Genomic DNA, 122,422 nt, shown 5'->3' on the forward strand with positions numbered 1-122,422 from the left:
TATATTATTAGGAGAATTTTATAACAATGTTTGGATGCATCAGTTCAGCATTTGTCGCAGATAAATGCTAAGCCAAACTGTGTCTGTGGGCCACGTATATAAGCTTCATATGATGAAAATTATTTGACCAAATAGGGGTGTTAATGGACCCAGCAGGACCGATGGATCCAAAAGATCCGAACATTGGATGGATGTCTTTCATGTGAGCATGAGAAGCTTGACCTGGGCCCACCCACATAAGTCAGAGCGATCCATATCGTTCATCAAAAGGCTCTCGATCTATAGATGAAACAAGATGAAATCAGTCGTTTCGACCATTTCTATTTATCGGATCATATATCCATTTGCAACCCATTGATTGAAGAGTTGGGATCATCCGGCAAGTGCAATTATTTCCTTTTCATATTAGCTTAATAATATGGGCGACCGAATGAAGGGTCCGCATCACACTAATATTATGTAAGTGGGCCGGATATCCACCCATATAAGTTTTGTCCGTTATAATATACTTCTTGATGTAATGCTAAACTAATACGGCTGCAAGTACCTCGTTTATATAAACAGGAGCTCATTCATCTCAATTCAACTATTTTTTTCTGCAGAAATTAGTAATTTCTGCTAGCCAGATTTATATGTTTTAGTTGAAGATATCAAGATCATGGTTTTGATGCAGATCAAGCATAGATGATTTTTTTATGAAGGAGGGCTTGAAGTGCAGAAGAATAAATCGATCTACAGCTTTGCTAAGCTCTTGAACTGACAATTGGCACTGATTTCAAAGAGAAAAGAGGATCAACAGTCCTGCAGTTGATAAAATGGCACGGATAACAGATCGGATGGTGATATCAAATCACCGAGCAAGTCTCCTGTACTAAATACCGGTAAAAACTCAGGAAAGATGAACGTCGGGCACAACTCTGGGAAGATAAAAGGAGAACAAGAGAACAAGAACAGTATTCCATTTTACAAGCTGTTCTCACTTGCAGACTCGACAGACGTTGTGTTGATGATCATAGGCTCAGTTGCAGCTATTGCAAATGGTGCTGCTATGCCACTTATGACTCTTCTCCTTGGACAAGTGGTTAACTCTTTTGGAAAACCTGTAGAGCTCCATGAGATGGTTAATGAAGTTTCCAAGGTATATAACCGTTCATTAAACTTGATCGTTGTTCTTTCACAGTGTTCCCATGTTGTTTTTCTATGACCCCTCTACTAAATTTTCCAGGGCTTAATTTCCATTTGAATTTGGGTTGTAAAAGTTGTGACTGTTTGAAAACCTCATAGCAATTACTTGATGTTATAAGATTTTTACTTTTCTCAACTCAACACAACAAAGCCTTTGACGTTTAATGTTTTCAATTTGACATGTGTTCAATTTTTTTAATGTTTTTTTTAACTATTTTATAGGGTATAAAGTAGTGAAATGTGATGAAGAATCTCCTTTTTTTCCCTTTGGCAAATTAGTTTCTTTTTTCTTATAAAAACTTAGCATAATCCCCTGTTCTTATTGTTGTCGCCTATAGATTGTGTGGCGACTTTTTTTTTTGAATGGTATTGTGATGGAGAATTATGTTTTTACATTTAATGGTACTCTGATAATAAATTAGTTATGCTGCTTTCTGTCTATATTTTTAGGTATCTCTGAGGTTTGTTTATTTAGCTGTGGCGGCAGGTGCAGCATCATTCTTCCGTAAGTAAATGGATCATGCCACTATTTTCTTCTAGCCTAAGAAAATGCTTAAAAATTATTGGGGACTGATAAAACTGTGTTTGTTCTTAAACAGAGGTGGCTTGTTGGGTGCTCACAGGGGAAAGGCAGGCTGCACGAATAAGGAATTTATACTTGAAAACCATATTGCGACAAGACATCGCATTCTTTGACAAGGAGACGAGCACAGGAGAAGTTGTTGGGAGGATGTCAGGCGATACTGTCCTTATTCAAGATGCCATGGGTGAAAAGGTACGGATACTACTCTGAACTCACTCAATTACTTGTTTTCCATGTAATTCTTTTGTGTGACAGTCAACATTATTAATCGATTCTCATAAAGGTTCACCACTAATTTCAATTGGTTGCCTTTACATGATGGCATTGGCGTTGAGAAGATCATAGTTTGATGTAATTATTTTTGGTCAATGGAGAACTAAGAAGCCAATGTGATGTTGTGAAACAGTTTAACTTAGTAAAGATGTCCAGTAGACTTGTAGGATCATATGTGGCTTGTTTCTTTGCAAATTGTACGTTAATTATTTTTATTGGTAAATTGTATGATATGCTATTGATTTAGTATATACTGGATGTTTTCTTGAAGGCTTATGATTACATGCGGATATATACTATATAATTCAGAAGTTGAAAATGTTCAACTGTAAAACTCAGACTTGAAGATCAATAGAATATTCCCTGCCCTTCAACTACACCATACCTATGTTATTATTACACTCGTACTGATTGCTGCCAAAGTTTCAGTCTGGGACAGTTTTTTTTTTTTTTTAATTCGCAGAATTGTTGATTCATTGTTGATAAATATCACTAATTGTGTATTTAGCTCTCTGCGAAAAGAAAGAAGAGACATTGCTGCCTTTCTTCTTGACTTGCCAATTAATTGCCTAGTGCCAATCTTCTTGAATATATTTTCAAGTTTTTTCGTTCCCCTTTACAGGTTGGAAAGTTCATTCAGCTGGTATCATCATTCATATCAGGATTTGTGATTGCATTTATTAAGGGATGGCTTCTTACCCTTGTTTTGCTATCCACTATTCCTCCTCTTGTGATCGCTGGTGCGATGATGTCTATCATTATAACAAAGATGGCATCCCATGGACAAACATCTTATGCAGAAGCTAGTGTTGTGGTGGAACAGACGATTGGTTCAATTAGAACGGTAGGTGATGTTTTTGCATGACGTATATCCCCCTATCTCCCCCCTCCCCCCTCCTCCTCACACACAACTGGATTATATTACTCTAACCACAAGCATTATCATTTCTGTGTCATTTTTGTGGGAATATTTCTGACATGTTTGCTAATCAGGTTGCATCATTTACTGGGGAGAAGCATGCCATAGATAAATACAATAAGTCTTTGAAGGCTGCTTACAAGTCAGGTGTTCATGAGGGATTGGTTGCAGGAGCAGGTTTTGGTTCAGTTATGTTTTTCCTCTATTCCACTTATGCTTTGGCTATGTGGTTCGGTGCAAAGATGGTGTTGGAGAAAGGATATTGGGGTGGAGATGTTATTAATGTTGTTTTTGCAGTCTTGACCAGCTCTCTGTAAGTTGCATACTTTCACTTATATAGATTAAAAAACTTAAATCATTATAGAAAACCACAGTTGAAATTATTCTGAAAACACACCTTCCATATGTTTTCTATGTGGACATGCATACACAAATGCATACATTTATAAGCATAGCTCATGTCCACCACCTATCTGTTATGCTCTAACTAATCCAGATCACTTGGTAACCCTATGTGGAATTCCTGAATTTGACCACTAATACCAACATTTGCACTCTTGTCTCCTACATTTGCACTCGACTCCTATCACTTAAATTTTATTCTGCTGCAACTTTAGTTTCTGTAAATTTGTTAGTCATGATAAGATTACAAGCTTCCTAAATGCCCAACTTTTATTATATATCAAAAGACCCACAAACCCTTGGGGGTTCGTTGAAAAATGCTGAAGAACAATTAAAATATGCCTAGCACGGACTAGATGTTAACGGGAGAGTAGAGGGTGGAAATTTATACTTGTATAACTTCAAATTAGGGGTCTCTCTCATGTATATAGGAACCAACAAACAAGAGTGGAAAATTATGAATTTCCTTAATGGACAATGATACCGAAAAATAGAGAGAAAATTAGCCCCTAGGTAAATATATGGATATATGCACATTTAACTATACAACCAGGGATGCAGCATACGTTTGTTGTGATGGAATCCACTAGATCATGTACTCTACGTCATTCTTTGAAGCAATTTTTATTTATTAGCGTAGTGGAATTTGGGATGTGTAGAGTCAAATGTTTCTAAAACACGATCAGGTCAGGCCTGTCAAAATTAAAAAGACCGGATCCTTATTCCTCAAGTCATACCCCCTGAATCCCAGATTTATGAATTCATTTATGTATAGATTGATTCTGATTGTTGAGAATTTCAGCAAGAAATATTTGCTAATATTTTTTTCCTGCCAAGTATTAATCCATTCGTGTCCAATTGGATGACTCAGGAATCTAGGCTCAGCATCTCCGTGCATAAGCGCATTTGCAGCAGGACAGGCTGCAGCATTCAAGATGTTTGAGACGATCAAGAGGAAACCAGAAATAGATGCATATGCCACTAGTGGGCGGAAGTTGGATGATATCCGAGGAGATGTTGAATTAAGAGATGTTTATTTCAGTTATCCGGCAAGACCAGATGAGAAAATATTCACAGGATTCTCCCTCTCGATATCGAGTGGCACAACTGCGGCTTTGGTTGGAGAGAGTGGAAGCGGGAAATCGACAGTTATCAGTCTCATAGAGAGGTTCTATGACCCACAAGCTGGTGAAGTTCTTATCGATGGTATAAATCTCAAGGAGTTTCAATTAAGATGGATTCGAGAAAAAATTGGGCTTGTTAGCCAAGAACCAGTCCTTTTTGCTTCTAGCATTAAAGATAACATTGCCTATGGTAAGGATGGTGCAACTCTTGATGAAATCAAAGCTGCAGCTGAACTTGCCAATGCTTCCAAATTCATTGACAAGATGCCTCAGGTTGTAATTTTTTTTGTCGTTCTACACAATTTTCATTGCTTTTCACTACTGCCACTTCCATTTTTCTGTGTAATGATGAAACCATTATTAAAAGTATAGTCAATACATCAATAAAAATATGAAAGGTTGTCGATTTGCCGAGAAAGGTGTACTAAGTGTACTTGGCTCATGTGTTAAGATGCAGTCTCATGACAGCCTCAAACAGATGAATAGTCGACACTGTTCCTTTCTTCTTATCAGAAACGGCGTAAACTCTACAGTAACTGTTACCAATTTTAGAAAGTATGACTGTTACCTTCTCTGTTGATATCTTATACAACCAGGGACTCGACACCATGGTTGGTGAGCATGGCAGTCAACTGTCAGGTGGTCAGAAGCAGAGAGTTGCCATAGCCAGATCAATTCTAAAAGACCCAAGAATTCTGCTTCTAGACGAAGCCACAAGCGCGCTTGATGCCGAGTCCGAACGGATTGTGCAGGAGGCACTGGACAAGATCATGATCAACCGCACCACTGTTATTGTTGCCCATCGTTTGAGCACAGTTAGGAATTCTGACATGATTGCTGTGATCCATCGGGGATCAATTGTTGAAAAAGGTATGAATCTTGAAAATTAATCATTGTAGGTTTTAAAATTGCCTCCCGGTGAACCTACTGTCACAGCTGCAACTCCTATCTGTGACTCCAGTTTTGTTGAGCACGCTTGGTTTGTTCACTGGGGTAAAAAATGAACAATTTGTTTGTATAGCCAGAGTATCCATATGTAAAAGGAAAATCGACCTTCTGTGAAGATAGATGGGTTATTATAGAATTCTTATTAACTGGCATCGTTTAAATCATATTTCATAAGGAACTTACTGACTTGCCAACTGTGTCAATTGATCAGGTTCCCATTCAGAGCTACTCAAGGATCCAAATGGAGCATACTCTCAACTTATACGATTACAAGAAGTTTACCATAACTCCGAAAACCCTATAACTGACCAGACCATTATGTTGGATTCTGGAAAGCAGTCAAGCCCACGCATGTCCTTCCAACAATCTTTAAGCCGGGGGTCATCTGATGACATCCAAGGAACTGCCTCATTCGAACCCGATACCTCAAAGGCATCCCAACAACCAAAAGATGTGCCGCTTTCTCGCCTTGCCTATCTCAACAAGCCAGAGATCCCTGTGCTAGTGCTTGGCAGTATTGCTGCAATAGTCAATGGAAGCATTCTACCCATCTTTGGGATACTTATTTCTAATGCAATTAGAACATTCTTTGAACCACCTCCGAAGCTCCGGAAAGATTCCAAGTTTTGGTCATTGATGTTCGTTGTCCTTGGCCTGGCATCATTTTTTGCAGCCCTAGCACGAAGGTACCTCTTCTCTGTGGCCGGATGCCGATTGATAAAAAGGATCCGATCGAAGTCATTTGCAAAAGTGGTGAACATGGAGATTGGGTGGTTTGATGATTCTGAAAACTCAAGTGGTGCAATTGGTGCTAGGTTATCAGCAGATGCAGCGACAGTTCGCAGTCTGGTTGGAGATACTCTTGCACTGATTGTTCAGAACATTGCATCACTTGTTGCTGGATTGGTAATTGCATTTGTAGCGAGCTGGCAATTGGCTCTGATAGTCTCAGCCATGGTACCCCTACTAGGCATCAGTGGATATGCCCAAATGAAATTTATGAAAGGATTCAGCGCAAATGCAAAGGTTTGTTTTCTAATTCATGGAAAATCATTGCCATTCAAAAAATAAAAACTTATGGAAAATCATCATATGTTGGATGAATGACAAAAAAAAAAAAAAAACTGTTTTCAGAAAACAAAAAATGAATATAACAGATTAGGGATCTGAACCTACAATTTTTAGGAAGTACCAATATATGTTTCTAAGTGAATTAAACTGTTGATTTTGCTTTGGCCATCTCTATTATTTTTAAGTCCTGGTTCTTTTTTGTTTGCTTCTGGAAGTTACATCTCATAAATATCTGGAGTATATTTTGATGTGTTTTAAACTCAGCAGGAGATTGATTAGACCTGCAAGTTTGGTGGTTTCACATCATCTATTCTCCATTTTTCCATCTCATGTTTTTCAGTTTGTGATAAATGGAACTATGAAAATTGTTTCAGATGATGTACGAGGAAGCAAGTCAAGTTGCAAATGATGCAGTTGGGAGTATAAGAACAGTCGCCTCTTTCTGTGCAGAAGAGAAGGTGATGGAATTGTATAGAAAGAAATGTGAAGGCCCGATGAAGACAGGGATAAATCAAGGGTTGATCAGTGGGATTGGTTTTGGGTTCTCCTTTTTCTTTCTGTTTTGTGTCTATGCAATCAGTTTCTATGCTGGAGCCCGCCTCGTCGAGGACGGGAAGACGACATTTGCGAAAGTTTTTCGTGTATGTAATCCTTACATATTTATCGACTGGTCATTTAATATTTAAACTTTAAAAAAAAAATAGAAGGAAAATAAGAAGATGAAAACTTCCTTTTCTTGTCACATTTGACAAACTTGACAGTTGGTTCCTCTTTTCAACATTTTGAAGTCATGGCTTTTTTTAAACCCATAATTTATCTAGGAACCAGATCCGGCACCTTAAATTTTATTGAACTTCCTTGTCTTGTCACATTTGACAAACTTGGCAGTTGGTTCCTTTTTTCAACATTTTGAATTCATGGCTTTTTTTAAACCCATAATTTATCTAGGAACCAGATCCGCCACCTTAAATTTTATTGAGAAGTTTTTTTTTTCATGGCTTCTTGCCTGATTTTGCAGGTGTTCTTTGCTCTCACGATGGCGGCTGCTGCAGTTTCTCAGTCAAGCTCCCTAGCACCTGATGCCAGCAAAGCCAAGACTTCTACTGCTTCTATATTTTCAATTCTTGATCGGAAATCAAAGATAGATCCGAGCGACGGTTCCGGGGTGACACTAGAAGATGTGAAAGGCAACATTGTGTTTCAGAATGTCAGCTTCTCGTATCCTACAAGGCCAGATGTTCAGATTTTCCGAGACCTCTGCCTCGATGTTCAATCTGGCATGGTAATTCTCAATCAATCAATCTATGGATCTGCACTCCTTTCTCTGATGTTAGTAAATGTTTCCTATGCTCCTATTTGAGTAAATTGCTCGCACCAAATTGCCATCAGTTTCACTATGTGAATGCTTGGACTTAAATATGTTTCTTATGTTGTATGATATAATATATGTTAACCTACCAACTTCTCCAAAAGCTTAAGCTGTTGGAGAAAGGCGTTATTTATCTTTTATACTTTTAACACTCCCCCGCACGTGTGGCCCACTTGGCAAACACGTGGCACATGTGGTCCCACTTTGGACTGATCATCGCATGTGCATTTTTGCTATCCGGGAGGTTTGAACTCGAGACCTTTGGCTCTGATACCATGTTAACTTACCAACTTCTCCGAAAGCTATAATTTTGATTTCTCACTAGTATAGGCTTAGGTACATTGCAGATATCTGCTAGCTGATGATAAATCCTTGGGGCATCTAAGAACTACTTTGATATAAGCTGAAATGAAGTTCACTAGAGTTTTCATGGTATCAGACAGACAAATACAAAAAAAATCAAATAACTAGACTTTGTATCACATGACAAACAACTAAATGTTGAATTCTCTCCATAGGCGACACCTTATCAAAATACAGTAACCTAGGATCAAAATCTACCTTTAATATATCTGGTTGAGGTCCTGCCTAACCTCCACTTGCCAATAAAAAAAAAAGGATCAAAATCTACCTTTAACTGTTATCAAGAAATTTCTTCCGTCTTTAATGCCAACAAGGTTTTAAATTTCAGTTTCGGAATGCGCTTAGGTCCTCATCGAAGCCTAAATTTCGGACGAAATCTATCGAAATGATATAACGTAATATTTTATCCCGTCTAAAATTTCGGCGAAATTGCAGAAATTTTGGCCGAAATTTCGGTAATTTTGGATGAAATTTTGGGATAATATTAAATAATGAATAAAAAAACTGATTTTTTGGTCCTATCCCTTAAATTTCGGCCCGAAATTTCGGGGAAAACGAAATTTCGATCGAATGTAACATTTCAATTTTACCCAATTTCAATTTCGTTCTCTGGGGAAAACGAAATTTCGATCGACTGTAACATTTCGATTTTACCCAATTTCAATTTCGTTATCTGAAATTTCGGATTTCGGTCGAAATTTAAAACCTTGATGCCAACTACACTCGCTGAACACTTAGAACGGGAAAAGAAATGGAAAAAATTAACCAGCATCTCTCAATAGAGTATTCATAGTGTATAACATGGACAAAGACCACAACTGTTAGCACTGAAATGCAAGTGTGCAGTGCATGCAAGTGTGCAGTGCTAACCTCACAATATTAGGTACTTAAGCATCTTACATTATGCACTACGGTGACAATAAGAGAACATTACAAGAGAGAAATATCATCTGATAAAGATATCTTCCTCTTCTTCTTTCATTACTTTAAACTTCACTCAATACAACAGCAACTCCATGAATCTATTGCGTTAAATACTGAACTTCCTGGTCTTTCTCATTTATGTTTTGTTATCTAACATTTCAAGTTCCATTGGAGGTTCATAAAATCCAACTGACTTTTGTGCAGTATTTGTTGAGTACACAACGAGGTTAACAACCATTCATGCTTGCTAAAAACTGAAGTACAGCACTAACTTCCCCCTAGTACATGTTATGTAGTTCTACTCTACAGTCTCTATATGACAGCAAGATAACATAGCAAGTGAACATGCAATCAACACTGAGTTGGCTCTATCTACAAAATTACCAATTCAGTGTTTCCTCATTTCGTTTGCTTTGTTTTAACTTATAAATGTTTTGCTCAAAGTTTACAGTAGATTTCAATGGAGTATTAAAACTATAGACTGAAGACACTGAAGTAATTCACCCTGGTTGGTTCCGAAAAATGTGTGCGTTCCGGAAGCGGCCCTCCCTATCCTGCTATTTAAGTGAGTTCGGGTAAGCTTGTTTTGACCTGCTTTGTATAAGGGGTTTGAAGGCTTATTTTCGTATTCTAGTTTTCAGAAGAGGGTTGAGAGCTCAAAAAGGGTGAGACGGGTGTGCAACAGTGCAAGGGTTTATGGGCGGGTTTGGTGAGAGATACCGATTTCCCCTTGTAATCTCTAGTTCCTGTGTAAATCTTTGTGTCTCCATTGAAATTGTAAATCTTTGTGTCTTCATGTGTTTGCCTGTTTCGTGTTCTCAACAAGAAGTCTATAGGCTCCTCTCTCAATGAGAGCAGTCGCTCTTAGTATGCATTCCAGTTAAATGGTGAACTTTTTGGTGTTTCCTACTCAATTTCCTCATCCAAAATACAATCTTACACAGAGTACATAAGAACAATGGATTTGCAAGGGGTTAATAAGTCTAACAATCTCACTCTCTTCTACTTTTCAGACAATCGCTTTGGTTGGAGAAAGTGGGAGTGGGAAATCGACTGCAATCTCATTGTTGCAGCGGTTTTACGACCCTGATTCAGGTCAAATCACGCTAGATGGAATTGAAATCCAGAAGTTACAGTTGAGGTGGTTGAGGCTCCAGATGGGTCTGGTGAGTCAAGAACCGGTGTTGTTCAACGACACAGTCCGAGCCAACATTGCCTATGGAAAAGAAGGAGATGCGACTGAAGGAGATATTTTAGCTGCGGCCGAGTCTGCAAATGCCCACAAGTTCATAAGTAGCTTGCAACAGGTTTAAACACTGTGACCCAATTAATCATTTTTTCTCTTTTATCACACATTAGTGAAATTAAAGTAAATAATGGTTACTTCTAACATGTTTATGGAGATTCACATAAAATCACCACCCTGCAACACAAAGCCGTTGGATTTACTTCCATTGCAGAAGATTGGTGCATCTTATTGGCCCTCAAATCCAACACATGAGAAGGTCTGCCAATGAGATGGCTGATCATTTGGCAAAGGATGGTGTGGTTTTGGAGTCAGTTGTGGTGCGATATCATCTGTTACCTTTAAAAAAAAATCTTATGATGCAACTTATTTAAAATTATTTTTTACCAAATTCTGGAAATTGCAGGGTTATGACACGTTAGTAGGGGAGCGAGGGATCCAACTATCAGGTGGGCAGAAGCAACGGGTGGCGATAGCTCGTGCAATAGTGAAGCAGCCGAAGATCCTGCTATTGGATGAGGCAACAAGTGCACTCGATGCTGAGTCCGAGCGAGTGGTGCAGGAAGCACTTGATCGAGTGATGGTGAACCGGACAACGATGGTGGTGGCCCACAGGTTATCCACAATTAAAGGGGCAGATCTAATTTCAGTGGTAAAAAATGGGGTTATCATAGAGAAAGGAAAGCATGATGCTTTAATCAATATCAAAGATGGGACTTATGCCTCCTTAGTAGCACTTCACATGAGTGCTTCATCTCTATAATTTTCATCTTATTTTCCTAGTTTTGATGTCATGGGTTTCTGTTTCAAAACCCATTTCTTCCAATCTTCTCACTTTTGTTTGGACGTAATTGTACTATTATCTCTAGAGAGGAATTAAGAAAGAGCATATATAGAAAGTGCCAGTTATGGAGTGCAATCTATAGTTTTATTTTGGAAGGAAAAGAAGAGGGTCAGTTCATCACACACTAGACAATATTGTGGATTGTGTATTTTGAGTCTTGTTTGATTTCCTCCCCCTTGTTGCTGGTTTTTTTCCTTCTTTTGTACTTTGACCACCTTTGGGGCTTCTCCGCTCTGCATGAAATCGATATCTCATTAAAACTTCAACATAAAACATACACTTTTTGCAAGAATTATGTTCGCTCACTGCGCATGCCATGCCCCAAAACTCTCACTCACCATTGATACTTTTTTGTTAATAAAAAAAACAAACCCAAATGAATAGTTCGCAATTGCTAGCATAAATACATGAAAATCCTAATGGAGGCCCATTCACATTGACAACAGTATCAGTGTCAGTGTAATCCGCACACTTAATGGCCGTTTGAGTACAAGGGTTTTACATTCTCGGATTTTAAAATTCAGGCTTTTACTTCTTAGTTGTGTTTAGATTTAGCTTTTTAGTAGTGCTTCGATCCAGGATTTAGCTTTCTTCTCTCCATACTCCATAGCGTTTGGATTTGGGCTTTTTAGTAGTTTTTGATCAAAGGATTTAGCTAAATCCAAACACTACTTAAAAAGCTAAATCCTGAATTTTATAACTCAAGAATGTAAAATCCTTGCATCCAAACGGCTGCTTAATTTCGTCAACATAAGTAGAATATCATCATACTTAAAAATGATCCCAATTGTCTGATCAATGACTTGAAAATAGACCATTGATTAAAAAAATGAGCAATGAAGGGTCAATATGTCGGATGGGAGTCATTTACTCATTTTCATCAAGAAGGGGGAACCCTTAGATGAACGATCGAGATCATACAGACATCATGTGGGGTTACGTTAGGCTTCTCATAGTAATTGTTTGCGATTTTTTCTCAAGATTTGACAGTAACCTTTGGGATTTTATATGGGAAGTGGGTAGTTAAGGCCAAGGGACCTCTTTGAATACAGCCAAAAGGAATCTTTATTTGGAAATATGATTTAGAGATTGTTTCACCTCCATAGCCACTAATTTCTAGCTTTTCACTTTTTTTTTAATAAAGGGCTGATATTAAAAAAACAAGTTTTTTAGTGAGATTAATCTCAGCCCTTCTCAGACGAGTGAAAAGTTAATTTTGGGAGATGCAGTTAGTCGCGATGGAGGTGAAACAACCTCATGAGATTATTCAAAGTCTTATTTGCAAATGGAACATTAAAGCCACCTTTCGGATAGGTTTATTTCCCATATCGGAAGGTTAGGATCATTCTATGGAGATGATTTTCAGGGCACAAACTATTTAAGTTGAGCCCCAACAAGTGAATGATTTGAATAATCAAATAGCATGGCCGCAATTTTTTATTTTTTATTTTTTCAAATACTTGAATGCATGCTTGAAAACCATATAAAAACTCTTACCAAATCGTTGGTCAATTTCACTTTCATTTTTATTTTCCAAACGAAATCCCATTAGGAAGTGTTTTCCTTCAAATAAAGATTGATTTTGGAAGTACTTGTATCTTAATTGGAGTAAAATTAGTTGATACTATTAATAAGTCTTTGATAGGATTGGATGATCACACCAGTCTTGATCTGTCTGTTCATGATACAAGTGTGAAAGAGTTGACCGCTAGTGTCATCCACGCAAGCAGCGTAAAGCATACACCATTTTAGGGAGGAAACCTTCATTACTTGCTCATCATGTTCATCCAAAAACACAGAAAAATACCCATATAATTTTTATTTTTTTATTATTTTGATTTGTTCTATTCAAATTAAAAAATTAACCCAAATTTAAAATAATAAATTAAAGTTGAGATACTCTTGTTATATAATTATGATAAATGGGTTAACATCAGTGAAATAAAAAAGTGAAAAGGCTTATGCAAAATGTTCTTGCAATTCTCCTACGTTCGGGAAAGTTGATTATTGAGTTGAAAATGAAGGCTTTTAACGGTTTGTTTACCAATAAACAATACGAAATTTGTTGTTTTATTCCTCTTTAATCAACATTAGAAGTAACAGGAAGATGCCAAGCTAGAATGATTAAAAACACCTTTCTTTTCAATTAAAATATATCTTCTTATGAATGGACCGTGAATTGTACTTTATGTTTTTCTTTTTTTCTTGACAAATGCTAAACAGAAAGGCACACTTGTAAAAACCCAGCAGCAAGGGCGACCCATTGGATCCACGTCGCCCAACATGATCCAATGGGGTGCCCTTGCGGGTGGGTTTTTGCAAGGTGCAATTTAGTTTGGCATTCCTCGTTTTTGAGATACTACTGGTAAAAATATAGAAATAGTGGGCCCAAGTGTCCAAAATAAGTGGGACACAACACAACATATTCTAGGTTACTTTGGGCCCACTGTGATTGTCGATGTCCCAAAAGGCCAAAAGACAGGCCTTTACAAGTGGATGATTAAAATAAAGTAGACACAGCGGTTGGGTTGATGGGACAGTATTGGACGGTTGCAGTTGTCCGATCAACTGATATTTGGACGTCCAATGATCCATCTCTGTGTTCGGTTGGATGTCTTACAGAGTTTGGATTCCGGAATAATTTGGCTAGGCAAATGCCTTAAAAAATGGAAAAGAAAATCAGAAAAAAGGCATGTGGTTTTCTATTTACAACATGCATATTTTTTTAGGGAATTGCTAGTGTTCATCGCAAAAGGCTTTTCGCGGCCAGTCTGTCGCACGCACGTTAGACCAGCCACCTCGTGAATGGAGCTTTTCTATATGGGAAACTACAACCATTCTTTATTAATCGCGCAAAGATTGCGATGGACGAATAATTGGTTTGTAAGAGTTTTTTGGGAACTGTAATAACTAATAACCCTTGATTTAGCTTCAATGTCTTTCAGTTACTAATCCTAGTGAAAATATAAGCTTCATATGATGAAAATTATTTGACCAAATAGGGGTGTCAATGGACCCAGCTGGACCGATGGATCCAAAAGATCCGAACATTGGATGGATGTCTTTCATGTGAGCATGAGAAGCTTGACCTGGGCCCACCCACATAAGTCAGAGCGATCCATATCGTTCATCAAAAGGCTCTCGATCTATAGATGACACAAGATGAAATCAGTCGTTTCGACCTTTTCTATTTATCGGATCATATATCCATTTGCAACCCATTGATTGAAGAGTTGGGATAATCCGGCAAGTGCAATTCTTTCCTCTTCATATTAGCTTAATAATATGGGCGACCGAATGAAGGGTCCGGATCACACTAATATTATGTAAGTGGGCCGGATATCCACCCATATAAGTTTTGTCCGTTATAATATACTTCTTGATGTAATGCCAAACTAATACGGCTCCAAGTGCCTCGGTTGTATTAGCTGGAGCTCATGAACTATAAACAGATTTACAAAGCTTTCCTTTCAAACTTAAAATCTCAGATTTTGTGGCAAGAGAAAGAGAAACAGAGATTTGATGCTACAATTTTTCTACTAATATTCCAGTCAATATTGTAGGCTACATGCTTGCTGTTCTAGCTTCAGAACATGTATATTCAGACAGAATCTCCTGAAGAATGTTAAGAGGATGATAAAATCAATAGAACTTCAGAACCCATTAATTCACAGGTGTGAATTCAATGCCCTTTTGATCTTTTGGTGAGTTGATGTTCATATATGAACTTTAGTCTGCATCAGTTTTGCTCATTTCTGCCTTTTTTTCATGGTGTTTTCTTTTCGAAACAGATGTGTGACATTTTGAGTTTTACCAGTCTAACAACTTCTCACCTTGAGAATGTATATATTCACGTTAAATGACAGAATGCCGGGAGGATAAAATATCCATAGTACTTCAGAATACCTATCAGTCCACATGTATGAAGGGTCCGGATCACACTAATATTATGTAAGTGGGCCGGATATCCACCCATATAAGTTTTGTCCGTTATAATATACTTCTTGATGTAATGCTAAACTAATACGGCTGCAAGTACCTCGTTTATATAAACAGGAGCTCATTCATCTCAATTCAACTATTTTTTTCTGCAGAAATTACTAATTTCTGCTAGCCAGATTTATATGTTTTAGTTGAAGATATCAAGATCATGGTTTTGATGCAGATCAAGCATAGATGATTTTTTTATGAAGGAGGGCTTGAAGTGCAAAAGAATAAATCGATCTACAGCTTTGCTAAGCTCTTGAACTGACAATTGGCACTGATTTGAAAGAGAAAAGAGGATCAACAGTCCTGCAGTTGATAAAATGGCCACGGATAACAGATCGGATGGTGATATCAAATCACCGAGCAAGTCTCCTGTACTAAATACCGGTAAAAACTCAGGAAAGATGAACGTCGAGCACAACTCTGGGAAGATAAAAGGAGAACAAGAGAACAAGAACAGTATTCCATTTTACAAGCTGTTCTCACTTGCAGACTCGACAGACGTTGTGTTGATGATCATAGGCTCAGTTGCAGCTATTGCAAATGGTGCTGCTATGCCCCTTATGAGTCTTCTCCTTGGACAAGTGGTTAACTCTTTTGGAAAACCTGAAAATCTCCATGATATGGTTAATGAAGTTTCCAAGGTATATAACTGACGAATAAGCTCCATTATTTTTGTCCTTTTCAACTGTTCCACATGTTTTTCTGTCTTTCTACTAATTAATTAATGATATCTGATACAAATCTTGCCAAATTTAATTATCTAGGTTGATGTGTACTATTTACAATTGGAAAGATGGGGTTAGTTGCAATAGGATTAAATAAGTTTTTCTTTTTCCTCTTAGATCTTTAGCAGACTCCCATGTTCCTTCTGTAGTGGCTATGAACTGGAAATGGGTTTTTGACATTTAATGGTTTTAAAGTGTTACAATTAGTTACTGTGTTATCTGTTTATGTCCTCAGGTGTCACTAAGATTTGTTTATTTGGCTGTGGGGTCATGCGTGGTATCTTTCTTCCGTAAGTAACTGTTTGTGCCTTTTACTAATTTGATTAATAAGGCTCTGTTTATTTCGATGTAAAAATGAATGTAAAATTTGTTTTATGTCTTTACGTCGAAAGAAGGAGCCTAATCCGAAAGGTCCTATAACTCTCTGATCATATGGGACATGCTAATGGCTGAATTACTGAAGACTAATAAAAGCATGTTTGTTCTATGTCAGAGGTGGCATGTTGGGTGATCACAGGGGAAAGACAGGCTGCAAGAATAAGGAATTTATATTTGAAGACTATATTGAGACAAGACGTGGCGTTCTTTGATAAGGAAACAAACACAGGAGAAGTTGTTGAGAGGCTATCGGGTGATACTGTCCTTATTCAAGAGGCCATGGGTGAGAAGGTACTAATATCACGGCATACTACAATCACTTGTTTTCATTGTCAATAGTTTTCTGGTGTGGTGCATAGTCAACATTAACAATTGATTTGTATAAAGGATCGCAATTTATTTCCATCAGTTTCCTTTGAGTAGTTACAAATGGCATTTCGCAGCTGATTTTTGCATGAGAGAGCAGCTACCTCAGGTGAAGTAAATAAATAAGACAAAACCTTCTGAAAAGTGAGCCTGTGTGGCTGTTCTCTCATGCAAAAGTCATCCGCGAAATGCCTTTCCGCAAAATTCCCTAGTAAATCCCATATATACATATCAACAATTGTAAACCTCAGAATTGAAGATCGAATGGCCTTTCCTTTGTGCAAAAAGTCGTTTTTTTTTTTTAAATACCATCACATCCTATGTTAGTATTTCATGGCTAGACTCCAGTACTAGTTTCTATGTTAGACTCCAGTACAATTATGATGACGGATTTCTAATACATTTACTAATTTATACACTTGATGCACCAGAAAATGAAAGAAAAGCAGATTTATCATTGACTTTACTTTAGGATTTTCCAATTAGCTACTGATTGACATTCTTCTTGACTACGTTTACACGTCTCTAATTACATTTTACAGGTTGGAAAATTCATTCAGCTGCTGTCGTCATTTATAGCAGGCTTTCTGATAGCATTTACTCAAGGTTGGCTACTTACCCTTGTTATGCTCTCCTGTATTCCTCCTCTTGTGACGGCCGGAGCAATCCTATCTAGCAGTACAAAAAAATTGGCATCCCGTGGACAAATATATTATTCAAAAGCAGCGGTTGTTGTAGAACAGACAATTAGCTCAATTAGAACGGTAGGTAACATTTGAGCATGACCCACATCTTTACACAGTAATCATGAGAATTTTAGATTTTGACTATTTTATGTGTCTCTGTCTGAGAAAATACCACTGGTATGGTTCCTACTCAGGTGGCATCATTTACTGGGGAGAAGCAGGCTCTAGATAAATACAACACGACTCTGAAGGATGCTTACAAGTCAGGGGTTCAAGAGGGATTTGCTGGAGGATTAGGCCTTGGTTCATTTATGTTTGTCGTATTCTGTGGCTATGCTTTGGCTGTGTGGTTCAGTTCGAGGTTGATATTGAACAGAGGATATTCAGGTGGAGATATAATTAATGTTATTATGGCAGTCATGACTGGATCCCTGTAAGTTGCAAACTTCCACTTCTTTAGCTTCAAAAACTTATTGCAACAAACCACTGAATCTAGAGAAGGGGCGGGGGGGGGGGGGGGGGGGGATGGGATTTTAAGTATGTGTTTCCGTGACGAAAAAAGAGGGAGGGAGAGAGAAGCATATTATGTATGTGTTTCCAATGTTTTCGGACTCTGTTTTGCTCTTAAGTACACTATGTAACTCAGAACTAGTGAACTTAACCATTAATTCCTGCATTTGTGCTTTTGGCTGCTATAGCATAAATTTTAAATTACTGTAATTTCAGTTCCTGAAACTTTGTGGGTAACATTAAGATCACAGGTTTCCTAAATACCAAATTGTTATTAAAAAAAACCACTAGAAATTATGCTGAAAAGTACTGAAAAAGTGAAAATCAATTGTAGGTGTAAATATTTTCAAGCATATACAAATAAACATCTTATAGTATACATTTTGAATCATAGATTGAGAGAAAGGTGAAAGTGACACTACTAACACTGCTTGAATAGCATAAAGCTACAAATAAACAAAAAATTATATATGTATGTACGTATGCATGGATGTGTGTGTATGACTATCATTACAAAATCATAGATGCATAGGTGTAGCCTATCCTACCGATTATGAAATCCACAAGATCATAGTAGTCTCTTTTTGTGAAGTACTTTTCTTTACTTGCATAGTGCAATTCAGGATATGTTGGTCATCTGTCCTATTGAAGCATGATCAGAGCTATACTCTGGATCCTCAAGCTTTTGAAGTCACTTAATTTTAAACATCTAGGACACCTTATTTTAAACAAATGATTGGATTTGTGTCAAAAATTCAGCTACCCATGATTGATTGTACATAACACACGAATGTGTACGTTGATATATGCATGCATGATTAGATTGTGGTTGTTGAAAATTCAACCAGATGTACTTTTTGATCTGCTGACATCTGCTCCGATGACTCAGGTCCTTAGGTCAGACATCTCCAAGCATAACCGCATTTGTAGCAGGACAAGCTGCGGCATTCAAAATGTTCGAGACAATCAAGAGGAAGCCAAAGATAGATGCTTATGACACAAGTGGAAAGAAATTTGATGATATTCGAGGAGATATTGAATTACGAGATGTTAATTTCAGCTATCCAGCCAGACCAAATGAGCAAATATTCACTGGATTCTCTCTCGCTATACCCAGTGGCATGACTGCAGCTTTGGTTGGAGAGAGTGGAAGCGGGAAGTCGACGGTTATCAGTCTGTTAGAGCGGTTTTACGATCCACAATCTGGCGAGATTCTTATAGATGGTACAAATCTCAAGGAGTTCCGGCTAAGATGGATCAGACAGAAAATTGGGCTTGTTAGCCAAGAACCCGTGCTATTTGCCTCTAGCATTAGAGACAACATATCCTATGGTAAGGATGGTGCAACTCTTGAAGAAATCAAAGCTGCAGCTGAGCTCGCCAATGCCGCCAAATTCATAGATGAAATGCCTCAGGTCTCTTTCATAATGATCAACCCTTGTTAGAACTACCATTAATCCATTCTTTTAAAAATATTAAAATCTTGTGCATTTACCAAAATAAACAAAAATGTAGCAAGCGTCCTCAGGTCATTGAGTAGAGTACATTCCTATGACAGATTAACACAGAAGAACAATGCATCCTTTTTCTTTATTCATATCATGAACATTGTAATAGAATTCTAGCATGGTTCCTCATTAGTAGATTTAACTAACATTATGTTTACCTTTGTTATCATATTTTATACTCAGGGACTTGACACCATGGTTGGTGAGAATGGAGCTCAGCTGTCAGGGGGGCAGAAACAGAGAGTAGCCATTGCCAGAGCAATTCTGAAAGACCCACGGATTCTTCTTCTAGATGAAGCCACGAGTGCACTTGATACAGAGTCCGAACGCATTGTGCAGGAGGCACTGGACAGGATCATGATCAACCGAACCACCGTTATTGTCGCCCATCGCCTAAGTACTATCAGGAATGCTGATATGATCGTTGTGATGCATCGAGGATCGATTGTAGAAAAAGGCAAGAGTCTTTCCAATAAATCATAGCTTTGACTTGAACACCCCCCAACCCAAGCCGCACACACAGAGAGAATATTTACTGTCATAACTATCTTGATAACATGACAATTGAATCAACTTATCAGGTTCTCATTCGGATCTACTCAAGTATCCAAGTGGAGAATACTCTCAACTTATACGGGCGCAAGAAGTTCACCATGACTCGGAACAAACTATAACCAGCCAGGACAAGTTGGAAATAGTGTCAGGATCTAGAAGCAGCTTTCACACATCCTCACCCTCATTTGTTCCACATACTGGACTTGCCATCAAAGAAACGGGATCAATGGTACTTGATGGGTCACAAAAATCTAAAGAAGTTCCACTCCGGCGCCTTGTCTCTCTCAACAAGCCAGAGCTCCCTGCCCTATTGATTGGTGGCACCTTTGCAATTATCAGTGGCCTCGTTTTACCTATTTTCGGCATATTCCTTTCTATTATAATTCAAACATTCTTTGAACCACCAACTAAACTCCAGAAAGATTCCACGTTTTGGTCGTTAATGTTTATTGTCCTCGCTTTCACACCATTAGTGTCTATCCCACTCCGAACGTACTTCTTCGCTGTGGCCGGCTGCCGGCTGATAAAAAGGATCCGATCAAAGTCATTTGAGAAGGTGGTTCACATGGAAGTTGAGTGGTTTGATGATGCGAAAAACTCAAGTGGTGCTATTAGTGCAAGACTATCTCAAGATGCGGCACTGGTCCGTGGTCTGGTTGGAGACACTCCAGCACTTTTTCTTCAGAGCTTTACAACACTGATTGCTGCGTTGGTAATTGCTTTTCAAGCAAGTTGGCAATTGGCTTTGATAATGTTATCCATGTTCCCTCTACTAGGCATCAATGGATGGGCCCAAATAAAATTCATGGAGGGCTTCAGTGCAGATGCAAAGGTTTGCTTTCTAACACGAGAATCATTATATATGGGATAGACTATTACAAATATTAAAGTGGGGCTTAATAACTTGCGCAAAGTACCCACATTTGCTATTAACTAGTCCTTCTAATTGTTTGCTGAAAATGATTATTTGTAGGTTACTAGTACGAAATATTGTAGTTCAGAGTCAATGACCCAACGTGCTGATTTGGTGTAGGTAATGTACGAGCAAGCAAGTCAGGTTGCCAGTGATGCAGTTGGGAGTATAAGAACAGTCTCCTCATTCTGTGCAGAAGAGAAGGTCATGGAACTGTATAAAAAGAAATGTGAAGGTCCCAGAAAGACAGGAATACGGCAAGGGTTGATCAGTGGGATTGGTTTAGGACTCTCCTTTTTATTGCTATTTTGTGTCTATGCAACCAGTTTCTATGCTGGAGCCCACCTTGTTGAGCGTGGGAAGACAACATTCACGAAGGTTTTCCGTGTATGTATTCCTTCAATCTCTATCAACTTATTAATGAATATTTGAATGTTTTCAAGAAAAAATAGGAAGAAAGAAAATTTCATACAAGATTACAGGTCACAAACTCGTCAACTAGATACAGTTCTGCCATCCAAGACTAAAAAACACCGATTTTTCATTATTTGAATATCAAAATAAACTATTCAAATAACTGTGAAATATTTGAATGCTGATTCTCAGTTTTTTTCTGAATGATATCGCTCACTTTCAGTTATGGGTAGTTAGAGAACTAATTTGCCTCTCAGTGAAATTAAATCCTAAAATAAGAAAGCCAAGAAATAGCTCTCTCATTAATTGGAACATAAAATCTCTCATTTAGATGCAAGAGACAGAGCAATAAAATAGCAGGCACGAAACCCACTTAAAAGCAGCAGGTAGATCGTAAACAAGGCAGGATCAATTTTGTCTTCCAAAACATTAAATTGGTTCCTGTTTTTCTAACACAGTAAACTCATTGCTTGTTGCCTTATTTGCAGGTTTTCTTTGCTCTTACAATGGCAGCCATTGGAATTACTCAGACAAGTTCCCTAGGACCTGATACCAACAAAGCCAAGGCTTCTGTAGCTTCTATATTTTCAATTCTTGATCTGAAGTCGAAGATAGATCCAAGCGACAAATCTGGAATGACATTAGAAAATGTGAAGGGCGAGATTGAGTTTCAGCACATCAGCTTCAAGTATCCTACAAGGCCAGAAATTCAGATTTTCCGAGACCTCTGCCTAGCTGTTCATTCTGGCAAGGTGATTCTCAATAAATTGATTTACAGACCCATGGTCACTTATCTTAAGATTCTGATATTTAGTAAGATTTTCTCATTTGAGTAGCATATGTTACCAACTCATCATTAGTATAAACTACATAATTGCTTGGATTTAATGCATTTCTTAAGTGGTAATATATGATACATTTCGAGTTAGTGTATGCTTAGACACAACGAAGACATTATTAGAAACAGTTGTGCATATGGTAGGACCCTACATTAAGGGAAGTAGGTTTTAGGTTCTCTATGCTTCTGGCTCTTCTACCTGAGACAGGAAGTAAGCATTAATTCTAACAAAAACCCCCTCAAACACATCAACCAAACCTCCCATTTGTTCGAACAGAGTCCATTTCTCCTAATAAAACTGCTTTGAGTTCTAAATATATTCTAACAAAACAATGGCCTTACACAAGTTTACACTACTTGAGACAGAAAGTAAGCTTCATATGATGACTCTTTCAATTATCGCAACTTGCAACTGAAATCAATGCAACCTGCTACCAAGAAATTTCTTCTATTTTTCATGTCAACTCCACTAGCTGAAATTTTAATTGTGAAAAAGAAGTTGGTAAATTTATTTAATACCTCTTAGTTGAGCATCTATACACTAAGTTTACTACATAGGTGACAACCATCCACAACAGACTGAAGTGCAAATCTGCAATACTAACCTAAAAAATGCTGGTACTTCAACATCCTTTACCCCACACTAACAACAAAAGAACATTAAAACAGCAACTACACAACCCATTGCAAAATCATTTGTGTATCCATTTTACTTAAATACTGACATTTTAGTCTTTTCGCATTCTTCTTCGTTATTTAACATTTCAAGTTTCAACATAGTCCAATTTGACAATGATGCAGTATTTGTAGAGCACAGAATGAGATGGAAAACATGTATTTATGCAATTGCTAAAGACTGAAGTACAACACTAACCTCTATAAGACACCTAGAGAAAATAAAGTACAAATACACCTCGCAAAGCGCTTGCTCTATCTACATAAATACTAACATCATTCACTCATTTGGTTTCCTGTCTATCACTTCGTACAGGTAATTATGGAACTGCCACTTTACCTGACAAGTGAAAATAACAAGAGCATGTGCACTCCTCACTCCTAGCACCTCAATAGAGACTCTGGCTCTGTACTACTTTATCTACATTCTACATAAATACTAAAGTTTTAATTTTTTAATTTTATTTTTTCAATTCTCTTCATCCATTGTACATAGTGTAATACAGTGTTTGTGAAGAAATTATTTCACTCCATCCTAGTTTTCATAACAGTTGAAATGATCTTACACTTCCTGAAAATACTTCTGAAATCCAACAATCTCAATCTTGTCTCTCTCAGACGGTCGCTTTGGTCGGAGAAAGTGGGAGTGGAAAATCGACGGTGATCTCTTTGTTACAGAGATTTTACAACCCTGATTCAGGTCGAATTATGCTAGACGGAATTGAAATTCAAAAGTTTCAGCTGAGGTGGTTGAGGCTGCAGATGGGTCTGGTGAGCCAAGAACCAGTATTGTTTAATGATACAATCCGAGCAAACATTTCATATGGAAAAGAAGATGCCACTGAAGCGGAGATTTTAGCTGCAGCGGAGTCTGCAAATGCCCACAAGTTTATTAGTAGCATGGAGCAGGTAGAAACACTGTGATTCAAATTTTTTTTTTTTATGGCATTGTGATTCAATTTTTGACTTCTTGAAAATGGCAACTGATTTATTAGGAAAGAGAACCAAAACAAAAAAAAAACAGTAGTAATCACACAAGGGACAGAAATTGCCCCTCACGTAACAAATCTTTACAAACCCCCCCTTTTGGCCAATGAATTGGCTCTCTCATTAGCCTCTCTAAATAGGTGATAAAGAAACATCCCTCCCTCTTGAAATGTTTAGAGTTTCATTAATGGTGCGACCATTAATGAAATTATTGACAATACACATAAATGAATTGTTTAATAAGTTGAATAATGGGTACTTCTTACAAGTGATGGGGGTTCTCAATATAATCATGCATGATGCAACGCAAGCTGGTGGATTTCTTTCGGTTCAGGGTTCTGAGATCATGCAACCATTAAATATAACAACTGAGATCATGGGTCATTTGTATGAATAGTGAAACCTGTGTGTACATCAGACTGCACCTAAATAATCGTGAGGCTAATGTTCGCGTTATTTAATTGCCTGACAACTGAGTATTTGACATATCCAGGAAAAAGATAGGGACATTAAATGTCTAAAAACATAGGATTGTCCGTTCAGAGGGTTAGGCACCAAATGGATGGTCCAGATCGGTCAAAGGTGGCCCACCCATGCTATATAGGCAAACTTCATTGTTATCTTACAATTACAGAGAAGCTCTTCATTTCAAGGATTATTTTGGTCACTCTTAGAGCCATTTTTATTTTGAAATGAAAGATGGTTGTGGCTTTGCAAATGACTCATGGGCTTTCCTTGGCATAGTCATAGATCTTCATGCTACTAGGGGTTTGAGTCAAACACTTGATAAATTTTGTTCTTATTATTTCTCTGGAATTTGAATAAGCATGGAAGTTTGAATAAGGGTGGCATTCCTCACTTTACTACATACATCTCCGATTGGTTTGCCATTAAAGGTGGTTATAATTCTCAAAAAAAGCTATCAACAGCCAATCAGAAAAGTATTCGAGGGGTGTCATTCTTAAACAGGGGGCATGGACATAAATTTCACTTGTAATCATAGAGGTGAGATTGTTTTGGACATCAATTTCACTTAATTAATCATAGAGGCAAGATTGTTTTGACTGGCATGTATAGGTCCCATTTAGAGGTGCATGCAACCATGCACATACACTAATATTTATCAAGTATTTCTTTTTTTAATGATATTTATCTAGTATTTCTTGTAATTTGCTATAGTGTCGAAGAACTAAATCGTAATGAAACTATTTACTTGTTTATTTACAAAATGTTGGAACTTGCAGGGCTATGACACATTAGTAGGAGAGCGAGGTACCCAATTGTCAGGAGGGCAGAAACAACGGGTGGCGATAGCTCGTGCTATAGTGAAGGAGCCGAAGATCTTGCTACTAGATGAGGCGACAAGTGCACTTGACAACGAGTCAGAACGAGTGGTTCAAGATGCACTGGACCAAGTGATGGTGAACAGGACGACATTGGTGGTGGCCCACAGGTTATCCACAATTAAAGGGGCTGATCTAATTGCAGTGGTGAAAGGTGGGATGATCATAGAGAGAGGAAGGCATGAGGCTTTAATCAATATCAAGGATGGGGCTTATGCCTCCTTAGTAGCACTTCACATGAATACTTCAACTTTGTAATAATCTCTCAGTCTTCTCTTGTTTTCGGCGGTTTTTTTGTAATGGAATGGTGATGTGCTTCAATTTGTAATAACCTATCAGTCTTCTCTTTTTTCAACAGTTTTTTGTGATGGAATGACTAGCCTTTGATACTGTTTAAAGACAGCAGTCATGCACAGAGAAACCTCCCAATACTGGATCCACATGGAATATAAAAGTCCTCTACCCAAGAGAAATAGTCTCTATCAATCTCCCATCCAAAATCTAAGTAAATGACCAAGGTTTGTGTCGTGCATGGCACATATCCTCCCCTCCTAACCAAATTAATGACATACTAATCTATACATGAGAAAGAGAATAGAGGCACAGTTCTTCATGCTAGTGCCGACTATACATAACTAGTTCATCAAAACATTGATATAGAAATATAATTTATTTTTATTTTTTTGAAATGGTAAATTATATATTGAAGGAAGAGAAACCGAGATGGTTGTCAATGATATAGATATATAATATATGCAATATGAATCCAACTTACGGAAATGTTATCCCATGAAAGAAACCATAGGAATTATAAAATACTCAGTCCATCCAAAAGGTATTTTTTGCCCAAGCTAGGAACCGTACAGGTCGGGCCTATCATTTCATGGTCCAAAGTAGGTGCACTATGGATGGGTCATGACCAAAACCTCCCCAATCCTAGCCATCCAATCGGTGGAATTTTTTTCCCATTCACTGTGGACCATTGGCAATATTACTTTTAACTGTACCTTCCTGACCGACTGAGACAATTACCAACATCAGATAGGGGTAAATTGTGGCGCATGGCTCATCAACATTGCGGTCCGCTAGATGGAATGTCCACAAAACCTGGAAATGGCGCCACTTTCAAGGTTTGCTGGCCTAAGGGTAATGCACAATTCTTCTTAAATATATGACCAAACACAAAATGCCAATGTCCCCAATATCAGCTGAAAATCCCCTTCAAAGACATGTTTCTAGCAACATTTATTGTCTGAAGATATCACAGAGAAAAACAAATTTCTAAAAAGAAATTAGAATGATTTTGAGAAAATAAAGAATAAGAAATTCTTTACTTTTAACTTGCAGCCAAAAAGGTCCAGCATTGTCCTAAAGCAAAACAAACCAAGTGAATAATGGAACAGAATAAAAAATGAGTACAGAAGATAATTAGTAAAGTGGAGAATCTAACAGCACTCATAAACAGACAAGATGTAAGGATTACCAAACTTGAATGAGCATGAGAGATACACAAAAGAGGAGCATTTCAAAGATAGGAAAATTGTTACCCATGAAAATGATAAAAGAAATAACTAACACAATCTCTCTCAATCTCCAGCAATCCATAATTCTCGTTTAAACAATCCTATCAGATAACCTTGCAAATATCTTCGTAGTCGACAGCCTGAAGCACCCTCCCATCATATATACCTTTTTCTATTTGAACCTTAGCACAATAATTGTCGGTGTCAACTGATATTAACCTAGCATTTGATCCGCGATATGCGCCATTCACTATTCTAACAAGACACCCAATTTGCGGAATCACCGTCTCGAGCTCCTCCTGATCAACCCGGAGAACATGGTTGCTATCAAGCATCTCAATTTCTCCAACATACTTCTCTATAACCTTAATAACAACCCCCTTCTTTTTATAGTACCCCTTCTCAGCCAACGCATTGCTCACGACTTTAACAACAATTCCTTCACAGAGCCAGTAATCTTTTCGATTACTCCGCTCCTTCGCCATTTCTTGCTCTTTCATCAAATCCTCTATAGCCGATCCACCACCACCACCTTTCATCTGGGCACCACTGTTTTTAATTTTCGGCCCATTCTTCTCCGTTTCAAATTTTTCAAAAACAATTTTGGAACTTTCAGCAGTCTCACCAACAACCGATTTCGAAGATGACCCAAGAGAAAATGCAATCTTTCCAGCTTGCTCTGATTTCAACAACAGTGCATCTGATGACACCAATTCAGTGTTCGCCGACACAGGCATTAACTGTTCAGCCCTTTCAATCTGTTTAATTATCGCCCGCTCCTGTTTCTCCTCCTCAGCAACATCAGACTTGTGGCGTTTGTTCTTGAGCCTTTCCTTAAAAAGGGTCTCTGAATCTCGATCTATATAAGTCATAAACCAACCTTTAGGGGTCTCTTCAACCTTGCATTGTCCAGTTCGACCCAAGTACTTAACAAATTCAGTAAGTGTTGCCCACTGTGTTGAGTTCATATGTATATGATGGCGATCAGCAATGTACTCATTGTAAACAACAGTGGCCGCTACACGGCTAAATCGATGGCTCCTCTTTATGTGCTCCATGAATGAGCGTTCGAATTCCTCAGAGTATCCATCGACTATACGGTTAGGGTTTTGTCCAAAAACCAGCATTTGGCGCTGATGGCTCTCGCTCATACAGTGGCATTTGAAGCCGTTCTCATCTCGGCACTGTTTTTGGCACATCTGACAATACCAACGTAGCTTCTGAAGCCCCTTCGCCTTGATTCGATTTGCAATTGCCTTCGGGGTGAGGAATTCGTTCTTCCCCATCGATCTTTTCGATAAAACCCTAGTTTTTTTTTTTGGGGAAAACCCTAGTTTCAAATCCGAGTTCGTTCTTAGCTTCTGAAACCCTAGTTTCAAAACTTGCTCTTTTCAATATTTGAGGGAGAGAGACGAAGGTATACAGAATGAATTAGGTGAGGCGAAGGTTTCTCGGATTGAAACCCTAGAAATTGAACAAAAGCAAAACCCCACGTCTAGAGAGGAGAAAAGAGAGAGATTTTGTGAGGAGAGAGAGAGAGAGAGAGAGAGAGAGAGAGAGATTCCCATAAACCGGCGGCCTTTCCTTCCTCAGGCGAAGCTAACTGAGGCCGGTCTTTCTTTTGGGATGGAATGCCCGATAGAATAATTGCCCAGCGAGTTTGTGAGAGCTTTTTGGGAAATATAATCATCTTTCTAACAACAGGGAGATGATAAATTCGCACCCCCTTTAGGATAATTCGCTACCCTTGTAATTTGAATTAACGTCGAAAAGAGTTAAATCTGCCGCATACGGCATACCCTCGTTTTTTTACGCTTTTTGACGTCAATTCACGGTGTGCGAGTTATCCTACAGAAGGGTGCTAATTTATCATCTCCCTCAAAGTAATATCGTAACCGAGTTCGGGACGGAGAGTGGAACCGAAGCTTTTTCAGTTTTTCTTTCCTGAAATGGCAAAACTACCCACTCTAATGCCATGTGACATGTGGGGATTTGTTCGGTTGTCACATGCATTTTAGAATCCAGGATTTCTTCAAGATTGTAGCTAAGAGACGAGAAGAAGCGGACTAGACGTCATTTTTGACTCGTTTTTTACTACCTGCCTTTCTTTTCGACAGGCCCAACAACTGAATCATTTAGATCTTTGAATAAGGTAGGCCGCACTTTATTTTTTAAAAAATATTGGGAAAAATACACTTAGACCCCTGTGGTTTCTGACACATTCAACTCAACCCCTAATGTTTAAAAAGTTACAAGTAGACCCCTGTGGTTTCAATTTGTATAAGGTAGGCCGCCTCTTTTGAAACACTATTAACGCTAATGAAGACCCCATACACCCCTCCAAACCCCATACCCAAATCCAAACACTTTTAAAAACACAGTGAGCCCACATTGTTTGGATGATCCAAAGCGTTCATTTGATGGGCCCTGACATAGATAGGGTGTGCCAAAAAAATCACCTCCATAGGATCATCCTAACCCTTCAATCTGTGGACGAACCGTCGACTGAGGGGGTCTACTTGTAACTTTTTAAACGTTAAGGGTTAAGTTGAATGTGTTAGAAACCACCGGGGTCTAAGTGTATTTTTCCCAAAAATATTTATGTTCCTACTTACAGACAATATATAAATGCACATTTATTATAAAATTAATTGGGACCCAGCTTGTTTGAAGATCCAACCGTTCATTTGTTGGGCCTCAATGCAAATAGGCCTTTCTCATAAAATAATGTCCATAGGATGTTCCTAACTCTTCGATCTGTAGAGATTTATGATGATCGATAGATAGGAAGGTATGGATCATACTATGGAGATGATTTTATCGCCTTAGGCCTAGTTACATTGGGGTCCAACAAATGAATGGTTTGGATTTCAAACGAAGTGGGCCCAAGTATATAGTCTCGGCACGCATTTTTCTAAAACTACGGTGGATCTATATTTTCAAAGATCTAAACTCTAAAGTGAAGTAATATATCCGCGCCCTTTTTTTTCTTTTTTTTTTCACTTGGGACAGCCCACTCTGGTGTATTTATAACTTTTCAAAAATCAGCCAACAGGGGCGCCCTTGAAGCTGATTTTTATAAGGGCGCACAAAAGGGAGAAGGCTTTGTAAGAAAAGTCTTCTGAAAGACTTTTCCCTTTTCTGAGCGAAAATGATATGAAAAGGATGTCACCGTGAAGCTGATATTTTCACCCCCCTGCAGTACTCATTCTCCCCCAACTTTAACGCTTTTTGACGTCAAATCACGTTAAAAGGGGGGGCGAATGCGTACTGGCGGGTGGTGAAAATATCATGGTCTTTCGACTCAAGTGGGAGAGACTTTGACCAGACAGACTACTTCACATTCACAAAGTGTGGAAAATAAAGACCAAACCCAACCACTTCCCGTCCTCTTGTTCTTGGCGTTTTTGTAGCTTGGAAAACGGACCTATGAAGAAATTTTTAGTGGGCCCCACTCTCATGCTGACTAGAGATCACCATCTTCTTGATCAAGGTTTGTTGTAGTGGGCCCATCAGATTTACGCTCCTGATCTCTTCTGAAAGGTGAGTCAGACTTTTGGGGGTCCCCACAGCATTTTCCTTGAAATTGTTATGAGAGCCACTTAGTTTTTTTTGACAAAGAACAGTGAAAATGAGAAATTTCAATAGACAAATGTTTTTGAGCCACATGTAAATCAAACGGCTAGGATCGGCCATTTAGGGATGGCCCACTAAATCGACGGCCTCAGCTGCCACACAAGCACACTAGCTATGGGTGCGGTGGCCGACCAAATAAAGCGGTCCGGATCACGCGTGCCAAGGTTTCTCATGGTTTTCAACTTCCATTATGCGTGTCTTTACTAAAACCAGTAAAAAGAGGAGTGCCAATATCAAAATCAGGGAGTCCTAAGGACTACAGAAATTAGAAAGTATAAACGGCTTTATTTAGATCCATGGCAGGAGGGAGAAAGAGAGGCAGAGATATTTGACTAATTTTCCTTGTGGTGTTTTTCTCATACATTTCAATCAATTTAACTAGCTCTGAACTTGTTTGTTCTTCAAGCAGTTGATTACTCAACTCCAAAACAAATATAGATTCACGTTGAATGTGACAGAATTTCCTCACACTGTCACCAACTCAAATCACTGAATTTCACAACTGTAGGTGCAATTTCAAGTGCCTTTTAATTTGTCTGTTACTTTCTGGTCATATGAGTTACAGTCTTCACTAACTTCATTCTCTCTCTCTCTCTCACCATTTTTCTCTTGGGTTCTCCTCATTTGTGCTTTTTATATTGTCTGTTTTTTTTTATTGAGAGGTGATGGGTAGAATTTAAAACTATGTCAGAATTTCTATGGCTGTGGAGGTGCAATTTCCATTAATTTATATTTTATTTTATGTGTTTTCAACTGATATTGTGTGATTCAGTGAAATTGCAAATTTCTTCTTGTGGAACTCATATAATTACTAAGAAGAAAGCAGGAATCATGATAATTTTGTTTTAGACAATGATGCAAACAAATTTTGGGAAACATTTTTTTTTAATATAAATATAAATATAGATTTTGGACAACATTGGGTCAAGATATTTTTATTTCTTCCTTTTCTGCTTTGATTTGGTATCTGCAAGAAGTAGTGACTTTTTGAGAGGATGATAAGAAAAATTAGCTAGATTTTGAGCAAGGCTGGGCAACTCAATAAATTGTCCTTTTAAAGATACATAATTTTCCTCTTTTATTATTTATTATTGAATTATAAAGAGAGACCCACAAACCATCAAACACATATATTCAAAGAATAAATGTGTTTGAACTTCGAATACCTTTCGTTTCAGTAACAGATTATTGCATGTTGCCTAAAGATACATCCATCTCTTATTTATTCGGGTTGCCATTAAAAAAAAGAGAATAAAAATCTGATTAGAGTAGTATTTAAAAAAAAAAAATCTGATCAGAGTCTGAATAGTTTTGGATTTATTGAAAGATGACCATCAGTCCCTGGATTTTATCTTGCTTTATGTCTGTGGTTGTTTCACAGAATTCAACCATCGACAGAGAAATCATCGGTTTACATCATGGGAGGCCTTGAGGCACAGAATAAATAGACTTCTCCTGACCTTTCAAGCTGTCAATTGATATTTGAAGGAGAAAACAGGATCAAGTTCCTGCACTTGATAACATGGCCGAGGAGAATGAATTGGATGGCGATGTCAAAATACATCAAGCAGCTTCCATGAGAAAATCATTTGGAGTAGATAATGATAGGAACCCCAAAAAGACACACGACCGACAAGATTTTGGGAAGACCAAGGGAGAAGAGAAGGGCAAGAACAGTGTTCCATTCTACAAGCTGTTCTCATTTGCGGACTCTACAGATGTTGCGTTTATGATTGTGGGTACAGTTGCGGCTCTTGCAAATGGGGCTTCTTGGCCCCTCATGACAGTTTTCTTGGGAGAGCTGGTCAACTCTTTTGGAGAAGCCACAAACCTTAATGAGGTGGTTGATGAAGTTTCCAAGGTATATAACTTCTGAATAAGATTCATCATTGTTCTTTAAAGTGTTTCCACATGGTGTTTCTATATCCATCTCTAGTAAATTACTCTGATTTTAATTGCATTTCAACTTGAATCATGGAAAATCATGAGTAATCGATAATTAAATAGCAGTTAATTGATAATGTATCACTATTTTTTTTATGACATAGGGTATCCCCACCCCAATTTTGGGGCCGGACTAATAGTGATAATGTATCACTATTACCGTTCATGATCTACAAAGCTATTTAAATTTATTTTTCTAATTTGATATAAAGTTACCAAGACAGTCTCAAATTGTATTGCATTTAACATTGTATTTTTATGCTCGAACTTTTGTGTTATTTTTTTAGGCTACACAGTAGTTGAAATGCAATGAAGACTCTCCTGATTTTCCCTTTGGTTTCTCATTAGATCTTAGCATGCTTCCTTATTTTAGCTCTTGTGGCCTATGGATTATGGACAGGGAAATGGGTTTTTGTTAATGGTTTTCAAATGCTAATTTTAGTTATACCATTATCTTCTTATATCTGCAGGTGTGTTTGAAATTTGTTTATTTGGCTGTGGGGGCTGGTGTAGCATCATTCTTCTGTAAGTACACTGGTTCTTATTTTAGTGAGAATTGAGTTTGGATTGATACTGAAATGTCTTGAAATTAATAACACAATGTTTATTCTTTGGCAGTGGTTTCTTGTTGGGTGATCACAGGAGAGAGACAAGCTGCACGAATAAGGAGTTTATACTTGAAAACCATATTGAGGCAAGACATTGCATTCTTTGATACGGAAACAAGCACGGGAGAAGTAGTAGGGAGGATGTCAAGTGACACTCTCATTATTCAAAATGCCATGGGTGAGAAGGTACTAATACCATTCGGTGTTCCTTTAGTCACTTGGTTTGCATGTCAATGTTCTTGTATAGTATGCACTATCAATGTTGACCATTGATTCCTATGAAGTGTTACTGTCTCACCTTAATATAGAATATATGAACCAAGAGTTGATGGGTAGGTCATGATTAGAACTATCAACAATATACCTCAAATCTTAAAGCAAGTATAAGATAAAATTACTGCAGAAAATCTCAATAACTAGCCTTTTAAAGAAGCGTTGCAGGATCGTATTAAGTTTTGTTCTTTTGTTTGCTTTACTAGCATGGATTTATAAACGCTTGTATTTTACTGTCCATCCATCTAGCTGTCTCATGATTACTATTTTTTTTTCAAATTTGAAAACAGAAGGAATTATACATAAATTAAACAAGCACGGAATTGAAGATAATTGAGTTTTTTAGGTCAGAAAGCCTTTGGTTAAATGTCACTACAACAGATATTTTTATGACTCCTCCCAATCGAAGCCAGATACGAATACCACTGCTAATTTACCTTTATGCAATCCAATTTAATAATTGTGACTGGTTTCTGATAAATTTCACTAATTTCTTCGTTTCACCCTCCACAAAAAGAAATAAAAGAAGATGCATCATGGACTTTATTCTAGGATTACTCATTAATTTCTGGGTGCCCTTTCTTCTTGAATATGTTTTAAAGTTTATCAGTCTACTTTACAGGTTGGTAGGTTCGTACAGATGATATCGACATTTGTAGGAAGCTTCATAGTGGCATTTATTAAAGGGTGGCTTCTCACCCTTGTTATGCTATCATCTCTTCCTTTTCTTGTGATCTCCGGTGCGGTTATATCTATCATTATAACAAAGGTGGCATCCCGTGGACAAACATCTTATGCAGAAGCAGGGTCTGTTGTAGAACAGACAATCAGCTCAATTAGAACGGTAGGCAAAGCTTTGAGTGTGACATACATTAATGTTCAAGATTTGATTGTATTTTTTTTAATCATGGGAATTTTGGTTATATATTTTATTATTTCTGTGAGCTTATAATGGACATGTTTCCTAATCAGGTTGCATCATTTACTGGGGAGAAGCGGGCAATTGATAAATACAAGAAATCTCTGAGGGCTGCTTACAAGTCAGGTGTTCAAGAGGGATTGGCAGCTGGATCAGGTCTGGGTTTAGTTATGTTTGTCTCATTCTGTTGCTATGGCTTTGGTATATGGTTTGGGTCGAAGATGATACTGCACAGAGGATATTCGGGTGGTGACGTAGTTAACGTTGTTGTTGCAGCCATGACTGGCGCAATGTAAGTTGCAAACAAAAACTTCTTTAGATTCGAAGAACCAAAGTTGGGTGTTTATATCAGACTATAAATATCTAAATCTGGAGATAATAATGAAAAAACAGAGTACACCTATGCTTTGTAGTTGTGGACATGTATAGATACACAATGATAAGTCCCAATGCATAGTTTATGTATAACCTCTCCGATCTGAAGATTTCAGTAGAAGAGAATAGGGTCTAGGATAGGGATCAACAGATTTCTGTTTGTTTTTGGACTCAGTCTAAACATTTTTCTTCATCTTCTTCTTCTTACCTGTTGACAAAGCATTATAAAAAGGGAATTGCTAGGGTCCATCGCAAAAGGCATTTCGCGGCTGCTCTGTCATATGTCAGACCAGCACCAGCAATTCCCTTATAAAAAATCTACAGAAAGGTGTCATTTCAGCAAGCAAGATTTGGAGGACACGGGAGGCGGATGGTGAAAGACATGAGAGCTTTACAAAGTTATTTGAGTATGAGCTTCCCTTCTACAAAATTGTTGAATTGGAAATGCTTAGCCTAAACTTGACGATGAGAGTGGATAAGCTCAAATATCCAATGGTTGATCTCCTTAATTAGTAAATATGTCGATAGCTTAACCCCATTAAATTTAGCATTGTTTCTAGCTTCCAGTATCTTCCAAATCATGTAAGAGAGGATATCAAATCAAAATATCAAATCTACCATTACAAGTTGAAGGGGGTGAAAAGTTTTACTTACACTGACGAGAAATAGGGGATCTCCCTCATATATATTATATACAATTACAAATAAAGGATTAAAAAACAGATATTGCTTAACTACACTGGTTATCAAGAAATACAATGATATTTTTTAGTATGCCCTTGAGAAAAATGTAGACATATATACATCTATCACTGTACATACATCTTAGCTGCAGCATATGTTACCCACAATTGAATCCACTAACACAGATAAACATCTAGAACACTTCAGTTTTCAGCAAATGATTCAATTTGGATTGATTACACATTTTGCCCTAATTGTAACGGAGTTATGTCAATCTTTACGACAAGGCTTGGTCTGATGCATAACAGGTTTGTTTAATCAGAAACAAAAAGTTTATTATGTTATGGTTTGATAATCGCCCTCGGATCTGCATGGGTAGATCCTGGAAAGATCTTAAAACCCCACATGTACATATATGCATGAAGGCATACATGATTAATGTATGCACCTATATTTCGATTCTGATTGTTTAGAATTTCAACAATACATGGGTGTCACAGTTTGTATGTGCTGGCATGATTTAGGAATCTGGGTTCTGCATCTCCATGCATTAGTGCATTTGCAGCGGGACGAGCTGCGGCATTCAAGATGTTTGAGACAATTGAGAGGAAGCCAGTGATAGATGCATCTGCAACTAATGGACGAAAAATTGGTGATGTTCGAGGAGATATTGAACTAAGAGATGTTTATTTCAGTTATCCAGCCAGACCTAATGAACAAATATTCACCGCATTCTCTCTTTCTATAACCAGTGGTACGACTGCAGCTTTGGTTGGAGAGAGTGGAAGTGGGAAGTCAACAGTTATCAGTCTCATAGAGAGGTTTTATGACCCACAAGCTGGAGAAGTTCTTATAGATGGTATAAATCTCAAGGAGTTTCAGCTCAGATGGATCAGAGGAAAAATTGGGCTTGTTAGCCAAGAACCTGTTTTGTTTTCTTCAAGCCTTAAAGATAACATCGCTTATGGTAAGGACAATGCAACTCTTGAAGAAATCAGAGCTGCGGCTGAGCTTTCAAATGCTGACAAATTCATAGACAAAATGCCTCAGGTTCTACTCTTCTTCGAACTTCTGAACATTTTACCATAAAATATTGAGAGAGTCAGAATCCATCCATGAAACATTGAAATATTTTCCTTTACCAAAAAATGCATATTAAAAGTTATACTTCAGTCAATTGATTTCTTTTCTTTCTTCTATTGTTGTCATTTTTCATGGTTCCTCATTATTAAATTGCTCAAATTCAAGCGAATTCAATGGCTGTTTTACCTTCTCTTTTGTTATGAATTTTATAACTGCTTTACCATCTCTTTTGTTTGTTTGTTATTTTTTTATATTTTTTATCAGGGGCTTCATACTATGATCGGTGAACATGGAACTCAGCTCTCAGGGGGGCAGAAACAGAGAATAGCCATAGCCAGAGGAATTCTAAAAGACCCACGGATTCTACTTCTAGATGAAGCTACAAGCGCACTTGACACAGAGTCCGAATCGATTGTGCAGGAAGCACTAGAGAGGATCATGATCAATCGAACCACGGTTATTGTTGCTCATCGCCTGAGCACTGTCCGGAATGCTGATATGATCGCTGTGATTCATCGAGGAACACTCGTTGAGAAAGGTAAGATCTTGAACATACAACCCTAGCTTACCTGTTATTTAACTTTGTTGTAATAAGGCTACAATTGGTCACAATGTTCAAATGAGGATACTTCATTCTTTCATGGGCTTGAGCATCGTTTAATTCATTGAATCATTTAAAAAATGAAGAGATTTTTAAGATAGCCAATATACCCTGATATCCCTAAAGAACACCAACCTTTTTTTGAAGTATTGTTGCCTCCTAAATAGAGTTTTATTAACAATCATACTACATTCAAACTTGCCAACTGGTCAATTTGTCAGGTTCTCATTTGGAGCTAATAAAGGATCCAAATGGAGCATACTCTCAACTTATACACTTGCAAGAAGTTAACAATGATTCAGAACAAACTATAACTGACCAGGACAAGCTGGAAATTATGTTGCATTCTGGGGTTAAGTTGAGAAAACGCTTGTCCTTCCAACGATCCGTAAGCCTGGGGTCATCGTATAGTGTCAGAAATAGCAGCCCTCATGCATTCTCAGGCCCATTGAGTGAACTGTTATCCTTCCAACGATCTGTAAGCGGGGGGTCATCTTTTGGTGTCATAAAGAGTGGCCCCCATACATTCTCAGGCCCATTTAGTGTATCGAATGGACTTGGCATCCAAGAAATTGTATCACCAGAGACTGATGCCTCACTGCAACAATCAAAAGAAGTGCCTCTCCGCCGCCTTGCGTATCTCAACAAGCAGGAGGCCCCTGTGCTACTGCTTGGCACCATTGCCGCAATCATCAGTGGTTTAGTACAACCCATTTTTGGGTTACTCATTTCTATTGTAATTCCAAATTTCTTTGATCCTCCAAAAAATCTCGAGAAGGACTCGAGGTTTTGGTCATTGATGTTCGTTGTCCTTGCCCTGGTATCATTAGTGGCTTGCCCAGCACAATCGTACTTTTTTTCCATTGCTGGATGCAGGTTGATAAAAAGGATTAGATCAATGTGTTTTGAGAAAGTGGTGCACATGGAGATTGAGTGGTTCGATGATTCTGCAAACTCGAGTGGTGCGATCAACTCAAGGCTATCGGCAGATGCGGCAACTGTACGGAGTCTGGTTGGAGATACTCTTGCACTGCTTGTTCAAGACACTGCATCACTGGTTTCTGGGATGGCAATCGCTTTGGAAGCGTGTTGGCAGCTATCTCTGATAGTCTTAGCTATGTTACCTCTGATAGGACTCTGTGGATGGGCCGAAATGAGATTCCTGAAAGGGTTCGGTGCAGATGCAAAGGTTTGCTTTCTAACTCATGGAAAATCATTATATATGTGATAAGTGGTTAATACTGATATATTTTCACCAAGAAAGGTTGATTCGAACAGATTATCACTCTGATACTAATAACTTTTAAGCAGTCCTTTTGTTTCTGAATAAGATTATTGGTAGGCCATTTAGTAAGGACTAATTGCATTTTTCAGATTCACTGGCTCAAGCTACTGATTTTTCTGGGCCATCAGAAGTTAAAAACCCCTCTTCATAATTTATATATTCTGTTGTTTTTGTGTTTATTTACATCAGATATATTTCACGCAAATATCTGGAGTACCCTTGATGTGTTTAAACTTCAATTAAAAGGAAACTGAATTTAGGTTAGATCTGATAGTACAGTGCTGTTCTAATCATCTATTTCTACACATCATTTCATGTTTCTCAGTTTGTGATGAAGTTAGAAATTTGAAAATGGCTGTAGATGTTGTACGAGGAAGCAAGTCAAGTTGCTAACGATGCCGTTGGGAATATAAGAACAGTTGCCTCTTTCTGTGCAGAAGAGAAAGTGATGGAACTGTACAAAAAGAAATGTGAGGGTCCTTTGAAGACGGGTATAAGACAAGGGTTGACCAGTGGGATATTTTTTGGGCTCTCCTTTTTCTTGCTGTTTTGTGTATATGCAACCAGTTTCTATGCCGGAGCTCGCCTCATCGAGGATGGGAAAGCAACATTCATGAAGGCTTTTCGTGTATGTGATCCTTGCATCTTTAACAACTTTTCAATGGATATGTAAACTACTAAACTTACTAAAGAAACAGAAGTTTGCCTATTTTTCAATTTAAATTAAATGCGAAACATTTCAAATCTTTTGATTTCTGATTATTTTAGAAAATTAGTTTCTTCCTCAATCAAAATTAAGAATCCCAAAGATTTAATGGTCATGTAGTCCAGATCATTAAATTCATTCCGGTTTTTTTTTTTTTTTGAAAAATGACAATTTCATTGATACTCTGAAAATTACATTGGGGACCAGGGGTCCCAACTAGCATTACATAGAATCAAGTTAGGGTGGCTAGGAGCATACTCCTAGGCCAGTAACAAGCCAAAAAAGCTCTTAAGGGTCTACCAATACAGTGAGGTCTACACTTCCATACGCTTCCACCGTAGTAAAAACTATTTCACTTCCCTTTCAAGCTCTTCATCTACTACCCTTTATTTCTTGAGGACCCGCTTTCCTCTTGATAAAAAAATCAGGGAGAAGACAAGGCATTCATCAAAACAAACTTGTCATCACCATTTAGATAGTCATTTAGTTTGTGCTTTTAGACAAGTCAGAAAAAAACGGGAAAACTTCCTCCATACTATACTGGGTCTGGGACTCTAGCAGGTAAAGGAAAAAACCTCCAGACCCTTGTCTAGGAGTCTCAGAATCCTTCTACACAAACGATTCACTTCCACCAGCCGGATACCCACCGCCTAAATTCATTCCAGGTTTTGATCCTTGTTAATTAATCTATTGCCTCCTGATTTGCAGGTTTTCTTTGTTCTGACCATGGCAGCCTTTGCAGTTTCTCACTCAATCTCCTTAGCACCTGATGCCACAAAGGCCAAGTCTTCTACGGCTTCTATATTTTCAATTCTTGACCGCAAGTCGAAGATAGATTCTAGTGATGATTCTGGAATGATATTAGAAGATGTGAAGGGCAACATTAAATTTCAGCATGTCAGTTTCAAGTATGCTACAAGACCAGATGTTCAGATTTTTCGAGAGCTCTGCTTAGATGTTCAATCGGGCAAGGTAATTCTTTAAAAATTTTTTTAACATACTCGCACTTGCTTGTCTCACTGGTCAGATCTTAGTAAACATTTTAGTATTTTACCACTAGATTAATCAAAATCAGATCAACCCACCATCAGCTTAATTACATGAATGCTTTGATTCAAGTATGTTCCTTTTTTATTTTTTCTGTGTATGTTTCTCAAGTAGTCACACTTTGAAGCTTTGGGAGAGGGTAATTTGGCATAGACTAAGAAAAGAGACTAAGGTATTAGAGAATCAGTTTGGCTTCATACCCGGACGATCGACTATGGAAGCTATCTTCTTGATTAGACGGTTAATGGAGAGATTTAGAGAAAATAAAAGGGACCTTCATATGGTTTTCATTGATTTGGAGAAAACGTATGATAGTGTTCCTTTTATGTGCGTGTTAGTGGTGTTAGTTGTGTGTGTAGTTACTAAGTAGTGCTATGTAATGTGGGTAGTGGTGTGTGGTTATTAAGTAGTGGTGTTGATGTCATGAGAGTAGTGGTAGTCGGTTAGAGTGGTTTTGTTAGTAGTGGTTGCATGATGCATGTGCCAAGTGACATATATTTATATTTAAAAGGTTATCTTCGAATGAAATGGGGAGAGAAGGAATTTACAGCACAAAGGAAACTTTGTAGGAGAGTCATGGTTCAATTTGAGCCATGAGGAGGTCCGGTTGCCTCGAATCAACCTCTCTCCCTCTTTTTCTATTTTCCGTTTGTTTATTTGTGTTACGGCCAATTAGGCACGTAACAAGTGGTATTAGAGCCATCAATCTCGCGCGATGGTTGCTTCTTCAGAGTTTTGGGAATCCATAAGTGAAGATCTGAAGGAGATTAAAGCACTGACTTCGAAAATGATGGAAGAACACCGAAGATTTGCAGAAGACTTGAATAAAATCAGCATGGAGATCAAGGAAATACGCAAAGACGGAGGAACGATGAAGCTTGAAGATTTTAATGTTCGGACAGAGAAAAAAGCAGCAATAGATGATCATGAAAAATCGTATTTCTTCTCAACTTTGCTCACAACAGATTTCCAAAGTGAGATTCAAAAGACCATGATCATTATTCACAAAAAACATGAAGGTGTGATGTCAATTATTATGTTCAACAAAATTGTGTCCCATAGGATTTGGGACCCTGGTGGAATAATGTATTTTCTCCAACAAATCAACCTTGAGGACAAGGTTGTTTCTAAGGGGGGAGGAATGTTATGTTCGTGTTAATGGTGTTAGTTGTGTGTGTAGTTACTATGTAGTGTTATGTGAAATACAAGTGTGACAACCCTAGAGGGGGGTGAATTGGTCAATTAGAAATTTTAGGCTTAATTAAGGTAAGATTAAAAATTAATCTATTTAATTAAGCACTAATTAGTCTAACCCGTGTTAAAATATTCATATTAATGAAATCTAGGATTTAGACATTCTAATCATGCACATTTACTAACTCTTGTTCAAATAGATGTTAAAAGGCAATTTGGGTTTAAACATTTTGATCAAGTGCATTTACTAACCCTTGTTCAATTAAAAGCATAGATACAAGTTAGGGTTAGAGTTTACCAATCACCACAAGTGCAAGGAAAGAAGGAGAAGAAGAGTCATCCACAAGGCACAAGATCTATAGTGGTTCGGTCTATCACGAGACCTACTCTATTCTTCCAAGTTTATCTCCTTGGGATTCTCCACTAAAAATGAGGTTCTTCAATGGCAAACCTCCAAGTCGTACAAAACGCCTTCTCCAACCTCCAAAAGGGACAAACTCTTTTTGCACGAAGCCTTGGCGAGGGGACGCACCCTCTTACATGATTCACCTTTCTTCACGGGCCGAGTCGGAGACCCTCGTCATGTGTTCACCTTTCTTAACGGGCCGAAGAGGAGACCCTCGTCTTCACAATTCTTAACGGGCCAAAGAGAAGACCCTCAACAAAAAACAAAATAAAAAGAAAAACTCTCTTGCCTCTTAATAGGTTGATTACAACATTTGTAGTTCACAAAAAGAATAGCAAAGTAAAGCCCTATGGAGTGCCTCTCGAAATAATGTGGAAATGCAAGTTCAAAGAGGTTTTGCTTTTGATTTTCAAGTTGAAGCTCAAAGAGAAATGGGATTTGATCTTTCTCAAATGTTCAAAAGCTTGTAGAGATAGGTTTTAATCATGTATATATAATGTATTTGAAAATATGACTGTTTGGGGTAAAACTGTAAATAACCGGCTTGAAAAAGTCAAGCAGAAAACGCCCCAACGGCTAGTTTGCCCAACCGTCGTGGTGGACCGAGCCACCGCGGTCGCCGGCCCCTATCGGGCGCCCTTTTATATTTTCAAATTTCTTACCGTCGCGGTCAACCGGCCCCATGGCGGTCGTCCGGCGAGGCCAACCTGTTAGCTCTAGAATTTGGCTCAAAAACCTATCTGCGATTGACCGACCCATGGTCGCCCGGCAAAGCCTGGTCGATCGACCCTGTGTGAAATTTCATTTTTAACCTTAAAAATCAGGGGCTTTTGGGCCATGGTCTTGGGCTTATGTCCTAAGTTTTCAAACACATTTTAGGGTGTGTGCATGGTTTTCAAAGATGTAAAAAGTTAAGAATGAAAACCATTTGAAAACCTATTGAAAGTGCAATTTAAACATAAAATCAAGAGGACTCCAAATACATTCTAAGAATAAGAACCTTGAGTCTTCTTGGAATGTCTTGGCTCCTTTGCACTTCATTGGACTTCTTTAGCTTGAGTGAACATCTTGACCTTGTCTTGGCTCTTGTGACTTGTCCTCCAATCTTCAATGCATATTTAGGTACATGAGGTGTCATCAATGGCTAGTTCAACTCCAAGCTCCTTCTTGACACTTGCTTAGGAACTTGTGGGATCTTCATGTTAAGCTCCTTGACTTAATCATCTCCAAATGGTGATGACTCCAATGTAGGTGCAAGCTCTTTGTTACTTTGTCTCTTGATTCACAAGCCATGTATTGTGAAGAGTTGTGTAATGGCAATTATAATTCCCGTATACAACACAACACCTCAAAGCAACATATCAGTCCATAAATGCTAATCAATTTGGTTTGCTAGCATCAAAACAAGAAGGTAACGTGAATGATTAACCTATGGAAACCCTTGGGCTTACACTATGTAATGTGGGTAGTCGTGTGTGGTTATTTAGTAGTGGTGTTGATGTTAGGGCTGCAACAGGGTCGGGTTGGGTCGGGTTTTTCAAAACCCTAGCCCAACCCTGGATCCCATTATCTCGGCCCTGACCCGCCCTGACCCTGAGTCAGGGCCGAAAAACCTCAACCCATTGCCCGCCCTACAGGGCTCAGTGCGAGCCCTAGCCAGCACCTGATTGGCCCTGATTGGGCCGGGCTGGGCCGGGCCGACCCTAATTGATCCTAGTGCAAATACCTGTTAAGAGTGCCAAAAATAAAGCAACCACTTATCATATCGAACAAAATGATCAATAAACAGAGAAAGGGAACAAAATAAGACAATATGAATTCAACAACATGACGGGCAACAGAGACAATTAATAATAATAATCTAAAGAAACATCAATCCAAGATAATAGAAAACATTAGCAAAAGAAACATGCACAGATGATTCAATTCTATAATAGAAAACTTAGTGTCGGGCCGGGTCAGGGTACCCGAGGCATTAACCCAGAACCCGACCCGACTTGAGTCTGGGTCTAAAAATATGAACCCTGACCCGCCCTCAGGGTTGGAAAATCTAGCCCTAACCCTGTTTGGGCTCAGGGCGGGTCAGGGCTGACAGGGCCAAACTTGCACCCCTAGTTGATGCCATGAGAGTAATGGTAGTCGATTAGCGTGGTTGCATTATGCATGTGCCAAGTGGCACATATTTGTATTTAAAAGGTTATCATCTAATGAAATGGGGAGAGAAGAAATTTACAGCACAAAGGAAACTTTGTAGGAGAGTCATGGTTCCTCTCAATTTGAGCCATTAGGAGGTTCGGTTGCCTCGAATCAACCTCTCTCCCTCTTTCTATTTTCCGTTTGTTTATATGTGTTACGGCCAATTAGGCACGTAACAATTCCCAAGAGTGTTATGTGGTGGGTCCTTGAAAGGAAAAAAAGTGTCTACTAAATATGTTGATATGATTAAGGATATGTACGATGGAGCAGTAACTAGTGTCAGAACTACGGATGGCATGTCTAGTGAGTTTCCAATTACAATAGGACTGCACTAAGGATCAGCTCTAAGCCCTTATCTTTTTACTCTAGTTATGGATGAACTTACGGAGGGTATCCAGGACTAGGTGACGTGGTGTATGTTATCTGCAGATGACATAGTATTAATTGACGAAACCAAAGCAAGATTTAATGCTAAGTTAGAGTTATGGAGAACTACTTTGGAATCCAAAGGTTTTACACTGAGCAGGACTAAGACAGAGTATATGGAGTGCAACTTTAGTAATGTAAGGAGACAGGGTGACGATGTAGTAAATATGACTGGACATGAGGTACCTAAGAGGGATATCTTTCACTATCTTGGTTCAATCCTACACAAGGGTGTAATTATGCACCGGCTACTCTTCTCTGTATCATCGCAAAGAAGGGTGTAACAAGTGTGAATACACAGTAAATCACCAGCTCAGTCTATATAATTTAAGTATTTCATCTTTTGATTTTGTATATCTAGCTTACCAATTCCACAAAATTTATCAAACCCAAGAGGCCTAAATGGAGAAATTAAAGATTTATTTACATTCGGAAAAGATTTATTTACATTCGGAATTCGAAAGACAACCATTCATTACAACTATAGCTGTCAGTACAACACTACATTCAATAATACAGATAATAGTTCAACTGCCAGTCTACATGACAACCAGACAACACAAGAAGAGCATATAAAGTACTTTTGAAATCTCAATGTTGTGTTGGAGATAGTCAGTCTGGTTTGTTCAAGTGAGGTGGGAATCAAGGAGAAAATTTGTAATCCCGATTCCCGACTTAATTGAATTATTCTATACAGAATGGGAATTACAATAACATTGACTTCACTGTCCTATGCAATTATGCAAACTGTCCCTCTACACAACAACTAGAGAAAAGAACAAAGAGAGTACACTCCTAACTCCGTAAAACTGGCCGTGTAATCTCTGTACTGAAATGCTGATTCAATTTTCTTATCCATTGTAGTCTCATAATGTTTATAATAACTAAGTAGTTCAACTTCAAAAAGCTTAATTTACTCTCCAAGCCCTTGATTTGGAAGACATGATCATCTTACATTACCACAAGCTACCTTCAAAATCTAATGATCTCAATCTCATATATCAGGCAGTTGCCCTGGTCGGAGAAAGTGGGAGTGGAAAATCAACTGTGATATCATTGTTGCAGAGATTTTACGACCCTGATTCTGGTCAAATTATGCTTGACAAAATTGATATTAGAAAGTTACAGTTGAGGTGGTTGAGGCGACAGATGGGTCTGGTGAGCCAAGAACCGGTGTTGTTCAACGACACAATCCGAGCAAACATTGCATATGGAAAGGAAGGAGATGTGAGTGAAGCAGAGATTTTAGCAGCAGCAAAGTCTGCAAATGCCCACATATTCATAAGCGGCTTGCAACAGGTTAGAACACTGTGGCCCAATTATTGTTCAACTACTGTTTTTTATCTACTAAACATCTATCTATGAACTGCTTATTAACTTATTTTTTGAAATTTAAACTGCTTAATAACTTCTTAGTGAGTTTGTAGATTTCATCGGGAAATGATATCCCCACTCCCTTGTTTAATAATGAAACTCCTCTAGTTTCACTTATCCAATTCAGTGCTTAAGGCAGTTACAATACCTGGACAGCTACAGGCAACCAACCAGACAAGTGTTTACCAAATCGAGGAGTGCCATCGCCAAAACAAGGGATGCAGATATTATTTCCCTTTTCATATCAGATTGTCTGAAAGTTGACCGTTGCTGCTTGAAAAGCACTTCCTCATCATAATATAACGAGGCCCTTCTGTATAGGCAGCCCACCTTGGATCAATCTGGACTTTAATTCTGTGGGTTCCATCTTGGACTTCCCACAGTCCAAAATTACTAGTATAGAACAATCTCAGCCGTCCGACAAAATGTGAATCAACACTTACATTTTTTGTCTCTATCTATTGGCAAGCTAGATTGTCTGAACAATCCAAATTTTAAGCAGTTGGGGAACCAAGATGGGTCCTACCAACTGGTTGTCTAGATCCAAATAAGGAGGGCTACCTCTGCAATATAGGCACACTTCATTGTATTATGATGAAGAGCCCACCCCAAATGACAAAAAAACATAGAATAGGCAAATAAATTACAAAGAAACTCTGCATTTTGTGGATAACTTGGGTCCCTATACGGCCATTGTTAGTTGAACATGAAAGATGGCTCGGCTTGAAACAGACTTTCAAGACATCTATTGTATCGAGTAAAAGATATCCCGATGAACTCTTTTTTTCTTTTTGAAATTCCAACAAACATGAGAGTTTGTTTATGGAGAGGCGTATGCAAGCACTCCCACACAATTTATTGTTATTAGCTGTTGGATTTAAATATTAGACTGCAATAATACTATTTATCTTTTGTTTATTACAATAACTCACTTAATTTCAGGGCTACGACACATTAGTAGGCGAGCGAGGGGTCCAATTGTCTGGGGGACAGAAGCAACGGGTGGCGATAGCTCGTGCCATAGTGAAGGAACCCAAGATCTTGCTATTGGATGAGGCGACAAGTGCACTTGACGCCGAGTCTGAGCGAGTAGTTCAGGAGGCTCTGGACCAAGTGACGGTGAACCGGACAACGATCGTGGTGGCCCACCGGTTATCCACCATTAAAGGGGCTGATCTAATTGCAGTGATTAAAAATGGGGTTATCATAGAGAAAGGAAAGCATGCGACTTTAATCAATATCAAAGATGGAGCTTATGCCTCCTTAGTAGCATTTCACATGAGCGGCACTGCATCTGTGTAATCTTCATGTAATTCTCATCTCAATACACTAGAAAAGTGTAGATCGTCAGAACTTTGGAATTGGTTGCAAGATATCAAAAATATATGTATATAAAATAAAAATGTGATGTTACACCAGTTCCTGAACAAAGGCTGAAGAACTAAATAAACTAAAAAAGAGGTCAACTATCATCTTCTTCGCTTTCATCGCTGTATGATACCAGACCCCCAAATGCCCCATTGTTAACATCAGGGATCTTCTCTACAACACCAGCCGAGGGTGTCTCCATGTTGACAGGTTTTTCTTGAATTGCGGCTTCTGTTTTTGCCTTCTTTGCTTGAGGTTTAACTGTTATAATCATGCCCCCTAACGGACGTGTGTGTTGGTTTTTCTTCACATGTGGCTTCTGCTCCTGTTCCTACACAAGCAGAAAAAATAAATAAAAAATAAGGCCCAAAAACTATATCTAAGATTCAATACTAAAACATGAGGAAGTCTTGTAATTATTCTGTTGGACGGGCAGTTGATAACAATGGTGCAAATCACGAGCGGAACATATGCAGCTCACAACCAAGCTAGGATTCAAATCAATAAGCATAGAACGACTATCTAGATGATCTTGTGTGCATGTAGTGTTTTGGCATTTTTGTCTGTGTTTGAACACATATGCTGACAACTTACCTCAATTTTAGGAGCCGAAGTTGGTTCCTTTAGCTCATACACAAGGGAAGAGTGCGCTGCAACTGCTTTCTGGAAAAATAAAATAAAATATCATGACCATATTATCTAACAATAATTATCAACATATGAACAACGATGACAGACGCGCAAGTTTTATCAATAGCTTTTGGCATCAATGGAGCATTGTTTCTTTGAAATCTTTCAGAAATGTCTTGCTCAGTAGTAATAGTAGTAGTAAGGAATTTATCAAGTGACTGTCTCTGGACTAGTTACATGATAAGCGGTGTGATTTAAATATATAGTGCTAAGCTTTAAGCAATAAAATGACTCAAAACTAAATATCTTAAGCGATACTCGGGTTGTAAAGTAAAAGCGGTGTCTGATTTGGTATCATTCCAAAAAAAAAAGAGAGAGGTGTCTGATTTGGTGGCCATACTCCCAGCCATCTATTATGTAGGTATTAGAGCCAAAATACAATTATACAATCTAAATCTGATGAACTGTTTAACTCAGCATCACATTGCGATAACAGGTGAAGATTAAAACAATTACTTGTAATATGTTGTAGGGCTCCATAAAGTTTTTTGAAAGTAACAACAAACTCACAAGAGATTAAGAAATTACTTGGAAACTTCGAAGTTGCTGAGCTTCTTCATTTGCCATTTGATGCTCATATTCCCTCCTTGTCTGCATGAAAGCAATCAGTTGGCTACAGTTAAAGCACCAAAACTTAACATGTGCTAATGCCACCATCTAGTGAAGAAAGTCACAAAACGACAATAAAATCCAACAGAATGCTGTCTTGTTCAAGCTAGGAGCCTATGACTGGTTTGGCATTTCATTTTGAAATGTTACCCACCTCATAGATGCATTCCCATATGCACATATATATTAAATAATATTTCCAACTAAAAAACACATGACATTATTCCATACCGGTAACGTAGTGCCAGTTTAATACTCAGACTTCCTAAAGCCATGTCAAATGACTGATTTTATATGAAAATCTTTTCGAGGGATGAATATCACACTCCCTTGTTTTGATACTAACATTTCTCTCTTTATCTCACACTTCTCTGCTGGATTGTTAGCTTGCTGGAAACTATACCAGCCAACGAGAAAAATATAAAACGAGAAGAGGGATATGTGCGTGCCATTATCATCCCCATTCTTTTCATTTGCTATTCTAACGAACAGTTTAGAAGAGTAATGTGATTTTTCTTTACAACAGAACACTTATCTTCAAAACTGAAAATAGTTATGAATTGTAAAACTACAGTGTACTGTACAACCTATATCAACATTAGACATGGAATAGCTATCGTTGTGTAAAACAAACGAACTTACTAACATTTTTTTTTGAAAGATAGTGGAGTTTCAGTCCCCACAAGGGATCTGAACAATCAAAGAGAAACAAATGAACTTACAAACTAGAGTTGTTAAAATCAAAACAAAGACAGAAGTAAGGTTATCATATTAACTTCTTGTGCATACTCAAAATCAAAGAGAAATGCATTATTTCTAATTTCTTTTAATTGCTAAGCAAGGGTCCTGCGAGAACTAAAAAAAAGAAGTCAGGGGAATGTATTGACAATAAGTATCCACAATGGAGAAAATAAGGGAAAAGAAATTGAAGCCAGTAACATTGGATCTGGATCTGAACAATCTCAAACACTAAGTGACTGAAATATGGATACACTTCTGTATTTATTCTCAACACTAGATTTAGAGACCTTGGGCCATATGGAGTCCTTATCTATCTGATGCCTAAGACACAAAGAAACAAGTAAATAATTGTATATTACTGAGAGCAGATAGACAGATTTACAATGTTTGTGAAGTGCATTAAATATACCTCATTTGTGATATTTAAGCTTCCATTACTTCTTATATAGTCCATTTTCAATCCGATGCCTAAGACACATATAAACAAGTAAATAATTGTGTATTCCTGATATTTAAATTTCCATTACATCCTATATACAACTAGTAATTATTTGATACCTTCCAGCAACTCATAATGATCATAAATATAGAACCTCAAGAAAACAAGGATTCAAAAAGCCTGCAAATATAAATACAAAACGTCAACATGATCATATTAAGCAATATAATTACATTTTTCATCATAAATTGAGAAAATATCTTCCACTTCAAGAAGCACATTGCAATTATTATCCTAGTCATTTGGTGCTGGCATACACAGATAGTAAATAGCTTAAAAATCCATCCTCACCATCTCTAATTTCTCTAAAAACTCTGTCTCATCTTCATCCAGAGCTTTGGGTGGCCCTGAAAAAGAAGTATGAATAAATATCCCTTTTGTTAAGTTAATTAGTAGATGGTAAAACAATCAGCCCCTTCATCCTTCGATCACAGGTTTCCCACTTCTGAGAATTAGTACCACACGATTTTCACATGCCTTGACCATAGAATACCTCATAAAAACAATCCACAACAGTGATACTGAAAAATGAGTTTCAGCAGAACATACAAACAACCATTCAAAAAAAAAAAAGCAGAACATACAAAGAACTTTGCAAGCGAGGAAAATAAATACAAAGATTGATGTAGGACTGGGAAGAGAAATAGAAGAAAGAGGAGAAAAGAGAAGAAGAAGTAGATGAATAGAGGAAGAATAGGGGAAAGAATAGAGGAGAAAGAGGAAGAAGGAGGAGGAGAAGAGAACTAGAAGTTGGAGAAAAGAATAATTAGAGGGAGAAATCTCAATCAATCTTTAATTAATCAAAAATTAATTAAAGTTCCATACATGAGGCCTATATATAGGCAATGGAAATAAAATTCCATGGTAAATAAAAGCCCTAAAACTAAAATATAAAAATAAAATCCTAGAATAAATAACATGGAAATACCATTCAAATAAAATAAAATAAATAAATAACATGAAAATAAAATCCTAATGGGCAAATATGCCTCTTTTTTGGCCTATAATCTGCATCAGAGATATTTTTGTGTTTTGGTAGAACATACAAAGAATTTTGCAAGCGAGGAAAATGAATAAAGAGCTATTTTTGTTCCTCGAATAGAGAATTTAGAAGGCATAAAGAAAAATAATATATAGTGCATACAAATCTACCATGGTCAAAAAAATGAATGGGCAAGATTACATTTTAACAAGAGAGTTGCCACTTGACACCAACTAATATGAGAACAGAATAAATTTAGACTGAGGCCCATGCTAATAACGAAATAAGGTAATAAGGGAAAACCTCAGCTACAAGGAAAAGTTTCAGCCTAACAAGATGCCGATAGCAAGTCACTATGGTGGAAGTAGCAAATTGAGGTCTTTCAAACTATAGTTAAATCAGTTATGGGTCTAGCTAGCATTTTAGGATGGAAAGTAAAACAAATGGATGTGAAAAATGCATTCATGCATGGATTACCTAGAGGAAGAAGTCTACATGGAGTAGTCAAAAGGATTTCAATAAGTAGATAGAAGCCTATGTATGTAGATTTATAAAGCTATCTATGAGCTAAAGAAAGCCTGTAGAGCTTGGTTTGAAAGACTATATCAGCTCTTCATATCAAAGGACACAGGAGACGTGTATGCGACACTTCATTGTTTTATGAACTCATTAAGTTTTGAATGTTCAAACAAGTTTGGCAATGAATCAATGTAATTGCATGGAACCTAAAGCAGTTTGGCAATAACTCAACGTGATTGCATGGAACCTAAAGCAGTTTGGACTCAATGCCATCAAATCACTACATCAAAGCAATCACGAATTTTTCAGGGAGAACTAAAATGAACAAACACTTTAGATTTCAAATAATTAATCGAAATGGCGTAGATGGGATTCCAAAACCCTACACTTCATATCCTTTTCCAACAATTTGCCATGCTAAGCTCCCAACCCTAAATAAGATATTAACACCTAGTCTCAAAACACCGAACGGAAGTATGGCCATGCGAAATAACTCAAAATTAACAAAGATGTAATCATCAGTTGTTTATAGCATTAAGGCACTCACTGTGCTTAAACCGCTCATTGAATTCTGCGTCTCGTTTGTCTTTATTCTCCTTTAAGATCTGCAAGAAAGAAACAATTAAACAAAACAATCAAAACTCAAGAAGGACTACACGAATAAAGAATGTTTCCCATAAGTTTCAGTAAGTAAAATACAATACCACTTTCCTAAGAGTCTGCCCTCTCATTCAATCAAAATGCCAAAAATCCCACGGAATAAGAAAACAAATTTAGGAAAAAAAAGAGCACCAAATCAAATTAAACCAAGCTTCTCAAAACCCCAATTGTGACCACAGCTCAGTTTAGTCCATTTTTAGGGGGTGCATTTGGTTGCACTCCCAAATTACAATTTGGTCTTTCCAAAGTGCAATTCAATCAAATTTCAATTAGAGTGAACGCCAAAATACGGCCTTAAAATGCTGCAAATCCCTCTGAATAACACAAGAAATTCATTAAAAAAAATATACCAATTAAAATTCAACCAAACACATCTGGTTGTCAAACCCTCAACTGTGACCACATCTCATATTAGTCCATTTTTTGGGGTTTTCATTTAGTTGTAGTCCCAAATTGCAATTTGGGCCTTTTCAGATAGCAATTCAGTCAAATTTCAATTTGGGTGCAAACCGAAATAAAACCCTAGTGAATATAACAAATTGCCCTTCTAAATAAAATCAACATTGTAGAAATCCAACCCAGTACCTTGAAAGCAACCAATTTCATAAAAATCAAAAGAAAAACCCTAAACCCCAACCAATCGAACACCTGCAGAAAAGAAAAAACTACATGGCTTGAATTACACTGAAACATATATATATACCTCAAACAAGGGTCTGTCTCTCTGGGCAGTGCCGTCATCAGCTCGCTCTCCCCTGGCTTGCTTGGATTCGTCCAACTACAAATGAAAACGAGAAGAAAATGATAGAGAAATTTGCATTTGAAATTTCTGTGTTTAAGGCTTTTAGGGTTAGAATTTTGAGAATTAGGGCAAAAACCTGTTGCTGTGATACGAAGTTCATCAATCTGATAGGAGGAGGGGCAGCAGGATCGCACTCTTCCTCCATTGCGTTTCGCTTCTTCGAAAACTCCTCACTCCAGTTCAGTTCTGTTGGGGAAGATGAAGAATTCTGAGAAGAATGTAATTCTGTAAAAGAGGCAGAGGGAATGTTCACCACCTTCGCGGAATTTTATTTTCCATGAAATACTTTTCCATGGAATATTTTTATTTTCAATAATTTTCTTTTTCCTTTACCTACCCCAAGGCCAGAGCAAAGCAGATCCAAATCCAAGACAATCTGAGTAGTAGGGCCCAAAAACCCTAAGGATCTGTTCACTTGCGTTCCTGGGAAAGCAAATCCCTAAAATACAGCCTCTTTTTTCTTTGAAAAGACCTTGATAAGACGGAATTCTGGTGTTCACTTGCTTTCCTGAGAAAGTAACAAGCCTAGGTGGAAAATGTCAAATAATGACATGAAAATTGCCAAAAATGATGTGGAAATGTCTCTTTTCTCACAAGTGTGGGAAACCAAATCCCACTATTTTAGTTGGATTTGCTTCCCCTGGAAAACTAGTGAGAAAAGGTGGGCAAGCAGTTTCTCGGGAAACCTTTTCCTGCACAGTTCCTGCGCACATGAACAGGCACAGGAAACCTTTTCCTACATAGTTACCCTGGATTTCTTTTCCTAATGCTACGTCAGATTCCCAGAAAACCTTTTCTTTTTCTTTCCCGGAAAAACAAGTGAATAGAGCCTAACAGGCTAACCAACAAGTTGAGGGCCCCACATTTTTTCAAATCGAATCGCATGTGCTATATAAATTGAGGCGAACGGGCACATGAACAGGCACAGGAAACCTTTTCCTACATAGTTACCCTGGATTTCTTTTCCTAATGCCACGTCAGATTCCCAGAAAACCTTTTCTTTTTCTTTCCCGGAAAAACAAGTGAATAGAGCCTAACAGGCTAACCAACAAGTTGAGGGCCCCACATTTTTTCAAATCGAATCGCATGTGCTATATAAATTGAGGCGAACGGTTGAAGGGTCTATTCTCTATTCTATTTTGACGAGATAATAAGAAATCAAAAGATGTTGGTACTTTCACATCTGAAATACGCTAGGCAACTAATTTCCACTATATTAAACTACACTAAGAGTGCAAATTACTCTATAGAGGAATGCTTCGGTAGGGCGTGACTTCATTGTAATGACTACAGACGTTAGAGAAATTCACATATAAGCAACGGTTCGCATTCACTAACATAATTAAATGCCCATTATTAGATGTTATGATTGTTTGAAGCCCTCAGATGTCATATTAACGGTTTGGATCAATCAAAGCGAGACCCACTATACCGTAGTGGGGTTGCCACTCGTGTTACAACTTACAATGAGGTCGCACTCTACTGAAGCATTCATTTTTCTCTTCACAAGTCAAGCCAATGCCCTTGTTTCAAATGCTCAACACTTGGATGTAGAGGGAAAAAAATCGGAAAAGTTTTTCCATGGAACCTGGAATATTTTTTCCACAAATTTTACCTCTCTTTCCCCCTTAATCATGTTTGATGAAACAAACAACTAAGAGAGATTTCTTGGAAAGTGATGGAAAGGAAAGACCTTTTCTTGCCAACTAAACAGGACTACAAGAAGTAAAGTTCTAGAAAAAAGAAAAAACCATACTCAATTGCCAATTTCCTATCATCCCAGTGTCGATCGCCACGACGGTAATCAGTTTTTAAGATCTTGGATGCCCCATGATCTGACCCACCACCAGTCATGTAGCATTCAAACATTGCTGCATTCAAAATCAAAGATTACCCATTGTTCTCAACTTTATCAACACCCTTGCGGGATAAAAAAGCGCAGAGTAAGAAAAGGAAATGAATTCAAGGAGAAAAGGAAGGAGATATATGAAAAGCTCTCCCTCTCTCCCTCCTAACACCCACCTTTCAAAAACTTTTGCTTTGTTTTAGGAAAGAATCTAAAACATAATCTTGGAGAGAGATTCAGTTGTAGGCTACAATGATTAGTAAAATGAAGCACACATTGGAGTTAAAAACAAAAGCAAAATGGTGAATTGAATCATGCACTTTCCTCTTTCTGTTGTGATTATAGAAAAATGCTATGGCCACTCTGTTTTTTGTTACTTGTCACTCATCTTTTTTATGTACAATTTGTTTCATTCATCAGAACATATACTGATCAATGAAAATATTCTACCAAAAAAAAAAAAAAACCGGTGGCAAAGATCAAAACAAGGGGGTGGCAATACTAGCCCTCTTAGTCTGTTTGGTTGCCAGTAAAATTTACAACCTAGGAAGTTTTTAGTAAAATTTTCATCCCATCCCATGTTTGGTTGCCTTTTAGCACTAGATTTTTTTTTAATCCTACTCTTGTAATGATTACTTATGAGTATGACATGGACTCCTTGTCCCCTTTTTTCCTTTCCTATGAAATGATGTCCTCTCTCTTTCTCTCTCCCTCCTCCCTTCCCATATTTGGTAATGACACTCCTAAATTTTGACGAAAATTTTAGGAATTGTAGGAAAAAAAAAAACCTAGCAAATCTCATTGACTTCACTGTTGGGATTAAAAAGCTCCTGGGATAAAAATTTTACCGGCAACCAAACAGACGGTAAAAATCTGGGCCTAGTTTTAAGTCATTTGGAAATTGGGCCGGTTGGGTCGATCACAAAAGTTGGCCCAGTCTAACCCGGCCCATTGAACCGTCTCAGCCCGATAGTTTCATTTGGAAGGTCTCAAAAAAATCAGAGAGTAAGGATACTTTGATGAGCGAGTTTTTTTGTGTAGCTAGGCATTAGCAGATGAGTGGTTTGGATCATTGAACAGGTGGGCCCCAACCAATGCATCTCCATGGATCATTGAAGATACCACAATCAAAAACTTGATTTGGGTCCACCCACATGACATTAGGCCCAAGTCAAGCTTCTCAAGTTAAGAGCACTATATAAACAAGGGGTGGGAATATCAATTGCGTAAGTAAAAACAACCCGAAAATTAGGCATGCGCACCCGGTGCATGTTAGAGTAAAACCGTATATTAGTCAGTTTAGTTACTTTTTTTTATTTGCCAGCTCTTCTCTGAAAGAAGCTCTCTATCTTCTCTCCATCAAACCCTTTATATAGCAGAAGAGTGCAGTGATTCTGAAGCTCCAACGAACAAGATGGGAGGTTCGACTTCTAATTTCAGGTATTTTATAATCAGAAACCTAAAAACTCAAGATCCTTCAAGATATCTGTGATTTTCTTCATCAATTTAAAGATGCAGTATGAAAAAAATGCTTTTTTTTTAATTTTTTGCTTTGAGTTTTCATCTTTGAACAGATCATTAGATTTCTCTACGTATTCATGAACGAAAGTATCTATAAATTAGGTTTTAGTGGCTAATAATCTCGATGTTTGAGATCGATTGCATGGGAATTGAATGAAAATTAGATATTTCTAGATTGATTTCTCAATCTTTAGAGCTATTTGTGAGCTGTATATAATTCTCTTTTCTTCCTTTTTTTTTTTTTTGTTTTTCCAAATTGACGAAAATTTCCCGATGTTCCGAAGAATAATGATGATGATATGTTACACCTATGGCTTCGTGTACATTTGTTAGTTGAAAGTTTAGAAAACCGTGATCTTCGTTGATTTTGAGAAGAAAACAAACAAACAAACAAAGAGGTTTCTAGGTTTCATATTATCTTCTTTGATCCCAAACTAGCCACAACAACTCACAAGATTACGTTTTTAACCAAATGTCTCAACTTTTTAAAACCGATTGGCCTGGAATCGTATGAAAGTAATGTTTTCTGTGTACAGCTCTTGATTTTTAGTGGTAAAATGCGTAATTTTTACGTGAATATGCAGCAGAAGATGAAGTTGTTGGTACTTTTTTTCCTTGATTTTAGAAGGTCAACACCTACCAGAAAAATATTAACTTTACTTCGAATTTTCGCACAAAAATCGTTGAATCTGAGGATATTGATAAAGCGTGTGAAACATTTCACAGAGGAAATGTCTGAAAAATTAGGTTTTTTGGGTTTACGGTTCTGGATCCTGAAGCAAATTTAGAGAAGAAAAACAGCGTAGAATTAGTTTTTGGTTTTACTTTTGAGCTTTTTAAGGGGTGCGATTATGAAAAGGGGTGGGTATATCACGCTGAATATAAAGACAGAAATGACCTTGTGATTCTTACAATCTACACTTTCTGCCAAAAACTGTATGGTGCGATTTTCTTCTGTCTCTTGAATTTTATTGGCGGGATCTTTGGTTTCGTAACGGCCTTTTGAAATATTTGAAAAAAGAAGAAACTTCAGCCTTCAGGTAATGTCCCTTACTCCCTTCATGGTAGTGTGAGTTAAGAGTAGTGGAAAATGAAACATATTTGCCCCTTATTTTTGTCAATTCTACCAATATGCCGCTATTTTATCCCGTACGGAAGTGTTCATGTCCAATCCAACATGCCCGTCCCACCCTGCTTACTATGTTTGCTACATAATGTAGTCATGGTTGACCAAATTCATAAGAACGAAAATGGGACATTAAGGCCACTCTGAAAGCCATTAATTATATAGAAAACTACTGAAATGGTCCAAATGTTAGAATATGTGAGATCTCACGGTGAGATTGGGTTGAAATACTACCCTTGGATCATCACGGTGGTAGGTTAGGCAAGTTGGTTAAAGGGGTAATCTTGCTAGATTAGGCACTCAGATTAAATTAGTAGTTAGGTTAGATTAGAATGTTCTTCAAATATCTCTTTCCATGTTTACCATGATTTTCTTTCTATGTTTATCATCTAAGTGCTCTGTATAAGCACTACTTCATTCTCGAATAATTGAAATTCTCTCAAATTTGTCACCAAAACTTATACACGAGAATCCACATAAAATTTAATCTCCCTATTTTAATCATTATTTGCAAATAACCATATTTTACTTCAAAACCATTCCCATATAAGATTCAGTACAAATAATTTTTTTGAGGTATCCAAGAGGCCCTCAATCTATCTATTGGGAATTCCAAACCATCATCTGTCGAGCCCTACAGTAGATGGGGCATGTCCCAAATATCTTTCTAATCATACAATTCTGGACGATCCGATTCACTGGTTGAAAAAATGAACCGCTGAGAAGTAACATTTACTTACTTGTTTGTCAATAGGCTATGGCACTCTTTGTTCTTGATTTTGAGAATCACTTTGGCCAAAATTGAGCGTTCGGTAAGCTTTTTTTTGGGGAGGGGGGAATTAAAATCCCCCTTTAACGATTTCCGTGAGAATAGTTCACTATTTGAGGATAACTTCACCCCCTTTAACGTTTTTTTCTTACCTTTGAAAGTTACAGATAACGTTAAAAGGGGGGTTTTTTATCCGTGGGTGAGGGGTGTTTGTGTGTGTGTTGGGGGGGAAGAGAGTAATATCATTTCCCTTTTTTTCTGCAGTATCGAACGTTTCTAGACTCAAATTGATACTACAATCCAACAATGCGTTTTTTTTTTTTTCTTCTCGGATGTAGAATCTATTTGAGTCCATAATTGATCCTAGAATTGCCAACCAAACACTCAATTTTGCGATTAGGACTCAAAATTGATTCTCCAAATCCAAAACAAACAGGGCCTTTAAAGGTAAATTCCTCCAGTTGGAATCTCGCTTACTTTTGGTTGCTTCTAACCCCAACCCCACCATTACATATTGAAAAGGAGTCCTAGGTATTCCCATTTGATATTAGCTGGTAACATATAGCTATTCAATCTTTATGTCATGGTCAAGGCAGGCACCTAAGTAAATTCCCTCTGTCTCTTCTAATAATTTCAAATCCCTTTCCCTGTAGACCTTTTCAAAGCATGCTTTCATGTGCCTTGGGTACGTGGGAGTAAACCCCGTTACCTTCATCCGGCTACCCTTGGAGCCATCTGATGTTTCTATTGGGCAGCCCTTTTGTCTCTTCTAAAGAAGGAAAAGGGAAATAGAGGGTGCCAACAGCAAGGAAAGGGTATGATGTAGAAACTCAATACAGCTAAAAGTCCCTGAGGAAGTTTCTTACCACTGGCTGATGAAGGTCTGACACAAAAGCGTCCCCCGGGTAATACCCACTTTCTTTGCTGGATGTCATGAAGCCACTTCCAGCCAAAAGGTGATAATGAAAGGAACCAAAAAATGAAAAAAAAAAGGCAAACTAGGTCATCATCTAGACTACTAAATTATAGACTGAAGGGTTTGCATTTTGCAAGTCTCCAATTTCCTATGGACTACTAAATCATAGCCTACTGATTAAATTTTCTTGTACATTTTCTTTTCGTTGAGACTTCAATGGGGCTTTGTCTTGTTTGGATCTTATGATTACAGAGAATAAAGCTTGGTGATAGTACTGCATTTAGTCCCCCTTGAGGCCTTTCACAAGACCCAACTCCCCTTTCCCGGCTTTCATGTATGTATTTTCACAGCCACCTTCGCTTTCTGTAACCATGAAGAAAAATTCCTAATCTCACATTCTCACCCAAAGAGTCGCTTCAATTGCTAGCCATGAAGCAGGATATTGCAAGCGAAAACAAGGTCGGTTTCTCACACCCCACAACACTAGCTCGGTTTAGACTTTCTAAAAGTAAGGACATCCCAAGATCAGAAGGTACTAATGGGTTCTCACCAGGCCTGAAAGCAAGGCCAAAGGCAGTTGTTCAGGGACCAAATAACGGTCAAAATGTTCGAAGATCTCTTGGCTTGAATAAGCTGAAATCTGGTGAGGATTTGGAAGCTCAAAAGGGTAGGGAAATGGAGGAAACGAGGCCTATGGGTAGACCTGGAAATCGGGCTGTCGAGCAGCACGTTCGACTGCGGCGGCGTACTGATCCCAATTGCAAGAAAATAGAAGATGATTCAGATGGAAAGAAAAAGGAACTTCAACAGAGGCTTGATGTAAGTGAAAAAATGGTTAAGGACTTACAGTCAGAGATATTTGTGTTGAAGGACCAGTTGGAGAAGCTGCAGAATTTGAACGTGGAGCTCAATTCACAGAACAGACAGCTTGTGGAAGATCTTTCTTATGCTGAAGCAAGGATCTCAGCTCTTTCAAATCATGGTCAGGTAAATGCAACCCCACCCACCTCCCTTTTTTATTAATAACTGGATATTTTTCACTCTGCCGTGAAAAGATGGGTGTCCCTTGGACTCACCTTCACCACCTATTTTCAAAGCCCTTTTTCTATCTAGGTTTCTTGGTTTTTCTTCACCACTGGCCTTTTTTTCCAATCCCCTTTTCCTATTTTTAACTACTGCGGTAGCCACTTCTATGAATCATATTAAGCTGGGAAAATCTTTTTTTCTGAATTTCTATTAAATTTGAGTTCTGTCTTATTTAAAATTTGTAGAAGATGGTTGGGCTGTTGAAACTGAAAACTGTACTTTTACAAGCGTACTGTCTGGTTTACATAGAGATTTATTATGGGCTTAATTTAGGGAAAATTCTAAAAACTCGTTGGTGTTTTGAAAAGTTGTCTAATTTCTATGATCACCCAAATACCACTTTTTTTAACCCGGAATTTCCGCCAAAGACAACTATGGAGCCCTCTAGTTAGATTGCATAGCCAGATTGTACGTAAATTTTCATAAATGTTTATCGTCTGGTGGCTTTTTATTTCTCTAATCAGTAACATACTATTAAGTTGCTTCTTTGTTCACAGCTCAAGGATTTTCATATCCAACATAAAATGTCTGTGTGCTTAACTGTTTCATTTTGAATTGAAGAAGAGGGAGTCAGTTGTGGAGGAAGTTCAGAGTCCTGAATTTAGGGATGTTCAGAAACTCATTGCCAGTAAATTGGAGCATTTTGGAGTAAAGAAAGTCACCAGACAGGGGAGGACTGTAAAGACAGAATCTGCTTCATTAGGACCAGTGACTCAAGCAGCACAAATCCAACCAAAAGATTCAATGAATGCCCCCCCTCCACCTCCACCTCCACCACCAACTAAAGCTGCACCAATCCAACCCAAGGCTTCGATGAATGCTCCCCCTCACCCTCCACCACCACCTCTGCCTCAATATGCTTCTTCCAGGGTAGCTACCGTGCAAAAAGCATCGGCCCTGGTAGACTGTTATCATTCATTAACAAAGCGAGATGGAAAGAAGGATACTAGCGGGACTGGGAATTCCAATAATCATGTTGCTATTAATGTACACAACAGTATTGTTGGAGAAATTCAAAATCGGTCATCTCATTTGTTAGCTGTAAGCATTTGACATCTTTATCTGAGTTGTTAGTTTACTGCTGCTTTTAGAAACTTGTTTGACAGTTGAATTTTTTTTTTTTTTGTAGATAAAAGCTGATGTTGAAAGAAAAGGGGAGTTCATCCAGTTTCTTATACAGAAAGTTCGGACTGCAGCTTATACAGATATAGAAGATGTCCTCACTTTTGTTGATTGGCTTGATGGAGAGCTCTCTTCCTTGGTAATCCTGAAACCAAACTGAGAATTGTGATCCAATCGGACCATGAATTTTATACTATAACATCACAACCGCCATAAAAATCATCATGCATGCACTGGCCCGTGAGATGGGGCACCAGAATAAACTCACACAGCTTTAAACAAGGGCTAAAGTGGTTTTACTAAATGCTAACATAGTGAATGGTGATACTATAGGGTAGATGTTCTATTTGCCAGTTGATTGATTAAGGCATTGTTTGTTTAAGATTATGCCAACCGATTATGAAGGCCAAACCGATTAATGGACTCAAATTTAAACATAATTTTGGGTCCATTAATCGGTTTAGCACTAACAATCGGTTGTCATAATCTTAAACGAACAGGGCCTAAGTTGAAACAATCAACATGTATTATGAAGAATATTATCAACGGGTCTTTATAATTACTGTTTGTAAGCAACTGTGTTGATTTTGTACTTGTGGTAGGCCAGACCATGCCCTGTTCTGTTGTTTTGGGACTTTTTTCCTGCAAACAATGTCTTTATTGTCCCATTACTTAATCCTACCTGAAGTACATCTCTCTAGTTTCTTAGTATTAGATACCCTACAGCTTGCAAAGTTCTATCAATAGACTTTTCTCGCCAGCAAATTGGCCATTACACTCTTCATTCTCTAATTGACAAACTGCAATCACTTAGCTCATCCACTCCATTACCTATAATTCTTAAAGCATAGCGTGTGAATTGATGTCAGAATTACGTACTCATCTTATGAAGTAACCCAATGAAACAAAAAAGTCGCCATCTTTAATTTCTCATTTGGTGATTTCTGGGATATAACTCTGTGAGTGTGCAACAAATCATTGGAAGCATGTCAAACATTTCCTTGTTGGCTGTAGAGAATTTCCTTCTTTCAAAGCAGAACTCTTAATTTCCAAAGTACAACAATCTTGGCAATGGAATTCCAGATTTATGTCATGCTCCATGTTTGTCTTCTGATCTTGTTCCAAGGCCAACATCCTTTGCGCCCCACCTATTTCCAGTTGTGAACCTTGAAAATGGAATGAAATTTCTCCCAAGTATTCAAGGATATAATTCATTACTCCATTCAGCTTTGAGCTATTTCAGTAATTATTTGAATGGGAAGATTACAGCTTCTTACAATCAATTACACATTAGTGTGTTTGATAATAGTCTATTTTTCAGAGAGAGACTTGCGCAGTCCGTCGAAATTCTTCAGTTCACATATGTAAGAGATTTGTTTCTATTTTAATTCTAGGAAAACACTAACATCTCTACATTCTTTCGATTTTTCATCCAATGTGGTACAGGCAGATGAGAGAGCTGTCCTGAAGCATTTTGACTGGCCTGAAAGGAAAGCTGATGCTATGCGAGAAGCTGCATTTGAATACCGTGATCTAAAACGGCTACAAATCGAAATTTCTTCCTATGAGGATGATGCCTCCATAACATGTGAAGCAGCCTTGAAGAAGATGACCAGCTTATTAGATAAGTATGTCCTGGGAGAAAATATAGCATTTTGATACGTTTTGGATCTCTTTCATTTTGTATTTTTAACCTGAGATTTCTTCTTTTTTCAGCAACTCAGAATTTTGATCCGCTTTTTCTAAATCATCATGTGGTTTCAGGTCAGACAGGAGCATTCAGAGGCTGATCAGATTGCGGGCCTTATCAGTGCCATCTTACAAAGAATGTAAAATTCCAACTGAATGGATGCTTGATTCGGGAATGATTAGCAAGGTATGTTCTCTTTATATATCGGCAAGTTTGCTTTCCCTACCAAAAACGAAAAAAATAATAATTATTGAATGTTGTATGCCAGACTGTAACTACCGTATGTGGAACATTTTTTAATGGAAACCGTATGTGAAACTTCTGTACTTTACTGTCCCAACATAAAAGCATAATGTGGAATTGTAAATCCTCTGATTTTCTGAAAATGTTTCAAGATACACTGCATCACTTTTCAATTGGACTCGATTATATATTTGTTAAATTATTACCCAAAAAAAAGTCGTATAGAAATACTAATTGATTAATCACAATATATTAGAGCTATGAAAAGAGGTTATATATAAGAGAAATTATATGGTACCCCAGCATGAAGTCCCATGCAGGAGATACGTCCAAATTACCGCCCTTGATATTTGATCCAACAGCAGCCTCTTAAAATGTTGGCTGCTGTTGGATCAAATATCAAGGGCGGTACCTCTGCACGGTACTTCACGCTCGGGCACCATATAAAAATTCTATATAATACCATATAAACAAAAACTCAAAAAGACTATAGTTAAATGTTCATCAAGAGTACATATGTCCATGACATGACACTGGTACCAGCCTACCGGCACCTGCATATTTTATATTAAGAATATATTAAAAATAAGAAATACATATTACAATGTTATTTATTAAGCAGATAATCAGGTCCATAATTTGATATCAGGGGGTCAAGCAAGTCTGATACCTCGGGCCATAACTCTACCCAACCAAGTAGCATAGAAGGCAAGGTAAACTGAGGCATTTTGTACATAGTTATATCCTTAAAAGAGGTATGTACTCATTTGATCATAGTTTTTAAAGGAACTACGAAAATCACCAGTTAGGGTAACTCCACTTTCTATTTTCGGAGTTGAAACATGTATCAACCATAGTTTCAAAACTCCCCTGCGTTATACTCCCCCGAGTCGACTCCCTTTTACGTTGGCCGCATTCTTGTCCAAGTCCGTGTTTTGCCCTACAAAGTCAATTAAAACTCCTTTGACTCTCTTGGGTTATGACCGCGTCAATTAAGTACTCAGCCGTGTCAAACGAGTACTCGACCGTGTCGTGCCAAGTCAACTAAGATTTTATTTGGCTATATTCTGACCTGCATCTGCATTTTGAAACACTGGTATCAACATTTTTGCAGTAAGAAAAACAGAATATTGAAGAACGTGAGTAGTGTGCATGCCTCTCATAAGTTATGTATTGTTGTCTTGCTACCTTGTAGCTTCAATACAGTCTCAAACTTTCCCCTTAAGAATAAAATCTACCCATGTCAATCTACTAGTACTCAACTAATGGTTTCAAGCAATCTGACCGAACGTCTTCCCTTAAGTTAATATAACCAAAAGTACGAAGAAATCAGAAACTCAGTATCATCAACAACACTTCGTGAAAATTTCAATTTCTTGCCAGTTCCCACCCAGGCAGCCAAGCATTGCAACACAGCAATCAGGAGGGAAGCAGAATTTTCTTTATATATGATTTCCTATCCAATTTACATTACTTTCGTTTCTTTATATATATATATATATATATATATATATATATATATTTATTATATGTCCAATGCCTGTGACAGCTATATATTTCTCATTACATAAAGATTTTTCATAATTGTTTCTGTTCTTTATACAGATAAAGCTGGTCTGTTTGAAGTTGGCCAAAATGTATATGAAGAGAGTGTCAATGGAGCTAGAGGCAATTCGGCATTCAGAAAGGGAACTGACACAAGAGGCGCTGCTGCTTCAGTGCGTGCGTTTTGCTTATAGGGTGCACCAGGTATGCCATTAGCCATTTTCTTCAGTCTCATCTGGTTATTGGGAATATTCAGAATAAAATCTAGTAAATAATTACTTAGAAGGAATGTCATTGTTTCACTTCAGAAGAACTTCCAAGCATAAATACATATACCACACAGAAAAACTGTCATAAATACAAACGGAGATACAACCGCTAGTAGAAAGCATCTAATGCCCGAGATAACACACTGTGTCTTATTAAATATGCTCACCGCTGCCTAGCATGATAAATACCTATTTTTAAAAATTAACCTCAACATGGTCTCATAGAGGGTCTAAATGGGAACTGACTCAAACTTGGTTTGAGTTTTTTCAAGTTTAAGCAGTTATGCTGTAGTGGGTTTTTTCGAGAACCCAATTCAGACGTATCATTTTGCACCTTTGAAGTTTCCCAAGTACCAGATTGAGTTTTATCAGGATCCCCTCATCGAATCTTAATCGAGTCTACTCAACTAAGGCCTTGAGTGGTTTGGATTTTGAGACTCGATTTAGGGTCCAATACTGCTTCTTAGCAAAATTGCCCATTTGTTTCAAAATTGCAGAATGTATATCGAACTTCAAATTGATTCTACATCCCAGAATACACGTTGCTGGGATGTAGAATAGATTTGGGTCCAAAATCAATTCTGCACTGCGAAACAAATGGCCAGTTTTACCAAGAAGCAGTTTTGGACTCGAGTTTGATTCTCAAAATCCAAACAAACAGGGCCTAAAGTGAATTTTCACTTCTCAACATAATTATCCATTATTTGATTGTGTAGTTTGCAGGAGGACTCGACTCCGAAACAATGTGTGTGTTTGAAGAGTTAAGACTGCGAGTTCCGATGATGCATGGGGCCGGTCCTCGAGAACTTTTAGCAGGCATGGCATCCTCTTAGGAGACAAGAAGAGCTTTCATGCAATGAAATATGATGTTAATCAGCAGGAAACCCATCATCAGATGGAGAAAATATTTTAGTACTATAGCTATTTTATGTAAAATTAGTTTTGGAAATTATAATCTCAACATGAAAAATCCAATCCAATTAGAAAAGCATGGATTCAATCATGATAAATGGAAATCTTGATCTTCATTTCTATAGGATCTTGTGTTCTTAAACCCTGCTTGGCAGCGCCTCTGCACTTTTTTCATTGTGGAGAATAAAAGTACGGAGAATGGTGTTCAGCAATTCGACCCATTTTACTCGGTTTCTGGCTCTCAAGTGGCATTTGTCGTGCATTTTCACTGAATTCTCAGAGTGAAGAAGTCACTCCGAGCAATTATATTCTGCCTGTTCCGTGTAGGGATTTCATGCGAGAGCAACTGACATGGAGGGCTTATAAGGGCTTGGGCACCTTCCCTTTAACAATTCTTTTTAGTTTAAGTTCTACCCAAGTCCCGACATTGTCCCAACATTCAGAAGTGAGGAGAATGGAAGTGTTGAAGAATGCAGAAGCAGAAAGAAGGGTTAAGGAACACAACTAGTAATCTGAAAACACATTCAAGAAATCTGGGAAGAGACTGAAAACCTGAACAGATATGGCCCAATGTGTCTACTTTAAGATTGGCGTAGGCCATTGCACTAAAAGTTAGTTTTACTGCCTAGTTCATGTGATCGGATCAGTTGATCCAAACGGCAGCCATAAGGCCAGCCAAACACCATCAAGAATATCTTTATCCCTTGATCAAACAATTAGCTAAACCGTTGATTTTTGTCGTCTATGTACGGGATTTCCGTGCGAGATGGGACCCAGATCATGTAGGTCTCCTTATGACGTTCTACAAGAGATGAACGGTACTGATCTTACATGCATGGCCTCCTTATGCCCCTTTGTAAGTAAGATCCACAAATTGTCTTCTGCTATTGAATTGTTAAAGTGATTCTTCTGTCTAGTATTTCTCTATGCATCCAACTAATTCTCCTAGGTAATTCCAGGTAAATCCAATGCTTGTCTCCTCCCTGTTGGCTACTTATTCCACTACTCTCCTAGGTAATTCCAGACAAAGAAAGAAACAGAATATGATTGATTAAACACGAATCAAAGTCAGAAAAAATGCATGTAATCTACACACAAACTCTCCTATACGTAATAACAGTCACCATTGTTCTTGTGCTCAGGCTAAACAAAAGAAATTCAAACCAAAACACAGGTGCCAATATAACAAAAAACAGTAGGCTACAAATATGAAATTCAATAGATTTTAATCTGCTTCCTGTAACCCATCCAACACAACTGAACCCACAAGAAGTCCGGCCCCTCCGGCACCCAGAACCGCCGCTACAGCATACTGTATCACAACAAGGGTAGCCGAATCGTCCGGTATCAAAACAATGGCGGCGATTGCAGCAACAAACAGAGGCAGTGAGGCCGACGCCATTGCCGCCGGAGAGAAGCTCGCCACTTTTTCCAGTAAGCTCAATAGCCCCAATTTCTCAGCCTTTGAAAAAATCCCCAATTTTTCAATTGAAGATAGAGTGAAACCCCATTCCTCAGCTTTTGAAAGCAAGCCCGCCTTTTCGACATTGCTCAATACCTTCTGCTTCTCTAATTTCTTAACCACATCGACTTTTACTTCTTCTCCTCCTTCAACAAAGATTCCAGCTCCAAACCATTCCTTTTTCCAGTTAGCGTCGTATCTGTTCACCTGAAAAAGTAAAAAAAAAGGAGGAAAAATCAAAATGGGGAATTGGGTTTTCTTTGTAAGGAGATTTTAGTGGGTGGAATGAGGGGTTTGTTGCCTTCTTCGTTTTTTTTTGTTACCTTTTTCTTGGGTGCCATGGCGAAGATTTTGAAGGTTCTTTTGGCCGAGAAGGGAGGTTTTGGAGAAGGGAAAGATGGAGAAGAGAATGTGGAGTGAAATGTTTGGGCATAAAAGGGTGTTGCAGTTCTGATTGCCATTAGAGGAGATGGAGCTGGAAATTTGGAAGATTTTTTCTTTTGTTTAATGGGTTTCTGCCATGTGGGATCTTTCTGATCCTAGGGTTTTTTTTCAGTAAGAAAGGTGAGTGGAATTTGTGGGTGAAAGACGGGAAGTGAGGAGAAATGATTTTGATCGGGTTTGATTTAAAGCTCGGGAGGATATGAACCAATCAAAAGAGGAGCCCTATCTACATGATGTTGTGTTTGAGATGTGGTCATCAAGAAGGTTGAATCAGTCCTTGGATTGGTTGCAGATGAACCCATCTGGTCTGGGACCCAGATGGTCCATTGGATCCAAACGTTTATGGACAGGATTTGAGCACAACAGCTGCATTCGTTTGTGTCCATTGGATCCAAATCTTAAGGTCCTAAATTATTTTGGAACGTGAACCAGATGTAGCGACAAAATCCCTTGGTGCTTCCTTGATCCGAATGGAAAGTGCCCCAATGAGAAAATATCCTTCATTTTTACTTGATATCCCATGGCTAGATTGCAGGGAAAAGTTAAAGCATGCCGATGTTTATCACCATAAGCAATTACAAGAATGGCTTAGTGTTGGCTTATGGGGTCAGCTATGTCCCTGTCCTCGGAGGGCTCAGACTGCACCAGGGTGTGATAAACCCAGCCCGTCTCGCAACGGTGTTACTCAATAAAGATAATGGTTGTGCTATTTCCATCAGCTATAGCTTTTGGTAAGATTGGTAGCACGAGGATCCTACAGATGGATGGTGTCGGAGCGAGGTCATGAGTTCAAGACTTCAGTGTTTATTGTTGGGAGATGGATTATTGGCTTATGGGGCCAGCGATGGCCCTGCGCTCGGAGGACTCGGACCACACCGGGGTACGATTCACCCCTCCTGTCCCATTTAGACCATCTGCTTGTCGCCATGGATGGTGTAAAACTGTGAGAAGTCAAGAAAGTCTGTGAATCCACGAAGATTCGCTGTGTTATTTACCACATTTTCCAAATACCCCGGCAATGTTTCGGCCAAACTGCACAAGGTATAGTAAACTATATTTATAAAGGGAATACGTAACAGTAATTTGTTTACTCAAACTTTTATAGCTGTGTTGTTCCCATCGATATGTTCTTAAACTTACATAGAGATTATTAAACGACCCAAAACCATGGCGCAGTTCGGTACTATGCCAGAATTTATAGAGCAAAGGCAGTTGGATGATATTAGAAGAATTCATCCAGTAGGTCCCACTGCAGATGGGCCACAGTGAAAAATTCATACAGATCGGACAATCCTAACAATCTGATAGGGGGGTTCCCTTGAAAAATAGACAGTTGCCTGCAACTTTGGCTTCTTCTGTTTTGAGGATCCATTCGCGGGCCATCGGTCAGAGACATTGTTGTATTTTTTTTGCTGCTTGGACCATCCATGGTGGGGATGGTGGGCCTTGTGAGCTACAAGTGGAGACAAGGCAAGTCACAAGACTCACAACTTGGGTTCGCCTCATGGGTTATCTAACTGGTCGTCGATAAGACATCCCACTAGGAGATATCGTGACTACGCAACCAAAAACAGTTCAATAAGCATGCATATATGGGTGCGACACTGAGGTCATGAGGTGGATTCCAGCTCAACCACCAGAAATATTTTACATATAAATCCATACAAACAAATATTTTCTACACATCAGAGAATTTTTCAGTGTGCAACAAGAAGAGAAAAGAAAGTTAAAATCATAAGCATGTCAAGCCAAAACAGGCATGATGTTTAATAACATTATCCATCACTTGGAAGCTAGGCACATCATCATGTGCATTAGGATCATGACTTAACTTCAGAGTTCAGACTTTGCCCTAGTGGTGATGTTCCACTCAAGTTGGCAGCGTTGGGGAAAGTAAGCATAGATAAGTTAGATTGATCTACTCTCTTTAAGAAACCGTGATAAATATGATGAAATGTGGGGAGTAGGAGTGTAAAATTACAAGAAGTTGTGTCCAGCAGTGTTGAGTTGACTCAGTTTCGGGTTACCTGGCATGGAGAAAGGCTCAAAGAAGAGTTCACGGCTTTGTTCAGAGAAAGTCGGTAAAGGGGCAAAGGGGCAAGGCCAAACCTTGCTGTATTGGGAAGCCTGTTATTTCATTCCGGGTCTCATTTGATCGAGATGAAAGAGACTTTTTTCACTCTGACATTTGTTAAGTCCTTTTCTACTCGTTAAAAAACAGAGGGGACACTGATCCTTTCAAACATCACAGGAAGTTGAAGGTAATTTACAAAGGATAAATACTAAAAAATTCGCATGATAAAAGAAACTCCTTGGATATTTATAAAACCACCTTGATGATTAATGAAATTATCTAATGTGAGAAAGTGTCTAGCGTGTGTGTATGTGTGTGTAGAGAGAGAGAGAGAGAGAGAGAGAGAGAGAGAGAGAGAGAAGGGATAGAATTTCTCTCAAGAAAAGTTCCCTTGCAAAATCCATCTCTTACATGCCCCTATGAAAGTCTATCTCTATTCTCTCTTAAAAAATCCCATTTCTAGTTATTCTTAAAATGCCCATCTCCTAATTCTTTATTGAGATGTTTTTCTGCTAAAATCGAGCAACAACCACTCTTTCATCATTCCTTGCTTCTTGTTCTGCAAACCCTTTGCAAGCAGAAAACCTCTGCCCTCAGCTTTTCTTTTTTTCCTGTTGCTTCATGCACCAGAACCCCGCAAAACCCTCCCGTTTCCTCTTGAGAAAACCAGTTTCATCTCTGTCATTGTGCTTTTGTTTTCCTCTTGAGAATACCAGTGTCCTGTTCCTTGTTCCTTTTTTTTTTTCTACATCTCTGACATTAGCCTTTGTAATAGGCTGTCTTCCTGCCACTCTAGCCTTTATTAAATAAGGCTGCTCGCAAAGGGTTTGTGGAACAAGAAGCAAGTTCTTGATTGGCTTGTTCACAATGAGAGGACGGAGGGACGAAGGTCTAAAGGAAAGGCGTTGGTCTTCCAAGTAACATGAATATATTGACAAACAATATATAAATCAGAACAAGCTTGTCAGGCCTGGTCTTCACACTCCAAACATCTCAGTTTTCAATGGATATCATCTCTAAGTTGTAAACCCATGATTTAATTCTAGATGAAGAAAGTTCAACAGTTAAAATTGAAACTGTTTATTACAAAATAGAGTAGTTATCCATAAACACGTAAACAATGACCAAATTACATAATTCACAGCATCAGCGCATGAATTATCAATACCAAACGCAACAAGAAGTTCACAGTTCAGTTTCAAGCTCTGAAAATGCATACCATTTCAATTAGCCTGAAGCATCTCAGAATTAAATCCATCCTGAACAAGCTGGTTTATCGCATCTCTGAACCTGTAATAATCATCAACTGTGTTATAAATTTGGTGAGATATTCTTGCATACCCAGTTACACGTCCATCTTTATCCTGAACTCCATTCTCCTCATCTCTAGAAGCTTGATAATATATCGGAACTTCAATACCAAATCTCTCCCGCAAATGGGACCTCAACTTCAAAGTATCCTTATCACTCGAAATCCTCAAGCTACCAGGCAAACCAACCATGGCCATGCTCGAACACATATCCGGCGGGGTCCCAAGATGTGTTCCCCATGACTTTGCCAACATCTCCCCCATCTCAACAACAGCATCATGGTTCCTTTTCATAATACCTTCAATACCACCTTCAAACCTACTAACAAAATCAATCACAGAAGGAACAACAAGCTGAGCACTATAATCCCTAGTCCCAATCCAAGCACTTTCTACAGCCAACCCATTTCCATACTCATGAGAAACCACAGGATGGTGCAAATCAGACACCACAGACGATTTCCTACAGTACAAAAACGCAACAGACGGCGGGCAAAAGAACCACTTATGCAAATTACTCGTGTAAAAATCCGCCCCAATTTCCTTCACATCAATCTCAACATTACCAATCGCGTGAGCCGCATCAACAAAAACCTGATCCACACCTTCCTCCCTACAAATCCTAACCAATTCCTTAACAGGAATCACGACACTAGGCATCGATGTTATATGATCAATTACAGCTAATCTAACTTTCCTACCATTAGATTTCCCTTTCTCCAAAGCCTCTCTAAATTCAATTACAATCTCATCATTAGAATTAACAGGAAAAGGCAAGTGTACTTCAATTACATACCCTCCTGCGCGAGAAACATAAGCCTCCATAGATTTCTTCACTGCTCCATAAGCATAATGAAGAATTACAACTGCATCTCCTTTCTCGAACCTTCCTTCAGAGAAAGCCCACGCGATCTGCTGAAAAACAATGGCCGCCGCAGTGGTGGCGTTATCAACGATTGATACCTCTGAGATATCTTCCGCGTTGATCAGATCTTTGATCGATGATCTGGACCGTAGGATCGATTTTTTGAGCTGATTGAAAAAGAAATCGTCCGGTTGCCGGAGAAAGGAGAGCTGGTACTTGTTCTGATCGGCGAGGATTGAGGCAGGGCAGCTTCCGAAGCTGCCGTTGTTTATACGAGCGATTTTGAGGTCGTGGTGAGAGAATTCTTGCCGGATTTCTTCATCGGTGATCGGAATAGGCGAGGGTTTGAGTTTTTTTGAGACGTGATTTGTGCCGGAGATGTCGGAATTTGAATCGCCGTTCTCGTGGTGTGAATCCATGGCCGGAGGAGGAGACAAATTGCTAGGGTTTAGAGATTTTCTGCAACTGGAGTGGATGAGACATGGAAATTAGGGTTATGGTTAGGTTTTTCTAGTGTTATTTTAGTGCAGGGATAAGGATTTTGTTTTGAAAAAGGAAATGCCACAATGACGAAAGGAATATAAAAGGCGGCAAAGGGGGTTTTGTATGTCGTTTTTTGGCGCTTTCTGTGTATCATTTAGCACATAATGGGGGACCATATAGTTGGATGATCTAAACCATTCAAATTTTGGTCTGTGCTATAGATAGCCGGTGCCATAGGATGATCCTAACCCTATGATTTGTGGATGTTTCTATTATAAGTATCATCTATGATGATTTGATCCGTTGATGTGGTAAGCATACTAGTATGACACATGGTTTTAAATTTCGATTGAAATCCAAAAATTCAGGTTTAGGTCGTACCGAAACCGAAATCACATATGCCCGAAACGATAATTTATTTCGACCGAAATTTTGAAATTTTGATTATCCCGAAACGGTCACCCAAAAATCTTGATTTTTATTAGTTATTTAATATCTTATTTTATTAAAAGCGGGGGGCGCATTATCCTACGGCGGTGTAATTCTGTACGTGATAAAATATTATTTTATTCAATTTTTTCGTCTGAAATTTCGGTTTCGGTGAAGACCGAAACGCATTCCGAAACCAAAATTTGAAACCATTGTATGACCAATTGGGCCGTGATCATATATATGGTCCTAGATTGTTGATCATTACCTTATGTCCCATTTCTTTCCATGTAAAATGAGTGTATAGTAAATTTTAAGCCTTATTTTTTACTTAAAATATTTTTAAAATTTGTTTTTTTTTAATGAAGTAAAATATATTAATGCTGAAGGGGAAAACATTAAGATTGAGATGGTCCACAATACAAAAGAGATTTGTTTGAAGCCCTTTTTACAACAAAATGGGCACAATAAAAATATGTGTTTTAAGCCTATTTTACGTCAAAATGGGTTAAAAACAAATGTTAGGCCAATTTTTAAGTGAAAATTAGGTGTACAATTTATTTGACACTCATTTTACATTGAAAGAAACAGAGCCTAAAAACCTATTTAAAATTCTTCATATGATAATAGAGAATAGAGTTCCTAAGGTGTCACCTCATATAACTTATATGAGGTGGCACTTAAAAACATAAGGGGCCCACTTTGTTTGGGGTAATCCAAACCACTCATTTGAAAGGCCCTAGATGGATATGGTGCCTACAAAAAATCAGGTCCATAGGATCATCCTAACCCTTCCATTTATGAAGGTAAAAAATGGGCATATTTATGGAGGTTTATACCCATCCATTTCAACCTCCACAAATGGAAGGGTTAGGATGATCCTATGAAGTTGATTTTTTGGGCACACCCTATCTATGTGAGGGCCTATCAAATGAATGCTTTGGATCATCCAAACAAAGTGGGCCCCTTTTGTTTTTAAGCGCCACCTCATATAAGCTATATGAGGTGACACCTTAGGAACTCTATTCTCATGATAATAACCTTACTAAGACTAAAGTTAGTGGAGAAATGACAGCATATGAGAAGACTTAATATAAGAAGCACACTATTAAGGTCCATTCATTTTAGATTGTGACAAAGGATTGTGATCCCCAAACCTACCATTGGACTCAAAATTTTTAAAAAAATAGCACTTATGAAATGATCCCAATTGTTTAATCAGTGGTTACCTAACAAATAATTAACTTTAAAAAAAGTGAGGAGTGATCAATGTTCAAGTTTTGCGAGATGGTATTCTCACATAGCAGCCTTTCACATTAGAAGTTGAGGTTCTTTGTTGTTTGGATACATGGATTTTATCATCAATGATTGTAAAATCCTAAATTTTAAAAGATAAAGCCTAGATTTTAAATGCTAAAAAACCTGGTTTTTTAAATGCGTAAATGAGGTGTGTTACTACTCAGTCTTGTAAAATCTAGGTTTTAGATTGTAAAATCCAAGTGAACCCAAGTCTATCTCATTTGTTATGATTTTAAAAGAAGAAATACTTTTTCGGTAGGGAAGTTGATTCAACCTCAGACCTCAGGCTCAAGAACAAGGCCTTGACCATTAAGCTAGAGGCTCAATCAATCCCCACAAGAAGAAATATATATTATAAGAGGGAGAAATTATATGGTGTAAGGCCTTTGTACGGTGGAAATACCACCCTGACATTTGATCCAACAGCAGCTCCCTTTTGAGGAGCTGCTTTTGGATCAAATATCAAGGGCGGTACCCCTACCGAATTCGTAAGGCCTTATACCATATAAAATCTCTATAAGAGGAATGCAAACTCACGAGGGCCCTTTTAGAAAAGGGATGAAAGGGCGCCCCCATAGGGTGCACGTCACCATAATGCATCTATAGTGACTGCGAGTGAAAGATTATTAAATATAATTTGATAACTTGTAGCAAATACCCTTTCGGCCCAATTTTCTTTTTTGGAGATGATTTTTTTCACACACACCCCCCCCCCACCCGCAAAAAAAAAAAAAAAAAGAAAGAAGAAAGGATAATGCGCCCGCCTTTTAATGTGATTTGACGTCAAAAAGTGTTAAAATCTGCCCACAATTCATGTTAACGGGGGCACATTATCCTGAGAGGGGGGGGGGCGAAAAAATCATCTTCCTTCTTTTTTTTGGTAAAATTGGAAATATATATATATATATATATATATATATATATAACAGTTTAGTAAGATGGTCACAAGGCGTACAAAAGGGAGTCAACAGAAAGAGAGAAAAAGAGTAAAACAGTCTCGATGATAGTCCGTCTATTTATTTAGAGCGATGATAAATTCGCACCCCTGTAGGATCATTTGCACCCCTTGTAACGTGAATTGAGGCTGACAACGCTTGTTAACAGGGGAAGGGGGGGTTTGATTTTATCATTGCCCTTTGTTTATAGGGATTTGCTAGGTAATTTCGTGGGTAGTCACTTCGCTGCTCACTTTGCAGGAGAGAACAGGGACGCATGCTCACATTTTAGACCCTGTTCAAGATTATGAGAACTGATTGCGAGTGCCAAACCGATTGTTGGATTCAAAATTTTGTTTAAATTTGAGTCCTATAATCGGTTTGACACTCACAATCTGTTGTCATAATCTTAAACAAACAGGGCCTTTGAAGATTATGGTTAGGACACCGTGTGATTTAAAGGTAAACAATTTGAGTCCAACATCTTCACCATATAAATGGGTAGCGATATCAACTCCCTTATGTAAATTAGAATTGTTTGTTGACACGCATACAACGACTTCATGCGAACCTACCTGCATGATATCACCACCATTCATCTGATGGGCCTATCAAGTAGATTTTGTAGCCCAAATAACACAGATCAGTCAATCCTAACCATTCAATTAACATCCTGGAGATGCATGGGACTATAATTAATTGTACTTAATTGACAAATACGCACTAATAAAAATACCTTAATCCACCTCAACATTTTGACAATACCTAGTGCCCAGTTTTATTAACAATTAGATGAAGGGAGACTTCGCCCAACAATTAGCCTAAACCGAGATGGGTGGAAATGCCTAAATTTATGGGTGCCTAAACAATCTATAAAGCTCCAATCTTTCAAAAAAGCCTGCCTCTTATTCACAAGAAAAGGCCTTTAGAATTTTCATTGTCCCCTTTGCCTTCTTATATTTAAAAAACTTAACATTTCAAAGGCTCTATGAGTCAAAATTGTTTATAAAGTTGAGCTGGCACCACCGTCCAATGGGCTAACTTATGCCCAATTGTTGTGGGCCCACAAGACCACAGGTTAGAGCGTCTGCTGATTACACAGACCCATTTACAAATCGTGACTCGGATCATGGTACAATAATAATTATACCCGACTAACACATTCGCACACGGGTTCATATGCAAAAAAAAAAAAAAAAAAACAGTGAAGCAGATGGAAAGAGAGTTCATGCCATGAAACCCAGACATTGAAAATCTCATGACAAGGTCACATTGTCACATGAAATGACCTTATGCTTTTTGCAAGGCTGTAAAAGAGTGAAATGAAAACACAAGAGGGATGCTATTTTAAAGAGCAATAGAACAAGAACAAGACCAACTAGCCCCTCCCTTTCCATCGTGGTTGCCTTAGAAAAATATCAAATATCTCAGTGGATCACTCAAACAAGAAGGCAAATCCCCAACCCTCATATCATGGCCCACTTATCGTCCCCACCCTTTCAAGATCCTATTCCCACAGTACTCAAAACATTTGAAGGACAGGTACCCTACAGAAGAGGTACCACCCTTTCACCCAATATAACATGCTCTCTTTACTCCCACTAAGGGAAATAGGGCCCACAAAACTTTAGCTAGGGCCAAAACCAGATCAACTCAGGACAGGAAAGTTTGGAATAATATGAGGTGGTATTTTTTTTTTCTTTCGGATTTTGCTACATGCCCTTTGCATGAGGACAACAGCCACATGACTATTTTGGAATGTTGTTGAGGTGTCCAAAGGTGTGAGTAATATGAGCACAGAACACATTCTTCAACCAAATGTGCCTATATAAGTAAACACTAAAGCATAGAAAATGAAGCAGGGAAGTGAAAGAGATCCATACCTTCTCATCCTGCTGTTTTTCTTTGATTTTTGCTGTGGCCATTGATAGCACACGTCGAAGGGCCTTGCATGAATAGGTAGAGATCGGAATGAAGCCAAGGATGAATTGCCGACGTTGGCCAGGTGAGGAACCACCTCAAAATCAACAGCAATTTGGTCTTTGGCTTCATTGGGCTCTCTTCTTCTCATGTGTGGCCTGGATGACTCCAACAATTTCATTCAGCTACCAAAAACAAATGTCTTGAGCCTAGTAACCAAGCATCAAAAAATGAATATACATGCAAAAGCATGACATTGTATGGTATGCCAAGTTCTAAACTTCCGAGTTCGCTAATGAATTTCGTCATGTTTTTCATTTCGTTTTCATTATTCATTCTCTTGTTTGTGTGTGCGTGTGTCACATATTTTTCCTTTTTACAAAGCCCAAGTATCAAAATGATATTTCCTGTAAATCTTTTGAGCTTCCTAATACTCTCCATATTTATGATCTCAATTTCCTAATAATCTCCATGTTTATCATTCCATGGATTGATCAATGGCTATATCCATGATCATCTATCAGTCTATCACAGATTTAGAAGTCAAAGTGAAAAATACTACGGGCATCATGAGGATTAAAAGATCTCCTAAGCTTCTGTTGAGAACTTAGCATGTAGTAGAGGGGGAAAACATCAACTTTCCTCTTAAGGTATACATAACATATATTATGTGATGGGGTATAAAAACTCCAGCCTCTCACAGGCCGCCACCTGTCCCAAAGTAGGTGAACTCCAGCCTCTCACAGGCCTCCACCTGCCTTGGACACCTATCCCAAAGTAGGTGAACTCCAGCCTCTCACAGGCCGCCACCTGCCGTGGACACCTGTCCCGAAGTAGGTGAACTCCAGTCTCTCACAGGCCGCCACCTGTCCTGGACACCTGTCCCGGAGTAGGTGAACTCCAGCCTCTCACAGGCCGTCACCTGTCCTGGACACCTGTCCCGGAGTAGGTGAACTCCAACCTCTCACAGGCAGCCACCTGTCCTAGACACCTGTCCTGCACACGTCATCGAGTTTCCCTCTATAAAAGGGGGTTCAAAGCTCAAACCGAGGGTTAATAAAAAAACCTTCTCTCCACCCTAAACTCTTAAACTAGCTCTGCACTCCTGCTCAAACTGACTTGAGTGTCGAAGGGCCTGTCCGGAGTAAAACCCGGGTTGGTCTTCTGACCTCGCTTGCCTCTGTGCAGGACTCAGCCCTCATAGCAGGACTCAGCCACTTCATCTCACCTCACTCCGGCCCCTCAAGATTCAGCTCATCTGGTCATCCAGCTCCGCTCTTACGTCACTGTCGTACCTGTTACCGATTTTCGGTCTAACAGATTGGCGCCATCCGTGGGACCCCAGAACTAAAAGCTGTTCAGATCTCTCACAAAAATGGCAGGGCGCAAGAACGCGCGGATACCAGCTGCACGGACTGATCAAGCCGTGCTGCCTCGCAGGACTCGAAGTGAGCGAATTGCCTCGCTGGTGGTGGCAGCCTCGGCTACAGCTGAACAAAACCCTGCTCGCTCAGAACACCTCAATCCTGCACCTACTCTAGACCAAGTTCAGGCCCTCTTCCAGCAAATGACGGCTTTGGTTGGTCAATACCAGCAGTTACTCCAAGCGCCTCCCCAACCTCTCCCTGAAGCTTCTCGACCCATACAGGAAAGGTCGAATGATCACGGGGGAGAGTCAGCTCGCCAAGGAGAAGACCGGACTCACCACTCAAGGCAAGTCCATCCCCCCAGGGTCAGGCATGCTCATACAGAGCCACACCGCCGCCACAGGCCGCGGTCCCGCTCTGCACAAAGGCACCAAGCTCATGAAGGCCGCGCACGGTAAGAGAGACTCCAACCTCGTCAAAAGAGTCTGGAAAGCCAGTCCGGCTCCGCAGCGAGCCTGTCAGTGGAAAGAAACAGATCACCGGAGAAGCCGGACCGCAGATCTGATCCGATGCTACGGAGGATGGAAGAAATGGATCACAGGATAGAAGAGCTGGCAAAGGACCAGAGCCGGCCTGCTGTGCGGGCGTTCTCAAGTAGAATGCCTTTCACCGACGACGTCATGGGTGCCCCAGCACCCAGAGGATTCAAAATGCCAACCGTCCCGCAGTATGACGGGACCACTGACCCAGTGGACCACTTAGAGACTTTCAGAACAATGATGCTTCTCCACGGCGCGTCAGATGGCTTCCTTTGTAGAGCATTCCTGACGACACTGACTGGTGCCGCAAGGGACTGGTACTCAAGGATCAAACCGCACTCCATCAGCAACTTTGATGACTTCGGAGATGATCTGGTCCGCCACTTTATGAGTAGCCGCAGGCCAAGGAAAACAACAGCATCCTTGATGGCCTTGCGGCAAGACGACAATGAACCTCTGAAAGTGTTCGTCCGCCTCTTCAACAGAGAGGCGCTGCAAGTACCAAATCTGGATCCCTCAGCGGCCATGAATGCGCTCCTCGCGGGCGCCAGATCCAACGACTTCCGCCGGTCAATAGCACGCCAACACCCACATTCATTGGCAGATCTGATGACCAGTGCTGAGGAATATATAACAGTGGAAGAGACACTGTAGACACCCCATTTTGTTTTGTTTTAATCAACAAATAAATTAGTGTGTTAAATCCATGTGAGAACCCCCTCTATCATTGATTTATATGTTTTAGGTCATTAATATCTTGATCTGACTTTACGGATCATCAATCGGGACAAAATAAGCTAGGGTCACTTCATAGCCCGGACCCTGATTCCATTCCGAGACCCGATTTCCGTAAATCGTTAGATCAATGGCAGATCATGACCTGGGTCTAACCATCCAAAACCACCTAACCTCTCCTCTCATCCTAACCATTCAAACCTCACCTAACCTCACCTAACCTCTCCTCCCATCATAACCATCCAAACCTCACCTAACCTCACCTAACCTCACCTAACATCACCTAACCTCACCTAACCTTACCTAACCTCACCTAACCTCACCTAACCTCCTATCCCATTCTCCTATAAATACCCTCTCATCTCACCAAAGAAAAGGGGGAAAAAAAAGAAAAGAGGAGAGAACCCCTCTCTTAGAAAATTCAAGCCCTCTCTCTAGACCAAATCCCTCTTCTCCATAAGTTTGCATGGAATATCGTCTACAAAAAGGTATGTCTTTTGGAATTTTATTTTCTTTTCTATATTTGTAGGATTGAGTGTTGTTTTGCGTATATTTTGGTTGATGTCATGTTTAATTTTGTACTAGTTTGGCCTTGGTCATGTTCTCACTTATGCTAAATATGATTAATGTGTTAGGGTCATTAGAACCTATTTGCAATGGGATGTTGAAATCATTGGCTTGTTAGGGAATTTAGATTTCTTTTGGGAAAACAATTCATTAAAAATTTTGAACATTTACAAGAAAGAAAACTTGAATTTTACATGAATTATCAAAACCCATTTAATTTGGCTTACAAAACCTCCATCTTTCAATTGATAACAACAGCCCCCACTCCAATTTGATAACAACAGCCCCCACTCAATCTCAAGAACCCAATATCCATACCCCACCTTGCCAAGTAGATAAAAACAACCCCTTTTTCAAACATCCCATTTGAATCTAATCTCAGGCCCATTCAAGCCATTTTTCATATTCACCGTCTTTTAATCACTAAAAAAATAAGAACTATCAAAAGAAAACATGGGGGTGCCAATATCATTCCCGTCATAGTGCTAGCTGTTAGACTTTAAACAGATTTTTCGACCTCTAAACAACAGAATCGTGGGAAATGGTTAACTACAAAGTCGTAGATATTTTCGTGCCGTTTCCAACGAGTATTCGTGCTAGATCAGACAGCGAGCGGTTAAAAAGTTAAGTCCAAAATGGTTGCGGCACACCTTTAGGCATTTCCAGTTTAATGTTGCTGTCCTTTTGTTTGCAACACAAATTCGAACCTCTAAATCACAGATTTACAAACAATGGAGAACTACAAAGTTGTAGCCCTATAAAAGATCTTTCCAACGCATGTTTGTACGTTGAATTTGGCCAAGCGGTTAAAGAGTTACGACAGTTTTAGTGGGCTGCATTTGTCAGATCTTTTAATGGTCAATGGTTTGTCGAATTTGTGCAATTGTCAAAACTTGGTTGTGTTAACGTCATTTTCCAAACCAAAATCGAAAGACATTAATCTAAAGTACATCCAACCTAAAATTAACAAAACTAAAATTCACCCATTTAAAATCCACTGATAAAAATCCGTTAAAAGCCATTAACCAAAAGACCACTAAAAATTTCAAATGAAACTAAAACCTTCTAAATAAACAACTTTAAAAGCTACCAAACACACTAAATACCTTCAGATAATAAAAGCTTCAAGAAAACTCTAAAAGTTTCCACAAACCCAAAAGAATTCGAGATTCCCAAGAGCCGGTGGATTCAAAATTCCTTTAGGAACCCTTAGAGCCCAATTTAGGAACACTGGTGTCGTGTCGTGTCGTGTCCTAAGTTTTAGGGAGTCTTAGGTTTTAGGGAGTCCTAGAGTCAGGAGTCCAGCCTCATCACGGACGTTTGCTATGTATAGCAACCGTGCCATAGGTTTAGTTACACTAGTCACCCGATCTTTTCCATAGGACAAGCCTAGTAAACTAGGATGTAGGCTAACCTGCATTAGTCTAAGGGACAACTTGCATTTAGATAAGAATCATATAGCATCTTCGATGAAATCCTAAGATAATAAAATCCTCAACTTGAATTAAATAACTTCTCTTAAAACTGTTGAAACAGTCAATCCCGTCTAGGTCGGTGTCTTAGTTGAGTTAGGCATATGTAACTTAGCTTAGGTGCACCGAACTACGTCGACTCTGATCCCAGTGAGGCTTGGGTACGTAGGCAGCTTGGATGTCTGATGGCATACCACCCGCGAGTCGGCACCACAAACAAATTGTGGTGTTTTGTATATTAATATTCTTGTAAATGCTTAATCAAATCACTTAGGACTTTCCATTGAAATTAGAATTCTAGGATGCATGTCACTTAGTTCGCACATAAACATAGAGTTGAATGAGCCATTTAAAATAAATTCAAAAGAGTTAGCTTTTGGAATCGAAGACCGATTATCGGGCAGGAATGGTGCATGTGGTGGATAAATCCCCATACCTTCCATTCTCGTAACCAGGTAGCGAGTCTAGATTTCTGGTCAATTATGGGTCCTAGATCCCACATCTAGGTGGCGACTCTGTCATTTTCTTTCGTGTGGAATTCGGGTTGCCTTAGTGATCCCAAGTTCACATGAAAGATGAATTCAAATCAATCATAAAATGCACACGCCAATCGCGTGGTTACGAGAGACCAAGAGAGAGCGCGCGGCGGCTCGCGCCCACACCCCTCTCGCGGGATCGGGTACCACAGTCTGGCGACTCTGCTGGGGACCACCTAACTTCATTAAAATTTCAAAAGATAATTCATTTGAATTTAATTTAACTGGCTCATAAAAACTCTATACTTGTTAGATTAGTTTGTCTTGTTTTATTTTCTCTCATCACATTTTACTCGAACTTAATTTAACAAAACCTGAAGGCATCATAGATTGCGCGAACTTATTGCACACACTTACATCACTTGCATCTAAACCCTTGCATCTCACATTCACACACGTCCTATTTTAGGAACCCGGAGTGTTATCTAGCATGGTTGACTGGGATTTCATCACCTGGTGCCTCTGTGCTAGAGAAGCATTCCACCCTTAGCCTAGTACCTTTATGGTGCGTAAACGGATCTATTGTTCACGTACTGATACGCCGGACACTGGTACAGTATATCGAACATGGATTCGCGCTAAGGGAACTCTTGGCCTTACCCCTAGATTAACCCACACATGCATGTAGTATACGAACACATGTGCATCACATGTGTGAGCCTAGTTTAGGATATCCTACCCATTTGTGTCTAGATTAGACCGTGGTCCATCTTCCAATGGTCACGATCGGTCCTTATATACACGAACAAAGTCATGAGTCGAGATTCTCTCTCCACTCCGATAGATTAGGATTAAGGTTGATGCCTTCAGGTAACACTGATAAAATGTGAAAAAAAAAATTCTCTTTGAGTTAGGATATAAATCCCATCATTTTCAAAGATCTCATAGGATTAGTCATTCATGATCTATCCGTTGAAAGCAATCTTATGCTATCTCATCTAATCTTTTGATCGTGCGTCTTTCGTTCTTCTGTCATACGATTCGATCGTATCTTCATGCCATCCCCTAACTGGCAGATGCAGAATCTCACAATCTTTCGATTATGCGTTCTCATGATCTGATCATGCCTGGTCCAGATAATCCAATCTTGCTTGTACCCCTGGTCTGTTCCTCCTCTAGGGGCTACCTTTTTCAAGATTATTTTGCTAAGTCCTTCAGAGTTCACTCTCATGATCCATGAACTAGGGGCATTTCCTTATACGATTTTATTATCATTGTCATATCTTGGTCTTTTGGGATTCACTCTATTGTCCCAATTACTTGCTTAAATGAGTAATCTTTGTTTTAGTCATTGAGAATGAACACTCCATGAATGTCAAGCTCATATACCTCGTGTTCATTATTTCCATCACAGGAAGTTGGCACAATAGCTAACCCCACTGCTCCTTGGGTTCGGGTATCTTCACGATTGGAGAGGAATTCTGTCTCTCTACCATCCTCTCTGAGAACCCCAGCGTCTCCTTCTTTCTCATCCTCACCAATGGCAGATAACCAAGATGGCCTTCCACCTGCTGCAATTACCGATACTCTTACCTTAATTCTCCAGCAGCTTCAAGAACTCAAAGAAGAAAACCAAGTTATCAAGGCTCAGCTTTCTGAAAAGTTGGGACCAACGTTGTCCAAGGATAAAGGGCCTATGCACCAAGCAGCTACTTCAATAGCACCTGCCCATCCAGTGTTCATCAATATCCATGATAAAACCGAAGAAGATTTGGAAAAAGAGCAATATAGCGAGAATCGCAGTAGGCCTTCTCAGTTCATGGTTGATAAGTCTGTTATGGAGAAATTAGAGACTCTTACCAGGAAAGTTCAAGACATTCAGTTTCAAGACCAGGGTGGTTTCAATCCCAGTGATCTTACTCTATTTCCCGAAATCCGCCTTCCTGCCAATTTTCAAATGCCCGATTTCGACAAATATGATGGTGTGGGTTGTCCAATCACACATTTGCAAATGTTCACCATTATGTGTCAGCCTCAGGGCTTATCTCCTGAGCAAATGGCTCAATTGTTCCCAGTTTCCTTAACCAAGGTTGCTAGGAGATGGTTCATGGTCTTGGACAAGACTCGTTACAGGACATGGAAGGATATCGGCGAGCAATTCATCAGGCAGTTCAAATATGATGATGGGACAGAAATCACCAGAAAGGATTTAGAGAGAACAAAGCAAGACTCGAGGGAATCCTTTCTGATTTTTGTGAAAAGATGGAGGAGAGTAGCAGCTCAGATGATGGAGCGCCCGTCTGAGGAAGAACAGGTCCAGATAATCATGAAAAATATTTCCCCCCAACTCCAATATCACATGTCGTTGCAGTATTATCCGGACTTCAAACACTTTATCGTGGCAGGCACCCAAATAGAGGAGGCTATGGCTCAAGGTGTATTCAACCGAAGTAACCCGAATACCAGAGAATTCAGGAAGTCTCCATCAGCTGAAATTAATAACCTTTCCCGCTCCAATCCTCAGCCTTCCAAATCTCAGAACCCCATGGTGATGGACTATACCCAACCTGCTGTCGCACCTCGACCACAGGCCCAGACAAAATTTACCCCTCTCCCTCTTCCACCATCTGAGATACTCAAGGAGTGTCTAGCCTCAGGTCGCATAATCCTGCCCGACATTAGGGCTCTTCCCAATCCTTTACCAGCAAATTGGCGAACAGATCAACACTGCGAATACCATAGAAATTCCGGCCATCTCACTGATAATTGCATTGCCCTAAAATTCAGGATCCAGAGGTTGCTCGACAACAAAGATCTTGTGTTCGAGCCAAAACCTGATAACTCATTACCTGGTCATGCAAACCCTGCTGCTGCTGTTAATGCTATAACCATAGGGGACCCAAAATTTGATCCTCTCACTCTTATCTGTGCCTTAGAACCTACCTTTGAAACGTCTGGGTCGGAACCTTTTGAAGAAGAGGAAGATGCAGACAGTGGAGATGTTCTAGTAGCTGCTATCCCGATACGAGCCAGCCTTCGCCGAGCCTTCAACGCCAAACAGTTGCAGCAGTTAAAGTTTTAGTCACTTACTATTTTATGTTGAGTCAGTCATCATGGTCAGTATAATTGTTGAGTCCGGTCTTACAGTTCAAGGTCAATGCCTAGTCCAGGCAAGTTATCTTCTGTTTCTCTTTAGAGTTGTGAATCCTGAGCATGTTCAGGATAGGTCGTCAAATGTAATAGCTTTTCTTTAAATAAAAAATTTCAGTTCCAAATCCTTAATGTAATTCACTTGTGTCTGTTTCTTAAGTATGCTTCTGATCTTAAAGTAAGACTCCCTCCTCAAATGCGAACAAAATTGACGAAACTCCACTTGAGTCAGCAATTACTTGAACAAGAGGAGGAGCGCCAATCCCAACCTTTCAAAGATGAAATTGAAATGATAAACATTGGCACTGAAACTTTGATTCAGTGAATGCCGATTGAAAATACATTACCCTCTGAAGAGTGTGAAGAATTGATAAAATTATTTCAAGAATAAGAAGATTGTCTAGAAAAGCTACAACCGATACCAGGGGCAAGACATGGATGGAAAGCTCAAAGAAAATGAAGAAAGTGAGAAGATATATGCTATACAAGGGGCATAGAGTGGAAACAACTTTCATATTTTCAATCAATGACCTTGGTTCTCAAATTCATAACATAAAGCCAACAAATTCAAGATAAGAAGTTCAAGAGCAAGCATTGAAAAGTGATCATCAGATATCAAGAGTACGAATCCATAGATGGAGGATGTCAAAGAACAAGTTTCGCTCTATGAAAGTCTAAAGCACGCTTTAGAATCTTGGAAAAAGAAGATCCATTATCTCTTACCTGGAAATGCCGTCAAACTCCGTGAAAAAAAAAAAACAACAAAAAAAGAAAAAGAAAAAAAGAAAAAAATAAACACTACCAGACGGACTCTAGTAACCCAGATCGATTCCCAATCTGAACATCGAAAGGCCTCCTTTGGCCGATTAAATCCCAAAATCAGAACCCAATGTCAAAAGAATACCGGTTTGCAAACCCTTCGAGCCTGAATAAAATTTTCTTGAAAACCCATCAAACCAGGGGCATTTCCCCGAACTACGCGAGACCTGATCCCTATACTGGGGTACGTAGGCAACTCGGTTGAACCGAGTTCGGTCGATTCAAAAAGGAAAAGAAATTCAATCCTTTCAAAAAAAAAAAGAGAGGGACAAGTTCCAAAAGAAGAGAAGTTAATTGTTCCAGAAAGAAAAGAAAAAAGGAAAAAAAAATCAAACAATTTATCTTCAAACTAGGGGCATTCGCCCTGAACTACACACGACCTGATTCCTACCTTGGGATATGTAGGCGACCTGTTCACAGGTTCGGTCGAAATCTTTGTTGAGCCTTAAGCCATTCTTTGAAAAGCCCTATCCTACCTATAAAAGTCCTTCTGGTGTTCAGAACTAATGAGCTAGGTCCTGAGATACAATAAAAAAATGAAATGATGATGAATAAGAAAAATAACGGAGTTTGAAGATCTGCTAGACTGAAAACCTGAAAGGGCGGTCTAGGCAAAATTTAAGATCATTCCCCTGCTAAGTTGAAAACCCGAAAGGGCGGCTTAGGCAAAAGCTAAGGGGATAGCCTGCTGGATCGAAAACCTAGAAAGGTGGTTCAGGCAAAAGTTAAGGCTAGCGCGGTCCGCCAAGTTAAAAACCCTGAAGAGGTGACTTGGTCACGGTAAGAGAATCAGTATAAGAAGGCAACAGCCGGTATCAAGACTGAAGATCAACTGAAGTTCAAGCAAATTCAAGTGATATCCTCAAAACTGGGGGCATTGAAGCTAAGCAATCTTAGGGGTCGTAATTAAATTCTTGAGGCATTACTGTTTCGAGGAAGAAGTCCGGTGTTTACCAATTGAAAAACTATTCCTTGAAAGGATAGACTTACCAAACAAAACATTAACTAAGTCAGAAGCATCACTATGTTTGTCAGTATAGTCAGTCAATCTTTATTATTCTAAGTTCACTCCTTCAGGGCTGCTCAATCCTTTGAGTAGTGCCTTTCATCTAAGTTTTCTCTTTAGAAAGAGTCAATTGTCGTTCCTATGTCCAAATGATGTAACTGTCTTGGTGAAGGAGGCCAGGCCTAGGCAGCTCCCTGCAATTATACCTGAAAGAGTTCGAGAATCTAGTCAAACAGCTACATTTCAAAGAAGATCAACTCAGAAGAGTTCAGAAGTAGAAACATCAGAAAGCCCAGCTTCCGTAAAAAGATCATACCCCAGGAAGGCACCTTAAGCTTGGAAGAGCCCCAGATGCAATGGTGGTTGAGCCAATTTCTCAGAAAGACGAACCATTAAAATTCGGAATCTCCTTCCAGTTTGTTAAATACTATCCTGGTCAAGAAATGTTTATCTAAACACCTGTCAAGAGGCAAATCCCACTTTTCCATGATTATATCCGAGAGAGCCATTGTTCTAAATTACCAATCTCAAATGTCTTGTTCAAGGTTTCAGTTATCAAAATCCCCAGAAGACAAGACCAGCAGTCTCTTTGAGAAAAATCTTGTTGAAGTTTCATAAAAATGTTCCTAATCCATTCTTGCTAGTAATGGTTCTTCGTTCCAAAGGTTTGCCGTTTCATCATTCGTCAAAGTCCTAGTTTCCAACATCTTTGTCGGGCACGATCCATAATATCCCCGATTTCATTGAGTTCAAAAAAATAAAAAATTCATCAAATCCAATCTTACGTCAAATTCAAGTTCATGGAAAATCTCTAAATTCTTCGAGCCCGTTTGTGAACGGTACCTCTTTTCTCGAGCCCATTTGCAAATGGCCTCGTCTTCTCCTTGAGCCCGTTTGTGAACGGTGCCTCATCTCTCGAGTCCATTTGTGAATGGTTTCGTCTTCTCCTTGAGCCCATTTGTGAACGGTGCCTCATTTTCTGAGTTCATTTATGAATGGTCTCATGTCCTCCTTGAGCCCGTTTGTGGACGGTGCCTCATTTCTCAAAAAATCAAAAATTCATCAAATCCAATCCCCAATTCAAAAAATCCAATCCTACGTCAAATTCAAATTCATAAAAATCTCTAAATTTTTCATTGTTGAATTCATCAATCAAAGCTATCTTGTGTCGTCGAGCCCGTTTGTGAACGGTGCCTCATTTCTCGAGCCCATTTGTGAATGGTCTCGTCTTCTCCTTGAGCCCGTTTGCGGACGGTACCTCATTTCCCAAAAATAAAAATTCATCAAATCCAATCCCCGATTCAAACAAATCCAATCTTACGTCAAATTCAAGTTCATGAAAAATCTCATGTCCTCTTTGAGCCCTTCTGTGAAAGGTGCCTCATTTCTCGAGGCCGTTTGTGAATGGTCTCGTCTTCTCCTTGAGCCCGTTTGCGGACGGTACCTCATTTCCTAAAAATAAAAAATTCATCAAAACCAATCCCCGATTCAAACAAATCCAATCTTACGTCAAATTCAAGTTCATGAAAAATCTCATGCCCTCTTTGAGCCCGTTTGTGAACGGTGCCTCTTTTCTCGAGGCCATTTGGGGATGGTCTCGTCTTCTCCTTGAACCCGTTTGTGAACATGTTTCTCATTCTCTGAGTCCATTTGTGAATGGTCTCATGTCCTCTTTGAGCCCGTTTGTGAACGGTGCCTCTTTTCTCGAGGCCATTTGTGAATGGTCTCATCTTCTCCTTGAGCCCGTTTGCGGACGGTACCTCATTTTCCAAAAATAAAAAAATTTATCAAATCCAAATCCTTAATTAAAAAATAAAAATAAAAATCCATTCCTACGTCAAATTCAAGTTCATAAAAAAATCCCTAAATTCTTCGAGCCCGTTTGTGAACGGTGCCTCATTTCTCGAGTCCATTTGTGAATGGTCTCGTCTTCTCTTCGAACCCGTTTGTGAACAGGTGTCTCATTCTCTGAGTCCATTTGTGAATGGTCTCATCTTCTCCTTGAGCCCGTTTGTGAACGGTGCCTCATTTTCTGAGTCCATTTGTGAATGGTCTCGTGTCCTCTTTGAGCCCGTTTGTGAACGGTGCCTCATTTCTCGAGTCCATTTGTGAATGGTCTTGTCTTCTCCTTGAGCCCGTTTGTGAACGGTGCCTCATTTCTCGAATCCATTTGTGAATGGTCTCGTCTTCTCCTTGAGCCCGTTTGTGAACGGTGCCTCATTTCTCGAGTCCATTTGTGAATGGTCTCGTCTTCTCCTTGAGCCTGTTTGTGAATGGTGCCTCATTTCTCGAGTCCATTTGTGAATGGTCTTGTCTTATCCTTGAGCCCGTTTGTGAATGGTGCCTCTTTTCTCGAATCCATTTGTGAATGGTATCGTCCTCCTTGAGCCCGTTTGTGAACGGTGCCTCATTTCTCGAGTCCATTTGTGAATGGTCTTGTCTTCTCCTTGAGCCCGTTTGTGAACGGTGCCTCTTTTCTCGAATCCATTTGTGAATGGTATCGTCCTCCTTGAGCCCGTTTGTGAACGGTGCCTCATTTCTCGAGTCCATTTGTGAATGGTCTTGTCTTCTCCTTGAGCCCGTTTGTGAACGGTGCCTCTTTTCTCGAGTCCATTTGTGAATGGTTTTCTATCCTCCTTGAGGCCGTTTGTGAACGGTGCCTCATTATCCAAGTCCATTTGGGAATGCTTCTTATCCTCGTTGAACCCGCTTGTGAGCGGCGTCTCATCTCCTTCTAAAAACTGTTTGAGAGCGATCTTTGTCCTTTCCCTTCAGAATCCATTCGAAAATGATATCTCATTCTCTAATTGCCCGTTTGTGAACGGCGCCGCATCGAGTTTTTATTATTATTCAAGTTCTAGGGTTTCATCTAAGGTTTTGCATTATGTTAAGGTGCGTTGTGTCTAGAGAGTCCTTTGTCGATTAAAACTACGCAAAATGGTTCTGTCATTTTTAACTTTGGTATTCAATGACTACGTCATCTCTACCAAAGAGGGGCATCTGTAGACACCCCATTTTGTTTTGTTTTAATCAACAAATAAATTAGTGTGTTAAATCCATGTGAGAACCCCCTCTATCATTGATTTATATGTTTTAGGTCATTAATATCTTGATCTGACTTTACGGATCATCAATCGGGACAAAATAAGCTAGGGTCACTTCATAGCCCGGACCCTGATTCCATTCCGAGACCCGATTTCCGTAAATCGTTAGATCAATGGCAGATCATGACCTGGGTCTAACCATCCAAAACCACCTAACCTCTCCTCTCATCCTAACCATTCAAACCTCACCTAACCTCACCTAACCTCTCCTCCCATCATAACCATCCAAACCTCACCTAACCTCACCTAACCTCACCTAACATCACCTAACCTCACCTAACCTTACCTAACCTCACCTAACCTCACCTAACCTCCTATCCCATTCTCCTATAAATACCCTCTCATCTCACCAAAGAAAAGGGGGAAAAAAAAGAAAAGAGGAGAGAACCCCTCTCTTAGAAAATTCAAGCCCTCTCTCTAGACCAAATCCCTCTTCTCCATAAGTTTGCATGGAATATCGTCTACAAAAAGGTATGTCTTTTGGAATTTTATTTTCTTTTCTATATTTGTAGGATTGAGTGTTGTTTTGCGTATATTTTGGTTGATGTCATGTTTAATTTTGTACTAGTTTGGCCTTGGTCATGTTCTCACTTATGCTAAATATGATTAATGTGTTAGGGTCATTAGAACCTATTTGCAATGGGATGTTGAAATCATTGGCTTGTTAGGGAATTTAGATTTCTTTTGGGAAAACAATTCATTAAAAATTTTGAACATTTACAAGAAAGAAAACTTGAATTTTACATGAATTATCAAAACCCATTTAATTTGGCTTACAAAACCTCCATCTTTCAATTGATAACAACAGCCCCCACTCCAATTTGATAACAACAGCCCCCACTCAATCTCAAGAACCCAATATCCATACCCCACCTTGCCAAGTAGATAAAAACAACCCCTTTTTCAAACATCCCATTTGAATCTAATCTCAGGCCCATTCAAGCCATTTTTCATATTCACCGTCTTTTAATCACTAAAAAAATAAGAACTATCAAAAGAAAACATGGGGGTGCCAATATCATTCCCGTCATAGTGCTAGCTGTTAGACTTTAAACAGATTTTTCGACCTCTAAACAACAGAATCGTGGGAAATGGTTAACTACAAAGTCGTAGATATTTTCGTGCCGTTTCCAACGAGTATTCGTGCTAGATCAGACAGCGAGCGGTTAAAAAGTTAAGTCCAAAATGGTTGCGGCACACCTTTAGGCATTTCCAGTTTAATGTTGCTGTCCTTTTGTTTGCAACACAAATTCGAACCTCTAAATCACAGATTTACAAACAATGGAGAACTACAAAGTTGTAGCCCTATAAAAGATCTTTCCAACGCATGTTTGTACGTTGAATTTGGCCAAGCGGTTAAAGAGTTACGACAGTTTTAGTGGGCTGCATTTGTCAGATCTTTTAATGGTCAATGGTTTGTCGAATTTGTGCAATTGTCAAAACTTGGTTGTGTTAACGTCATTTTCCAAACCAAAATCGAAAGACATTAATCTAAAGTACATCCAACCTAAAATTAACAAAACTAAAATTCACCCATTTAAAATCCACTGATAAAAATCCGTTAAAAGCCATTAACCAAAAGACCACTAAAAATTTCAAATGAAACTAAAACCTTCTAAATAAACAACTTTAAAAGCTACCAAACACACTAAATACCTTCAGATAATAAAAGCTTCAAGAAAACTCTAAAAGTTTCCACAAACCCAAAAGAATTCGAGATTCCCAAGAGCCGGTGGATTCAAAATTCCTTTAGGAACCCTTAGAGCCCAATTTAGGAACACTGGTGTCGTGTCGTGTCGTGTCCTAAGTTTTAGGGAGTCTTAGGTTTTAGGGAGTCCTAGAGTCAGGAGTCCAGCCTCATCACGGACGTTTGCTATGTATAGCAACCGTGCCATAGGTTTAGTTACACTAGTCACCCGATCTTTTCCATAGGACAAGCCTAGTAAACTAGGATGTAGGCTAACCTGCATTAGTCTAAGGGACAACTTGCATTTAGATAAGAATCATATAGCATCTTCGATGAAATCCTAAGATAATAAAATCCTCAACTTGAATTAAATAACTTCTCTTAAAACTGTTGAAACAGTCAATCCCGTCTAGGTCGGTGTCTTAGTTGAGTTAGGCATATGTAACTTAGCTTAGGTGCACCGAACTACGTCGACTCTGATCCCAGTGAGGCTTGGGTACGTAGGCAGCTTGGATGTCTGATGGCATACCACCCGCGAGTCGGCACCACAAACAAATTGTGGTGTTTTGTATATTAATATTCTTGTAAATGCTTAATCAAATCACTTAGGACTTTCCATTGAAATTAGAATTCTAGGATGCATGTCACTTAGTTCGCACATAAACATAGAGTTGAATGAGCCATTTAAAATAAATTCAAAAGAGTTAGCTTTTGGAATCGAAGACCGATTATCGGGCAGGAATGGTGCATGTGGTGGATAAATCCCCATACCTTCCATTCTCGTAACCAGGTAGCGAGTCTAGATTTCTGGTCAATTATGGGTCCTAGATCCCACATCTAGGTGGCGACTCTGTCATTTTCTTTCGTGTGGAATTCGGGTTGCCTTAGTGATCCCAAGTTCACATGAAAGATGAATTCAAATCAATCATAAAATGCACACGCCAATCGCGTGGTTACGAGAGACCAAGAGAGAGCGCGCGGCGGCTCGCGCCCACACCCCTCTCGCGGGATCGGGTACCACAGACACTGGCCGCCCTCGACTCAAATCGGAGGAGAACCTCTGAGGGCAAGAACCCTACCAAGCAGCGTAGGGATGATAAGGCCCCTGCCTCCAGAAGAGAGAAGGCCCCCAGAGGAGAGAAGAGAGCTTCACGCCTCTCAATACCTCCCGGAAGCACATACTGGCCGCCATCAGCGGAGAAGAATTCGTGAGATGGCCGGCTAGAATGATCTCCAAAGGAAATAGGAGGGACCCATCAAAGTACTGTCGGTTCCACAGGGACCACGGCCACGACATGGACGAATGCCGGCTGCTCAAGGAGGAAATCGAGCAGTTAATTGGCCGGGGCTATTTGAAAAAATACGTCCGAAGTGACGGCCGCAAAACAGAGCGCAGAGAAAAGAGTCCTCAGGGCCGCAGCCCTCGACGATCACAGCCGCCACCTTCCCGGAACAAGTCCCCGCTGCCATCCAGTTCGCAGCAAGAGGCACCGCGATCCCAGCCAATGGGGGTCATCGGTACGATCATGGGTGGACCTGCCGCCGGGGGCACATCCTCCGCTGCTCGCAAAGCTTATGCGCGACGAGTTTACGCCGTGCACACAAGCAGTAAGAAGACCAAGACGGAGAATGAAATCTCTTTTTCAGACGCAGACCTGGACAACCTGATACTACCTCACGACGATGCACTGGTCTTAACCATGCTCGTCGCCAACTGGGAAGTGAAGAAAATCGTTATAGACAATGGGAGTTCGGCGGACATCTTGTACTATCACGCTTTTCAGAAAATGATGATAGACGACGACCGCTTGAAGCCGACGAACTCAGACCTATTCGGTTTCTCGGGAGAGGTTGTGAAAGTGGAGGGGCAGATTGAACTCCCAGTCCTTGTCGGAGAACCGCCCTGTCAAGCATTCACCATGGTCAATTTCCTGGTAGTGAGGGCCACCTCGGTCTATAACGCTATCTTAGGACGGCCTGGCCAGAACCTGATTCATGCGGTGGCTTCAGCTTATCACCAGAAGATGAAATTCATAACTCCAAACGGTGTGGGTGAAGTTCGGGGAGACCAACTCCAGTCCAGGGAGTGCTGTGCAATGGCGCTGAAAGGCAAAAATGCGGTGGAATCACTGCCAATTGAGCTACTCGATTTGAGGGACGAACTGCGGGGGACCCAGCCCGTCGAAGACCTCATCTCCATCCCGCTGTGCCTAGAAGATAACGATAAAGTCGCTCTGATCGGCTCCTCTCTAAGTAGCAGCGTCCAACGCCACCTCACCGAGTTTCTTCAAGAAAATGCAGATGTCTTTGCGTGGGCTCCCATTGATATGCCTGGCATTTACTCGGAGGTCAGCATGCACAGACTCGGCGTTGACACAACCTGCAAACCTGTGAAACAGAAAAGAAGGCATTTCACTTTCGAAAGACGGCAGGCGATAAAAGAAGAAGTGGAGAAGCTTCTAAAAGCTTCATTCGGGAGATTCAATATCCGGACTGGTTGGCAAACGTAGTCCTTGTCAAGAAGACAAACGGAAAATGGAGAACCTGCGTTGACTTCACTGATCTGAATAAAGCCTGTCCCAAGGATAGCTATCTGCTCCCAAAAATTGATCAGCTCATCGACGCCACTGCAGGCCACGAATTACTGAGCTTCATGGACGCTTTCTCTGAGTATAACCAGATCAGGATGTTTGAATCAGACATACCAAAGACTTCGTTTGTAACGGATCAAGGGACCTACTGCTACCGCGTCATGCCCTTTGATCTCAAAAATGCCAGAGCCACTTATCAGAGGCTCGTGAACAGACTTTTTCAGAATCAGATCGGCCGTAATATGAAAGTCTATGTCGACGATATGCTAGTCAAAAGCCGAAGTGCACAGGATCACGTGTCTGATCTGAGAGAAACATTTCAAATCCTGAAAAAGCACAGCATGAAGCTGAACCCCACCAAATACACCTTCGGCGTCAGCTCAGGAAAGTTCTTGGGGTTTATGGTAAGTCAGCGAGGGATAGAGGCCAATCCAGAGAAGATCAAGGCCGTGGTGGAGCTTACTCCGCCAAAAACTATGAGGTACAGCGGCTCACAGGAATGATAGCCGTGCTGGGGCGCTTCGTCTCGAAATCCGCAGAGAGGTGCCTACCCTTCTTCAACGCAGTCAAAGGACTCAAGACAGCACCCTGGACAGAGGAATGCCAGACCGCGTTCGAAGAGCTGAAGCAATATTTGTCCTCCCCACCACTATTGACAAAGCCGGAACCAGGTGAGGAGCTACTCCTGTATCTCTCCATCAGCCCCACGGCTCTGGCAGCTGTCCTGGTTCGTGAAGAGCACCGCCAGCAAAAACCTATCTACTATGTTAGCAAAGTTCTCCATGATGCAGAAATCAGATACCAGCGGGTCGAGAAATTGGCTTACGCGCTGGTAATGTCGGCCAGGAAGCTGAGGCCGTATTTCCAAGCTCACACTGTAAAAGTCCTGACCGATCAGCCGCTCAGGCAAGTTCTCCATCGACCAGACATTTCAGGACGACTCGTAAAATGGGCCGTGGAGCTAAGCGAGTTCGACATCCAGTACGTACCAAGGCCAGCGATAAAGGCTCAAGTGCTGGCAGACTTCGTAGCTGAGTGCACCATCCCCAACAGACCGCCGAATCTGAAGTTGTTCACACCCCAGTAGTTGCGGAGAAATCAATCACGACTGCAGAATGTACAGCGAGGGGGACTGAAGCAGAAGTCATCCCCTCGCCAGCAGAGCAGGATACACTAACCCCCGAACCACTGTGGGAAGTGTACGTTGACGGGTCTTCGAACAAGGGCGGCTGTGGTGCTGGTTTGATTCTCACCGGACCCGACAGCTTCACCGCAGATTATGCCCTAAGGTTCGGATTCCGCGCATCCAATAATGAGGCAGAATATGAAGCCCTCCTCGCCGGGATGAATCTCGCCGTTCAAGTCAAAGCCCAAAGGTTGAGAGCATACTGCGACTCCCAGTTGGTCGCAAACCAGATCCAAGGGATCTATGAGGCCCGTGACGAACGCATGGTCAAGTATCTCTCCAAGGTCCGCCGGCTAGCCAGCAAGTTCCAAAGTTTTGAGGTCATCATAATTCCCCGAACAGAGAATGCAAAGGCAGATGTTTTGTCTAAACTAGCCGCATCCGGATACACCACTCTCGGAAGTATCTGCAAGGAGTTCCTCCAGAAATTCAGTATAGAAAGAGAAGCCACTGAAGTAATGCAGGTGGAGCACGAATCCTGCTGGATGGACGAAATCATTGAATACCTGCACAATGGCAAACTTCCTGAAAACAAGAAGGAAGCCCGCAAGGTGATACAGAGAGCCGCCCGGTTTTCCCTAGATGGTCAGAACTTGTATAAAAGGTCTTACACCCTCCCGTACTTAAAGTGCCTCCGGCCAAGCGACGCCACCTACGCTCTGCAGGAGACGCACGAAGGAATTTGCGGGGAGCACCTGGGGGGCAAGGCCTTGGCAATCAAGGTGTTATTAAGAGGGCTGTACTGGCCCACCTTGAGGCGAGACGCACTGAGCCTGGTGAAAAGGTGCGAAAGGTGCCAGAAATTCTCGCCCCTTATCCATCAGCCCGATGTATCGATGGCCCCGATTATCAGCCCGCTCCCCTTCGCAGTATGGGGAATGGACATCCTGGGCCCATTTCCACCGGCCTCCGGAAGGCGCGCGTTTGTAGTCGTGGCTATTGACTATTTCACCAAGTGGGTGGAGGCTGAACCTCTAGCCCAAATCACAGAGCAAAACGTGCAGAATTTCTTCTGGAAATCAGTAGTTTGCAGATTCGGGATCCCCCGTGTTCTCATAACAGACAACAGAAGACAGTTCGACTGCAAAAATTTCTGGAAATTCTGCCTTGACCTGAAGATTGAGCAGAGATTTACTTCAGTAGCGCACCCCAAGACGAATGGGCAGACAGAAGTGACGAACAAAATCCTGCTCCAAGGAATTAAAAAGAGGCTGGATGATAAAGCTAGCCGATGGGCAGATGAGCTTTATCGCGTTCTATGGGCGTATCGCACCACTCCGCGCGCGTCAACTGGAGAGTCACCATTCAACTGTCTTTTGGAACGGAGGCAGTGATACCCGTCGATGTGGGCACCCCGTCTCCCAGAGTCACCAGTTTCAACGAACAGCTCAATGATGGCGGACTCCTTGCGAACCTCGACTTATTGGAGGAGGCCAGGGAAGAATCTCGAATCCGAGTCACCGCCTACAAGCAGAAAGTATCCAACTATCACGATTCGAAGATACGCCCCATAAACTTCCGGACAGGAGATCTAGTCCTGAGGAAAGCTGCCGTCTCCCAACCAACGAAAGTGGGAAAACTCTCCCCGACCTGGGAGGGGCCATATCGAGTAAAAGAAGTCATCCGCCCAGGAAGTTATAAGCTGGAGACATTGGAGGAGCATCTACTACCCCACGCCTGGAACTCAAAGAACCTCCGCCGATATTACCAATAGAATGCCCAATGTAAGTAACTTGTAAATACGTACATATTGAATATGAATGATAATTACTCTTTTGTAGCTCTTCTGTAAATCTCCGCGCACCATCTGGAAACCCAGTTCACTAAAACTCGGGTACTTATATCTGGAAACCCAGTTCACTAAAACTCGGGTACTTATATCTGGAAACCCAGTTCACTAAAACTCGGGTACTTATATCTGGAAATCCAGTTCGCTAAAACTGGGTACTCGTTGCTGAGAAACCCAGTTCACTAAAACTCGAGTACTTATATCTGGAAACCCAGTTCACTAAAACTTGGGTACTTATATCTGAAAACCCAGTTCGCAAAAATTGGGTACTTATTACCTATTTTGAACCTAGCTTTCTAAACCTAAGGTACCTGACGCTTGGAGACCTAGTTCACCAAAACTTGGAAACTCGCAAGTTAGTTTATTTCAAATGTTAGCAAGAGATCAAACAATGCTACTATTCAGAAGCAGACGGATGAAGAGCAAGTAAAACATCAAAGTATGATTTCTATTCATAAAAGATGAGAGCCTCAAAAAGCTGCTACAAAAGTTGGGTCTCTAAGGACCATTACAAAAAGAATCAGATAACACGACTCAAGAGGCCTCGTGGCTGTCATCTCGTTGTAACCCCTCCTCCGGAACCACTACGCCAGCGGTGGTGACCGGCTCCTCGTCGACAAGGTCGGGGCTTCAGGAACATTCAGGCCGGTCAAGGTCGCAGTCGGGTTGGATGCTTTGACCTGATCGAGACAGTCAAAGTATCCAATCTTATAGGCCTCACTGGACAAACTGAAGAGTTCCTCCTCCCGCTTTTGTACGGCCTCCGCGACGGCCTCCTTAATGGCCGTTGCTTGCCTCTTCCTGGCTCTCTCCCTCTGTGTGTTAAGGGCTTCGGCGGCTTTCTGCTTCTGAAGGGTCAGCTCCTCCTTAAGCAGCTTCTTTTCCGCCTCCACCCATCCGATACTTGTTTGGAGCTCTTTAGCTTCCATCGCCAGTTTCCATTCTCCGTTTCTGACTTCGTGATTGCATTGGAGAATTTCTTACTCTTCTCCTGAAGATCATTGAAGTATACTCCAATCTGCAAACACCAACAGGCAAGTGTTAATACAAGGAATCAAAGCAAAAGATGGACAGAAAATAAACACTCGTTGCCCATCTTACCTGATAAAGCGAAGAGAATACGGCTTCTTCGGCAGTAGCTGGAAGCTCGTGGAGAACATGCTGCTTGTCTTTGCTGAGAATACATTTGCTCTGAATCTCCGCAGCTACTCGGCTCTCGCCAAGGCCAGTATCATTTTTTTGAACGGCCCAGTTGGGCCGAAAAACATTGTCTCCTACCTTCGCCAGGGGAGGACGGGCTGCTGCTCCAACGGACGTACCACCAGCCTTTGAAGGGCCAGTTCCTTGGCCAAAAGCACCAACCAGTTTCACCTTGGTCTTGCCTTTGGGAGGTGGTGGAAGCGTAGTGTCTTGGGTATTAGCCAGACTCGCCATCTCGGCGGCTTTTCTTTTTTGGCTCTGCTGTGCTACCTGTTGAGCCCCCAGCTGAGCCCTTGGGAGAGTCTCTTGTCTTATTCTCTCGACTGTTGATTGTTGCTTCATCTCTGCAAGTGAACATAAACAGAGCAGTCAGAAGCAAAAAGAAAAAACATAGAATTTAGAACAAGGCTAGCCACATACGTGCAGGGGTCGCAGTACGAAGACCCAGTTCGACCAGAACTTCCTCCCCTGAAAAGTCTGCACAATGAATAAGGCCCCCTCGTTCCACCTCCTCTCGCATCAGGGCAAACGTCCTCAAATCTTCCCCCTCGAGAAACGGTTTGCGACTCAGCGCAGTTGTGTCCGGGACATTCCATATTAGAGGAACCGGCCAGGGCTCGCTGGACTCCCCATCTTCGACATAGAAGAACCTATTCTTCCACGTGTGTATTGAAGAGGGAATACCAGTTATTATTTTCAACTCAGAGCGCTGACTAATATAAATCCAGCCCCCCTCCTTGTGCCTCTTCAGGTGAGCACAAGCACGGAATAGCGGCACAGACATGCTTCTTTCCAGTCGACCATGAACAAGGTACACAAACCCAGTCAGTAATCTCCATGAGTTCGGGGCAACCTAGCCTGGGGCCAGTCCATAATATCGAAGCACCGCGGTGAAGAACGGGTGCAACGGGGACCTGAGTCCAGCCCTCAACGACTCATCATAGATACAGATATCCGAACTTTCATTACAAGCTCTATCTCCCTCTATTGCCTCCCTCAGCCTAAACCTGGAGGGCACACAGTACTTGTCTCTGATATCCTTCATCATGGATTCATCAAGGTAGTTCTCCTCGACAAGAGCCCGCATATTATATTTAGGATTGGCTTCCATCCGGGCCCTAGCTATGACTTCGATGGCCCGACCAGGGAGAAATGTTGTGGACGCCTCAGCGACGTCACTACCAACACTCCCTTCTGCTCGAAGACTACCTGTTGGGAGTGGACTGACGTTCAGATCCAATATCACGTCGTCGTGATTCTCCCGGTCATCGCTATCTACAATTTCTACTCTAACGTCCGGACTAAACAATACGGAATCCTGAACCGGACTAAACTCTGAGCTACTGGAGGAATACTCTGAGCCGGACTCGGAACTAGAACTACTATGAGACATCAAGTAGAAAATTGAAAGGCTGAGAAGAATACCGGGCAGAGTAAAAAGCTCCTATTCCGCGCACGACTCCCACCACGCACCTCGCAAACCGAACTGGCAGAGCAGAGAAGGAGGAGATGTAAAAAGTGAAAAGTGAAAAAATGAGAAGGTAAAAACCTCCTTTTATAAGTTTTACCTGAGGCGGTGTGCATTTAATGAAGGGCACACATTTCGAGGATGTTTTACTGGTGCCACATGTCTTATCATTTATGATGGACACACGCATCGAGGCGAAGGCGCAAGTGAAGACGCGCGTATCTCCAAGGAATTAAGGGCATCCATTTAGTGTTCGTGCATCAGTCTGATCCAAGCCGTACTCAAAAGTCAGTCCGGCCCAAACCGGACTGGATATGACGCGTTTCACAAAACGACAAAAGTCAGTCCGGCCCAAGCCGGACTGGATATGATGCGTTTCACAAAACGACAAAAGTCAGTCCGGCCCAAGCCGGACTGGATATGACGCGTTTCACAAAACGACAAAAGTCAGTCAGGCCCAAGCCGGACTGGATATGATGCGTTTCACAAAACAACAAAAGTCAGTCCGGCCCAAGCCGGACTGAATGTGACGCGTTCCGCAAAACGACAAAAGTCAGTCCGGCCCAAGCCGGACTAGATATGATGCGTTTCACAAAACGACAAAAGTCAGTCCGGCCCAAGCCGGACTGGATATGATGCGTTTCACAAAACGACAAAAGTCAGTCCGGCCCAAGCCGGACTCACTTCCAGCCGAACTTACAAATTTCAGGACTGGATTTCCGGACTCACTTCCAGCCGGACTGACAAATTTCCGGACTGGATTTCCGGACTCAAGTCCAGCCGGACTGACAAATTTCCGGACTGGATTTCCGGACTCACTTCCAGCCGGACTGACAAATTTCCGGACTGGATTTCCGGACTCAAGTCCAGCCGGACTGACAAATTTCCGGACTCAAGTACAGCCGGACTGACAAATTTTCGGACTGGATTTCCGGACTCAAGTCCAGCCGGACTGACAAATTTCCGGACTCAAGTCCTGCCGGACTGACAAATTTCCGGACTGGATTTCCGGACTCACTTCCAGCTGGACTGACAAATTTCCGGACTCACTTCCAGCCGGACTGACAAATTTCCGGACTGGATTTCCGGACTCACTTCCAGCCGGACTGACAAATTTCCAGACTGGATTTCCGAACTCATCTCCAGCCAGATTGATCAATTTCCGGACAAATTCTACCCACTCTAGGATGTAACTCACCACACTTCCCCAAGTCACCACAATGACTTGGAGAACTGGGGGGCAACTGATGGGGTATAAAAACTCCAGCCTCTCACAGGCCGCCACCTGTCCTGGACACCTGTCCCAAAGTAGGTGAACTCCAGCCTCTCACAGGCCGCCACCTGCCTTGGACACCTGTCCCAAAGTAGGTGAACTCCAGCCTCTCACAGGCCGCCACCTGTCCTGGACACCTATCCCGGAGTAGGTGAACTCCAGCCTCTCACAGGCCGCCACTTGTCCTGCACACGTCATCGAGTTTCCCTCTATAAAAGGGGGTTCAAAGCTCAAACCGAGGGGTAATGAAAAACCTTCTCTCCACCCTAAACTCTTAAACTAGCTCTGCACTCCTGCTCAAACTGACTTGAGTGTTGAAGGGCCTGTCCGGAGTAAAACCTGGGTTGGTCTTCTGACCTCGCTTGCCTCTGTGCAGGACTCAGCCCTCATAGCAAGACTCAGCCACTTCATCTTACGTCACTCCGGCCCCTCAGGATTCAGCTCCTCTGGTCATCCAGCTCCGCTCTTACGTCACTGTCGTACCTGTTACCGATTTTTGGTCTAACATTATGGATAATGATCGGGTGTGAAATGGTGAAACTCCATCCCCATTTGATTCGACTTTTTTGTTGGGATAGAGTTGAGCCCACTTATTATCATCAGATCATGATCTGATGGTAACAAAACACTTCCAGGGTAATCTTTCCATGTAAGAGTTTAAGGCTGGATCATTGGCAATGCATATCATTAGACCTGGCAAAAGCGACCCGTGCCCGCGGGTCAATCCGACCCACCTGTAAATTTGCGGGCACGGGTCTAAGTTTTAGTGACCCGTGAAAAACTAACCCGCGGGTGACCCAACCCACAAAAACACGGGTCGGGTCGGGTCAACTCGCGGGCACCCGCGTTTTTACGTATTTTTTAATTTTTCTTCAGAATGTTATGAGCACTACTGTTTTTTCCGAGGGAACTCCTCACTTTATAAAAAGTACGGTATGGCCCGCACCATAGGATTATCCAAACCGTCCATTAGATGGGCCATAGCCTGAATAGGTTATGCCCCAAAATTATTTCCATTTGGTTGATTCTAACCCTCCGATCTATAGAGGGTTAGGATCAACCCTCTAACATTCAGATTGGAGGGTTAGGATCATCCTATGAAAATGATTTTTGGAGCATAACCTATTTAGGCTATGGCCCATCTAATGGACGGTTTGGATCATCCTATGGTATGGGCCATACCATACTTTTAATAAAGTGAGAGTGCGCTTCTAAGAAAACAGTATTGTGGATAACATTTCCTTCGGTTTTTTATTTTACAAGAATTTGCTACCAAATTTCTCCTATGGCAACTTCTCGGCATGTGGCCATAGTCGTGCAACGAATGCGCACATGTCAAATGTTGCTGGCAAATAAAAAAACAAAAAAATGTAATCATTACACCCAGAAAAGTAAAATAGCTAAATTATAAAGTTTTAAATGAAAAATAACAACGAAATGTTTATAAAGTTCTAAAATTATGAAAAAAATACAAATAAAATATATAAGGTTATGACAATTACGGAAAAAAACAGATGCGTTTAAATCGGGTAATTATTACAATCCCATATATTTGCGAGCGGGTTACCGCGGGTTGACCCGGCCCACCCGCGGGCCGCGCAGGTCACCTAAATTCTGACCCGCAAAAATGCGGGTCATTTCCTCACCCGACCCGTCGACCTGCACCCGCATCACCCGCGGGTTGACCCGGCCCGACCCACCCGTTTGCCAGGTCTACATATCATACATTAGAGAAATTATATGGTGCTAGACCGTCAAGTAACATGTTGTTGCACCCTTGATGTTTGATCCAAAAGCAGCCTCTTAAAAATTGAGCTGCGGTTGGATAGACCGAAAGGTCGAAGAAAACTCCCTTTTCCATTGCTAGCATGGGGAACGAGTTGAAAGGAAATCATAGAAATCTCAAAAAACTTATATACATGCTGGAAATTCTGATTTTGGACGTTAGTTAGATTGAGGGAAGTTGGTTACGAAGTTTCTTTCTCCTCTCTCTTTCTCTCAATTTTATTTACTTATTTTCACCTTGTTACGGTCCATTGGATGGAGTATTATAGGTTGTGTTCATCGTGAAGAAGTTGGATACAGTGGGTGTTGTTTAGGTACGTGGGTCCACTGAATGGAGCATTTATGTGCTACATCATACCAAAGCATGAGTCATGACCATGGGGTTTGTTTCTTGTTTTTGTGGTGCCCATTATATGGAGTATTTAGTACACTCACGAGACCTGTTCTAATAATGAGAACCGTGACATTTTGATCAAATTCTCTTAAATACATAGGAAATATAAATATATGGTATTCCTCGCTTTTGTCCTTGTCGAACTGGAATAAGCTATCAACATCCAATCCAATCCAATCATAAAAAGTGTAAATGAGAGTGCCATTATCAACATAAGTGAATATCTCAATTTCAACTAAATATTTATAATATTTTATAGAGGAAAGTGTCTCTAGTCTCTCCCCTAGATAAGCTTATCTACTCCTCCCTTTAAAAAAACACAGTGGGTCCACGCTGTTTGGATGATCAAAAGCATTCATTTGATAGGTCCTAACATAGATAGGGTGTGCCCAAAAAATCAGCACCAAAAGGTCCTATCAACCACCCATATAAAATAACAGAGGATGGTTGATAGTATAAATAACAGAGGATGGGTTTATATTATACAGGGGCGGAGCCAGGAATTTACACAGGGGGGAGGGGGGAAGAGGACTAATTTACACTTGCTAAGCATTGGTCATTTGGGGAGGCCATGCCCACTAAACTAGCCATTCATGCATGTACAGCCATATGCACATAAAAGAGATTTTGGCCCCCCTCATGCTATATGTGCCTCCGCCCCTATATATATATATATATATATATATATATATATATATATATATATAGAGAGAGAGAGAGAGAGAGGAAAGTGAAGCTACACCACCGGTGTAGCTAACTTAGCTACACCACCGGTGTAGCTAACTTAGCTACACCGCCGGCTTAAAATACAATGGGCCCACATTGTTTTGGTGATCCAAAGAATTCATTTGATTGGCCCTCATATAGATAGGGTGTCCACCAAAAATCAGCTCCATAGGATTATCCCAACCCTTTAAACTGTGGAGGCAAAAATGGACGTGTAAAAACCTTCACAAATTTGTCTATTTTTGCCTCCACAGTTTGAAGGGTTGGGATGATCTTATGGAGCTGATTTTTGGTGGACACCCTATCTATGTGAGGGCCAATCAAATGAATTCTTTGGATCACCAAAACAATGTGGGCCTATTGTATTTTAAGCCGGCGGTGTACTTAGCTTTCCTCATATATATATATATATATATAAGGAAAGTTTTTCTAGTCGGCCGACTAGAGAAGCTTCTCTAGTCCGCCGACCAAAAAACACAGTGGGCCCATGTTGTTTGGATGATCCAAAGCATTCATTTGATGGGCCCTATTATAGATAAGGTGTGCCCAAAAAATCAGCTACACAGGATTATCCTAAACCTTTGATTTGTGGAGGTTAAAAATGGATAGATTTGTGGAGTTTATACGCGTCCATTTTAACCTCCATAAATCGAACGGTTAGGATGATCCTATGGAGATGATTTTTTAGGCACATCCTATCTATGTCAGGGCCCATCAAATGAATGCCTTGGATCATCAAAACAACATGGGGTCACTGTGTTTTTAACCTCCACTGTCCATTTTTAACCTCCACAAATCGAAGGGCTAGGATGATCCTATGGAGCTGATTTTTTGGGCACACCCTATCTATAATAGGGCCCATCAAATGAATGCTTTGGATCATCCAAACAACATGGGCCCACTGTGTTTTTGGTCGGCGGACTAGAGAAGCTTCTCTAATCGGCCGACTAGAAAAACTTTCCTCATATATATAGGAAATGGTCTATGAGCAACTGCTCGGATAAGCTTATCTAAGAAGAGCTCACAAACCATAAGGGGCCCACATTTTGGGGTGATCCTAAGCATTCATTTGGAAGGCCCCATCATGGATCAGGTGTGTACCAAAAATCAGCTTCATTAGATCATCCTAACCCTTCCATTTGTGGAGTGAAAAAATGGGCAGATTTGTGGACAAACAGTATCTGTCCATTTTTTCCTTAACAAATGGACACCCTAAAATGATCCAATGGAGCTGAATTTTGGTACACACCCCATCCATGATGGGGTCTTCCAAATGAATGCTTAGGATCACCCCCAAAATGTGGCCCCCCTATGGTTGTGAGCTCCAGATGCTCACAAACCATTTCCCCTTGGTACCTCGAGCTTACAATCCTTTTCCTCATATATATATATATATATATATATATATATATATATAGAGAGAGAGAGAGAGAGAAAAAACGGTTCCTACACATATGTGTAGAGAGTTCTCTACACACTAGCTTAAAATACAGTGGGGGCCCACATTGTTTGGGTGATCCAAGCCATCCATTTTAGAGGCCCTCACATAGATAGGGTGTCTACAAAAAATCAGATCCATAGGATCATCCTAACCCTACGATTTGTGGAGGTAAAATGGATGTCTTTAAACCTTCACAAATTAGTCCATTTTTTGCCTCCACAGTTTGAATGGTTAGGATGATCTTATGGATCTGATTTTTTCTGGACACCCTATCTATGTGAGGGCCTTAAAAATGAATGGTTTGGATCACCCAAATAATGTGGCCCCCACTGTATTTTAAACTAGTGTGTAGATAACTTATCTACACATATGTGTAGGAACCGTTTTCTCATATATATATATATATATATATATATATATATATATATATATATATATATATATATATATATATATATATATATATATATATATATATATATATATATATATATTATGAGAAAACATTTCCTACACAAGCTTAAAATAGAGTGGGGGCCCACATTGTTTGGGTGATCCAAACCATTCATTTGAATGGTCCTCACAGAGATAGGGTGTCCACAAAAAATCAAATCCATAGGATCATCCCAACCCTACGATTTGTGGAGGTAAAATGGACGTGTATAAACCTTCACAAATTAATCCATTTTTTGCCTCCATAGTTTGAATGGTTGGGATGATCCTATGGATCTGATTTTTTGTGGAGACCCTATCTATGTGAGGACCATTCAAATGAATGGTTTGGATCATCCAAACAATGTGGGCCCCCACTGTATTTTAAGCTAGTGTGTAGGTAACTTACCTACACAAGTGTGTAGGATATGTTTTCTCATATATATATATAGAGGAAAGTGAAGCTACACTGCCGGCTTAAAATACAATGGGCCCACATTGTTTTGGTGATCCAAAGAATTCATTTCATTGGCCCTCACATAGATAGGGTGTCCACCAAAAATCAGCTCCATAGGATCATCCCAACCCTTCAAACTGTGGAGGCAAAAATGGATAAATTTGTGAAGGTTTTTACACGTTCATTTTTGCCTCCACAAATCGTAGGGTTGGGATGATCCTATGGAGCTGATTTTTGGTGGACACCCTATCTATGTGAGGGCCAATGAAATGAAATCTTTGGATCACCAAAACAATGTGGGCCCATTGTATTTTAAGCCGGCGGTGTAGCTTCATTTTCCTCATATATATATATATATATATATATATATATATATATATATATATATATATATATATATATATATATATATATATATAGAGAGAGAGAGAGAGAGAGAGAGAGAGAGAGAGAGAGAGAGAGAGAGAGAGAGGATAGGTTTACAAAATCTCTCTTATATTTAATGATTGGGAAAAGTTTGAGTGCCTCTTCCTCCAACACGTTGAAATATCTTTATAATTTTATATGACTTGTTTACCTGTTTCTTTCAAAACTAATTGTAAAGGAATAAAAATTATAAAGTTGGTGAAAAATCTCAATGACAAAAAATTAGAGAATATAAAGTATAAAATATTAGAGGGTATATTATTTATATATATTTTTGAATGATAGGGTATATTATTTATATAGTGAGATTCATTCAATCAATGTTTTATTAGTAAATTGCGTTACTCTGATTTTAGTTTTGGGTGAATTGGCCACCTTCTTCAAATTAAATGTCAGGAAGTCTAGGTCTGAGATAAAAATTATGTTTAGTGTGATAAGTCTGTTAATTTCCAAAGGTTAATAGGTTATTGCTGAATAAATGTATTAGATATTTCTTCTAGCAAGGCCATCTTGATGAACAAAAATGATCATTTATTGAATACTATAGGGAAATGATATCAGCACAACCATGTTTTAATAATAATTGCAAAAAATCAGGTTGTCTTTTCTTTTTTAATTGGACTGTCAGAGCTTTTTGGAAACTGTAACGACCTTTGACAGCTCTTCATATGATAAAAGACAAGATAAGTTAGTGCAATTATAAATATGGTTGTGCTGATATGATTTCCCATATTTTACTATGTTTTCTTACTTTCTATTTTTATGAGATTTTAAGTAGGAGTGCAGGATAATTAGAAGTTTAGAGGTAAAATAAGGAAAATCTATGATTAAGGAAATGCAGGCCCCCATGGCCAATTAGTATGGTGGTTGAAATCTTCAATCTAGTTTAGTTTATGTTAAAAAAATGGCTGTAAACTAGTTTAGTTTATTAATGAGTTTTAGGAAAGGGGAATGGTAGTCCGAGAAACTCTTGGCCCACCACAAGTTGTAAGCATCGTCCCACTTCTTTATATGTGGTTCCTAACATAAAGCCACTCAATTATGAGCTTTCAATCATAGGACTTGGAGTTTTATATGGTGTTGCATTTAGGTGCAACTATTTTTTTTAAAAATAATGGGGCCCTCATGGTTCGATGATCCAAACCATTCATTTATTGGACCCCAACTTAGATAGGTCGTGCTCTGAAAATCATCTCTATAGGATGGTCACTTAACCCTCTTAATTATAGAGGAGCAACACATTATACACACCTCCATAGATGAGAGGATTAGGATCATCCTAAAGGATAAGTTCTGGAGTGCGACCTAAGCCGGGGCTAGGGGTGGCAACGGTTTGGTTTGACCCCGAACTGAAACCGAAACACTCCAAACCAAACTGAGCCGAACCGAAATTTGAATCGGTTTGGTTAAACCAAACCGAAACCGAATATTCGGTTCCGTATCGGTTCATTTTGCCACCCTTAGCCGGGGCCTAAGAAATAAATGATTTGGATCATCAAACCATGTGGGCCCAACTTTAAAAACTCTAGAGCTTGATGAAGAGTACTGCTTACGTTTTTCTTAGTCTTCTTCGGACGATCATGACCGTCGGATGGATCTGGCTTTATAGTCATATATCATCATGTGAGTCTACCCATACTTTTCAATGTGTCAATTCCTCCACTTGGGGAAGTGACCCATAATTAATAGTTACTTAATACTTAAGTAATTATTAAGGTCGATATAGTTCTGGAAAATGCTAACAATAGCCAATCGAAAGAATGTTTAATATGGTAAGGGGTGTCGTTATCAAGTAAAGGAGTGTAGATATCAATCCCTTTTTACTATTTTGATTTTTCTTTCACTTATTACGCTCTTGTTTCATCACTAATTTTCAGCGCATTGGATCCCCAAAGGGAGGACCTCCCTCTTCATGCCAAGACACCGACCGTACTTTAATATTTCTCTTGTCCTTTCCCATCGACCTTGTCTCCCACTTTAATTAAATGTTTCATTTTTCTTTTCTTTTCTTAATTCCCATCCTACCCTTGTATTAAAACCTATTTACAGAAATACCCATTTCATATCCTTTTATTATTTCCCAAACATCTACTCATTGAAATGACTAAATTATCCCTTCAAATATAGATTGACCTTATTTAGGGCATGTTATTGTTTGGCAACTATGAAAGAAATATTCCTTGGAATATCAGTGGGGCCATTTGTGAAAGATGAGTAGAGAGGGAGAGACAAAAGATTTAGCATATTTTTTTCATTGGTTTGTTGGGATTTCTCATGCTATCTCCATGCTCTCTCACTGGCCTCTCAACTCTCAACTCTCAACTCTCAACTCTCTCCTCCCTCCTCCTCAACTCTTCTTCCACAATTGAGCCCACTAATATTCCGAAATGCCTTATGTGATGGTCCCTAGCAAATCCCAAATATTAGATAAGAATTATGAAAACAATACAAAAATTACAAGGGCAAAATTGTCTTTTCGCCAAAGGTGAATGGCAGTTCCTCCTTTCATCTTACCCATCATTTCATTATATATATATATTATTAAAAGTAGGGCTGCAACTCGAGCCGGGTTTTACCCGACCCGAAAATAGCCTGGGTCGTGTTCAGGTTTCATGGGTTTCGGTCGACCCGGGTTCAGCATTCAAAAACCCGCATGAATCTCGGGTCGAGCCGGGTTTGAAGGGGCCCGACCCGACCCGACCCGAGTTACATAAGTTATAGTATGTACATTTTTTTCTATTGTTAGTTAAAAGTTAAAGGGATAATTACATTTACACCCCCTCTAGTTTCTGACACATCCACTTCCACCCCTATAGTTTAAAACGTGACAAATACACCCTTGTAGTTTCAATTTGTTTAAGGTAGCCCCCCTTAGCTGAAGGTTCGTCCATAGATTGAAGGGTTAGGATGATCCGATGGAGCTGATTTTTTGGGCACACCCTATCTATGTCAAGACCCATCAAATGAACGCTTTGGATCGTCCAAACAATGTGGGCCCACATTATTTGGATGATTTTTTGGTAGTGTTTGGATTCGGGTAGGGGCCCACATTATTTGGATGATCCAAAGCGTTCATTTGATGAGTCCTGACATAGATATGGTGTGCCCAAAAAATCAGCTCCATCGGATCATCCTAACCCTTCAATCTATGGACGAACCTTCAGCTGAGGGGGCAAACCTTAAACAAATTGAAACTACAGGGGTGTATTTGTCACGTTTTAAACTATAGGGGTGGAAGTGGATGTGTCAGAAACTAGAGGGGGTGTAAATGTAATTATCCCAAAGTTAAAAGTGAAAACCCACGCACCCACTGTTACTGTATGTGAGTGTAATTTCTGCTTCTATGAGTTGAGTTTATTCGAGTGTTTGATTCAGCATTGTTTGATTGTAATTACAACATTGTTTGATTACAGCATTGTTTGATTCAAGTGTGATGTGAGTGTAATTACATCATTGTTTGATTCAAGTGTAATGTGAGTGTAATTTTTGCTTCTATGAGTTGAGTTGCCTTGCCAAACAAGAATTTTCCTTAAAAATTTGCGTCAATGTGAAAAAACCCGACCCGACCCGAACCGACCCGAGATTTATCATGGGTAGGGCCGGGTTTGGGAATCGTGGGTTTTCCGAAAAAAAACCCGACCCGAGATATTTCTCGGGTAGGGTTGGGTTCTCCAAAACCCGACCCGCCCGACCCGAGTTGCAGCCCTAATTAAAAGGTCATTACACTTAAGTAATAATTTTGTTAGATATTTATGATCTTGTAGTAATAAAATAACAATTAATAAAAGGTTTTTACTTAATTTAGTACAATTAAAGTTGTAGCTTATTCTTAGGAAGAATCTCAATCATATGATTTCCCTGTTCTAATTTTTACTTTCCCAACTTTAAAACTTCATTCCCAGTTTGGGTTTCTATTGTTTGGTTTCCCTCATATTCCAAATCTCCTGCATCTTGCCCTTGTAATTTTGAGTAAGAATCAGTTAAATGCATTTGGGTGGGGCCAGATACTCAACTCAACACAGCTAAGCTTCTGTTCCAAACTAGTTGGGGTCGGTTAATGAATCCTTTAGAAAAATTTCATGAAGAAGGTGAAAGAATATACCCGGCTCAAATTGACTAAGTCTCTTACACTAGTTGGGTTCAAGTTGGGGGGCCCAGATCTTGATGGTAAAATTGTAATTTAGGTACGAGTGAACGTCAATCTCTCTCTTACTCATCTTTTGTAGTCACTGGTCATTGGAAAACATCACTGTTGATCAGTTTTCTATGGCAAAAGGGTAGTTTTGCCATTTCGAAACTCATCTTTTCTTGTTAAACTCATCTTTTATGTTAGGGGTATTCTGGTCATTTCAGAATATCCGGATATTATTTTAAAAATTTGACCGTTTTATATTGTTTTTTTACTACCGTCCACCTTGAATAATCGACTGTATTTTTTATACAAAAAATTTCCAGCTTTCATTCAAGAAAAAGGAAAAGAAAAAAAAATCCAGCTCAGTTTGACGGATTTTCCAACTTAATCTGACAATTATTGCATGAGATGACATGCATCTTAATTGCTTAATCTCTGAGTAGAAAAAAAAAAAAAAAAACAAACACCCACCATCTGAAAATTTCAGTAGAGCACTGAAAATATTTGCCAAAAACAGAAAACAAGCACCCATATCCTCTGCAACCTACTCTTTTTTTTTTTTTTTCATTGAGTTTTCATAACAGAAAAAAAGCACCCAGATCCTCTGCAGCTACCTTTTTTTTATTTCATGGGAAAAATTTTCCTGGGTATTTAGAAGAGGTGTTTGTAGAAACTGACAAAGAGGGCCTGTTTTGGGGCCAAGTGTGTTGGTTTTTTGGCGGGCAGCAACGGTCACTGTCATGATTTTTTCTTTGGGTGGTGGCTCTCAAAGACCCATCTAATCAAATTCATGTTTTGTTAATGATTTTGATGATTTTCACTCAAAGTTTGTCAATGGGTTTTATGGGGTTAGTCTTTTGATCTGAAAAGGAGAGGTGGGTAGGTGGTTGGAAGAGGTGACATCTTGTGCTCTTGGGCTGAAAGGGGAAGAGTAGATCTTAGGCTTATGAGGAGATCTGTAACTGTAAGTTATGATCTTGGTATTTCATTCTCTTTTTCTTTCTGGTTTGAATTTGTTGCTCAAAGAGTATGAAACTGAGTTGAGAAAAAGAAAATAATGTGATCAGATGGAAATTGTTTCTTCTTTTCCCCTTCAACTTCTTTGGGTTTGGTAAATTGCAGCTCTCAGATGGAGCAAGAACTGAAAAACAATCAGATAAGATGAAAATTTTGGTTTTTTTTCCTATTCCCATTTTCCTTTTCTGTGTGCTTGATAATGGAACGGGTTGCAAGTGGCTTATCTTTGTCTTTCTGTTTGCTTTTTCTTTGTGTGGGTATATCTATCATTTACTTTAGCAATGTAGTTCAATTGACCTGTTTTCACTTGATCCTTGAGTGATTTCACTTGAAAATCTCTGAGAACCTCCAGATACTCTTGTGGGTTGCAATTCAGTGCTCCAAAATTGACATTTTCTTGGATCATGCCTTGCATAAACCATTTTTTTCCATGTTTGGATGCACTTAATTAATTTGAGTTTTGTTTGGTTTTTCTATTTTTTGTTGTTTGTCCTCACCGGATCCTCATACTTGCAAAATCACAGCCATAATTAGACAGAATCAACAGAAAAATTACGCGGGGAGTTCTGCACTTAGATCTTAAATTTATGACTTTATCAAAAATGCAAATGGTGAAGATTTCACAACTGCTAATGGCTAACTTTTTCTGTAAAATCAGATGATCATTTACATTGTAGAAACTGGTAGTGTCAGTACCTTAATCGTGCTGAATTTTCTTTCAGCTGCTGAAAGTGCTTCTGGTTCTTGCCACAATCAATGTGGCTCCATGGGCTGTCGATGGGAGCTCGGTTTGCAAACAGTCAAGATCAAAGACATTTCGGCCACACAGCGTCACGATAACTGAATTTGGTGCTGTCGGAGATGGGGTGACCCTTAACACGATAGCATTTCATAATGCGATCTTTTATCTAAATTCGTTTGCTGATAAGGGTGGGGGTCAGCTCTTTGTCCCTGCTGGGAAATGGTTGACAGGAAGCTTTAGTCTCATCAGCCATCTTACATTATTTCTCGATGAAGGAGCTGTAATTCTAGGATCAACAGTAAGTCTGAATAAACAAATTTTCTTTATTCAAATTTGCATAGCTATGCGCTGTATGAAAATTAAGATAGAGATAGTCTAAAGCAGATAATTAGTTCAGCTCCCAATTCATGTCATAGTTGAATCATACTTGGTAACAATAGTAGTTTGTATAGAACAATTACAGGGGGGATTTGCTAGCCACCTTTGCAGAAGCTACTTCGCGCCCTGTCTTTTGCTTGTGATGACAGCCATGTTAGATGAATTAAATGATTAAAGCAAAAGTCAACATATGCGGCTGTCATCACATGCAAAAGACAGGGCGCGAAGTAGGTTCTGCGAAGGTGGCTAGCAAATCCCATTTCGGGATAAATGTATGTTCTTCATTGAAACAATGTTAATAGCATGATTTCCATTGAAAGGAATGTATCCAGCTCTGCTGGTTTATTATTTTACCATTCTAAATTCCAAGTAGCTAATTAGGGTTTGTTATTAGGACTCCAACGATTGGCCGATCATTGATCCTCTGCCCTCATATGGCCGAGGCAGGGAGCTTCCTGGCAAAAGGCATCAAAGCCTCATACATGGATCCAATCTGACAGATGTCATAATAACTGGTCAGTAATATCACAATATAATTGACCTCTTATATGTATATTTTTTGTTCATGCGTTCTAATTCATTTGATTCTTTGGTTCCCAAAATGTGTTTGATTGGTATGATTGAAATGCTCAACATCAATCATTTTGTGTTTCAGGTGATAATGGAACCATTGATGGTCAAGGCAGTGTCTGGTGGCACTGGTTCAAAAACCATACTCTGAATTACACTCGTCCTCATCTGATTGAGCTGATGCACTCCACTGGGGTGGTTATCTCAAGCATAACTTTCTCAAACTCACCGTTTTGGACCATTCACCCTGTATATTGCAGGTTTGTCCCTCCAAAGGGTTTATCCCTTTCTCTTCCTTGTTCACCAAATTTTGGGTTTTGTTAATCGATGGACAAGTGGAGTTTTATGTGTTAGGGGAGAGTTGAGACTGTTTTTGCTGGATGAACAGCCAAGTCCACATCCACAACGTAACGATCCTTGCACCTCTTGATTCTCCTAACACGGATGGAATTGATCCAGGTGAGCTGAAAAGTTCTGGAAAGTTCTGTTATTTATTTATTTATCAACTGAATTGCCATTTTGTTAAAGGAATATACAAAAAAGTTCAGATTGGACCAATTACATTAACTGTTACAAATTAAGTATATAAATCTGTTTCTTCAGCATAGTACATTTGAGTCTGTAATTTGTTATCAAGTAGCAAATTTGCTCCTGTTGAAAGTGAAACATCCTGCCCATGCTTGTGAAAATGTACTGCATTATTTGATGTCTAAAGTTTGAACCACACACACCAAAGAGGAGACTCCTTGAGCAAGTTTTAGAAGCTTTTATTTTCGCTCATTTATCAGATTATATTCTCCAGTAGCTAACATATTAATTCCTCACTGTTTCATTATGATTCTTTCTTCGTGTTTTGCAGAAATGTCGATGTTGTAACTTGAGTAGCAAATATTGAATATGAATCTTGTATAGATCGAACCAAACAGTACACACCGAAAAGGCTATAGAAATTCCATGCAACAAAGAAATGGAGGAATATCTCATTCAAATGAAAAGCAAAGATGCTTGATTCTCACATAATCCTGTACTGCTTGATTGAACTCCGGACAGATGAATGAGCCAAATTTTGTTAGATTCTAGATTAATTCTGTTTTTTAAATCAGAAGCGACTTATTTACTTTTTGAGTGATACGCTAATCAACTTGTACTGGACCATAGAAAATCAATGTTATTGAACTTGTGTGTGCTGAACAGTGTTTCAAAAGTAGAGTTACCTGGTTCGCTCGATCAGGTACCGTATTGCAAACTGGTATGCATGAATGGGTTCATAATACATTTCGCGACAATTAACCAAAAGTGGTAATTTTTGAAAATTAAGCAGTTTACTGTCTAATTTTGACCTGACTTTCTTATTTTCAAATCCTCTCTATATATTTGGTCTTCAATGAGTCCCAACTTCTTACTTTCTAAGTGTAGAGAATTTAAACTAATGACAAAATTAAATCAACACAAACTCACAATTCCAAAAAAAAAACCTGCCCCTAACGAACAGGGCTCGTATGACAGTTGCGAACTGTGAATTGCGAACCTGAACACAGTGAATCAATGAACCAGGTAACATAGTTCAAAACTTGAACTTGGACGAAAACATACCAAAGTAAAAGGGAGTCAACTCAGGCGAGACAAGGAATGAGTTGGGGAGTTTTTAACTAATGATGCTAATGCCATTGTACTGATATCATTCTAAAAGATCAAGGAATTGAACAATCAGATTTATCATCTTCTTAAGGGGACTGACCTACCGAGTCTCTCTCAGGTAGTAGCAACCGAGTCTGATTTCTTTACAGCTTAATTACCAGAAGTTGCTGGAAGCAGCACAGCACATTTTAGGAACATTTGTTCAACTATAGTAAAGCCCATATGAACCACAATGATAGCTACTCGCAGATCAGATAACATGTGCTAGAAAACCAGAGGGCTAGAGACTTAAAACAACTGGCTTAGATCCCACTAAACACTCCAATTTCCATACTAACTTCTTGTAACAGGGACATCTATATAAAAAAAAAGGGGCAATCTATATAATTGACGCAGGAATATGATACAATCTTGAATGATTAAAGCAATACACATTGAACTGATTATATAATGGCCAGGAACAATTGATTCACTGAATTCACATTTTACAATATACAATTGTATTACTTTGATCAATTCAAATACGATAAGAAACTATTCCCAACTCCGCTCAAATCTTGCTTGATAAAAATGTCAGTTCTATTATTCCGTTTGAATCCAATAAAAAAACCTACTCAGAACTCAGCTTAAACCTTACTTGATACAAATGATACATGAGTCTTGCATATCACTCAAAAATGACATTGTAGATAAAACTAGAATAGTAAACTTGACTTCATTCCAATGTTATCTCAATGCTCTATCTAGTTCACTAGTACATAAGAATGCCAGGGAATCCTATAAATTGGTAGTTATAAAATAAATCCTTGAACAAGAAGTTGTCCAAGGTAAAAAATGAGCCGACTCAGGTGAATCAAAAGTTGACGCAGCAAGTTTCTATTGACTCAGGCAAGTAAAATATATATCTTGATTGTTGCAGTAGGGCAAAATCAATGATTGAATTTGAGAGTGTTTAAACAGTTTTATGAATAACTAATGTGGACTGTAAGCAAATAGTCATTTTTCCCAAAAATCTTATTTTTATATCTTTTGACATGGGTCTTTACATAGGGAGTGGCTTTCTTTGTCTCAGTCGTCAAATGGATTCTTTTTTAATAATTTTCTAAGAAAATTGATAATGTTTTGGTTTACTATCCAAATTTGATTGAATTCAATCTGGCCTACTCAAAATTTTGTGATCCAGTTTCTCTTCAATAATACTTTTGCTTCTTCTTTTTTCAAATGAATGTCCTTTGCAAGTTGCAATTGATAATACTTAGTCAGCTGGTATTAGAACTGTTGAAAAGAAACTTGAACTAAAACCAATAAAAACAGATCGGACGACTATCTATGTATGCCATCTTTTATAAAATAGTACGAATTGCACTAAATCCATATGTTGTGGCTTCTGATCCTACTTGTCTCAATGCATCCAGACTCATCTGACGACGTCTGCATCGAAGACTGTTATATTAGAACCGGCGACGATCTGATTGCAATCAAAAGTGGATGGGATGAGTATGGCATTTCCTATGCTCGTCCGAGTTCAAACATAATCATACGTCGCCTCACCGGAGAAACACGAACAAGCGCCGGCGTCGCACTTGGTAGTGAGATGTCAGGTGGTATATCCGAAGTTCACGTGGAGGGCCTCCAACTTGTCAATTCGAAGAGCGCCATTCGAATAAAAACAGCTCCAGGACGGGGTGGTTACATCCGAAACATCTACATTTCTGATGTGATCATGAGTAATGTGAAGATAGCTATTAGGTTCACTGGCCAGTATGGTGATCACCCAGATGATGATTATGATCCAAATGCACTTCCTATGATAGACAGGATCACTATGAAAGATATCATTGGAAAAAATATCAGTACTGCAGGTTTCTTGGAGGGTATAGAAGGGGATAATTTCCTGAACATTTGCCTATCCAACATCACCTTCAATGTAACATCTGATACCCCATGGAATTGTTCCTACGTTCAAGGCTATTCTAACTTGGTTTCCCCAGAGCCCTGTGAGTCTCTCAGTGAGAGAATCCCCAAGGATTCTTCGGTCTGTTACTCATCTAATCATTTACAACCCAAATCATCTGAAGGAAGCCACTTGGTTAGTGACATGATAAAGTTTACAGCGATGTATTCTGGAGAGCTATGGTGAAAAAAATATTAAAATGACATTGATTCTTGCCATTTATCAACATAACATCTGTAGGTTATCTTCCCATGGGAAAAGGCTCCGTAGACATAAAGTTGGATGGAGTTCCTCTTGTTAATGGCTGTGAGATTATTTTTTAAGGATGTTTTTTTTCCAACATTGTAAGTTGTGTGAAGCAAGAAATAATTGAGTGAATTATCACAATGGGATAATACATTGAGCTTGTTGTTGTTTTGTTTCTCCTTTTTTTTTTCAATAGCAATGTCGGTGGTGAGAACATCTTAGGCTTATATGCTTACGCATCGCGACATTAAGCAACATCAATTACTGAATAAATCATGCGTCGAGACATTAATGATGAATGATGAACAACTAGCCATTAGGGTTGAACTAATGATAAATAACTGATCTTTATTTTTTGTATCTAACAATTGGTTGAACTTGGAAAGTCTTCAGTTGGTTTGGGGTCGATTCTTGTATAATCACATACTAATCCTGCATATCTGTAATATAAGCTCCTGATCAGAATATTCAAGCATTTATTCCTATATCAAGAACTAATTCCAGTGATCAGAATATTCAAGCATATATTCCTTTGTTCAAGAACTAATTCCAGTTGATCATCACCTAAACCTCAATGAAACAAGGTTTTAATGAGGGACAAATAAGCATAACTTTGCGTGTTGCACTGGCACAATGATAAATCCTGAAGAAGATCTTAAATCTCCACTGGCATCTGATTACCAATCTCCGATTCTGGGGATAAATTGGTAGGTCCATGCCTCAAATAGTGATAAAATAAAAAAGGAACTTGTCTACAGAAGGTTTTACAAACTGTAATCTCAGATATTGAGCACCGTCAATTAATAACACAAATCCCATACAAATTCAAAGCTAGGATACATATGTTAGCACACAAAAAGATGGTATAAAACATGGAGAAAACTGTGATAATTACTTGATTTGTTATGGAAGAACGATCACACCTGATACTTTAATGACACTACAATTTCTATCAGTGAAAGAAGATCAAAGTTGGTCATATTATCATACACAACGCACATAAGAGCATGCACATATGTTGCTATTTGGAAATATTACTTGGACTTCAAGGAAGAAAGCTGCTGTTAATAAGGTGCAGTGTAACTCATAATTTTTCAGACAAAGTTAACTTTTTGGCATAAAGATGATTGATATCTTAAGCAAAACAGTCAAATTTGTGGTAACCAATATATGCATACTAGAATTATATTCAGATCACCCTTTCCTCTGTTTGCCTACCCAAAAAATTGCATTGTTCATTAGGGTTCAAGAACAATCACCTAGTGAAAATGCTTGTGAAGCTCACCAATAAATCCAAGATTGATTGTTTCTGTTGTTACCATATAATTACAAACGCAAGATCTCAACATTCAAACAATATACACAGATGGATTCATCTGGGCTTATCATAAGCAGCTATATTCTGGGTTTCACATTGAGGACTAATGAGGCAGACGAGCAGAGCTGAGGTTGAGGTCATGGATGCTGCTCCACAAGCAGCCCACCTAAGACTCCGTGGAACTGTTATTCTAGGACTGCATATGTAAACCAAAATATTTGGTAAGGACTATAAGCATTGAAAGGGGCCAAAAAGGATAGTGCAGATCAAAATATATGGTATAAACTTTTGAAGATATGCATCAGTTAACAGAAGAACGTTGACATGATCTTAACTTCATGATGATAGCGTGATCTCAACCATCCCTAATGCATAATTGGTGCACATGCTCTTTGATCCTTATCAGTCAATTAGAGGGCCACCTATTGGATCAGCAATATGCTAAAAATTACAGTCGTATAAATGGATTCTACCCATTGAAGGTGAACCATTGTCTATTTTTATTTCGGCCATCCATTTGATACCCACCAACTAACCCATGGTTCTTTTTCTTTTTTCTTTTGTTCTTCTGTGAACAAGCAAGTAAACATTTAGTCCCTGTTCATTTTGGATTTCGAGAATTGAATTTGAGTCCAAAACTGATTATTAGACTCGAAATTAAGCGCAATTTGAGTCCAATAATCAGTTTTGGACTCAAAGTCAATTTTCAAAATCCAAAAGAGCAGGGCACTAGGACTGTCCCCGATGCAAATTGGGGCTATGATGCTTCAATTGGGTAACCCAGATTGATGAGGACACCCACTGGGTCAGGAAGAAATGGTCAAGACAATGCTAGCCAAAAATCCCCATATTAAGATTCATGAGTTTCAACAATCTTTTCATTCACCAATACAGTACTTTCTTCGAAGTTTCCTAAATCTCAAGAACATAACAGGCATATTTGCCAGATGAAAAAGACTAAAATGGCAGTATAACTCGAGTTACATAACCATGCTGGTCCCTGAAAATTTATCAGCTAAGGTGCATCTATATTTTGAAATGGGCAGAGGAGGAGGAGAAGAATCTTTAACCAGTTGGTCTTTCAAAACACTACTTATAATGAGTATTGGAGAAACAACAATCCCATATTATAGTCTGCACTTTCATATCATGTTTTCTTTTTGCCGATTTGGCTATTATGAGATGCTAACCCCAGAACATAAGAAAAGCTCCAAGAACTTGGCCTAGATAATTTGAAAAGAAGTAAACGCCAAGCTAATCGTTGAAAATGTAAACAAGTGATAGAAGTAGCCAAAACATGTGGAATTTAAAAATAATCATCAGGAAGAGAGCCATAAATTCCACACTATAAGTATAAGATTGATGAACAATTCAAACAAGAGTAGAAGAGCTAAGGGTTATAGTACAATTAACCCTTCTATCATTTTTTATGTAAATGAGAAGGACACATTCAACAGTGTTCCTGAACGAAACAACAGATATAAACGCCAATATAGAAAGGAAAGTGTTTGGACTAAAGTTTAACCAAGTACTTGAAGGCTATTCATGGTTACACTTAAAACAAACAACTGATGAGTGATGAGCAAACCATAAAGAAACGTATAGGTGTAGAAGAAGGATAAACTAAAACCAAGTTGGGTATTCAATATTACTTATAAAACCAGCAACTAATGAAAGCCCCTAGAACATGTAAACAAAGAGAAAAGAACGAAAAATAACAATTCTAGAACAAGAAAATGAAGACACGAGAATTCACTTCATCTTGGGATTTGGCCTGTTTCGAAACTAATTACCCGCTCACTGGAAGAATAATCCACAGTGTAACACCCGAAACTTTCAATGTATGTATCTTGGTCCCATTCTGAATGAACGTACCATACTCAAAGGACTAGAAAATGAACGGCCTAGATTTGCCTGGAAGAATCCTACTAAGGAGGCTCGATGAAATAAGGGCCTAAGATCATCCAATCAAGGTGTTCAGGAGGACATTTGAAGTGACATGAGATCATACATATAATGCACCTGAGTTGGGGTAGGGTTAAGGGCACGGGCAACCCGACCCAACCTGAGTTTTTAAGCTTTAATCGGGTTCAGGTTGAGTAAATGGTTCCTCGGGTAGGGTTCGGACAACCCAATCCGAGTTGCACCCCTACCAAGGGGACATGGATGTACAATCAAGACAGTTGATCTTGTATTGAACTATAAAACAACGCTTGATTGATCGAGAGCTAGGATTATCCGATCAACGTGGGGCCAATGGATGGTCATATTTGTTTTATTTTCAATAAAAAAATTCAAGAAAGAGAGAATTCTAAGCCCCCAATTTATGGCCTTTAAATAGGGAGGATTAGAAACTAAAAAAATAACTATTTACATTATTCAACAAAGCTTTCTCAAATCAGAGGGTCAAAATCATCCAACAAGTTACTATTTTGGCTTACAACCCATCCATATTTCACTTAAGAAGTAAGAACCATCCATAGCAATGCCTTGCAAATAAACGGTGTAATATGAAACAATATGGATTGGTCATGCCCAACAAAAAATGTTAAGCCTGTTGAGGTGTGGCCACATGGCCTCACCCATTTCGAGAGGGAGTGTTTACCTATTGAAGTTTATGTGGCAAAAAGCAACAGGCTGGCACAATCTAGCTTGTTGAGTTGGAGTTTAAGATCTATCATTTGTATGCTGGAGATGTATAAAATGTGCATTGATTAACCCAGGGGTTGTGATATAAATCGACCCCTATATATCTTAAATCAACCCCCTATATGTCTCTCTCTAACCCAGAGGAGAGAGAAAGAGACATAGGGGGTCGATTTATCACTGCCCTTAACCCAGGGAAATGTAATCTTTGGAAAACCCGTCGGTCACAGCCCCTTTCTTATCATTATAACCTTCTGCATCCAAGATATCAACAGCCCAAAAATAATTGGCTTATGTCAACCAACAACCGAGAATTTGAATTTTGGCACAGGACTCATTCCTCTTTTTTTTTGGTAGGTAAGTTATGATTGAACCGCCTATGGTTGAAGAACATAGCCCTTACATATTGAGCTAGAGGCTATTTTGTAGCAATGCTAGCTCATGAATGGCCTAAATAATCTAACAAGCGTGCCTCACCCATTCACATTCTTCCTACCGAAATTATGAATACACGTCGTGATAGTCCAAATTCATCAGGGCCTGTTTGGATACCTCATGCATTTGTATTTTGAATTGGATTTGAGTCTACAAAACACATCAATCTTCTTCATGATCATGTTTTAAGAGAGACAGAAGGAGGGGGGGAGAGATGTCTCACTCCTGCCGGATTGCGACAAATATTGATTTCCAAATAATGTCTCGCAGAACAAATTAGAAAATCAGAATTTTTTGCACTGTTGTAGCTGATTTGGAAATCTAAAGATCTGATCCAGTTCAAAATATCAACTAAATCCAAATCTAAATCTTGTTGGTATCCAAATGTGGCCTATGTCCTACAACCACGAAATTTTATTTGATACATGGGCTTTTATTTCAACAAATACAGTGTTACAAAAAGGAAAAGTGATGTTGGGACCCGGGTAGAACTCACCCTCAAAAGCTAGCTGTTAAGGAGAGGGAACCCATTCCTTATAAGCCCATCCACATCGTTACACTTTTCCATGAAATTTTATTTGATACAAGGGCTTTTATTTCAACAAATACAGTGTTACAAAAAGGAAAAGTGGTGTTGGGACCCGGGTAGAACTCGCCCTCAAAAGCTAGCTGTTAAGGGGATGGAACCCATTCCTTATAAG

The 122,422-nt window shown here is 39.5% G+C and overlaps 9 protein-coding genes and 1 pseudogene across 16 annotated transcripts; 6 read left to right on the forward strand and 4 right to left on the reverse strand.

Moving 5' to 3' along the window:
* Positions 1–534: 534 nt before the first annotated feature.
* LOC143852705 (ABC transporter B family member 21-like) lies at positions 535–11,416 on the forward strand. 2 transcript variants are annotated; one of them, XM_077362261.1, is made up of 12 exons: positions 535–1,138; positions 1,636–1,690; positions 1,785–1,960; positions 2,664–2,885; positions 3,035–3,273; positions 4,234–4,759; positions 5,083–5,356; positions 5,646–6,460; positions 6,880–7,146; positions 7,524–7,787; positions 10,175–10,468; positions 10,814–11,416. In XM_077362261.1, the coding sequence occupies exons 1-12, from the start codon at positions 899–901 to the stop codon at positions 11,168–11,170; spliced, it is 3,729 nt and encodes a 1,242-aa protein (XP_077218376.1). In that variant the 5' UTR covers positions 535–898; the 3' UTR covers positions 11,171–11,416. The 2 variants fall into 2 exon arrangements, with proteins under 2 accessions (XP_077218376.1, XP_077218377.1); XM_077362262.1 differs by lacking the exon at positions 2,664–2,885.
* Positions 11,417–15,282: 3,866 nt separating this feature from the next.
* Positions 15,283–25,494, forward strand: LOC143852374 (ABC transporter B family member 11-like). The gene is made up of 12 exons (XM_077361757.1): positions 15,283–15,882; positions 16,202–16,256; positions 16,460–16,635; positions 17,253–17,474; positions 17,591–17,829; positions 18,796–19,321; positions 19,598–19,871; positions 19,996–20,801; positions 21,003–21,269; positions 21,785–22,048; positions 23,428–23,718; positions 25,041–25,494. Exons 1-12 carry the CDS (start codon positions 15,559–15,561, stop codon positions 25,395–25,397), a joined length of 3,801 nt encoding a protein of 1,266 aa, XP_077217872.1. The 5' UTR covers positions 15,283–15,558; the 3' UTR covers positions 25,398–25,494.
* Positions 23,027–28,367, reverse strand: LOC143852373 (DNA/RNA-binding protein Kin17, conserved region). 2 transcript variants are annotated; one of them, XR_013236768.1, is made up of 2 exons: positions 26,687–28,367; positions 23,027–23,680 (listed from the first exon to the last, which is right to left on the reverse strand). XR_013236768.1 is itself a non-coding variant. In XM_077361756.1 (1 exon), the coding sequence occupies exon 1, from the start codon at positions 27,946–27,948 to the stop codon at positions 26,767–26,769; it is 1,182 nt and encodes a 393-aa protein (XP_077217871.1). In that variant the 5' UTR covers positions 27,949–28,366; the 3' UTR covers positions 26,598–26,766. The 2 variants fall into 2 exon arrangements, 1 of the variants encoding a protein (XP_077217871.1); XM_077361756.1 differs by lacking the exon at positions 23,027–23,680 and having other exon boundaries at positions 26,598–28,366.
* Positions 28,368–30,553: 2,186 nt separating this feature from the next.
* Positions 30,554–46,891, forward strand: LOC143853529 (ABC transporter B family member 3-like). Of its 2 annotated transcripts, XM_077363332.1 has the most exons (13): positions 30,555–30,806; positions 31,680–32,159; positions 32,713–32,767; positions 32,861–33,036; positions 33,746–33,967; positions 34,096–34,334; positions 35,626–36,151; positions 36,449–36,722; positions 37,007–37,974; positions 38,432–38,698; positions 39,485–39,748; positions 45,051–45,344; positions 46,362–46,891. In XM_077363332.1, exons 2-13 carry the CDS (start codon positions 31,821–31,823, stop codon positions 46,719–46,721), a joined length of 3,984 nt encoding a protein of 1,327 aa, XP_077219447.1. In that variant the 5' UTR covers positions 30,555–30,806; positions 31,680–31,820; the 3' UTR covers positions 46,722–46,891. The 2 variants fall into 2 exon arrangements, with proteins under 2 accessions (XP_077219448.1, XP_077219447.1); XM_077363333.1 differs by lacking the exon at positions 33,746–33,967 and having other exon boundaries at positions 30,554–30,806.
* Positions 46,781–52,546, reverse strand: LOC143853530 (NEFA-interacting nuclear protein). The gene is made up of 7 exons (XM_077363334.1): positions 52,366–52,546; positions 52,191–52,265; positions 51,375–51,432; positions 49,618–49,673; positions 48,006–48,068; positions 47,382–47,450; positions 46,781–47,118 (listed from the first exon to the last, which is right to left on the reverse strand). The coding sequence occupies exons 1-7, from the start codon at positions 52,432–52,434 to the stop codon at positions 46,882–46,884; spliced, it is 627 nt and encodes a 208-aa protein (XP_077219449.1). The 5' UTR covers positions 52,435–52,546; the 3' UTR covers positions 46,781–46,881.
* A 2,915-nt stretch (positions 52,547–55,461) lies between these two features.
* LOC143852513 (INCREASED PETAL GROWTH ANISOTROPY 1-like protein 2) lies at positions 55,462–65,458 on the forward strand. Of its 5 annotated transcripts, none has more exons than XM_077361907.1 (9): positions 55,462–55,575; positions 58,720–58,801; positions 58,895–59,454; positions 60,115–60,594; positions 60,683–60,814; positions 62,122–62,303; positions 62,440–62,551; positions 64,214–64,357; positions 65,139–65,458. In XM_077361907.1, exons 3-9 carry the CDS (start codon positions 58,897–58,899, stop codon positions 65,253–65,255), a joined length of 1,725 nt encoding a protein of 574 aa, XP_077218022.1. In that variant the 5' UTR covers positions 55,462–55,575; positions 58,720–58,801; positions 58,895–58,896; the 3' UTR covers positions 65,256–65,458. The 5 variants fall into 5 exon arrangements, with proteins under 5 accessions (XP_077218022.1, XP_077218021.1, XP_077218024.1 ...); XM_077361909.1 differs by lacking the exon at positions 55,462–55,575 and adding an exon at positions 58,491–58,507; XM_077361906.1 differs by having other exon boundaries at positions 58,720–59,454.
* A 909-nt stretch (positions 65,459–66,367) lies between these two features.
* Positions 66,368–67,443, reverse strand: LOC143852514 (transmembrane protein, putative (DUF1118)). Its single transcript, XM_077361911.1, has 2 exons — positions 67,120–67,443; positions 66,368–67,003 (listed from the first exon to the last, which is right to left on the reverse strand). Exons 1-2 carry the CDS (start codon positions 67,255–67,257, stop codon positions 66,560–66,562), a joined length of 582 nt encoding a protein of 193 aa, XP_077218026.1. The 5' UTR covers positions 67,258–67,443; the 3' UTR covers positions 66,368–66,559.
* Positions 67,444–70,331: 2,888 nt separating this feature from the next.
* LOC143853403 (putative L-cysteine desulfhydrase, chloroplastic pseudogene) lies at positions 70,332–72,064 on the reverse strand (annotated as a pseudogene).
* A 7,489-nt stretch (positions 72,065–79,553) lies between these two features.
* On the forward strand, positions 79,554–85,628 carry LOC143853424 (uncharacterized). The gene is made up of 2 exons (XM_077363182.1): positions 79,554–79,684; positions 83,126–85,628. The coding sequence occupies exon 2, from the start codon at positions 83,252–83,254 to the stop codon at positions 84,791–84,793; it is 1,542 nt and encodes a 513-aa protein (XP_077219297.1). The 5' UTR covers positions 79,554–79,684; positions 83,126–83,251; the 3' UTR covers positions 84,794–85,628.
* A 25,526-nt stretch (positions 85,629–111,154) lies between these two features.
* Positions 111,155–117,501, forward strand: LOC143852847 (putative polygalacturonase). The gene is made up of 6 exons (XM_077362471.1): positions 111,155–111,741; positions 112,517–112,834; positions 113,309–113,429; positions 113,570–113,744; positions 113,873–113,943; positions 116,538–117,501. Exons 1-6 carry the CDS (start codon positions 111,724–111,726, stop codon positions 117,260–117,262), a joined length of 1,428 nt encoding a protein of 475 aa, XP_077218586.1. The 5' UTR covers positions 111,155–111,723; the 3' UTR covers positions 117,263–117,501.
* Positions 117,502–122,422: the final 4,921 nt, after the last annotated feature.

The sequence above is a fragment of the Tasmannia lanceolata genome, unplaced genomic scaffold (assembly GCF_043159265.1).
Source record: "Tasmannia lanceolata isolate RefF3 unplaced genomic scaffold, GAP_Taslan_0.1 ptg000019l, whole genome shotgun sequence".
In the NCBI taxonomy this organism is placed as follows: Eukaryota; Viridiplantae; Streptophyta; class Magnoliopsida; order Canellales; family Winteraceae; genus Tasmannia; species Tasmannia lanceolata.

What these genes read in the sequence shown, in the direction of transcription:
- LOC143852514 (XM_077361911.1), bottom strand. Translation starts at nt 67,257, where the DNA reads ATGGCAATCAGAACTGCAACACCCTTTTATGCCCAAACATTTCACTCC. An exon ending in CCATGGCACCCAAGAAAAAG is followed by an intron (nt 67,004 to 67,119) that starts GTAACAAAAAAA and finishes TTACTTTTTCAG; the next exon opens with GTGAACAGATACGACGCTAA.
- LOC143853530 (XM_077363334.1), bottom strand. Translation starts at nt 52,434, where the DNA reads ATGGAGGAAGAGTGCGATCCTGCTGCCCCTCCTCCTATCAGATTGATG. An exon ending in CAATGAGCGGTTTAAGCACA is followed by an intron (nt 49,674 to 51,374) that starts GTGAGTGCCTTA and finishes CTTCTTTTTCAG; the next exon opens with GGCCACCCAAAGCTCTGGAT. An exon ending in TTTTAGAGAAATTAGAGATG is followed by an intron (nt 48,069 to 49,617) that starts GTGAGGATGGAT and finishes GCTTTCATGCAG; the next exon opens with ACAAGGAGGGAATATGAGCA.
- LOC143853424 (XM_077363182.1), top strand. Translation starts at nt 83,252, where the DNA reads ATGGCAGATAACCAAGATGGCCTTCCACCTGCTGCAATTACCGATACT.
- LOC143852705 (XM_077362261.1), top strand. Translation starts at nt 899, where the DNA reads ATGAACGTCGGGCACAACTCTGGGAAGATAAAAGGAGAACAAGAGAAC. An exon ending in TGGTTAATGAAGTTTCCAAG is followed by an intron (nt 1,139 to 1,635) that starts GTATATAACCGT and finishes CTATATTTTTAG; the next exon opens with GTATCTCTGAGGTTTGTTTA. An exon ending in TCATTGACAAGATGCCTCAG is followed by an intron (nt 4,760 to 5,082) that starts GTTGTAATTTTT and finishes TTATACAACCAG; the next exon opens with GGACTCGACACCATGGTTGG.
- LOC143852513 (XM_077361906.1), top strand. Translation starts at nt 58,897, where the DNA reads ATGAAGCAGGATATTGCAAGCGAAAACAAGGTCGGTTTCTCACACCCC. An exon ending in CTCTTTCAAATCATGGTCAG is followed by an intron (nt 59,455 to 60,114) that starts GTAAATGCAACC and finishes TTTGAATTGAAG; the next exon opens with AAGAGGGAGTCAGTTGTGGA. An exon ending in ATTCGGGAATGATTAGCAAG is followed by an intron (nt 62,552 to 64,213) that starts GTATGTTCTCTT and finishes TTCTTTATACAG; the next exon opens with ATAAAGCTGGTCTGTTTGAA.
- LOC143852847 (XM_077362471.1), top strand. An exon ending in ATTCACCCTGTATATTGCAG is followed by an intron (nt 113,745 to 113,872) that starts GTTTGTCCCTCC and finishes CTGGATGAACAG; the next exon opens with CCAAGTCCACATCCACAACG. An exon ending in CACGGATGGAATTGATCCAG is followed by an intron (nt 113,944 to 116,537) that starts GTGAGCTGAAAA and finishes CAATGCATCCAG; the next exon opens with ACTCATCTGACGACGTCTGC.
- LOC143853529 (XM_077363332.1), top strand. Translation starts at nt 31,821, where the DNA reads ATGGCCGAGGAGAATGAATTGGATGGCGATGTCAAAATACATCAAGCA. An exon ending in TGGTGTAGCATCATTCTTCT is followed by an intron (nt 32,768 to 32,860) that starts GTAAGTACACTG and finishes ATTCTTTGGCAG; the next exon opens with TGGTTTCTTGTTGGGTGATC. An exon ending in GGTTCGGTGCAGATGCAAAG is followed by an intron (nt 37,975 to 38,431) that starts GTTTGCTTTCTA and finishes AAATGGCTGTAG; the next exon opens with ATGTTGTACGAGGAAGCAAG.
- LOC143852374 (XM_077361757.1), top strand. Translation starts at nt 15,559, where the DNA reads ATGGCCACGGATAACAGATCGGATGGTGATATCAAATCACCGAGCAAG. An exon ending in TCATAGATGAAATGCCTCAG is followed by an intron (nt 19,322 to 19,597) that starts GTCTCTTTCATA and finishes TTTTATACTCAG; the next exon opens with GGACTTGACACCATGGTTGG. An exon ending in TAGCTGTTCATTCTGGCAAG is followed by an intron (nt 22,049 to 23,427) that starts GTGATTCTCAAT and finishes TGTCTCTCTCAG; the next exon opens with ACGGTCGCTTTGGTCGGAGA.
- LOC143852373 (XM_077361756.1), bottom strand. Translation starts at nt 27,948, where the DNA reads ATGGGGAAGAACGAATTCCTCACCCCGAAGGCAATTGCAAATCGAATC.